This window comes from Rhinolophus sinicus, linkage group LG01, assembly GCF_036562045.2.
Source record: "Rhinolophus sinicus isolate RSC01 linkage group LG01, ASM3656204v1, whole genome shotgun sequence".
In the NCBI taxonomy this organism is placed as follows: Eukaryota; Metazoa; Chordata; class Mammalia; order Chiroptera; family Rhinolophidae; genus Rhinolophus; species Rhinolophus sinicus.
In genome coordinates this window covers 193,197,298-193,323,795 of record NC_133751.1, presented here as the reverse complement: position 1 = coordinate 193,323,795, position 126,498 = coordinate 193,197,298, and the positions used below count along the sequence as shown (strand labels likewise).

The 126,498-nt window shown below is 50.2% G+C and overlaps 5 protein-coding genes and 1 long non-coding RNA gene across 11 annotated transcripts in view; 3 read left to right on the top strand and 3 right to left on the bottom strand.

Annotated features, from left to right (window-relative positions):
* Positions 1 to 7,116: 7,116 nt before the first annotated feature.
* On the top strand, positions 7,117 to 40,782 carry CFAP65 (cilia and flagella associated protein 65). Of its 2 annotated transcripts, none has more exons than XM_074313489.1 (34): positions 7,117 to 7,223; positions 9,072 to 9,122; positions 9,467 to 9,637; positions 11,522 to 11,706; positions 14,931 to 15,033; positions 15,548 to 15,714; positions 15,903 to 16,102; positions 16,392 to 16,537; positions 17,022 to 17,244; positions 17,621 to 17,886; positions 18,332 to 18,532; positions 18,752 to 19,111; positions 20,377 to 20,514; positions 21,851 to 22,096; positions 22,673 to 22,897; positions 24,090 to 24,248; positions 24,481 to 24,631; positions 25,082 to 25,210; positions 26,752 to 26,965; positions 27,274 to 27,402; positions 30,837 to 31,013; positions 31,298 to 31,364; positions 31,511 to 31,621; positions 33,952 to 34,143; positions 34,244 to 34,399; positions 35,562 to 35,705; positions 35,973 to 36,086; positions 36,285 to 36,392; positions 37,660 to 37,704; positions 37,953 to 38,155; positions 38,554 to 38,682; positions 39,203 to 39,673; positions 40,348 to 40,485; positions 40,607 to 40,782. In XM_074313489.1, exons 3-34 carry the CDS (start codon positions 9,566 to 9,568, stop codon positions 40,737 to 40,739), a joined length of 5,502 nt encoding a protein of 1,833 aa, XP_074169590.1. In that variant the 5' UTR covers positions 7,117 to 7,223; positions 9,072 to 9,122; positions 9,467 to 9,565; the 3' UTR covers positions 40,740 to 40,782. The 2 variants fall into 2 exon arrangements, with proteins under 2 accessions (XP_074169590.1, XP_019597442.2); XM_019741883.2 differs by having other exon boundaries at positions 9,409 to 9,637.
* Positions 40,783 to 50,805: 10,023 nt separating this feature from the next.
* CRYBA2 (crystallin beta A2) lies at positions 50,806 to 53,823 on the top strand. The gene is given in 5 exon segments (XM_019741746.2): positions 50,806 to 50,966; positions 51,799 to 51,906; positions 51,908 to 51,932; positions 53,077 to 53,219; positions 53,676 to 53,823. Coding segments are annotated over 5 exon segments (585 nt in total).
* A 4,481-nt stretch (positions 53,824 to 58,304) lies between these two features.
* FEV (FEV transcription factor, ETS family member) lies at positions 58,305 to 62,425 on the top strand. The gene is made up of 3 exons (XM_019741745.2): positions 58,305 to 58,483; positions 59,198 to 59,272; positions 61,254 to 62,425. The coding sequence occupies exons 1-3, from the start codon at positions 58,432 to 58,434 to the stop codon at positions 61,835 to 61,837; spliced, it is 711 nt and encodes a 236-aa protein (XP_019597304.2). The 5' UTR covers positions 58,305 to 58,431; the 3' UTR covers positions 61,838 to 62,425.
* Positions 62,426 to 81,732: 19,307 nt separating this feature from the next.
* Positions 81,733 to 84,196, bottom strand: CDK5R2 (cyclin dependent kinase 5 regulatory subunit 2). The gene has a single exon (XM_019741744.2). The coding sequence runs from the start codon at positions 83,993 to 83,995 to the stop codon at positions 82,886 to 82,888; it is 1,110 nt and encodes a 369-aa protein (XP_019597303.2). The 5' UTR covers positions 83,996 to 84,196; the 3' UTR covers positions 81,733 to 82,885.
* An 8,683-nt stretch (positions 84,197 to 92,879) lies between these two features.
* LOC109452643 (uncharacterized) lies at positions 92,880 to 106,028 on the bottom strand. 4 transcript variants are annotated; one of them, XR_012489775.1, is made up of 5 exons: positions 105,905 to 106,028; positions 104,277 to 104,352; positions 100,569 to 100,847; positions 93,567 to 93,618; positions 92,880 to 93,257 (listed from the first exon to the last, which is right to left on the bottom strand). It is a non-coding gene; the product is annotated as an uncharacterized LOC109452643 (long non-coding RNA). The 4 variants fall into 4 exon arrangements; XR_012489774.1 differs by lacking the exon at positions 93,567 to 93,618 and having other exon boundaries at positions 100,525 to 100,847; XR_012489773.1 differs by lacking the exon at positions 93,567 to 93,618.
* Positions 106,029 to 118,062: 12,034 nt separating this feature from the next.
* The window catches only part of WNT10A (Wnt family member 10A), a 12,763-nt gene continuing 4,327 nt past the window's right edge, over positions 118,063 to 126,498 (bottom strand). For both annotated transcript variants that reach the window (XM_019741750.2, XM_074313463.1), the window contains exons 3-4: positions 121,435 to 121,814; positions 118,063 to 119,185 (exon numbers count right to left, since the gene is read on the bottom strand). In XM_019741750.2, coding sequence (XP_019597309.1) covers positions 118,688 to 119,185; positions 121,435 to 121,814 — 878 coding nt within the window. In that variant the 3' untranslated portion in view covers positions 118,063 to 118,687. The remainder of the gene's footprint in view (positions 119,186 to 121,434; positions 121,815 to 126,498) is intronic.

The following is a 126,498-nucleotide window of genomic DNA, read 5'->3' as shown; positions in this document are numbered from 1 at the left end:
GGAGAGCTGGAGAGAGGGAGAACTGGAGTGTAAGGGTACAGGAGACAAAGTGGGGGAACCTCCTGGCTGTGAGGCCTTTGGAGCTGCCTGGACACACTGCCCTCCATATCGAGGCCACTGGACTCTGGCTCCCTGACTTGTCTGTGCTGAGGCCTCTCTTCGGGTACCCATCCCCAAGTTTCCTTGCAGCCTTCTCTCTCTTGTTTGGAAAGATCCAATCTCCTCTAACATGGCCCTTCCAAAGCCAGGTGGGCCTGCACTCAACCCTCTCCCCCCACAGCCTGAAGGTGCTGCCTGCTGGTGGGGTGGCTTCTGACAGTGACTGATGCTGTTTTGGGAAGGGCTGGGCCTAATGCAACAATCATTTAGGCAACCAGGCCTGTAGCTAGCACCTGCACCCCAGTGGTAACTGGAAATAGGCACCCCTCCACTAAAAATATCTTAGCAAATGTCCCCTCAGGAGATCCAACTAGAAAAGGCAAGTCTTCTGGCCTGGCTCCAGAAAGCCTGTTTAGGAGAGACCCTCGTGCAGGGGTCACGCTGGGGTATGTATGCAGCATATCTGGGTTCCCCCAGGGCTTGGTGGTGGTAGCTGCCCCCACTCTATGTCCTCTGCACCCTGGGTGGAACACGCCTCCTGGGGCTTGGCTCCATATCCCACACTCCAGCTTGGCTCTCAAAGCCTCTTTGTTCTACTGGGCCAAGCTGTGGCCAGCCTGGACCTGATAAGGCTGGGTCAGGCAGATAGCAGCCCCACCTTGCGCACCCCAAACCACACCCAGGCTGCCACGCACGCACTTTGAATCCCCCCTCAGATGGGCATAGAAACAGAGGGCTTCCTGCTCAGGTTGGGGGTCAGGAAGCCTTAACCTCTGGCGGGTCCTCCCTCTGTCCATTTAAGACCTCTTCTCATCTGCATGGGGAAACGGGATAAGGGAATTATTCCCACTTCAGAGGTAAACAAACCAAGTCTCCAAGAGGGACAATGACTTGCCCATAGTTATTTCTTCCATAATCATGAGCACCAATCGTGCTAGGTCTGCTGTTTACAGCACATTTTTAAATCCTAACAGCTTGTGAAGTGAGGTTGTTCCTAACTCTTACTTTGCAGAGAGGTGAAGTCACTTTCCCAACGCCATACAGTAGCAGAGTCCAGACCAGACTCCAAATCCCCTGCAGTAGCAACTGAGGGAGGTGGGAAGTGATGAGTCACCATCCCGGAAGAATGGGAGGAAGTCACACCCAGCATCAGCCTAAAAGCTCTGATGGGGCTGGGGGTGGCCAAGAACCTGTGGGAAATCGGTCTCAGAGGAATAATGCCCTAGATGCTATGAAAGAATCCCATTTTGGTGGGAGTGGCAATGGTTAAAATATGCCCACGATTATTTGACTCTCTTCTTCCCTTGAATCTGGCCTGAGCCTAGAAAGGCCGTGTAGTTTCTGCTTGGGTCTACTCTGAGGTTGCCAAGCTGGAGCTGCGGTAGAAATGTGTTTGCCTCCATAGCTTAGCCAGTGACCAGCTGACAGCCAGTACCAACTGTCAGCTGTGTGTGGGCGCCGTCTTGGATGTCTAATCTCATGGAGCCTTCAGACGGCTACAGCCCGGACCAACATCTGAACACAATTGCATGAGAGACCCCAAGAGAGGACTGCTGGCCAAGCCCTTCCTGAATTCCTGACCTACAAATTCATAAGCAAAATAAAATGATTGTTTGGAGTAATTTCTTACACAGCAGGAGTAATCAGGAAAAAAAAGGGCAAAGAGGGAAGGGGAACTGATGAGGGCATCTTCTGAGGCTTTCCGGGGGCTTTCATACACTTTTACACAAAAGCTTTTAAAAATGGCACCTTGCATGAGGTTAGAGGAGGTGTGATGTCTCTTCATCTTCTAAAGGGGCAACATGAAAAGACACACTGGCTTGGAATAATAGACTCAGGACAGAGAGAGATGGAGACAAAGAGGAGGGTTGGATAACCACATCTCTCCACACTCAACGGGTTGAAAAAATATTATGTACCTATTCTAGTGGCGGGATCTCTGATGATAGCAAACTCTTGGAGGAGTGAAGAGCCTTCTGGAAGGAAGGAAGCTCATGCATCTGGGCTGATGGATAGCAAGCAGTTATACATGGTTAAGTGGAAGGAAACACCACTAGAGAGTTTTAAAAACCAAATGTTCGATGTTGAAAAAAAGTGCTCCAAGATCAGGGCCAGACCTGGGAAAGGGCTGGACATGCCTGGGAACAGTTTCTGGCCACATTTTCCCAGAGTGCCCCTGCAAGCAGAAACGTATAGGGCCTCGACAAGAAAAGGAACTAGAAGTACCTTGTTGTCCTAATAAACTCCAGATGGGTCTGCATCTGGCTTCTGCACACACATCCAAATGCCCAACTTAAGAAAACTCAGAGGAAAGTGAACAGGCAGATAATAGGGAATGGGTGTGGCTCTGGGGAGTGGTTGCAAGTGTAGGAATGGAATAGTTATCCTGAGGACAGGTATCTTGGTTTTGAACACATAATCCTAGAGAAGCAGAAATGGGTAAGATCAAACTCTAATAGAGAGGGGGGAAATAGCAAGTTTATAGTGAATAGTCCTGGGAATAATAAAAATTAGTATCAGCAATAAAACACACCGACACCATATGTGCTCTGATATGACGTGCTGAGAAGGGCATGTCACCCCGGTGCTGTGCTTCCCAATAATGCACACCTTACTCTAACACAAGAAATAAACCCGGATTGAGGAACGTTCTATAAAATAATTGACAGTACTCTTCTAAAGAGTCAAGGGCATGAAAGACAAGGAAAAACTCAGGAAATGCCCCATGTGGGATCCTCAATTGGATACTGAAAGAGGAAAAGGGCATTAGCAGACAAATGTTGAAATCTAAATAAATTCTGTACTTTCATTCATGGTATTTGTTGTACCAAGTTTAGTTTCTTAGTTTCGATAAATGACCTATGGTCATGTAAGATGGTGTCTGAGAGAAACTGGGTGAAGCGTTTATGAGAATACCCTGTACTATTTTTGTGACTCTTCTGTGGTACCTAAAATTAACTCACAACTTCAAAAATGAAAAAAAATCTAAAAGATAGAATCTCGGGGACCAGTCAAACGTGGGCTCCCTTACCATACATGAAGTCCAAGCCAACTTCCACACAGAGGAAGCCAGCTTCGCTGAGCCAGCAGCCATGTCATGACATCTTTACTTGAGAGAAGGCCCTGGTCAGAAAAGGGTTGGAGGAATTTGATAGAATGGAAAAGTCACAGAATAATGGTGTTCTTCATTTGTTCAGAATATATAATGAATATTAAATCTTTTATCCCACTTAATCCTCCCCACCTGTGAGCTGATCAAGTTTTCCTTGTTTACAGATGAGGAGACTGGGTCTTACAGGAGTGAAGGAACAAGCTAAAAGCTGGTGCGGTTGGGATTCAAATCAAGTCTGCTTTACTCCACAGCTTGCTCTTAACCCCTTCACCTGTACCATCTTCTCAGTGATGTCCCTCATTCAGTTCATACTTCAGGGTTTCTGTGCTGGGGTGGGTGGGGGGAAAGGGACTAGAAGGCTGGAGGAAGTGGATGGCCTAGGATGGGCTGGTCAGCTGGAGCTGTCCATGGTACTGGCCAGAGACGCTTGGAGCTAGAGGGCCCCAAGAGATACAGTGTAGGGAAGACAGCTGGGAGAGATACACAGAGAAGGAACACTGCTCAGAGAAGAAGTAAAGAGCCGTTAGATGTGGTGACAGATCTTCCACCAATGAGAAGGAGTTAGATGGGAGAGACTTCAAGTTTGGGCTTGAAATAAATAACCGAGTTGATAGTAGCAGGCGAGGTAGGATTTGTCTTCAGGTCTGACTTGCAACTAACACTACTCGGCATAGCTATACTGACTATTGAAATCTGGAAATATTGTGGTACTAGCTGGTAAATAGTCACTGACTGAGTCCCCTATCACTGTGGCTACTCTCCCAGTCTCCTCCCTGCTCCCCCAGGCTTCCCTGTGACCCAACAACTAAAGGGTTAAGGCCTGGCACAGGGTGAGCTCCTAGGACCCTGCTCGGGCTCTAAGACCAGCTAATGCTCATTCTCATAGGTCAATGCCCGTATTTTACTAAGTGTTAAGTATTTTGAATGTTACCTGTTTGTCCCCATTTTACAGATGAGGAACATTTCACAGATGTTTAACAATTTGCTTAAAATTGCTCAGCTATTCAATGTTACAATCAAGACCTGAATTCAAGTCTTCTGGGATCAAACCTCATGTCCTTTTCCCTCCATCTCCCTACTGTGGGCCTCCGTGTCCATCTACCCTTTGGTGGGGATGATGAATAGAGGGAGAAAGTTATCTGGGGAGAGGGGATTGGCACGAGAGAGTCAGAAAACTTATGGGAGTCCCAGGCAGAACGAAACACTTTTCTTTGAATTCTCTTGCCGTATGGCAGTCTCCCCCCAAATGCCTGACAGTGTTGTGCCAGGGTAGCTGTTTCAGGCTGGAGGAACCATCAGTCTCTTAACTCCCTCCAGCTGCCACAGGGGAACAAGGCATTCCAATGTACAGCATACTCCATGCCTGCTCCTTGATCCAGCCCTGAACCACCCAGTGGCCCTCTTGGCTGCAGCCTTCTCTCATTCTTCACTCCTCAGACTGGGCTAGAGGACTTGCTCCACTAATTTCAGGTCAGGAGCTTCTGTGAAAGGATGCCTTTCCTCCTCTCCTTCCTGTAAATTAAATAAGCCTTGGAAACAGACCTGATTTCAGAATCAACAGTCTAAATTGAGTCAGAGTTGCAGGGTAAGGAAGGTGGGAGAGGGCTTTGCAAGTGCTGGAGCTAGGTTAACTTGCTATCTATGAGATCACCCTGGCATCTCCATTTGTCTTTCTCCATCCTGGAGCTTCAAGGCAGCCTCTTTCCTAGAGAAATAAGAGGAGAATGTAGAGAGAAGAGAAACTTCTTGCCTCTCCAGTGTGCAGCAGAGGCTGGGAGGTGATAGGAGAGGAAGGTGCACAGGCTGAGTAGTTTATTTATAGGGGCCTCCCATTTAGAGAGTGACCTTTGTGTGTGTGTCTAACTTTGTTGACTGTCTTCCATGTGTCAAGTACTTTACACATGCCTGATTACTCAGTACTTACACCAGCCTTTTGATAATTATCCCCAGGTAGCAGATAAGGAAACCGAGACTCAGAGAGGTCATGTGATTTGCCCTGTCACACAGCCAGTAAGTGGCAGAGTCAGGATTAATCTCAGATCTGCCTGATTTCCCAACCTACAGTCTTCTTTATTCCATGGTGGGGGGTAGGGGGTAGGGAATGGTGGGTGGCATGGGAATGTGGGGAAAAAGCTTAGAAAATATTTTTTGTGTGTGCTGAAGCCCAGATCACTGAGTGTGCTTTATTTTGATTACACCCATCACCAGCCTCAAACCAGGAGTGGAGGCTATCTCTTACCCATCCTCCTTCCTCCTTCTCTCCTAGGTCCTGGTCCTCCGCAATTTCCTGAATCATCACTCACCCTTGTTCATAGCCTTGAACCAAACAGTACCCATCTCCATTGTCTTTCTTGAATCTATGGAGGATATGACCACCAGGACCCCGCATCCATTATCTCCCATGGATTCTGGGCTCCTAAAAAGGGAGACTTCTGAGGCAAACCTGGTTTCCTCTCCCCTCCTCAGGCTCAACCCCTTGTCACGCCTCTTTCCATGCTGTTCACCTCCTGGGGCAAAGTCTAGCTAGCACTGGCCTCTCCCTGGGAGTACATCACACCAGTTAAAGTCAGGAGGTGGGCAGAACCTCACAGAAGTGGGGACCATAGGGGCCCTACTAAGAATATCCTTTCAATGTTCCAATTCCAGAATCCACCGAGGTTTGGGCTGGCCAGATCTCTGGAGGGACACCTTCCCAGTGAAAAGGCACAAAGAAGTGTGGCTCTTAGCCCGAGCATTTCCTCCTCCATGGGGTTTTGTCTCTGGGATTACTGAGACCACCACCAAGCCTTGCCCCCAGAGGAACTGCCTCCTAATTCTTTTTGACCTAAGAATGGACAAACAGGTCTCGTAGGTCCAGCTGAGTCAGGCTGACCATTTGAAAAAAGCTTCAGGGAAAACAAGAAGGGAATGACAGAAATTACAAACAGCATAAAAATTGTCATGTCCAAAGTACAAGTCTCAGATTCTGAGAATAACATTAAAACCAGTGAAAAACTCACTGAGTTCCACATTCCTTGATCCCAAGAAAACGCCAAATCTAATCGTGGTGGCATAACTTAACAGGCCCCCAAGCCTGTCCCCTCCCTCCAGTCTAGCCAGCCTCTGGCCATGTGATGTCCCAGGCCAACTCAGGCCACTTTGTCATTAAAGACCATCTTTTACCTTTCACAAGTAAACCTCAACTTTCCCAAAAGGAGAGTTTGTTTTCTGGTTTACCCCTAAACTCACAGGTTTCTCCGCTTAACACCTTCCCCCATCACTGTCCTGGGTAGTGAAACGTCTTTAATCGCCCATGACCCATGAATGAACTTTGAGATTCTCAGTTTTACTCACCTAAGGAGTCTTCACCTAACGAGACCCGCCCCCACCACACACATACAGATTAATGAACGAATGGGCTTCCAAAAAATCCATAGGATGTATAACAATGCCTTGTTCCCACATTCACCTTCAGATCCCTTCAAGAGTTAGCTTTGTGCTGGCCAGGAGATAAGGACACGTTCTCTCCCACCAGCAAAAGGAATCCATTTGCAAAGCAATATGCAAATAAGAAATGGTACGGGCTGCTTTTAAGTTAGCGAAATTGCAAGCACAGAATGAAGTTCCGCTTGAAATTCTGACCCAATGTTACCAACCTGTGTCGGGGAAGAACCGGAACGACACCCACTTGGGTCCATGGAATAGCCTCCTATGAATTTGGTCGTCAACTAAAGTCACGATTGCGGGGACGTCACAACTAAGGGACTATACGTACCATGTTGCTACTGGTAGAAGCCCAATTACTGTTAGCAGGGAAAGTCAGAAAATCAAAAATGAAAGTAGGGATTAAAGTTGGGCGGCGCTTTCGCCTTCTCTGAGCCATGACTCATTCGGGCTGCCGTCGTTGCCCTGGGATACCAGGAGACGCTGCGTCCTGTGCGTCCTGTATCTATGGAGACGACAACATGGCGGTGGTGTGAGTTTTGAACGTTGATCCCAGGGACCCAGGGAGCGGCGCGAGTGGCCAAGAAAGGTATCTGCCCCGAGAGGCCGTCTCCTCCGGGAAGTGGCCAGGGGTCCCTTTCATGTCCTTCAGAGAGTCCCGTGGGACTGAGACTTGGGTGAGATCAATCAGACTGGGGATCCCGAAGAGAAAGGAGGAACAGCTCTAAGTAAATGATGTCCTTTTTTTTTTTTTTTTACCTTTTTCTTCCTCCCTCAACTCTACATGAAGACCTGCCACATTTTCCACTGATCATTTTGGGAATTTTTAAGTTGGAAGTTAGTAAAATAAAGGAAGCTGATAATATATATTTTTAAGTCCTCAAGATTAGAAAATTGGATTAAAAAACACCGCGTCCTTGCCCAGTGTGTTCCCAATGATTGCAAATGTGTGAGCCTTTTGGAAGAGTAGTGCAGGCTAGTGTGGAAGTTATGGTTGTTAATTATAGTAATGTAGGTTTATCTGGGGCTTTTTCAAATACTCTATTTCATTTGAGCTTCACATCAACTTTGTGAGATAGTCAGCATAACCCTCGTTATACAGGCCAGGAGTCTGAGGCTCCGGGATTTGGAGAAACTTGCCCATCTCAAATGAACCTAAGCAGATGCTGGAATCCAGCTTTCCTTGCTCCAGGACCAGTGTTTGCTCCACTAAACCCTAAGATGGCCCAGACCAGCTTTCTACCCCATCCTCTCTCATCTCTTCTACGCACTTGTTGCAATATTTCATGTGTTGACTGGAGACTTCTCCAGAGCCCTGAGGCAGGAGCTGTCTGTAGAATCCCCGGAAGTGACAGGCATTAATGAGTCAGCGCAGGACTACACAGTCATCCAGTAGCAGAAAAACAACAGGACCCTCTGCTCTGTCTCTCCATCTTGCATTTATTTGATTCTATTTAAGCGTACACTTCACAATTAAAGTAGGGTCCTTGTCTGTCTTGTCTGATGCCTAACAGGTCCTCAGTAAATGCTTTGTGAGTGAATGAATGAATGAACGAATGAATTAATTTAAGACAGTCCCTTTCATAGGTTTCGAAGATGTTACTGATTAGAAAAAACTGAATCAACAGAATCTTTTGCTCTGGATAGGTGGTGGGGTGGGGGTGGGAGAGTGTCTGAACGGAAGTTTGTAAATTTCTAAATGATAACCATAAAATGGTTTACTAAAGCATAGTATGTTTTAATAAGGAGCCAATCCCCAAACCTGAAAAGAGATTATTTTAGGCCAAATAAAAGACAATTCACATCTAATTATAAACTGTTGTAAGAATTAAAATACATATGAAGGCTTTACAACACTGCCTGGCACATGGTAAGTTCTCAGTAAATGTCAGTAGAAGTTGTTATTAATTTTGAGATTGTTATTGGAAGAGGTGGGAAAGTATATTGAGTAGTCTTCAAAATGTACATATGTTCCATAAAGGTATTAGATTGATACTGTCCAATATGGCAGCCACACCTGGGGGGCGGGTGCTGAAGGAAGTCTGCTAAAGGAAGAGGGAATTTGAGGAGATGGAGTCAGAGCCAGGTGGGACACTTGTATGTCCCCTAGTGCAGGGCTAAGCACTCTTCTGAGCATTTGGTGAAAGCTGTGGACTCTGTCCCTGGAAAAGAGCACATGTCCATACACATGACATTTTGCATATAATTTTCCTATAACATTTGCATACATATTTGCATATACTTTCCAGCTGTAGTCCATCCATGGATCCTTTTGCTATAGAGGTTGATTCATTTAACTTTGAATTGAGTCATTATTTCAATGAATGCTTACTTTAAACCTGGACTACAGGTCATGTACTGATAGAGGAAACTCAGAAGACCAAGAACGCGTCAGTGTCATTTGCTTCTTCTTTGCCCCTTATTTCTCTTTTCACAGGAGGCAAGATACATTCAGAGGAAACAAACAGACAGTAAAAGTCAGATAAAGGTAATGCATATACTTCAGTAACTCTCACTGGGAGCTTGCTGAGAAATGCCAAGTGTGGCCATGGAGGGCAGGGTCCCTCTTCCAAGTGCCTTTCCTGAATGATGAGTCTCTAGGCTCCAAGAAAAGCCCTGGATCTTGTATTCAGCATTGTTCCTCATGGTGCCACCTCATATGTGTTGCCAGAGCGGGGAAGCAGGCCTGCCACTGTGACAATGATGGCTATGGCCAGTCTACTTCATCGGCCTCTCGTTCATCACCTTCCCGTCTCTCCTCTGGCCTCTTCCAGGCTCCAAACTGGCAGGAACTCCAACTTAGCCAGTATTCCCCTGGGACTTGTGTTCCAGGCACCTGATGCTCATCCAGGCAGCTCCAAGCCCCACCACGAGGACGAGGGAGAGCAGGGAATATCCCCGTGGCCTCCCGATCAAGCCTCTGCCTGCACAATGGCCGTTCCCACCATCACTGGCAGCAGTGCGGTCATGAGTGTCTGCAGCAGCAGCAGTGCCAGTGCTCCTGTGAGGACACATCCAGGGCTGGGGGCAGGGCGCGGGCAGGGTGTCGCAGGGCCAGGGCCCAGGGGAAGGGTAGCAGGATAGGGGGTAGGTCTGAAAGGACCTGACTCTTCTGTCTAAACCCCAGCTCTAGAGCCTGCCTTGACTGAGGACCAAGCTGACTGAGGGGTGGGACCAGTGAGAGTGATCGTGGGGGAGGGTGGAGGGAGAACTCTAGGGAGACGCGAGTTGGAGGCTGATAAAGCGCCAGGAGCGTTCTTTTCCCTCAGAAAGCTCTTCTTGTCATGTCCCCCTAGGACTGTGTGTGACCAATATATTTATGTTGCTTGCTCTTGGCAGTTCTCGGGATTGTCTCTCTGTAACAGCATAGGGGCAGGGGAGGGGGAAGGGCGGCTGTCTGGGGATGTGGCTGTGGGGTATGGCTTTGTGTTGGGTGCAGTGTGTGTCTGTGTTTGTGGATTCTCATGTCTCATTAGATGTGATGGTGGTTGCACTTGCCTCCCTGTGGACTGGGGGTCATCTCACTCTTCCCTCTGTGCCATCCTGGGCCTGTTTGCCCTCAGCGTCACTCATTGCCCTTCCCTGCTCTGCTCTGAGCTGGCAGGAGATTGGAAGGTGGCAGGAGGGGAGAAGCCAGGACATTTCTTTTCCACCCTCCCTGCTTTTGACAGTGTCTCCATCAGCAGTTGCATCTCCCTGTGATTCCAAGCCCACCCCCCAGACTGGCCTCTGGGCTCTACGAACCCGCCCACCTCCCCTAACCTAGGTGTAGTAGCAGCGTCTTAATGTTCCTCACTTAGGGGTTACTTCACTATCCCCTGTTTGTGCATTAAATTCCTTGTTTTAAAAAACCAGAGTGGCTTCTGTTTTCCTGGTTGGATCTGACTGATGTATCAGCTGATACTCACCCATGCCACCTTTCCTCCATGGGCAAATTGGGAAAGAAAATACTACATCGGCTTTCCGACACTCTCTGTAAATATTGAAACTGAGAGTGTAAGCGCCAAGAGAGGAGGGATTTGTCATTCTTGTTCACTATTGTAGCGCTTGGCTCAGTGTCCGGCTCATAATAGAGAGTCAATAAATATTTGTTGAGCAGATGAATATACCCTTACATTATGTAACCATATGAAAGCAGTACATGGTCAAAGATAAAATAAAATGGCACTGAATTGAGCCTTCATAGCAATGGCTATGGTAGAAAGAGGCACCCCGTTTGTCCTCCCTTCAACTTGCACCCTAGGAGTTTCTCCATTCCCCTCTCTGCTCAAATAGATAGGGATTAGGGATAAGTCCATGAAAGGGTTTTCCATTATAGATGAGAATTGTTGGCACATGTCACCTAGCATCATCAGAAGCAGTGCTTGGAGTGACCCTAGAGTCAGGGCATGGGGTGGAGGTTGGTCGCGGGCAAATAGGCTCCTTCCTCTGTTCCACCAATTGAGGGGTGGGCGAGGGAGTGTCCCCGTGGTGTAGAAAAGCGCCTGGGCTAGACCACTCTGACTAGGAGAGGCTTCTGGAGTGAAGGGGTAGGATGGGGAGGAGGGGAGAAGGAAGCAGCATCTGGGGGTGCACTGAGGCACAGAACAGGCCAGCCAAGACTGCTCAGTGTGCCAGATGTAATGGCCAGATGGGGTGGCCCAGGGAAGGCTTCGGGGGCAGGGTTGCAGGGGATCTAGTTGGAAAACCATTCCAGCGAGCTTGGAAGAGGTAAGATCTGGCTCCAGGGCCTGCCTCCCCCTCACCTTCTCTCTTCAGGCCATCTTCCAGGGGTGAGGGGTGGTATGATTCATTACTTTCTGGAAGTGGGGAGATGTTTGCCCATTCTCTGGGTCTTCGAATCCTACCCCAATAATGCATCCTTCCTTCTCGCTGCCAACTGAACAGCCAACCCGCTCCATAGACACTCGGATGTGCTTCCCAAAGAAGCAAGGAAAAGTGAAGAAGAGGGTCGTCTGGGGCATTGAGGTGGCTGAGGAGCTGCAATGGAAAGGCTGGCAGCTAGGGCAGGAGATCACCAAAAACCTGGTTCTGAAAAATCTATCCTTCAAAATCCAGAAGATGAAATACAGGTACAAGTATGAGGGGTCAGAGACCCAGTCCCTAAGCCCTGAAGCACGCACTCTTAAAAAAAAAACAAAAAAAAAAAAACCCTTTAAAATGTCATAAAATCAGAAGAGTATATAAAACATGTGCAGTTTGAAGAATTATTGAAAGTGAAACCCACGTAAACAGATTAAATAATGGAATAATGACAGTGTCCAAAGCTCACTTTCTCCCATTCTGTGTCCCTCCCTGTTGGAACACCTTCCCTACCCATAAAGGTAACCACTATCGTAACTTTCATGCTAATGATTTCCTTGCTTTTCTCAAATGGATTTACTACCTATGTTTGCATCCCTAAATGATATAGTTTAATTTTACCTTTTTATAAGTTTTATGTAGATGGAATAACATGATATGCATTTTAACTCTTTTGTTTTGCTCTATTGTGTTTGTAAGGCTCATCCATGTGCAGCTATAGTTTAGCCTTTTTCGTTGCAATATAATATTCCAGTGTATGCTTATATGGTATTACAATGTATTTACCTATTCCTCATTTGTGTTGTTTGTAGTTTGGGACTGTTATCAACATTCATGTATACATCTCTGGTTGCACAAGTACAAGAGTTTCTCTAGGGTAGACACATAGGAATAGAATTGCTGTGCCTTAGAACATGTATATGTTTGTTTTTTGTAGGTAAAGCCAAAAGATAATCTTTTGATTGGGATTTGATTTTCCAAAGTACTTGGATCATTTATATTTCCACCAGCCACATATGAGAGTTCCCATTCCTCCACATCTTTACCAACAATTGCTATTGTCAAGATTAACCGTTCTTTTTTTTTGCCAGTAATGGTAATTCGTTGTGGTTTTAATTAGCATTTTCCTGATTACTAATACAATTGAGTGTCTTTTCATATATTATTGACCATTTCATTTATGAAATCCCTGTTTAAGTCTGTGCCCATTTTTCTATTAGATTATCTTCTTTTTTTAAATAGATGTTTTTAAATCATGGATACTAATATTTTGTCAGTTATGTGTTGTGAATATCTCTCCCACCTTGTGCCTTGTGACTTGTCTTTTCCTCTCTTTATCATGTCTTTTGAAAAATAAAAGTTCTTAATTTCAAAGGAATCAAATGGTTGATGCTTTTGATGCGTTTTTGTATCTTGCTTAAGAAATCCTGCTTTACCCCACCTAGGTCATGAAGATATTCTCCTACAGTTATCTTCTAAAAGACTTTATAGTTTTGTCTTTCATCTATATGCAGTTGGTTTTCATGAATGGTTTGAAGTCAGGATCCAATGACATTTTTTTCCTCAACCAAACGTCCAGTCGTCTCAACACCATGTATTGAAAAGTTCATACATTCTCTGGTGATCTTCCCCACCACTGTTGTATGTCAAGTGTCCGCAGATGATGGATCCAGGCGGAACTCTCTGTTTCGTTCCCTTGATCTACTTGTCTCTCCCTGGGCCAATATCATTCTGAGCTTACAGTAAATCTTGATATCTGGTAGTGTAAGTCCTCCGACTTCGTTCTTATTCAAGGTTGTCTTGGCTATTCTTGGCCTTTTGAACTTTTCCTATAAACCTTCAAATCAGATGATCACACATACACATAAAAACTTTTTGAGATTTTGATTGGTATTTCATTGAACCTATAGATCAATTTGGGGAGAATTGACATCATTACAAATTGAGTCTTCCATGAACACAGTATGTCTTTATTGAGGTCTTCTTTCATGTCTCTCAATAAAGTGTAAAATTTTCTCCATAGATGTCTTACTCATCTTTAGTTAGCTTTATTCCTAAGTATTTTATATTTTATATTTTTGATGGTGTTGTATATGTTATCTTTTAAAGTTGTTTCATTTTCTGCTTGTTCCTAGTTTTTTTAAAAGTCGTTTTCTATATGGATGTTTTGTGCGTAACCTTTTTGTGTCCAGAAACCGTGGTGAATCCTCTTATTAAGTCTAATAATTTAATCATTAATTATTTTTTTCCTATGTACACATATTTTATATGGAAATCACACTTTTCTTTCTTTGTCCTTCCTGATTGCACTGTTAAATTGGAAAGTGTTGAACAGGAGTGGTTATAGAAAGTATCCTTGTTCATAATCTCAAAGTGAAAGAGTCCATTGTTTCACCATTAATTTGAATGTTTCCTGCAGTTTTTTTTCCCTCAGACTTTATCAGGGTAAGGAAGTTTTCCCTTCTAGTCCTAGGTTGCTGAGAGTTTTTCTCATAAGCATATGTTGAAGTTTATTTCATATTTTTAAAATTTAGATGCTCATCTGATTCCTTTTTCTTGTAATTTGTTAATATGGTGAATTCATTGATTTTCTATGTTAAACCAACCATATGTACATCTAGAATAGGTCCAACTTGGTCATAATTGAGTATTCTTTCTATACATTGCTAAATTCTTTTGGCTGACATTTTGTTTATAGGTGATAATGGCCTGTAATTTTTCGTTCTTCTGCCTTGGTCAAGTTTTGGTAACAACATTGTGATGGATTCATAGAATATGTTGGGAGTATTTTCTTGTTTTATATTATTGGGAAGATAAGGCTGGAATTATTTTTTCCAATGCTCGGTAGGACTTTCTGCGAAGCCATTTGGCTGAGCATTTTCTTTATGAGAAGATTTTTGAATACTTAATTCAATTTCTTTGATGATTTTCGGTAGGATGGCCATAAAATTTATTGTGTAATCTTGAGTCAGTTTTGGTAAGTTATGCTTTCCTAGGGATATGTTTGTTCATCTAAACTTTCACATTTATTGGTGTAGAGTTTTTGGTAACATCGTCATCTTATTAAAATTCCTAAAGGCTACAGTATCTGCAATTTTGACCCACCCTAGAACTCTGTACCTCTTCCGAGGTCTCTGATTTGAAAAGCGTCCCTGGCACCTCTGTTCCCTCCTTGGTTTCCCCCAGCTAAGCACTCAAGGATTTGGTTAAATCAGGGCAGCCTCCCCATCCCTGTCCCCATAATCACCATGGGCATCAGGTGCTGCTCCCTTGCCCCTATATCTCTTTGGTTGGTGCCCTGACATCCTGGAGTGAAGATCTGCTAGAAGAGTTGGAAGACGAGGGAGACAGGGCCTCCTGTGACAGAGCCCCTGTCTTTGCCCCTCCATGGTCCCAAGGACTGAGCTTTCCAGGGTCTTCCTTGATCTGTCTACCCCTTCTCGTTTTCTGAGCCCTAACCCTGAAGTGCTTGTCTCCTGGCTTTCTGTTGCAGGCCCCCCAAGACTAAGTTCTTCTTCACAGTCGTCCCTCAGCCCATCCTCCTGAGCCCGGGCATAACCCTCACTCTCCCCATCATCTTCCGGCCTCTGGAGGAGGTAAGGTCCACCATGGCAAGCAGAGGGCAGTGGGGGACACAGGCGAGTGACCTCGGAACTGGCAGCACAGAAAGGAGCTCTCCCACCACACACACATCCTGCCAACTGTGGCAAAAGCTCTAGCTTGGGAAGCCCTGGAAAAGGTCAGACCCTAAACTCATTAGACAGAGTGGATTTCCAGTTGTACATTATAGGGGCAGAAAGGCTGTGCTACTTACTATATGTGCCATCAGAGAGCCCCAGGTTCCTTGGTCTCCTCCTGCTCTCAAAATTGTCCCCCCAAATACTTTGTTCTCTTCAAAAGAGGCCCCATATCTCTGAGACCCAGACAGGGATGGAACACAGATAACTGATCCTCTCCTCGGAGACTGAGATGGAGGGCCACAGCGTGTTCCACCCCTCAGTGGTTGTGTTGGGGGGATGGCCAAGGTCTGGAGTGGGATGTGTGGCTCCTGAGTACCACCCAGGTACCACTGATGCTGACCTGCCTCTGTCCCCAACCCCTGTGCTGCAGAAGGAGTACAAGGACCAGCTGTGGTTTGAGAAAGAAGAGGGAACGTTCTGTGTGGACCTGAGGGCCACCCTGCCTTGCCATAACCTCATCTGCCCACCGTCCCTGCAGTTGCCCATGTGTGCCCTGGGGGACATGGCCGAGGCCTGGTTCAGCCTGGACAATGTAGGGTGAGGGGAGTGGCTGAGGCTCACAGGTGCAGAGAGTGAGAGCTGGGAGCAGGAGAGACAGCCATGTCCGGTGGGGGAAAGCAGTGGGGGGGGGGGTGAGTAAAGAGGGCTGCACGGCGTGTCTGCCCTCTAAAGCAGGGACAGGGATCAGAATGAGCTCAGTGGCTCTGACCTGCCCCACCCTCCAGGGACCTGCCCACCTTCTTCACCTGGGAGTTCTCCGGCCCATTCCAGATGCTGCCCGCCACAGGACTCCTGGAGCCAGGCCAGACATGCCAGATCAAAGTGACCTTTCAGCCTCTTATGGCTGTCATCTACGAAGTTCAGGCCACGTGCTGGTATGGGGAGAACAGCAAGCAGAAGAGTAGCATCCAGCTGCAGGCTACGGGTGAGGCCCGACCTCTCACCTGGCCACAGAACCCACCTGCTGCACCTCCCTGGGTCTCAAAGCCTCAGCGTGCCCCGCTACCCCACTTTCCTCCCTGGCCTGGCCCCCACAGTACCTCCAGCTTCTTTCCCTCCCCCCAGCCCTGCAGGTTTTGCCTTTTCCTTACCCTCCTTGGTGTCACAGATGAGTGTGTCCCTGGGGACACATACCTTCTTTGAGGGGCTGTTCAGCGTGGGGCCACAGAGGCCCTGGTGGGTTTCTCCCCAATACGCCCCTATCTCTGCCCCAGCCAAATGTGCCCAGCTGCTGGTGAGCATAAAGCAGAAGCGACCAGAGGACCAGGATGTTGAGGGCTTCCAGAAAGTGCTACACTTTGGCTCCGTGGCTGTGGGCTGCACTGCCAAGAGGCAGATCAGGCTGTATAACCCATTGATGGTATGTGTCCTGTGCGTGTGGGGGGAGTGAAAGAAGGACTCGGGACCACAGAGCTGAGTATTCCTGAAATCCGCTCCCTGTACAGAACGCCCCCGCTTCCCATATCTTTGGCTCCAAGCCTCACATAACCTATGTCTGTTGATACACACATGCATCAACAGGTATCTCCCTCTCTTCCCAGCTAGAGCTGAGCTGGAGTATTCCCTGACCCCCAAGAGCAGCCCTAAGACTGTATTGACCCCAGGACCACAGCCTTTATGGTACCTTTGGGGGGGAAAGTGCCCTTCTGGTCGGTCCCCATGCAAAGCACACTGCTTGGCTCCTTCCTTCCTCCTGGTGGAGGCAGCATTGTTCACACTGAAAGCTGACAAGTGGGGCACAAGTTGGATGCTAGCTGCCCTGCCCCCCTGGGCTGGGCACTTCAGTAATAGCAGACTTCCCCACCCTGTGATCTGACCCCTGCTGTCTTCTGCTGGCCCCACAGGTGAGTGCCCCCTTCAAGATTGAAGTGGCCCCAGACATGCTGACTAAAGACCAGGCCTTCTCGTGCCCCACAACCTCTGGCATCGTGCCCCCAGGAGAGAAGAAATATGTGTCGGTGTTTTTCCACCCTGACACCTTGGATGTCAGAACCATGGACTACTTGTCCATTATACCCTCTGGCTGTGCCGCCCAAACCCTGCTCAAAGTCGTTGGTTTCTGTAGAGGTACTGGCAACCCCAGGACGCTGCACTCCCTGGGGACAGGAGCAGCCCATGCTTGAGAGTGGGAAAGGCTGCTGGCCTGCTCCTAAGAGCGGTGCCTCCTTGCCCTTCAGCCTGGGTGTCTGCTGCCCCCTGGTGGGCTCAGTGAGGAATCCTGTGTGGACACGGGGAGATCATGTTCCCACCCTCACCCCTGGTGACCTGGAGGTCTGCTCAGGCTGCTGGGTCTTCCGTCTCCTTTCCAGCCTGGCCTTCTGTCTCCAGGCAGCACCACCTCCCATCGGTGGGACCCTTTCTGAGATACCCTTGGGGAGGCTGATACTCCAGCCCCACCAAGGTGGCAGCGCCCACTCACGGGGACCCCATCTCCTACGCCCAGGTCCTGCTGTATCTCTGCAGCACTACTGCATCGATTTCAACTGGGTTAACCTTGGAGAGCGGTCAGAACAGCCCCTGTGGATTGAGAATAAATCGGACTGCACAGCCCACTTCCAGTTTGCCATTGACTGCCAGGAGAGTGTCTTTAGCATCAGCCCTACCTTCGGGACCCTGGTGGGCAAGGCCCGCGTGACCCTGCACTGTGCCTTCCAGCCCACTCACCCCATCATCTACTTTCGGCGGGTGGCCTGTCTTATCCACCACCAAGTGAGTGGTGGGGGCGGGGCAAGGAGGGGCTCCCCTGGGAACTAGAGGGGCCAATCTGAGGCCCACTGATGAAGACAAATGCTTGGTGCTCACCCCCACATTCTGGAACTTCTGGGGATGTCTGCCTGGATCATCTCCTCCAGGGCCCCAGCCTGGCTTTGGAGCCAAAGCACGGCCAGAGGTACGTGAGGTTCACGCTGAGCCAGGTGGGTGTGCCAGTCTGGCCCCGGCTGCTCCAGGCTGGGGCCTCTTCTGCTGCTGTTGCTGGGGGGAGTGGGCGATGGACCTCACCCCCCACAGCACGTGCAGGGCCAAGAGCCTTGAAGTGAGTACCTCAGTCCAGGCCCCCGGGCAAGGTCATACAAACTGTGCCCTGACCAGGTGGTGCCTGGCCACGGTGGCAAGTGGGGCCTGAAATGTAGCCTCACATGAACAAATGTCACAGGACCCACTGTTCCTGGACCTGATCGGGACCTGCCACTCGGACAGCACAAAGCCAGCCATCCTGAGGCCTCAGCACCTGTCTTGGTACCGCACACACCTGGCGCGGGGCCTGACGCTCTATCCCCCGGACATCCTGGGCCTCATGCTGAGCGAGAAGAAGCTGGTGCAGGATGAGAATGGGGCCCTCATGATTCCCATGGAGGTTCGGTGGATTCCACGGGGCCCCCAGGGCAGGCTACCCCGCCCCAGATTCATCGCCCTTCTCTAGCAAGTCTTGGGCAGCCCTGTTCCCCCAGAGCCTTGTGGGGGTGACCTGTATGGAGCTCTTGTATGTAGCCTTTCCCAGAAAGGAGCATGCAGATGAGGGGCGTGTAGGAGGAATGGCAGTGGGACCCCCACCCACCTGTCTCCCCCCACGCAGGACCTGGAAGACATGCCAGCCCTACAGTATCCCCCCATCCCCCCCATGACTGAGTACTTCTTGGACGGCACCAGCGACTTGGCCATCTTCCCCCCGCCCGTCAGCATAGAGCCTGTTGAGGTGGATTTTGGTGCCTGCCCTGGGCCCGAGGACCCCAACCCTGTCCCCGTGTGCCTGATGAACCACACCAAGGGCAAGGTCACCGTGGTCTGGACACGCAGGTCTAACTGCCCCTTCTGGGTGACCCCAGAAACCTGTGACGTGCCCCCGCTCAAGTCCATGGCCATGCGCCTGCACTTCCAGCCGCCTCACCCTAACTGCCTCTACATTGTGGAGCTCGAAGCCTTTGCTGTTTATAAGGTGTGTGCAGCCAGAAGGGACGGGGAGGCTGGTTCTCTGCCGCAGAGCCTGAATGCAGGGTGGGGGCAGAGGGGTGACAGAGGGGTGCTGCAGGATCAATCCTCTCCCTCCAACGGGGAGAACTCAGCTGGGGTCAGCCCTTGGGGGAAGTTTGGTGCACAGGGGCTCCTGGATTCTCTTTCAGTCCTTGAAGTAGGATAGAGCCGCGGGCAGGGACCAGGCGCAGTCAGAGGCACCGGGTAATTATGTGTATGGGGTGAGGGGCTTCTAGCACAGCTTCCCTTGTCCAGGACACTTGGAGCACAGGCTGTCCCTAGCTCAGCCTCAGTCCCAGAAGCCCGTCACTCCTCCTCTCCAGGTGGTCCTGCCCTTTCCCTCCCTTCTCAGCTATGCCCACCCTGCCGTTCTTGTCTCGTGGCCTGGGTGCTGGGGCCGAGAGAAGAGTAGAGCGGTGCAGTCAAGATCAGAGACGCTTACCAGCCATGTGACCTTGGACAAGTCCCTTAATGTCTCTGAGCCTGGGTCTTTTCACCTATAAACTTGGCGTCATATCTGAACTTTTGAGAAGGCTTTCCAAAGCCAAGTCTTTAATCGCCTTCGTTCTAATATCTTGGCAGTGGAGGGATGTGGAAGTTTGTAGGAATGAGACCTGCCTTGGCTGTCAGATTTTTAGGCTACATGCTCTAGCCCTGTGCTGTTCATTATGACAGCCACTGGCCACATGTGACCACTGAGCACTTAAAAATGTGGCCGGTCCAAACTGAGACATGCTGTAAGGGTAAGAGACTCTGGATTTCGAAGACTTAGCACGAAAAGAATGTAAAATATCTCACGAATCCCTTATATATCGATTATATGTTAGAATAAGATTTTAGATCTATTGGGTTACATAAAACATATTATTGAAATTTATTTCATGTGGTTCACTTCGTTAATGTGGCTACCAGAAACTTTAAAATTATGTTTGCAACTCGTATTTGTGGCTTGCATTATATTTCTATTGGCCAGTGCCTCTCTAAGCACGTTCCTACAGCACGTCCTAGGGCTGGCGTGAGGAGTAAAGGGCGTGTTTGCTGAGTGCTCCGTGCTGGGCCTGGCGCACAGCCAGAGAGGCTGTTATGACTTGTTCTCTACCCTGTCTTCCCAGGGAGTCCCTCCTTTCTGTGCCTGATGTAGGACGCCTGCAGTGCAGGGAGCAAGCTGGGGCGCCCCTCAGGGTCCGACACAGGGCCCTGAGCTTCTCCCTGGGCCCGCCCCCCCTCCAGGTCCTGCAGAGCTTCAGTAACATCGAGGTCGACTGCACCGTGTGCCCGTCCTGGAACCTGACACTCCGGGCGCGAGGCCACAGCTATGCTTCTGGGTTGGAGCACCACGTCCCCCAGTACTCCCTGGACGTCCCCAAGGTGAGAGTGGCCCCGGCGGCCGTGGGAGTGGGACTGGGGAGCATGGCTTCTGCTGCGGCTTGCAGGTCCCTCTTCCCTCTCTGATGGCCTCAGAAACACATCCTGGCACCCTCCCTGGCCATCCCGACTTCCTCACCACCAGCTCCTGGGGCTCTGGGCCAGCTGAGGACGCTCTCCTGGGCTGCGGCACTGGGACTGGGGGAGTCTCGGACTCAGACCGCTGGCTCCTGCCTGCTCCATCGGAACATTCTCTGGTCCTCTCAGGTTTAACGCTCCAGTTAAACCTGCTACAGATAGCTCACCACACCATGAGTCCCTGCCCTTGGGGATCACCCAGGCCTCGGGTAGGGTCGCAGAGCCGATCCCTTGGAGTCACCCCTTCTTCCCGGGCCCCTCCTCTCTGAGCAGCAGGATGCTAGAGAGCATGAAGGCGTAGGCCCTGGGCTAGGTGGCCAAGTGCCAATTCTGGTTTCTCCTTTGGTGATGTCATCAGTCCTTTCACCCGTCTTCGCTACCCTCATGCCTCATATTGCTGGAAAGGCACCACTTTTGGAGAATATACTTGGGGCGATCCTACTCCCCCTACCAGATACACTTCTGCTCAAGCGCGCCCCTTCCTGAAGTCCCCCCTGACTGCTCCGGGTTCTCCTCAGTGACCCCCTGTCCCTTTCCCTTGGCCAGTTCCTCCCAGCGGTTTGTGACCTTTACCGCCATCCAGCACATTCTGGGCCCGAGTTGCTCCCTAATGCCTCGTGCAGTGCACTTGTTGTCCAGCTGGATGGGGCACCCTGGTCAGCAACTTCAGGCCTTGTGTTCTATAGCCTGCTCAGCTTTTCGCCTGGTGCTGACCACAGCCTAGATGCGTAAGGAGTGTTTGGAAGCTGGGATTGCGGGGGCTTTCCCTTCGTCAAAGTAGGGTTCTCCCAGCCACCTGCAGGAGAATCACCTAGAAGAGGCTACTTGCCTCAGACACTCCTGGACCAGGATCTCTGAAAGTGGGTTCTCCAGAAGATGGTTTGAGGACACCCTGAAATGAAAGAACTCTTACTTAACCTTGAGGAGGAGTTTTGGAGGCCCCTCGGAGGATCCTAGGGCCAGTTCCCGTGGCCACTCCATCTCCCTGTGTGGAGGTCTCCGGAAGACAGAAGCATTTTGGGGGGTCTGGCTGTGGCCTCCCCCATTCTCTGCTCCAGGGCGCTGACTGGGATGCATGGAGGCATCTTGGATCTCCTTAGAGACGGCGCCACCCAAGCCCACATGGACTTCCCTGAATGTATTTGTTGAGGTGGGTGGGGATGTGGGTCTGAGCATGGGTCCCTTTTCTCTTGTACCCCAGCTGTTTCCTGCAGTGTCTCCCAGTGAACCCTCCTACCGCAGCCTGCTCCTGACCAACAGAGGCTCCATGCTGCTGACCTTCAACCTGGCCCCCAAAAGCAGCTCGGACATCTCCCTGAGGCCCACCTCAGGCCTTGTGGCCCCTGGAGCCCACCAGATTTTTCTCGTCTCTACCTACCCCAAGGGCAACTCCTGGAAGCAGCACATTTTCTACTTGCAGTTCAATTTTTCTCCCCAGTATCTCAAGGTGGGAGGCATGGGTCAGGGGCTGGGTCCTGGGGCGTGGGCCACAGTCTGGGGCTTCCCTTTTCAAAGCCACATTCTGGGGTTGGCCTCTGAAGCTCACTTAAAGTAGACAAGGGGCTAGTCCTTCTCCCAGACGTGACATGGCAGGGAGAGGACCTCTCACCACATCTGTGAACAGCTCTCCCAACACTTAGGGTCCTGCCTGTCCACCTCATGGGATTCGGGATGAGAAAAAGGGTGCAGATTCCCACAGGAAAGAGCAGGGGCCACGCAAGACTTATCTGCAGGTGGTGGAGGCGTGTTTGGGCCAGGTCAGGGAAAGGGTCCAGGGTATGGACCCATGTCTGGCTCATGAAATGGTCTGTACATCTTTTCTTAGTCCCTGAGTTCTTTTCTAGAACCATCTCCTGGGTCAGTCCCGAGACACCCTGCCTTTGATAGAAGCTGCCCATGCCCAGGCTGGCATAGGGCTGCTTTCTCCAAGAGGGAAATCTGCCCACCCATGACTTCCTGAACATTTGGGGAGCCAGGACTGCAGGGTGAGGTCCAGGCACTGTCCTCCCTCTTTTGGCCCCAGGAGGTGAGCATGCAGAGCCGGGAAGAGCCACTGCAGCTGAAGCTGGACACCCACAAAACCGTCTTCTTCAAGCCCACCCAGGTGGGCTGCTGCTCCGCTAGCCTCTTCACCTTCCGCAACCCCTCGCGTCTGCCACTGGAATTTGAGTGGAGAGTCTCCCAGCAGCACCGAAAGATACTGGCTGTCCAGCCTGCCAGGGGGCTCATCCAGCCCAGTGAGAACCTCGTGAGTGCCATGTCCCACTGCCAAGGGTTGGAGGGAGGGGTACCCGCTGCCCTCACCCCCACTATCATCTCTTACTCATGTCTGTTGAGCCAGGCTTACTATGGTCACCTCCCTTTCAATCCATGGTCACCTCCCATTCAATCCATGGTCACCTCCCATTCCATCCATGGTCACCTCCCATTCCATCCATGGTCACCTCCCATTCCATCCATGGTCACCTCCCATTCAATCCATGGTCACCTCCCATTCCATCCATGGTCACCTCCCATTCCATCCATGGTCACCTCCCATTCCATCCATGGTCACCTCCCATTCCATCCATGGTCACCTCCCATTCAATCCATGGTCACCTCCCATTCAATCCATGGTCACCTCCCATTCAATCCATGGTCACCTCCCAGCCTTATAAGTAGGTGTGATTACCAGTATCAGCACCTGCCATTTTACAAGACAGACCTGAGACTTAGAGAAGAAAAGTCTATTTACTAAGATTATAAATTAGGAGGAGGTGCAGAGCTAGGACTTAAACCAGGGTTTCTGATGCCACTGCCCAGGGGCAAGTCCACTCTCCATCTATGGTCCCCAAAACCGTGAGCTCACTGGGAGGTGGTTTGGAGCAGCTAGATTTGAGGCTAAATGGGTGGCTATCATTAAGGGGTGAGGAAAGGGACTCCTAGAGGTGCCATTGGCCATGTGGAGGGGGGCACAGGCTGGGACACACACTAGCAGACCCCATCCTTGCCTAGGGTTTATAGACTAGTTGGGAGGCCAAACTTGGGCCACAAACCACCAACACAGGGTTTCTGCAAGAAGCCAGGGGTAGTAATCAATGAGGTGAAGCAAGAGCCAGCCTTGAAGGCCTGGAGTCAGCCTTGAAGGTCCACACCCAGCTCCCACCAAGTGCCCTCACCAGCTGTCTGAACTTAGGCAAGTTACCCCAGTTCTCTGAGTTTCTGGTTTCTCATTAGAAAACGAGGCACTAAAAGAATACCACTTACCTGGTAGAGATAAAGGGTTGAGAGGCTTAGGGTGATAATATAATACACGATGTGTGTAAAGTGCCTGGTACAAGGTAAAACACTCAGAAAGGGTTACCACAGCTTGATGTCCTGCAGTGGGACCTCAGACAGCCAGGACTCCGGGTGGGGGTTTCCCGGAGACCCCCATACAGGGATAATCTCTGTGACCACAGACGCTGACGTGGACCTTCAGCCCCCTGGAGGAGACCAAGTACTTGTTTCGAGTGGGGGTGTGGGTCTGGGAAGCAGGCCTGCCCCCAGACACCAAGCCCCCCACCACCACCCACTACATGATCCGGCTGGTGGGCATGGGCATCAGCAGCAGCCTGTCTGTGAGTGGGAGAACCCTGGCTTCCAGGTTGGGGTGGGGCGCTGGGGGCCAGGGCACAGGCCTGGGCACCCAGGGCTCTCAACTCTAAGAGGGCAGGGGTGGTAGCTTTCTGGCCCCTGGTCCGCACCCCTGGACCTGCCCTTCTTCAGGGATTCTCTAAGGCCAGGGGTGGGAAAGCCAGAGCCGTGGGCCTGGGGGAGCCCCCACCCCGGCTGGCTGACTCTGGCCCTCAGGTAAAGGAGAAGGAGCTGGACTTTGGGAATGTGATGGTGAACAGCCAACAGTCCAGGTTGCTGGTTCTCCTGAATGAAGGCAACTGTACCCTCCATTATCACCTGTTCCTGGAACAATGCAGTCCTGAGGGCATCAGCAATGACCCCCTTGGTACTGGGCCTGGGCTGGGACTGGGGTCAGGGCGATGGGCAGTGAGGGGCACTGAGTAAGATGGTTCATCAGACCATGGTTTGGGAGGAGGCAGAGCAGGACTTAAACCTAGGTGCTTCAACTTTCTAGATGGATGGCATTGGGCTGGCCCTCTCTGAGCCTCAGCTTCCTCATCTGTAAAATGGGGCTACTGGTGGCACCTACCTCACAGGCTGCTAGGTGGAGCAAAGTGTTTAGCAAGTGCCGATGGCACAAAGACAGGTCCCCTCCATCTTGGTCTGGGAGGAAGGATTCTGCTCCCCGTTTTCTGGCTCAGAGCCTGTTTGGTAGCCAGTGCTTTGCTGGCCTTGCAGAGGGTGTCTGGGAAGGGTCAGGAGGAGAGGCCGAGCCTCTCTGGACTGCACTCAAACCCTCTATGCCCTTGACCCCACCTGGCTCATCCCTGAGCAGCTCTTCAGCTGGACCGCACAGAGGGGAAAATGCCACCCCGATCCCAGGACACCATCTGCCTGACTGCCTGTCCCAAGCACCGGTTCCAGTACTCCTGGACCATCAGCTACTCTCTCCTCTCCCACAGAGGTACCTGGGTCAGCTGGCATGGAGAGTCAGTCCCTGGAGGAAAGAGGCAGGGTTGTGTGAGCAGGACGTGGGTGGGGAGATTTGGATGGTCCAGATAGAACTAGCAGAGTGAGTGTGAGCATGCAAGGGTGCACCTTTGGGTGTCTGGTGTGTGTGCCTCATACCAGCCACCTCTGTCTGGGTGGGTGTCCCTGTATGGGGTGCCTGAGCTGTGGAGGACTCAACGCAAAAAGTGTGGAGCTGTGCTAATTTACTGTAAGAGCTTAGACAAACCCTCAGCCGCCCTGGGCCCCAGCCTCCTCCTCTGTAGAATGGAGTTATTCCCAGCCTGCCCTGGGGCCGCTAGGAGTTATCCAAGGCAGCACAGAAGGGTGGCTCAGAATGTAGACTTGAGCCAGACTGCCTGGGACTGGGTCCTGGCCCCAGTGCTTATTAGCCATGTAATCTTAGCAAACTGTTTAACGCCCTTGTGCCTCAGTTTCCACATCTGTAAAATGGGGATAATAGTGATGCACAGGCAAGAAAAAGGAAAGAAGTAATGATACAGGTTTCCACATGGATGAACCTTGAAAACATTATGCAAGTGAAAGAATTCAGTCACAAAAAGCCACAGATTCCATTTATGTGAACCATCTAGAATGGGCAAATCTCTAGAGACAGAAATTAGATTTACCAGGGGTCGGGGGAGGGGAGAGTGGGGAGTGACAGCTACTTGGTACCAGGCTACTTTTCGTGGTGATGAAAATGTTCTAAAATTCGATAGCGGTGATGGTTGCACAACTCTGTGAATATACAAAAGCACTGAAGTGTATGCTTTAAAAGGGTCAATTTTATGGTATATAAATTATGTTTCAATAAAGCTGTTAGTAAGCATTAGTTTGCACACAAATAACAGTGCACATGAGGGTTTCCAGGCGGGAATTCCCACCCGTTCTCAGGAATTTTTTTCGCTTTCCCATTCCCGAATCCCGAGAAAAGTTGGTCAGGAAATTGGGAAAATCGGCTCCTTGAACCAGTGATACCCACAATGGGAAATAAACATACTACTCACAATGTATCTCTTAGACATTTTCCCTGTTTATCGCTAGGTTTTCTGGGTGGGAACTCCCGCCCGTTCTCAGGAAATTTTTTTGCTTTCCTGTTCCCGAATCTCGAGAAAAGTTGGTCAGGAAATCGGGAAAATCGGCTCCTTGAACCCAAGTGGTTGGTAGTATCGGCTGTTACTTTGTGGAAAATTTCATTGTGGAGAACAGAAAACAGGTTATATCTCAGGATTCGGGAATGGGAAAGTGAAAAAAGTTCCTGAGAACAGGCGGGAATTCCTGCCTGGAAATCCTGGTGCACATTAAATACAATGGTGTGTGTGAAGCACTTAGGACCCTGCCTGGTGTGTGAAAGTATCAGACAAAGGTTGTCTGTTGTTGGAAATGTCCCCACCCTGGGAGATTGCTGCCCCTGGCAAAGGTCCAGGGGTCCTGCGCATCCTGCCAGGGGAGCCAGCAGGTAAGCCCACTCCTCTCTTCTGCATCCCTGTCCCCCAGATAATACGGTTGGGGAGAAACAGGAGCTGTGTCGAGTCTTCCTGACCGCCGTGTACCCCTTACTCTCCATCCTGGATGCCTGCTCCATGGGCAGCGCCCAGGGCATCACCCGGAAGCATCTGTGGCACCTCTTCTCCCTGGATACGTTCAACAGTTACTTGGCACGTGACCCCACCCCCTGGGAGCTAACCTACAAGGTGCCCACGCGGCACAGGTGAGCTGGGCCTGGGGGAGGGGCCGAGCGTATCTGAGGATATTCTTGGAGCTCTCTGCCCACATTCCCAGCACCAGGCCCAGTCCAAGAAATGGCTCTCTATCTCCCTGCCAATTCTTGCCCATCCCTGGAGGGGCCTGGAGAAGGCAGGAATTGGCTTGAGACCGGAAGTGCTAGCCCACCCTGCCCCTGAGTCCCAGAGTCTCTAATTCCCACCTGTGGGGAGATGCGCGCCAAGCCAGCCACCCAGGGAGGGCCCCACCCTGTCCGCATGCCCATCTCTGAGCCCGTTTCTCTGCCCCACCCAGCACGAACCAGATCCCCCCTGTCTTCACCCCACTGAAGCTGGACTTCAATTTTGGAGCAGCGCCCATAGAAGCCCCACCCTCTGTGGTGCTCCTGGCCCTGAAGAACAGCGGAGGGGTGCCCCTGCACTGGTATGGCTGGCTTGGAAGGGGGTGCCTGGGGGGCCCGGGAGGCAGATGCTGGAGGTTTTCTCTTGCTGGGGGCAGACCTGGCTGCCTGGTGTCTGCAAAGAGCGGGTCCCCCATTGATGGGGTGTGGAGGCCAGGGTGGAATTGGGGTCCAGCAGGATGACACATGTCAATAGGCTGAGAAGTGGTGGAACCACCGTGCTGGAGACTGGCATGGGCATCTCAATATCTAGTGAATGAGAAGTGCCCACTGGGTGTCTGCTACATGCCAGGCACTGTGCTTTCCAAGCTTTTTCTCCTCTAAGCCTCGCCCCGACCCTGTGAGAAAATCCTCATCTGCGGACTCATTCACAGATGGGAGGCTAAGGACTCAGCCAAGAGCACTCAGCTGTCAGCAGGCAGAGCCAGGTTCAAACCCAGATTTGTCCAGCTCCAAAGTCCCCGCCTACACCAGTTAGTCAGTAAGGCTTTGACCTGCTCTTGTGTACTAGCCACTGAGCTGGACCCTGGGGCAGCCCTGAGCGAGCCCCAATCCCATGGGGGCCAGGCCTGCATGGGGCCGAGTGGAGGGTCTCGGCAGGGATGGATGGAGATCCGCTGCCACAGAGCAGTGTCAGGGAGGCTGGTGTGACTCAGTGAAGCCACGGGCCAGCTGTACTTCTCCAGTCACATGGGGCTCAGGCCCAGAGCCCTCAGCCGGCCACTCTTGGCCCTTCCTGTGCTTGGCTTTCCTCCCACGGGGCTCGGAACTTGTGCCCAGTAAACATCCCGTTTCCATGCCAGGGCTTTTTCTTATTCTTCCTCTCTGCCTCTGCCACGCGCCTCGATTTCCTAGTAAACTTCCTCTTGATGACTTCCAACTTCGCCTGGCTAAACAGAGGTGAGAGAGAAGTGTCCCCATCAGGGTCAAGCTTGGGAGTGAGAGCCAGGAGTCCAGCCTGGGTATGGCTGTGGGTGGATGAGCGTGGAAATATGCAGACGGGCATCTGAGATCTCAGGAATCTTCCTGCCTGAGAAGAGACTCTCGGGGGTGGAGGCTGCATCTGCAAGGGTGCAATGGCCGCCCCTTACTCTCTGGATTGTCCCACCCCTCCCTGTGGTGGAGGGAGTTGGGGAAGTTGGCTCATTAAATGGCTCCTCTCTGAGAAGGGCTGGACTATGCATAACGGGCCCCTGGCCCTGAATGACTGAGGAAGCTTGGCAGGCCGGGCTTCTGGCCTGATGGGGAAGGCCTGGGCCTGCTTTGAGCTCTCGATCCGCCATTCACTGGGCTCTTTGAGTGGCTAGGAGCCAGCTCCCATGGGGCTCGGGGGTGGGGACGGGAAAAGCAGCGTTGGCCTGTGTCCTGGCGTGGAGCAGGGTATTTGGGTGAATTGTGTGTGCGTGTGTGTTTGTGTAGAAGCAAGCCAGCTCACACTCTCCATGGAGAGGGTCCAGGTCGCTGGAAACCGAGGCAGGAGGAAACCCAGGCAGAGCGCCCGCCAAGCGGGGCCCATCCATCAGGAGATCATTTGAGGTTCAGGAAGGCAGTCTGTGCTTCTTCCAGGACTCCAAGCACAGGAAACCTTCCTTGGACGGCTTGACTCTCCTAGGCTTTTTGTGTTGTGTTTCCTTTCCATTCCTTAGAAGGCTATTTTTGAAAATTCTAGTCAGTCTCTGCCGAGCTTATAAAGAACAGACTGAAGGTTTTATTCCTGCCAAGACCAGCAAGAAACGGGGAATGTGGACTTGGTCTGGAGGTGGCAGCAGGCAGGACAGATGGAGTGAGAATTCCAAGGATGAGGAGAGCCTGGGGAAACAGGGAGCCACACTGCTGCCCACTCACTCCAAGCCTCTTGCTCTGATGTCTCTGCCCTTGCTCCAGTGAGATGTGGGCCCTTGCATTCAAGGGGAGATTCCTTACAGAGGCTGTTTAACACCATTTATTCCCTCATGCACTCATTAAGCCACTGGCTAAACCTTTACTGGGGCTTCCTAGCTGCAGGCTCCAGGCTGGCCCTCAGAATAGAAATGCAGATGAGCCCAGGTCTTGCCCTCCAGGTGTGACAGGGCTGGGAAGACCAACCTTTCTGTGGAGCGTGATGTGTTCTACGAAAGAGGTGTGTGCAGCATTGGGGCCACTTCACTCCATTTTGGAAGTGTGTGTGTGGGGGTACGCATCAGAAAGGCTTCCTGGAGAAAGCGACAACCAAGCTAGACTTGCAGCCTCGGGAGAAGAGGCAGGCAGGCTGCAAAGAGCCTTCCACCAGAGCGCCTGGCATGTACACGAGTAAGAGAAAAGGGCACAAAGTGACAAGAGCATTGTTGGGACGGGAGGGACGGGCCCCGGATGCAGCTGGAGAGGCTGGCCAGGGCCAAGGTCTACGCCTTGGAATCCTTCTCCTCGTGAGTTTGGACTTCTTCCTGAGAGCATCGAAGGGATGTAAGCTGGGATGGCGGAGCAAAGACGTGATCTACTTTCAAGACGAATCACTCTGGTCTGGGATGTGGGGAGAGAAACGTATTCGCAGCCTGAGGCAGGAGGACAGGCGGGGAGGCTCCAGCAGTGCCCAGATGGGTGGCCACACAAGAGGAATGGCGGGGAAAGGAGCTCGAGATTATTTAGAGGGAGACTGGGTGAAGGAGGTGAGGGAAACGGAGGCGTTGAAACTATCCAGACGACCCCAAAATAGCAAGACCCCCAGTTTGGCTACTGGTCAGTATCCCTCAGATAAAACAACGAAAGCGGTTTATTCACCTGTAAAAAGTCAGACAATATAAGGGTGATAGAAAAAAAAATAAGACATTCCTCAGCTCCCTCTCCAAATCCACCTCTTTCCCTCTGAATGAAGGGTTCCTGCTTTTCAGAGTGTGGTCTTGGGACCCCTTTGTCACTTGTTTTGTCAGCTACTTAGAGTGCAATGTCTACTTGACTCCATTGCGAGGTATTTCAGGCGTTAATCTACACTCAGCTTCGCTTCAGATTCCAGAGCACCAGCCCTGCTGAGGCACCTGTTCCCGGCCCTGTGCCCAAATTGGCCTGGACACCCTCCCTCTTGGGGGGTCCTGGTCAGTGTTGCTGGCATCCCTAGGTGCCTCAAATGTTTTTTCACAGAAACCCCTGCCAGGGTTAATGGCCAGCGCCAAGTGACACTCATATACAAGCAACCCCCTCGACGCCTAGCACCCACGATGGGGAGCCCCAGTCTTCGCTTTCTGTTTCGTCACCACAGCCCTGGTCCTGGTCCTGGGATTGGGGACCACTATGAAATGAGACTCCACAACAACCATGTTTGCTCGTCCATGCATGGGACAGCTTGCCAAATGGGGGGTGGGGAGGATGAAATGGAGAGGCGTGGAGGGGCCTCCGTCTGTCCCGCCCACCCGGGGCTCAGAGATCCCACGTGTCTGTTCTGACTGAGGGGCTTCACTCCGCTTCCTTTGTACTCCTCTCCCAGGGCCTTCCTCTTTCCAAGTGACCAGCAGATTGACCTGGAGCTGTGGGCAGAGCGAGCAGAGTTTGACTACGCTGAGCTGCACCAAATGCGCGTGCAGGACAATGGCATATTCTCCATCAGCCCCAAGGCTGGGAGCCTGAATCCCGGGCAGGAGCAGGTGGTGGAGCTCAAATACAGGTGCTCCCATCTCCGCCCGGTCCTGGAGACCCCCTTTCCCCTGGCTCCTGGAGGAGCCTGGCCTTGCACTGGGACTCCAGGGTACCCTAAGTGGCCACCACCCTGGGAGGACCCCGCTTTCCCACCTGCAAGGGAGGTTTAATTCTCTTGCTCTGTCCAACTCAGGGGCTTCCACATACTCCCAGGGGATAGCTGGCTCAAAGCCACAGGCAGCCATGACCATTTGTTCTCCCACGTGTGCCCGGGCTCCGTAACTCATCCCAGACTTGTCTCCTCCATTTCAGCCACCTGTTCATCGGCACCGATCGCCTCCCGGTGCTCTTCAAGGTGTCCCACGGCCGGGAGATCCTGGTGAGGCCCCAGCCCTGGGCCTGTCCTGGACAACTAAGAGAGGAGCAGGGAACTGTGCCCCCCAGGGAGCGGGGGGGCCCATCTCTCCACTGGGTGCTTCACTTCCTCTCGGGGAAGCGTGTTACTCATGAGCTCTCTATTTCCAGCTAAATTTCATAGGCGTCACAGTGAAGCAGGAGCAGAAGTATGTGTACTTCACCTCCACTAGCCACCAATTCATCCCTGTCCCCATTGGTGACACACTGCCCCCACGGCAGGTGAGTGGTCTACATCACTCTGCTCACCAAGAGGCCTTCCTGTTGACCTTTGTGTGTCTATCTGCATCAGCCCTTGACAGGGTGACAAAGACCCTGCCCCCTAGAAGCCCTCACTCTAAGAGGTGGGGCTGCAGGTTGAACCTCGAGATGGAGGAACTGGGAGAGACCCCAGGCGAGAGGCTTCAGCTTCCTGGTGCCTCGTGTTCACCCCTCTGCCAGATCTCATTCCCATGCAGAACAAGGGTTTTTCCCCCCTCTAGCACAGGGTTCTTCAAACTTCTTTGACCATAAACAACACTAATATATTTTGGATGATAACCCAGTACATACTACACACGCAACTGAAACAAAAGTACCCTGTTTCCCCGAAAATAAGACCTAGCCGACAATCAGCTGTAATGTGCCTTTTGGAGCAAAAATTAATATAAGACCTGGTATTATATTATATTATATTATATTATATTATATTATATTATATTATATTATATTATATTATATTATATTATAGACCTGGTCTTATATTATAGTAGAATAAGACCGGGTCTTATATTAATTTTTGCTCCAAAAGACGCATTATTGCTGATTGTCTGGCTTGGTCTTATTTTCGGGGACACACGGGATCACAAATCAGTACATACACTACTACATGAGACATACTTTGTTTTTGTTTTTATTGTATTCTGTTCCGTTGTTTTTATGCTGGATACACCCCCACTATATTGGTTTCATGACCTGCTCACTAATAGGTCTCAGCCAGTTTGAAAATCACTGCTCCAAGGAGATTTTTTTTTGAATGTGAAAAACTGGAATGTGAATTCGCACGAAGCTATAGAATTTTTTTATTAGTTAAAGGGAATCAGGTTCCTTTGTTCTAAAAAAATATATTGGAAATTTCCAAAAAACAAACAGATTTTCTCAAACATTTCACAGCTCTGAAATTTCAAATCGTGTAGAAGCCCTCGTGTTTCCGGGCAGGGGCCTCCAGCCACTCAGCCTAGAGGCAGGAAAGGGGCTTAACTGGACTGAGAGAGGGTCCCTTATCCCCGAGATCTGTTCACTTCCCTACACCACCCTCCACCTCACTGGCTTCCCAGCAGCCCACCCAGAGCTGGGTGTGTCCAAGCTTGCAGAAGCCCAGAGACTCAAAAAGGAAGGCGAAGACTCATGTGCCCCCAGGAGAGCTTTCCAGAGAGACCAGACCACTCCCCTGTGGCCCTGAACACAGACATTGGAAAACGCCCCCAGATCTGGAGCCAGGAGACCCAGTTGTGCCTCCAGTCAAACTGTACAACTGTGGCCACGCTTCCTCCTTTATTCATGAGATGATGACAGATGGTAGCCTGGACCTGCAACAGGGCAATAGAAATAGAGAGAAGTGAACAGATTCAATTTACATTTTGGAGGCAGAATCATTGGGACTTGCTGGGGATTGGATCCAGGAGGTAAGCAAAAGGGAGGGATTGAGGATACATTGGATTCTTAGTTTGAGCTACTGGGAATATGTCGTGCTATTTGCTGAAGGGAGCTACAGGGCGTGGGGGGGAGGGGGCAGGAAACAGGTATTTAAGAGTGAAGAGTTTGCTTTTGGCAAAATTTGAGATGCCTATGAGACAACCAAGAGAGGTTGTCAAGTAGAAGTTGGTACCAGGTCTGGGGTTCAGAGGGTGGTCCAGGCTAGAGAATAAAAGTCAGCATTTTCAGGATTGGGTCTGAGAAAGATGAGGGGGCCGGGCCTCAATCCAGATGAACTCTATATTTTCTCTGTGTCCCGTCTTCTTGTCTCTAAAATGAAGGATTGCACCAGAAGAGCTCTGGTTTTCTTCTAAGATGTTTGGTGATTCCCAAACTTTGCAGTTAGTCTTGGGGTACCTCATACCATCCCTCCGCTCCCTTATCTGCGTTATAAAGCTCCCTTATAAAGCAGGACTGCCTCTAATGGCAGACGTGGAAAGCGACAGCCTCACAGGTGATTAGAACCAGAGCCTAGAAAATGATGAAGGGTCTGGATGATGCGTGCATGGACATTTCCCTAAATTCTGACACTGGGGACATGAGCATTAGCGTCCCCTTATACCTCGACAACGGTAAATTGAGAGCAAATCAAATAAGGATTACAGATTACCGTAAAATGTCATAGGCTGAAAACACAGTTATATACTTCTTGGGTGATGAAGCCATAAGGGAAATAGGAGGTATTTAGGGGAGCTCTGGGACTGTACGTGTAACATTGTGGAGATCCACCTGGCTTCCCGCGATGGACACAGAATCGCAGGCTGTCTGCATTGGAGCCCTGAGCTAGTTTGGAGGTCTCCCTCTTCTCACCCCTGCAGATTTATGAGCTGTATAACAGTGGCTCGGTGCCTGTGACATATGAGATCCAGACCGACGTCCTGTCGCAGGTTCAGGAAAAAAATTTCAATCACCCCATCTTCTGCTGCCTCAACCCCCAAGGGGAGATCCAGCCAGGCACAACTGCTCAGGTCTTGTGGATCTTCTCACCTCTCGAGGCCAAGACCTACACGGTGAACAGCAGCCTGGGCTGACGTGGGGTGGAGGTGGAGTTGGCCTCCTCAGCAGGCCATGCTCTGACCAGTCCCTTCCTCCATCCTCCGAACTCCCCAGGCAGACGTGCCCATACATATCCTGGGATGGGACTCAGCCACCATCTGCTTTCAGGGAGTGGGCTATGACCCCCATGTCATGGGAGACACAGCCCCTTTCCACAACATCTCAGGGGACAACAGCTCCATACACTCAAAGCTGATGGTTCCTGGACAGGTAAGGGGAAGGGAGCTGGGAAGGCCTGAGGGCCCAGGGTGGCCAGTGCAGAGGGATGGAGAGGCTGGAAAGGAAAAGAGATGATGTTGAGAAGAGGCATACCGAGGTGAAGCCTGGAACCAGCCCTCCTCCACATTTAGGAGGCAGCACTAGCTCCAGCAGAGGCTTACCCTGCCACCTAGTGCCCACAGGTGTTCCTGCTCAAGCCAGTCCACTGGCTGTAGGGCCCTCCATGCTGCTCTCTCCTCTGGGCATTGGGATGGGGTTATTCGAAGGGGTGGAAAGAAGCTCTCCCACTCTAGGGCTCTAAGGTATTACCTTCAAACAGAACGGTCCCTCCCCTAGACCTAGATGGATTTTGCTGAAAGATATCTGGGGTCGATAACTGCCTTTAGTTCACACACTCCTCACTGTTGAGAGGTCTGACCCATTCATCCATCCACTTACCCATCTCCCCATTGACCCACATGCCCGTTTACTCATCCATGTATCTATCTATCCATCCACCCAATTCTCCATCCATCCTTCCATGCATCCATCCAGGTGCTATCCACTCATGTGTTTGCCTGTCCCCACTTCTGCTCCTACCCTTTTTGGACACTTACTGCAGGACCAACACTGTGGAGGCCCTGGGGACACACAGAAGAGTCAGACAAAGTCCCAGTCCTGGAGGTACTCAGTCTGGACAGAGAAAAAGTGTCCCTTTCATGTGGCCTCAGTCTTTCCAGACACCCCTGCAACACAGCTCCTCTTCTGTGCCCAGTGACAATACCAACAGCTGACCACCCATGAATTTACAACCATCCTTTAGAGACTCAAATGATGTGGTCTGTGTTCTCTATGCAAATTCTGATTTCTCAGCCCTTCCAAACCCATGTTAGTGGTCAAAATCATAGGCTTTACAGTGAGACTGGGTTTATCCCAGCTGTACCAGTGAGAGACCTTTGGAGAAAATATTTATGCTCTCTGAAGCTTGGCAGCATATCTTTAAAATGGGGACAAAAGTAGTGCCTATATCAGATGGCTATTGGGAGGATCAAAGGCATGTAAATTGCCTACTGTGGTACCTGGCCTGTTGAAAGCACTCAGTAACTGGCAGTGGTTGCTATGGTTATTATTTCTTCACCTCCCAAACTTGCTGTTGTGTTTTCTCCACCAACAGAATGTCTTCCTGTCCCAGTCTCACATCTCCCTGGGAAACATTCCTGTGCAGAGCAAGTGCAGGCGCCTGCTATTCCTCAACAACCTCTCCAAGAATGAGACAATTGTCTTTGTCTGGCAACTGAAGTCCCTAGATTTCGGGAAGGTAAGAGTCTCCTGCGTCCATGGAGTCAGAACCTCCAGCAGGGCTCCAGACCTACCCCATCCCACCCATCTTGTTCTGTCTCACCCATTCCTTCCCCCCCCATCCCACCCCACCCTATTACATCCCATTCCACCCCATCCCACTTCATCCCATCCCACCTTGTTCTGTCTCATCCCATCCCTTCCCATCCTACCCCATCCCACTCCATCTGATCTTGTCCCATCCCATCCCTGTGACGCTCCAGAGACTCCTTCCCCAAATCAACAGGTGTCCGTGAGTCCCATGAAAGGGAAGGTGGCTCCTGAAGAGATGATCCCATTCGTGGTGACTCTGGAGGCCTCAGTGCATGCCAGTTTCTATAGCATTGACCTGGTATGCAAGGTAGGACCAGCCCTAGAGAGAAGCTGGGTTGGAGCACAGCTCCCAGTCCTGGTAGGTGGGGTGGGCTATGAGATCCCCAGCTCCCCAGAGAGAGCCAGCCCCTGGTAGAGTGGGGTGCCCCACAGCACAGGCCCAGAACGAGGCCTGGCTACAGGCCCCCCAGACCTTCATCTTCTCTCTCCTTGTCCTGGGCCACAGGTCTACCAGCAGGCCCTCCTAGAGCAGTACCGTAAGGATCTACAGGAGTGGGAGGACGAGAGTGTGCGGCAGGAAGCAGAGTTCACCATCACAGACAGGACAGTGAAGGTGCGGAGGGCACAGTGGGCCTTGAACACCACACATCTTTCTGATTGGCCTTACTAGAGGGGACAGAGGTGGTGATCCATGCAAAACTGGCCAGCATGCCCTAAGAGATGTGATTTCTTTCATTAAACTAAGCATAGCATCTCCCCAAGAGACTCTCTGGATACAGAAGGCTGGCTGCCCTTTCCTTACTTCGATATTTAACAAGTGCCTTCTAAGTGTGGGGTCCTGGGGACCTGGGGGAAACAAGATAGAGGTCACCTTCTGGTGGAGGACAGTGCGTCATGGTGGTTTGGGGTGCAGGCTCTGGGAACTAGTTGCCCCGTTGTGATTCCTGACTTGGATGATTTCTAGCTCGGTGATCTTGGTCAAGGTATTTAACCTCTCAGGTACATCAGCTGTAAAGTGGGGATAATATGACGTCTGGGACTGGCTTCAAGATAATCCAGAGGGGAGGTGTAGGTGAGAAAAGACTGGCCATGAGTTGCTAATTGTAGAAGCTGGGTAGTAGGCAATGGAGGTTTCTTTGTAGCATTCTCGCCACTTTTATGTATGTTTGAAATATCCCAAGGTTAAAAATAAAAGTTTAAAAAATATTTTTAAATGCAAGTAAAATATTATCTGCTCCGGAGCGCTGTTGGGAAGATTAAATGAGTTAATACATGTAAAGTGCCTACAACAGTGCCTGGCCCCCAGTAAGCATTCACTAAACATGGGCTATTAGCTTTTGTGGGGGGGGGGAGACCAATAATAAATGGGAGACAAAACGTCTGTCTTGGTTCCTCCCCCTGATCTCATAGCTCCCCCACACTGGTATTGTACCTTGATCACCTCTGTTTCCATCACACTGAACCCCCAAAGAGGAACTGCCTCCCTCTGAAGCTCTGGCCCAACTGTGAATGCAAATCATGTCCTAAGGGCACGGAAGAAGGGATTTCTCAATTAAGTCTTAATAAGGGAAGCTGCTTCCTTATCATATGAAACCACAAAGCTCCAGGGCACAGGATAAGCTCCCTTGGGGCATCCTGCACATGTTTGGTGGCATGTCTTCTTTCCTTGAATTGGATAATCATATTTTCCTTGACTGCAGGATGCACTTCACTAGGGAAGGTTCTGGAAGAGGGTATGGGTAGGAGTTGTGCAGGACCAAGAGGGTAGCCTTGTCCTGCCATTGGTTTCAGGCCTTTGGTGGGTCAGCAGGAAGGGTAGGAAGACGGGGATTCCCTCTAGGCCTCTTGTACCCTAAACAGGGGTCTCTTTGCTTCCTCAGAGAAGGGCATATTGTACAGCCTGTGAACCTGTGAGGAGGTATAAGGTAAGGCCATAAGCCCCAGGCCCATCTCCTTGGGATAACTTGAGAGGGTCCTTGCTTGCTCTCAGAGATGCCTCCCACCGTTGGTCCAGCCTCTTAGAAGGGAGGGATGAAAGTGCCAATGGGTAGAGTCAAACCCCTGCGTGGACCAAAAGGTGTGGTTGGGGGGTTAGGGACCCATCAGTGACAAGAGTGTAGTCCCCAAACCCCTGCCTCTCCTCTCCCAAATCCATGCCTCTCCCTTCCCAAAGACACTGCCCCCCATCAAGAAACAGCAGACTCTCAACCGGCCCGCCAGCTGGAATCTTAAGATCCCAAAGGAGGAGACATCCTGGCCATGCCCCCAGCCACCCTCGCCAGGCACGCTCTGCTTGGGCCTCACAGCCCGAGCCCACGCCACCGACTACTTCCTGGCCAACTTCTTCTCCGACTTTCACCGATACTTCTTGCACCGGTGAACTGTCAGGGAGGGAGGGGTGTCCTTCCTCTGCTTTCTGTCCCCTCTCTCACTTCAGACCCAACCCTTGCTGAGGGCTGGGTGGGCCCAGGATGCCCCCATTATTGCTTAGGCCCTTATGAGGAGAGGGGAAAAGAGCCAGCGTCCCCTGGGAAGCCCCTTTAGGCCTCCCCATCCCCCATTCCTTCCTTTCCAACTTTGGCCTCTCCAGTTCCTGCATGGATTCTGAGAGTCAGGCTTAGTTCCCCACATGCAGTAGCACCATGTTTGGGTTAAGACTGGGACCTCCCCAGACTCATCTATGTCCTCATAACTGTGAGGCCACCACCCCGCTCATGCCCCCAACCCCAGCATGGTGGCTTGCCGAGGCCACTCAGCGTCCTGGCCTGCCCCAGGGAGCTGCCAAAGAGGAAGTGCGCCAGGGAGGAGTTGGAGGCTTCTGAGAAAGAATCCCCTGACACGTGGGTGCCTGTCTCCAAGCGGGGGAAGCAGCTTCTGGTTGACTGTCTTACCTCCATCATCAGGTGACCTGCCCACCCCCTGGACCCTCACCTCCCCATCTTTCCAGTTCATTCAGTCAACTCTGGGTCCACCCATAGCCCCTGAAGTCCCAGCCCTTCCTCTCCTGAAAAGTAGGACTTCCTCGCAAAATCCCAAGGCTCTCCAGGACAGTGCAACTCTAATAGAGTTGGCTCAAGGGATCCTCAAGGCGGGGTCCTGAGTGCTGCCTTGTCCATGGCTAGTAGATGGGTTCTGGAGCCACTTCACATTCTCCCCAGGATTGCCGTCCCTCATCTGTGTAGCTCTGACATCCTGTCTCTGCCTCCGCCACATAATGTTCTCCTCTAAGACTCCATGGGTCCCAGAGATACCTTCCTGTAAAGAAGAATGGGAGGGGCAGTGGACCAAGCACCTCCCCCACCCAGCACCTGTTTGTGGATGTAGTAGGCAATAACCACCCCTTGGGTGACCCCTGAAACCAGAGCTCCACAGGGGCCTGCAAGGCCTCTCCGCAAGGATCTTCTCTTCCTCCCTGACACCCAGGGGTCTGCTGGAAGACAAGACGTTCCATGAGGCCGTGGACCAGAGCCTGGTAGAGCAGATGCCTTACTTTTGCCAGTTCTGGAATGAGCAGTCGGCCAGGTTCATGGCCCAGAGCAGCAGCCTGCACATAGTGCCAGGCCTGTCTCCGTCCTCCAGCAGCTGGGAAGACAGGGAAGGCAAGGAGCAGGAGGAGGACAAATGGACGCTGGGGGAGAAGGAAGGCGGGGACGAGGAGAAGAAGGGCAAAGAAGAAGAGGAGCTGGAGGGGGAAGAGGAAGAGATGAAAGAGGAGGAGGAGATGGGAAAGGAGAAGCTGGAGGCGGAGGCGGTGACAGAGGAGCAGGAAGAGAAGTTGACCTGGGCAGGGACTGAGCCTGGGTCCCAGGAGTCCCTGAAATGGCAGTGGCAGCAGCAGTTGAAGGTCATGGTGAAGGAGGAGCAAGAGCAGGACCAGAAGGAGGCCATCAGCCGGTGAGCAGCCAGACCCAGGTGAGGGTCTGGAAGGGGGCTGTGTGCAGACGGATCCTAGGAGGCCATGGTATACTGGGACGGCCTCTGCTGTGTGCGTCCCTGCCCAACTCCGTGTTACTGACATTACTTTGGTAGCACAAGGCCTGGGTGGGAGTGTTTACAGAAAGGCTATCCGAGCTTTAATTTTTTTTCTCCAAGACCCAGCTATTAACATTCACCATCACACCACTTTGAGGAGGGTAGTTATAGTCTTTAAGTTCTCTTAAATGTGTTTCTAGAACCAGGAGAGACGTACCACCTCTTTTTGCACCACCTTCCATTGGGACTGCTCTGTGGCGCTCTCTGTCTAGGTTGGGATTCCCTAGGCCCCACCCAGTCCCTTGTCCGCCATCTCATCGCTGGATGCCTTTCCCCAAACCTGGCTGTGATGGGGACTACGATGGCCTGAGTTCAAATCCCATCACTTGCATGACGTTTGGCAACTTGGGCTCTTTAAACCATAGTTTGAGTGTCTGTAAAATTGCACCAAGGATGCCTCGTAGTGTTGGGAAGGTGGGGAGTTAAATGAGAATCCACACAGAGCACGAGGCACAAGGTACAGTACAGAGGAGGCCAGCGGAGAACGCCGAGCCTGGCGGTGGTGGCGCTGACACCCGCGCCTGCGTTCCCCGCAGGCTCCCGGCTTTCGCCAACCTGCAGGAGGCGCTGCTGGAGAATATGATCCAGAACATCCTGGTGGAGGCGAGCCGCGGGGAGGTGGTGCTCACCTCGCGGCCGCGCGTCATCACCCTGCCTCCACTCAGCTTCCCCAGGTGGGAGCGCTCCGGCCTGCCGCCGCGCGGATAGCGCCGCAAGGGCGCGGCGGGCGGCAGGGGTGGGCTGACTTGGCCCGAAGCTTCGCCCTCACCTTTACCCGGGATTTGTATCTTCCAGGATTGTCGCTCCGGACTTGCTGCCGACGGCGTCCTTAGGTCCACAGCAAACCGAGACGTCCCGGCTGGTGGCGCCGCCCCCTACCGACTCTTCGCGGACGCCAGCGCCCAGCCGCTACGACTTCCTTCCCTAGGTTCTGCCGGGCCCCCTCTCCACCGCCCTACCAGTAAAGCATCTAGACGTTTTTTCTATATCTGCCTTGACTTTATTTCCCCGACGCGGGAACAATTCGCGCGCGCTGAGGGGGACAGATGGTGGGAGCGGCCAAGATGGACCGATGGGCAGCGATTCATTGGAGACTTAGGGGGCTGGGAGGTTGCGCCTCTCCACCGCACACCTCAGCTAAGCGAGAGGTGTCGCCGCTCGCTGCCGGGCGCTGGACCTGGTCTGGCCAGTGGAGGGCGCTTCCGGCGGGGCTGGCTGGCCTTAGCGCCAGGCCTGGTCAATGCAGCAGGTGGCCGCGGGGCGAGTGGACCACCCCTCCTGTTTCTCCGCCACGCCTGCTCCAAGGCTCAGTTGCCCCGCCGCCCTGCCGCCCCGCCGTCCCGCCACCAGCCTTTTTTTTAGCAGCTGCCGGGCACCTGGGACTCTGCTAAGCGGTTGGGAAGGAAGGGAAGCCGAGACACGTCGCGGAGGGCCAAAAACTAGACTCTGGGACGCGGGTAGAGGTCACCGGTAAACAGCGGGCCACAGACCCTACAAGCGACTCCCTCTGTGAATCTGAATCCTCAGATCAAGGGATGTCCCGCCTTCCCTAGGATACCCACCTCCTACTCCCCCCAACCTCTGCCAGACAGCCTCTGTCCTCGGCTCCTCGGCTCCTCCCACCTTCACCCTCCCCCGCCAGGAGCAGGTGGGTGGAAAAGTGACATCTGGTGTTGTTCCAGAGGCGCCCAGGTCCCGACAACCCCCCCCCCCCAACACATACCCGCCACACACTGCCTCGGAGGAGCTCCGGCCCCAGATCTCCGGGGGGGGGGGGAGCGCTCCACCTCCTTTGAGTCAATATTTGCCCCGAACAAACGGGCGCCCGGACAGGTGTGAGTGTGCGTGTGTGTATGTGTGTCTAGGGGCGGGGATTTAACAGGCCGTATAAGAGCGCGCTGAGCTGGGGCTTCCGCACAAGCTCCGGGGCGTACACTGGGGACCAAGCCAAGCAGGGCCCGGTCGGGTGGAGGGTGGCCAGAAAGGGAGGGGTGGGCCAGGTGCACACCTGTGGTGGCCGCCCCGGCCGCCGACGTGTCAGCCGCAGATGCGCGCAGGTGAGGGCGGCGGCTGGCGGAGCGCTGTTGGACACTGCGCTCGCGGAAGACCAGGACTAGAAGATCACCGAGGGCCACCGCCAGGCCCCGGGCCCTCTGCTCCCGCCCCGCGACGAGCCCCTCGCACAAACCGGACCTGAGCGTTTTGTTCGTTCGGCTCGCGTGAGGCAGGGGTGGCCTCTCAGCACCCGCCCGGGGGCCCAGCCGAATCGCCACGCAGGCACCTGCCGCCGCCGCCGCCGCCGCCGCCGCCATACGAGTCCGGAGAGGCTGTGCGCCACTCCCAGGGGAGATCCGGCTCTCATCCGGCCCCGCTGGTCTTGCCTTGAACTGCCCTGGCCCGCAACTCCGGGGCTGCCCAGCTCCATTCCGGTTAACGCGGGCCTTCGAGTAGGTTCCACCGGGTGGCATAGGGGAGCTTTGGCACGGAATAGGCGCCCTTCCGGAGGTGGAAACCTGGCTTCTGATCTCGCTCTGTCTCAGCGACCTCTGTGGCCTTGGGCAAGTCATTTCTCACTTCTCTTCAGGTTTTCTCATTTGCACATTGAGAAGCTTGGTCTGGCCTCCAGCGGAGTGCCTTGCCAATCCCCAAATACTGGTTTCTGGGCTTCTAGCAGTATTTCTGAGCCCCCTGACCGGGGAAGTTGGAGGCCGCGGAAGGGTTGGAGCAACAGCGGTGAGGTGTGGAAAATCTGGATAGATCAAGTCCCTCCTTATCTCTTTGGTGCTGTCGCCCTGAGGGTTCACTCCCTGCCATCTTCCTGGCCCCTCTTCCTATATTTGAGACAGACTGACTGATTGGAAAGGACAAACACAGGGCCCGTAGCCCTTGCCTGATGGGGTCCCCAGGCACAGCAGCTCACCACCTCTCCCAAACTTCTTAATCCCAAGGCCTCTTATTTCAGTCAGCAGGAGGTGGAGTGTGTCTAAGTGACCCTCCGCTTAGGTGGGAGTCCATGGGTCATTAGCTACAATCCAAACCTACGACAGACCAACCGCCTTTTCAGGGACTCAAAGTGCTAAGTTCTGGCAGGGAGGAGGGGGACAGAGATTGTCCCAGACCCCTGACGTCCTGCTAGGACAGCCTAGAACGGACGGCTGCATACGAGGCCTGGGGTCAGTCTGAGTCCCTAGCTCAGTATCCATCCTGTGACTCCAGGGGTCCTCCATACCCTCTCCCAAAATTGGTGGAGATGCTGAACCAAACCCAGAGGGAGGGGCCAGTTGTAGGTAGAGGCTGGAAGGAAGGCTCCTTAGACAGCAATAAGGAGCCCTCATTTCCCCCATGGGGTGAGGAAGTTTCATTGGCTATACCCCAACACACCCAGGGAGAGGCAGCCCTCAGGCAGATGGGAACGAGGGTCAGGAGTCGCTGGTCCCTTCTAGCTCCAACGTGGACGTTGCTAAAGGTGCTGCCTTGTCTCCTCCACCCCTGCCTCACTCCACTGCCATCCCTCACCCAACTACCCTCAGGCCCCATGGGATCTGCTGAGTCCTTGGAGCAGAGAAAGGAAGGGGGTGGGGATGAGACGGCTCTGACAGATCCCAGGCAAATATGGGGGGAGGGGCTGCAGGTGGGATCTTCAGGCAGCAGCGCCAGGAAGGTGGGGAGATGCGTGGGTCCCAGGCTGGCGTGTGTGCAGCCCCTATCCTGGCCTCCCCGATCCGGCTTCTGTCCTGGGCCCAGCCATCCGCCTTTTGCCTGGCACTGAATAATGTGCCTGTCAAGGGCCTGGACGGGCACCTTCCACAGGCAGGTCCTCCCTGTGTCTCTGAGGGCTTCCTCTCCACTCCCCCAATCACAGAAGGGGGCTAGAGCTCCCTGCTCTGGGATTCCAGATCCTGGGGCTGTGCAACTCCCCATGGAATGACCCCCAAGACACACACATACATACACATAGCAGTCCTGGGGGCGGGGTGGTGAGGAGATGAGGCCACCAGTGGGCTGAGGTCTGCCCTGGTGACAGAGAGCCACTGCCTTCCCCCACCACCCCAGAGTCTAATTTCCCTGGACTTCCACCCCCCATCCCCAAGACCCGCATTTCCTGGCTCTTGTCAGTGATGGGCCTCTCATCCAGGTCCCGCCTCCCCTGCCTGGCCGGGGGCGGAGTCTCCAGGCACCAGGCAGGCCTGCAGGTGCTGGGCTGGGTGAGGGGGTGCGCTCAGCAGCTGGCGTTCGAAGCGGCCCCCTCCCCCCACCCCTGCCCAGCTCTCAGCTAGAGCCTGCTTCCTGTCATCGCTGTCAGCACCCCGGGCAGAGGAGGGAGCAGGGAGTGGAGAAAGCGGAAAAGGGGCCTGAGCTCGGAGTGCGGGCAGTGCTGGGACTGGAAAACAGCTGATTAGACATGGAAGCAGGGAGAAGGATGAGAGGACTGCTGAGAACACAAGCGGAAGGACAGTGGACAGTCAGACGGTGCAACCCAGAGGGGTGTGAGAACCACAGGAGAACTTTCAGAGAGGCTGCTGACACCCTGCCCGCCCCGCCACACACACACACACACACACACACACACACACACACACACACACACACACAGTAAAAGCAAGAGCTATAGAGAAAGAGAAGCAGAGACAACCCAAGAGAAAGGAGAGGAGAGGGACAGAGACAATGTGAGATAATCAGAAATGTACACTTCAGAGAGATGGAGGGATTCAAAGATGGAGGATCAGAGATTGGAGTAGCAAGAGTTGGAACGCACAGTCACCTGGAGGAAGAGGCAGGGTATGTGGAAACAGCCCCTACCCCACCCTACATTGGTAAAGGGAAATTACCCCCAAAAGAAAATAGAGGTAGCTTCTATGTGGGCTGCAAATGGGACTTCCAGGGCTGAAGGTCGGGGTGACACCCCTATCTTTTTCGGAGACTCTTCTCTACCCATTGAAGGGCAGAAGGTGAAGAGGAGCAAGGCTCAGGCCAGGCCACTGGGGCTGATCTGACTCCATCTCTCCTTTCTCTTTTGACCACGGCTAGACAGACAGCTGAGGCAGCTGTCCTGCCCTCACTACCGACCTGTTGATTCTGGCGGAGCCTTGGAACTTCTGGGTGTGGAGGCTGCCCAAGGTCTATGTGAGAGTGGGGGGCCTTGGGTGTGGAGGCAAGGAGGGGGGGCCCCATACCCAGGTGCTAATCCCCATCCGGCCAAGGCAGAACCAGAGGCTCACTGACCTTCTTGGAGATTAGTTCCCATGGCAACAGCAGGGCAACTCGCCCCCTCACTCGGGCTAGGCCTGGGGGTGGGCGGGACATAGTCTGGGTGGAGAGGGGAGGGAACCTTCCTGAGGCATCACACAAAGTCAGGGCTGGGGGGCCCCTCTAGGATCAGCATTTAGCTTAGTTTACAGATACAAAAGTGAAGAGGGAGAGTGACCTGCCCAAAACCATCTATGGAGCCAGGAAAAGCACCGGGACCAGAAGTCAGGTCTTCAGTTCCACTCCCAAGTGTTCTTTCCAGGAGAGCAGAGGCCTGAACAAGAGCAAAGGATATTGAGATAGTCTCCTTTGACCTTCCAACCCTCCTAAACTGAGATCAGGAGCAGAGTGGGTGGCTGGAATGGGGTGAGGCAGGAAGGCTGCCCATCCTGAGTACTAGGCTGGCTCCCACAAACAAGTTTGGGAAGGGGGATGCAGGTCCCAGAGCTATGTTTGCTGCCCTGACTCCTCCCCTGACCCCAGCCCAGCCAGCCCCAGGGGGTGGGCAGAACCAAGCAGCAAAGCCAGTTAGAACTACAACCACACAACGGTAACAGCTAACATTTATTGGGTGTGTACACCAAACAAGTTCTGTGTTTTACAAGCATTTAAATCTTCACAACAGTTTTAAAGACTATTATTCCCATTTTACAGAGGGGAAAACTGAGTAGAGTGTAAGTTTAACCAACTTATAAGTAGTGGAGCTTGGACTTGAACCTGGATAGAAGTGTGACTCCAGAACCCACACTCTTCAGTGTCTGTATGATCCTGTATGATTCTGAGACCATCTTCTCTAGGTGATCGTGGAGTGAAGTGTGTGCATGTGAAAGCACGTACTTATGTATGACTCCAATCCTCAGCACAGTGCCAGGCATATAGTACTTCTTATTAAATATTTGAGAAATAAGTGAGTGAACAAATGTCTGCCCGTCGATGAGTGTGACTTTGCAGTGTCCACTGAATCCTAGGAAACTGTTCACATGTGATGCATGTACGACCCAGCCAGGTGCCTATGCTGTGTGAACGTGTGTGTATGCCTATGCCCTCTCCCTGCTGCCCTGTTTGAGCCTTGTGGCTTTGTGTCTGGGTGGTGGTGAAAACTGCGTCCCATCTCCCTGGATGGTGGCCAGTTCTCCATCCCCACAGAGGGGCAGAGAAGAAAGGCTGTTTATAGCGAATAGGACAATGGGTCTGTGCCAGTGGGGCTCCTGCCCACTCAGAACCTACCTCTTTGGGGCCCAGCAGTCCCACCCTGCCTGAGCTGAGCTGGCATCTATCTCACCTTCCTTATCTCTGTCTCCCAGGAGACCAGACCTCACAGCCCCAGGGAAAGTGCTCATCTGCCTGTTGCTGGCTCCAGACCTGGGGTGGGGGTGGGGAGTGGAGGAACAAGGCTGCAAAGGAGGGGCTAGTAATGGCACAGCGGTGTGAGAGGGCATCATTCACAGAATTTGCATCTTCAGTCACCAAACCCCTGGCTGATTTCCCAGTGAAATGAGGGGTAAGGGGTGGGAGCAGAACGACTTGAGGAGAGGGGGCCACCAGGCACTTCTCAGCTGCCTAGCAGTACTGAGAAGTCGGGCCTTTTACGGGATGAGGTTCTATATGAGGGAGATGTCACTCCTCTGGGGATAGTCAGGGCCATTACCTGGGATGGGGATTTGGGCCAGAGCCCAGGATTGAGTTTGAGGGTTCTTTGTTGGCTCTACGTGTCCCTGTATGGGATGGAGGTCTGGGTGGGATCTATGGGAAACAGGACTGGGTCTGAGGGTTTCTCTGTAGGATCTTAGGGTGCCTTATGGGATGGGTGTTTTGGTAGAATCATGAAAGGGGGAGTAGTCCTGAGGATTTCTCTGTGGAACCAAAGGTCCCTGTAATGAGATGGAGGACTGGCTAGGGTGGGGATGGGGTTTTCTGAGGGTGATGAGATCCCTATGAGATCTTAAGATCTTTTGGAATAGATCTGGGAACAGTTTTTTGTTTGTTTGTTTGTCTACCTAACCCCTGCCCCATGCCCAGAGGCTAAGGCTGTGGGTGTGGAGGAGGTAGGGGTGAGGGTGCTGAGCTGGCAAACAAAGCCACCTGTGCATCCATCCTTCAGGAAGCTCTGAGCGCAACTGATCTGGGAAAACAAATAGGACCAGCTGCTGGGGGGTGGGAGGGGGCTAGGAGGAGGTTGCTGGGGGGAGTCTGGGGGGCTGGAGCTAGAACCACTTCCCCCAAGCCTTTGGAAAAAAACAGCTTGGTACAGAAAGGAAGCTGGGAGGGGGTCCATAGTACAGGAAAGGGACAGGAGCCCAGAGTCCCATTCTGGCACACCAGACAGCCCCCACCCCCGCCTCTTCATCGTCCCTTCCCCTCAGTGGCTAATTCTTCCCTTTTTTGGTGACTTTGAGGCTCAGAGCCAGGAAGGAATTTGAGGGGATGGAGAGAACCTGAGAGAAGTCTGAAGATCTTCTGGGCAACTGGCTATTGGTGGTGTTGGTGGGTGTGCCCATTTCTGAGAGAGCTGGTGCGGACAGCTGGAACTAAAAGCCATGGACTGTAGGGTGGTGGCAGTGGGACCTACACACCATTTTCCTGATGGGGAAACTGAGGTACAGGGGAGGAGAGAGGCTGGCTAGTGCCACACAGTTACGTAGTGCAAAGCCATGATCAGAATTTAGGACCAGAAGCAGAGCAGTGGCCCTTCTCTCACACAGGGTCTCCACCCCAAATCCCAGCCTGACTCGTAATTTTAATTTGGATCTCAGCTGTACTACTTTCCAGCACTTCCCCCAAGCCTTTGAAAACACACACACACATACACCCCTCCTGCGCAATACAATCTTCTGACCAACACCTGGACTGGAAACAGCCCTCCCAAGAGGAGCCCCAACCTCCAGCGCATGCCCCGACTGCCGCAAACACAGCGTCCAGCCTCTTGACAGACTCCCCCAGCCTCGGAACTAACGCCCGCGTCACGGACCATCGCAAACGCACAGCCTGACGCACTCGCCAGAGACGCCCGCCTCCCCTCTCGGCCTCAGCCTCCCACCAACTCTTCCACCCGCTTCACGGCGCCAACTTTCTATCCAGCGCGGTCCACCCGCGCCCCCTAGTGGCTGAATTCAGAATTGCTCGATAGAGATAGGAGAAGAAAAGAGCAGGTAAGGAGAGATTGGGTTCCTCATCTCGGACCGCTGCCATAGTCTGGACTTGCGAAACCAAGTAAGACACAAAGACACAAAGAGCCCAGGACTGGCTGTTGCCTCCCTCGATAGTTCGTGTTTCCCCCTTATGCTTTTGGGGAAATTATAGCCTCTTTGTGTATCTCCAAACCTCCCCTAAGGTAGGGAGTTCAGGGGACTGGGCATGGTTCCCAGTAATCCGCAGTCAAACCTGGCTGTGGTTGTCCCTGCTCTGACTCAAATCCTCCTAACTTGGGCTTTACTCCCTGTGTTCTAGGGCCCTGTACTCTTAACATTCACTTTCATACACATTGTGAATCTCAAGAGCAGTTCTTCACCGGAGAAAAGAGAGACCAAAGGGAGACTCTGGCTGCTCCCAGCACCTGTTCTCGGCATCCCAGAACTTTAGGGGTGGGGAGGTTGGTAAGATGGGCAAACCATTACCCCTGCACTTTCACTGTAGAATCTCCCCATGGACATTGGACTCAACTTGACCACCTTGTTCACTCACTCATTCGAGTTTTTTGAACACCTACTATGTGTCCAGCCCTGTGCTAGGTTTGAAGGTAACAAGACTGACACAGCCCCGCCCCTTAAATGGAGCTTACAGCTAGTATAAAAAGAGGCACTCAGCACATAAATAAAAGATGAGAAAGTCAACTTTACAGTGATAAACATTATAAAGAAAACAGCGTGACTTGATGGACAGTAAAGGCAGGACCAGTAACAAAGGAGCCAGCCATGCCAAAATCTTGTTAACTAAGACACTCCAGGTAATGAGAACAGCAAGTGCAAAGGCTGAGAGGTGGGAATGAACTTGGCAGTGGGAGAAAGGATTGAAGGCCAGCGAGGCTAGACTTTCAGGAGTGGGGATGCCTGCATCTGGCCTGTGAGCTTTTTTAGTCTCAGGACGTTGGGTGGCAAGAGCACTGGCTTTGGAATTCTAATCTTGCTCTGACACTGACTAGCCATGTGAATTTGGACAAGACCCTGAACCTCCTCAAGCCTCAGTTTCCGTATCTATATACCCAAACCTACCTCATTGGACTGTTGTTGAGCCTATGAGGAAAGCACTTGGCTCATGGGAACAACAAATATTTGTTCCCTTCTCACTCACCCCTCCACTTCTGCTGGAATATCGCTTCCATTAAAGAAAACTCACAATTTTGCCAGAAGCCTTTGTATCTCACTGACAGCTGTGTGGTTAGGAAATTCTGCTGCAACTTGTGAGGAATTATCCTGCCTGGAACCTCCGTTGGGGCCCCAAACCTCTCCCCTCCTCTTTCCCTCCCCCTGTCCTCATCCTTCCCGGACCACGGGGCACTGGGATTGGGGGCAAGAGCCTAGAACCTACAGTTAAAATAGAAGCCCAGGTTCACAACTCAGCTGGGCCACCTCCTCGACAAGATTCCGGAACCGTCTGGGCCGCAGCTTCTTCTGAGAAATTGAGGGCAATAGCCGCCTACCTCACTGGGTCGGTGCGAGAATTAGCTGAGATCACGCGTGTAAAAGCTGCGAGCAGAGCGCCTGGTCTGAACTAGGCGCTCAGTAATCGGTTGCTAGCTCTCAAGTAGACGTCGGGACCGGAGCCCCCAGACCCTGGAGCTCTGTCTGACAGATGGCAGCGTGGCGGTTCCGGCCGCGCTAAGGTTGAAACGTTCTTCTTACCTACCCTAGCGAGCCACTCCTTTAGTTACTATTTATTCCTAGGCGCTTGGTAAATCCGCGCGCTCGCTCAGGCAGTTCACGTTTCCCCGCGCTCGGCGCCTCCTTGCGGCGAGTCCTGGTCATCGCCCCTTCTCCGCCCCTCGATACAAGAAAACTAGGGGAACGTGGTGCCGGGTCTGGGAACTCGAGTTTGGGAGGAAGGGGACTGCAGTGGAACATTTAGGGGAAAGAGGACTGTGAGCGGTGTAAGAAAAGTCGCTTGCGGGGAGCCCCTAGCGTGGCCCAAAAGAGAGGCCTCAACCTAGGGCTGAAGAAAAGGTGGAGTTTAGATGTTGGGAAGAACTTCCGCGCCCCGAGTTCGGAATGCACAGTTTTACCTTTATCCCCGAGGGTCTGGGCCAGGGAGGGCGCGTTCTGCTCCGAGGTCGGGTGCGCCTTGCCTGGCTCAGGCCCCCCCCAAAAAAAGAAAGAGCGGAGTCAGCCTCGGCTGTAGCGGGCGCGGGACTTGTGCCTCAGCACGGTTTATTGTAATCCCCGGGGCTGGGGCCAGATCGGCGGCTTCGGGGAAAGCCTCGGCTCCCCAGGAGACATCAGACTGCAGACTGCCCGCCGACTCAGCTCTCCCCTCCCAGCGAGGGAGGGGGCGAGGCCAAGTATAAAGCCCTGCATGCTCCAGTCGCGCGCAGCCTTTCCAATTTCCGTCAGTATTTCTGTCAGTACGGCGCTCATCTACCGGGTGAATGCTGGGTGCTCGGGCTGGGTCTTTTCCGGGCGGGGGAGAGCGAGATGAGGGAGAACCAGCCCAGGTCCAGCTCCCGGGTCCTTCACCCTAATCCGGTTGATCGGGTCTGGGGGGAGAGTGCTCGCGAGACGCTGAGCACTTTGTCCCATCCTTCTTGCTGCAGCGGCATGAGCAGCGCCCCCGCGCAGGGCCTGGCGCCGGCCTGTCTCACGCTCCGGGACGAGGAGGACCTCCAGGGCCGTCGCTGCCGGCTGCTGAGTGACTGCGCGAACATCTGTGAGCGCGGAGGCCTGCGCAGGGTGCGCTCTTCCAAGGTGGAAAACGGCTCGTGAGTGATCGACCCGGCGCTGATGGGCTGGTTTGGGGGCTTGGGGCTCCCCTGGCTCAAGCTCCGAGCATGGGAACTCAGCTTTCAGCAGTCCTCCGTTCCCCAGACGGTAAGCCCTGCCTGAGAGAGACCCGCCAAATGCGAAACCCCTTGTCCTCCTGAAAATGCCCCACCCGCCGCAAGATAAATCATAAGAGTGTATGTATCCTTACGTGAGCCGGAGATGAAGGCGAGAAGCGACTCTTTGCGGGGGGTGGAGGGGTGGGGCTGTGGGGCCAGCTTGAACCCAGAAGTGGTTCCCAGTGTGGTTCTGTCTTCTCCAAAGTTTTGCTCAGTACAAAGTTAAAAGGCTCTGCGCTACGTTTAACAAAAGAAGCCAAATCTCGTCCGCTAGCCCCACCCTAGTCTCCTAGAGCCTGGGGCTCTCAGGGAAAGCTGAGGCGCGGAGCTATAGCAGGTTCTTGCTATCACAGATTGCTACCACAGATGTGGGGCGGGGCTTTCTACACCTACTTTTGTAGGTATCTAAATCCTTGTTGTAGAAGCGCTTGGTCTGGTAATCTTCACAAGCTGGAAAATTCCATTCAACCTAGGGGCACTGAGCTGGAAGCCTGGACTCCTCAAACCCCTGGTAGCAGCCTCTTTAGGGTCTTTAGCCTCTAGAGGGGCTGGATTGATTGTTATGCGATGGGTATGTCAGGGAAAGGGTCTGGGGTTAGAGAAAAAGATCGGTTTCTCAGTCTTTTCAATCACAGGATGCCAAGAGTTGGGGGGCGGGGAGAAGGAATATAGCTGGGGTAGAGGCCTCCCAGCTTCCCTTATCTTTCTCCAGTTGGGTGGTGTATGAATACCCCGACTTCCAGGGACAGCAATTCATTTTGGAGAAGGGTGACTCTCCTCGCTGGAGTGCCTGGAGCGGCAGTGGCGGCCACCACAGTGACCTCTTTCCGGCCAGTGCGCTGTGTGGTGAGCACAGCCTTCCCCCTCCTCCTTTGCCTCCTAGCTCTTAGCTCCAGGCCCTTGTCACACCATGGAGCCTCAGAAAAGTCGTCCACTCACTGTGTGAGAGTGTATAAACACAACTCCTAGATGGGTGGTACCAGAGGGATCTCCTTAAATCTAGAATATGGGCCTAAACCAGGCGCTAGGTATCAGCACCACGGACAGCGCTGAGACCATGCCAGACTTGAGCACGCATGGAATTCCTCACGTCCAGTTGTTGGCAAGTGTGAGCAAGTTCCTCTGTCATCACACAGCCTTGTGGGGTCTGGGTAGCTGCTGTTAGCTTCATACACTGGTGTGGAAATCTGGCTCAGAGGGGCAAAAAGACTTGCCCCAGGTCACAAGGGTTAACATGAAGATGCAACTAGAACTCAATCCAGGGATCAAGGCTGAGAAGGGGTCTCTCTCTCTCTCCTTTCTGTTAGGGGAAAGGTTATTAATAAATCAAATACACTGAAGGGGAGGATTTCACTTACCATTTGTGCTGACTTAGGTGCTATACTGGTTAGATTTTGTGCTGGGGCTGGAGGGCAGAGAGCAGGTGCTGACTCAATCCAGTTTCTCCATTCCAGGAGGCCAAGGAGCCCTGAATGGGGAAGGACCTGGGACTACGGAAACCCAGACCCAACCAACACTGAGGCCCTGACCTGTCTAGTCTGACTCTACCGTCCAACACCCCTTAGTGGGGCCCTCCCCTGTGAGAAGCTGCCCAGGGTGCTGGGCAGATTGTGTAGTCAGCGAAGACCTTAGTGAAACTCTCTTGGTTAATGAATCAGATTTCTCTCAAGACCTCGGATTTTCCTCCTGAAAAATAGGTCAGTGTCACAAGATGCTTTCTAGCCCTGACCTGGGGGTGTCGCTGGGACAACCTCCCCACCCCAGTCTTACCACCTTAACCCAAAGCCATAGAATGAACCAGGCTTGGGAATCTCTGAGCATCCCAGCGTCCTGGACTGCTAGGGAGCTAATGGAATAAACTCTGAGAGTGTTTGTGGAGCAAAAGTGTTTGCACAACTTGTGTTGGGCAGCAGAGTTGGGGGAGTGGGGCTGAGAATGTATCCATTAATACCTTTTTGGAGGGCCTGACCCCTACCTTCCTGTGTCGCAGAACCACAGTGACAGCCGTGTGACATTGTTTGAGGGAGACAACTTCCAGGGCTGCAAGTTTGAACTCAGTGATGACTACCCACCCCTGCCCTCTGTGGGTTGGGCCCACGAGGATGTGGGTTCTCTCAGAGTCAGCTCTGGAGCGTGAGTCTTAGGACTGGAATAGGGGAGATGAGAACAGGCTGGCAATGGGACCAGGCAGGAGGGTGAGGAAAGGTGATGGGCATTCTAAGAGGCATGGTAAAGAGATCTGGTAGGGACTGGAAGACAGAGGGAAGTGAGGTGATGGGAGACTTGGAGGCAAGGGAATGTACAATGGCAGAGACAGACTTGGAGGGAAGGGCAGGTCCTAGGAGCATAAGAGTTAGAGGAACAATATGGGGGTAAAAGAAGGCATTGAAAAACGGATGAGGGGGCCATGGGGGATGGGAATAAGACACAAGGTGAGGAAGGTGATAGGAAGACATGGAGTAGTGTGTAGGGCAGGGAGAGAAACTTAAGCAACGGTTTTGGAGCTGGGACAGGAGGACTACTGATGGAGGACACCCATGAGGGTGGGGGCAGAGCCTACTTACCGCCCCTGTGCCCTCACTCGTCTAGGTGGATGGCCTACCAGTATCCAGGCTACTGGGGCTACCAGTACCTATTGGAGCAGAACTGGCATGGTGGGGACCTCCGTACCTACAGCAAATTCGGCCCCCAGGCCCCCAGCGGGCAGCTGCAGTCCATTCGGAGAGTCCAGCAATAAGCCCCATGGCCCCAGCACCTCTCCTGAGGACCCTCAATAAAAGCTCCTGAACCTGCCTGCCTTTCTTGCCTCTTTCTTATCTTGTTTTGTGATATCCATCCTCATCCTTCTGAGGGTCCTTCTCTGCCCACCTGACCCTCCTCTTGGGTTCCAGGACTCTTGTTTATGGAGCATAAACTGGCTTAGGATGTGTGTGGCTACACTCTGATGAGGCTGAGAGGAAAGGGCTGGTAAGAACCCCGGACATCCTGTTAACTACAATCAGCCCCACGGTTCTCCTTGTTAAAGGTGTATCAGCTCAGGCCAGGGGTACTGCTGGCCCAGATGGCACCTTTGCCATCCTCTGGTTGGGGTGCACACAGTGACACAGCAAGGCTCAAAGCTGAATTTCAACCCCCCCACATACCCTGGGCCAGGCACCCTCATTCAGGACAGGACCTCCTTAACTCTATGCAGGGGCTCTGTTGGGTTCCTCTTTAACCCATAGGGCATTTTCAACCTTTATTGTAACCCTGGCTCCCTCTCTGGCCTAGGGAAGCCTGTACCCCTCTCCCAGCCTTTATACAATTTCTACCTTATAGAAGAGCAAGGGGGTGAGAGGAAGAATTAGTGGGAGGTTCCACTGTCTCCCAGGTCCTTCTAAGGAGGAGACTGCCTCTCTGAGCAGAGCCTCCAGAGCCTTTTTCTGGATAATCACAATCCCTCACATGGTTTGAGCTCCCACATTTACAAGCTTTGCATACCCCTCCTTTCAGCTGTCCCAAACAACCTCCTCTTCATTCTTCCTTCTCTTTCCTCACTCTTCAGACAACGGGTGAGCTGGAGAAGCCACCCCTTAAGCACTGATCGAAGTGAGCCTGGGTTCCAGGCAGGAGGCAGAAGCCCACAAACATAGTGGGGTGAGTGTGGCAGCAGCCAGCAGAGTCCCTATCACTAATGTAGTGTCTTCCCAGGTCCCTCTTTTGCCCAATTAGCGATACCCTCAGTCCCACGTAGGCAGAGTCTCCATGTGCCTCAGGGATGCTGGTGTTTTCAAGTCCCTAGTGGACCTGTCAACGGGAAGAGGTGGTCCAGATTGTCGCCCTTGCCCAGGGGAGGCCGGGCGATGTTGGAGAACAGTGAGATTTGGATCTGGGAGTCCCCAGGGGCCCAGTTGTGCAGGTATCTGTTCCCTTGGGAAGAGCCTTGGATCAGAGTCAGAACACCTGGGACTCAATCATATAGCACCCTTGAGCCTCAATTCCCTCTCCTATGAACTGGGGCTACTGATCTCTGCCTTGTCTGTCACAGGGATGTTGTGAGGATTCAATGAAAAACCCCTCAAAATGCTTGTGGTGCTATGGAAAAGCACTGGGGCAGCCAACTAGGACCCTCCTTCCCCTGCCTCCCCACCATGGATCCCAGGATTCGGTCAGGAAGCTAAGGGACAGATCTCTAGGTGGGGCATGAGTTCCTCTTTCTGCTTTACACCTTGGGGAGGTCTAGGGTCCATGGCCCCTGTTGCAGTTGATCCTCCTAACACATATGCTTCATTCACTTCACCAGTGAAGAAACGAGCTCCTCTGAGAGGGAGAAGCCTCTCCTCTGACAGAGAGGTCACCTATTTAATTGGTGACGAAGCCAGGAGTTGAACACAGGGCTCCTGACTCCAAATCCAGGCTGTTAAGTGGAGGCTGACCTGAGCTGTGGCTTAAAGCCTCGTGCCTCAGCAGAGCCCCAAACCTTTGTGGGCCCCAGAGGAGCCTGGTCACAGATTCTTAATTGACTCTTTCTGGGATACTAATAATAGCAATAGCTAAATGTTTGAGCAGTCAGCATAATTCTGTATGGTAGGTCCTATAATTCCCATTTTACAGATGAAGAGACTAAGGTACAGAGGTTACTTAACTTCCCCAGAAATCACACAGTTAGAAAATGGGGGACCCAGAGTTGAATTCAGACAAACTGGCCTCAGAGTCCAGCAGCCCATCTCCCCACTCCTTACTTTTGGGGCAGGCAATGGGCGAAGGGATATCTGGTCTCCACCATCAGCTGAGCTGCCCTCCTTCTAGGAGGGTTTGTGGCTGCCAGAAAGCCAGCAAGATGGCTGCAGGAACTGGCAGTGTGACCCTGAACAGGGCACTCCCTGTCTGTCTCCAGGTATCAGTGACCCCACCTGTACAACCAGGGAGTTGGGGGAGCTAATGCTTGTAGCTGCCTTTGCAAGCACAGACCTTGTAGGTTTTCTGGGACCCAGGGGTCTAACTCTGCTCCCCACACTGGCAATTAAGTATGGGTGGGGGGTGCAGAGGCCAGGCTGGGCCTGAGTGTTTTCACCTTTTCCCTCCCATTCCAGGCAGGCTGATGGTCTGCAAAACCCTGTGGGACCTGTGCCCTGCCTGGGACAAAGGCCAAAGGGCATGGAGGAGGGCAATTCTTGTCTGGTGCAGCCAAGACCCAGGTAGTGTCGGGACAACTCTCACCACCTCCCCCCACACACAAACTCTTCCTGGAGCCGGCCTACCCTGTTAGCACCTGCGTCTTCATTGAGGCAGGGGCTCAGGGCCTGAGGTGTTGATCCTTCACCAGTTCAAAGCTGGGATGTCTGGATAGAACCTCACTCTGAGAGCCTCTCCCTTCTGCCTCAGTCTTCCGCTGAGAGCATTAAGTGGGTGAACCTTGCTGCTTCCCCACTCTCCCAGCTCTGACCTCCTTCTCCTTGTTTTCTATCTGGGGAAGCAATAAGAAGGCAAGCCCACTCTCAAAGCCCTTGCCTCCTGTGAAGCCCCGAGTGTGGTTTCCAAGGAGCATTACAACCTCTCATCTTTGCTCTCACTGGATTCCACATCCACATCCTGAAGCCCCCATCCCTGTCCCATGAGGGTCCTCTGGAGCCCTGGGATCCCTCATTTGCCCCTCGGCTCTGCCTCTCACACTCCTCCACGGCTCCTTTGCACCCTGTACCAGTAAAGACAGATGCTCCAGCAGTGACAGCAAGTGAGCAGGGATCCTGCAGGACCCACGGAGTTAGACGTTCCAGCCATCCTCAGTCAGGTACCCCAGACCAGGCATCCTGCAGGAAACCTGCCCACTCTAATCCACGTGCCCTGGAGTCCCAGGCCTACTCTCCTCCTGGGCTGAAGCAGTGGGAGAGAAAAGATGACCAATTCTGAGAGTAACTTCCAGGTACTGCATGGCTGCAGGTGGGCTCCTGGCCCAGAGCCTCGTCCTTCTTCAGCTCGTGTTCCTCCTCAGCGGCCTCTCTAGAGTCAGGAAGGCCCCCAGGTACTCGGAGATTCCAGGCCACCTGGGAACTACGTCAGCTTTGCGAATACACAACCAGTGTCTTTGCCCTTTTTTTCAGGGCGGATTTCAGCCTCCACTCCATCCCCCACTCCACCCCACCCCACGCCCACTGGGGCCTCGACCAGCACACAACCCTGTTTTAGTCCCTCCACTCCTGTTAGCACAAGGTGCCAACTGCAGTTTGGTTCAGGGGTAACCAGGATGGGAGTGGCGGTGAGGGTGAATGGTAGGTCGCCTGGGATGACAGAGGGCGGGAAGGATGGGAGCGCAATAGTTGTGGCAGAAGGGGAAGGGGGGTCATGAGCTGACTGTATGCCACAGATCAGTGGGGAACAAATGAATGAGAAAAGGAGGATTAGGACGGAGAGGAAGAGAGGAGGAGGGGGAGATGGGAGTGGGAGAGACTAGATGGAAGAGAGACCTAGAAAGCGGAAGGAGGGCAACCCGCTGGAACTTGTGGGGGACATGCCCCAGCGCTGGCCCAGAGGCCTGGGAGCCCTGGAAAGGCTGGAATCGGGCGAAAGCAAGAGGCAGACAGGGAAGGAGATCATGTCTCTAGGGAAGAGCAGAGAGTGGGAGAGGAGGAGGGGGTAGAAGGCTGGGAGGGGGGCTGAGATAAAGGGAGCAACGGCTGCCCGGCCCGGGAGCGCAGCGACAGGCGAGAGGGAGGGAAGCGGAAATTTAAAAGTGAAGATGCAGATAACGCAGCCTGGAGACGGCAACCCGGGTGGGGATGGGAGGAGGAAGGGGGAGGAGAGTGGAGCGGTGCGGGGAGCGAGCATCGACGGGAAGAAGGGGCTGTGGCCCGGAGTGTCCGAGGTGGGGCCGGGTACTCCGCCCCATCGATGTTTGCTGAGAGTCAGGGAGGCGGAAAAGAAACACGCTCCTGACCCCCATCAAAGCGCAAAGCCCATCCCCCGCGCGTCTCCGGGCTGCCGGGGCGCGGGGGGCTGCCGGGTGCGCTTGGCTGCCGCGCGGCACGACGGAGACTTTATTGCGATGGGAAGATAAGAGGGGCGGGGGCGGGGTCCGGGGGGCCGAGGCGGCAGCGCTTTAATTAAAACGGAAATTGCGGCCCCTGCCCGCGCGGGGGGCCGGAGGGTTCCAAGCAGCGTGGTGGCTGGGAGCGTAGCTCCAGGACCCCCTCCGTCCCCCGCCACACCCGGGCAGTCCCCTCCCGCCAGGCCCAGCTGGACCTGGCGCGGTCTCCATCTCCCTGTCACCCGCGGTCGCCTAGGGCGGGGATCGGTGCCCCGGAGCGCAAAGCCTGACGCGTCCCCCCTTTCTCATTCCCCCCTCCCACCGCCCAGCCTCTTGGCTGCGATGAGACAGAGCGGCGCCTCCCAGCCCCTGCTGATCAACATGTACCTGCCAGGTACCAGGGACCAGCCGGGGGCTGGAGGCACCAGGGCGGGAAGTCTGGGCTGAGCCATGGGAGAGGGATGCTGGGGTCCAAGGGAAGGGGCGCGGCCCAGAGACTTGGCGTGCTGGAAGGACTAAGCAATCTAGGGCATTGAAGGATGTTAAAGGCAGATGTAGAGCTTTGGGGCTTTACATGTGAGGTCCAGAGGACTCGAAGTGAGCAGATCGGGACCTTGGGGGACCAAGGGCTCCAGCTCAGGGGCTGAAAGAGCCTGGAGCCGGAGCAGGGATCTTTGGTGTGGCGCGGGCAGTGTGGGGAGGTCGTGGTCCGCGGGGCGTCGCCCCTGCGCCCTCGTGGCTTCTCACCTCCGTGCTCCGAGCGTTCCCACCAGCCTAGCCTTCCAGGCGCCCTCCTTTCCTCTCCGATGGGCTCCGTGCGCTCCCGCTCGGCTGTCGCAAACACCGCTCGGCTTTATAAGGCTCCCGCCGGCCCGTTCGGAAAGCGGATTTCCTTTTTCCTGGACGCGTTTCCTGACTTGGGCATTATGGAGGGGCTCCGCGCGGCGCGCGCCTGGGCCAAGCTCCGGGAGGAGGAGCCCGGCAGCTCCGGCCCCCAGCCTCGGGCCGGGAACCTAAGCACCGCTTCTCAAGACTTGGCCGGGGCCCTTTGGGTCAAGCCCACAACCTCCGCCTGGGTCCGCCTGACTATATTCTTCTTCTGCCACAGATCCCGTCGGAGACGGTCTGTTCAAGGAAGGGAAGAGCCCTGGTTGGGGGCCGCTGAGCCCTGCGGTACAAAAAGGTGAGCTGGCTGGCAGACTGGGTGAACAGAGCAGGGATGAGGACAGTGGTGAGAGCCAGGGCACCCATTCGAGAAGGATGGGGGCCACCGCTACCAGAACAGAGGAGGAAAGCGATGTGCAGTGCTGGGCTCTAGGAAACGGAGGACCCGGACATGGTTGTAGAAAGATTGGGGGTGGGAAGGAGGCATTCACTTGGCCTTGGGTTCCTGCATCTTCCGAGTCCCAGCGCTGGGCTTGCAGGCCAGGGCAGGGCGAGAGGATCCTGGCCCCCACTCACTCTTTCCCCTGCTGTGGGGACAGGGCTGAGGCGCTTGGCGTCCTTTCCCTGCTGAGAGCAGGAGAGAAAGGCCTCAGCACTGCTGGGCAAGGGGACCTGCAGATTTACTCCCTGGCCACTGCAGGCCACATCACCACTAGCCCGGGCCTGCACCTATCTGCCTCACTGACCCGCACCAGACAGGTTTTGCAAGCCACGAAGGCTGGGTCATTACAGTTGATTTCTAGGTTCATAATCAGCTCTCTGCGGGTGGCTAGATTACCCTTGGCTTTGGCTTGTTGGTGGCAGAGCCTGGCTGGCCTTCCAGGCAAAGCTTCCTCACAGCCCCTCACCCAATTAGTACCCTAGATCTCACCAAGTTACAGTAAAAACAAGGTTGGCAACTTCTTTATCCCAAAGGGAACGTGACCCAACAGGAATGGGTTTCCAGGCCTCTGTTGCTCCACATCAGTGCCAGCCGCACATTTTTACTCAAATCTTCCCTTGCTTCTGATCCTAAACTCACTGCTCCCTAGCTGGAACCAGGCAGCTCCTCGCTGGGCTCATTGGAGGGACTGGGGTTGAAACTGTGGAGGTCAGCATCTGGGCTCTGAGCGAGTCATTGAAAAAGGAAGACAGGTTCGCCAGGTTCCATTTGAAGCAATAATCAGACAACTTCGTGGAAAATCCATTTTATTCTAAAAGAGGGGGTGTAATTGAGTCAATATTTTTCTCTGCTTGTCTGACTGAGGCTCCAAGACTGGGGAGCCAGAGTTCTGGGGTGTCCTGCTCCCATCATGCGCATATCCGGGAAAAACCTCCTTGCCGCTCCCAGTCCCAGAATCTGGAGAGGGCAGAAAAGCCTGGAGGTGGATCAAAGATGGGAGAAGGCAGGGAGCCAAGCACAGCGGCTTCCGAGTCTCAGCTCCTTTCCTCAGAGCTTTGCATCTCCCCCAGGAAAGAATGACATCTTTGCAGGCTGGGAATCCCGCCTGTTTCGAAAAAGAGGCCCAACATTTTTAGCGCCAGCGCAGCGCTCAGCGCACCAGACCGTGCTGGAGGGGGGGAACCTTCAGAGGCTGCCCCTCCTCTCACGCATAGAGGACCACTGTCCTCATTCCTGTATGACGTGGTACCACAAGGAAGCCAGCTACCACCTCTTCCCCATCTCAGGCCGCCGTCCAACTGTATGTCTTTGGGGGCTGGGCCTTGTCGGGGACCAGGGTGGTCCTGCTGCACGCCTGCCTCTTCTCTCTGGATCTCCGGATGTGGTCCCGCTGGAATGTGGCCGCCTAATCTTACCTGGGCAGGCTACCCCGCGAGGTTGTGCAGGCTGTGTCCTGAATTGGGACTCCCTGCCAAGGCTGCAGTAGGGGCTGATATCCAGTTCTTGCTTACTTCCGAGAGAGCCGGTGTGTCTCACTGCGCTGCTGGCTCCTTGCAGAGGAGCTGATGTTTTGCCCTCTGCCCCCACAAAGCCACGCATCTGGGGGGCTGAGTCCTCCTAAGTGGAAGCCGTGTTTCCATTGTGGAAAATCTCGGTAATGGCTAGGACAGCCTTGCTGATCAACCCCTCCCTGGCCAGCCGCTCCCGCTGCCCCCAGCTACGCAGCTGGATTGAGCCTTTCCCTCCCGGACACCGGGTGCCCCAGGCTTGGTCAGTTTCCCACCTTATCTCCAGCCTCCCCCATTCCGCCTGTGGCTGACTGCCCTCCTCCCCGCAGGCAGCGGGCAGATCCAGCTGTGGCAGTTTCTGCTGGAGCTGCTGGCGGACCGTGCCAACGTCGGCTGCATCGCGTGGGAGGGCGGCCACGGCGAGTTCAAGCTCACGGACCCAGACGAGGTGGCACGGCGCTGGGGCGAGCGCAAGAGCAAACCCAATATGAACTACGACAAGCTGAGCCGCGCACTACGCTACTACTACGACAAGAACATCATGAGCAAGGTGCACGGCAAGCGCTACGCCTACCGCTTCGACTTCCAGGGCTTGGCGCAGGCCTGCCAGCCGCCACCCGCGCACGCCCACGCCGCCGCCGCGGCCGCCGCCGCCGCCGCAGCCCAGGACGGCGCGCTCTACAAGCTGCCGGCCGGCCTCGCCCCGCTGCCCTTCCCCGGCCTCTCCAAACTCAACCTCATGGCCGCCTCCGCCGGCGTCGCGCCGGCCGGCTTCTCCTACTGGCCCGGCCCGGGCCCAGCCGCCACCGCCGCGGCCACTGCCGCGCTCTACCCCAGCCCGGGCTTGCAGCCTCCGCCGGGGCCCTTTGGCGCCGTTGCCGCCGCCTCGCACTTGGGAGGCCATTACCACTAGACGGGGCGGCCGGGTGCTGCGCGGTCTCTCCCAGACGCCCAGAGCCTCGCTCAGTCCCATCCACGTCCTGGGGAGGGGGCCCGATGCCTCGCCACCGTTCCTTTGACCTCAGATTTGACTCCACCCGCTGCACCTAGCCCCGGGGGAAGGGACCTGAAACCTTCTCAGTCTTCCTTTAACAGTGAATTTGCCTCCGCCTCACCTCCCAAACCCCAGGGAAAGGTGGCTGTGTCCCCCGCTCCAACCAATTCCTCTAACCTCCATCTTCTTCTAGACTCCAGAACCCTAAAGGGGGTTCCCGGGCTTCCCGTGTTTTTCTCCCCTCCGCCTGCACTTCTGCCTCGCTACTGGAAGCTGCCTCCATCATGACCCCTCTCTTTCGAATTCCAAGTCTTTTCTCATGTTTTCTCTTCCCAACGGAGCTGCCCGGATCCCAGGATATTGGAGGCCCCGCCCAGTCCACTTTCTCCTCCTGGGCACCTCAGCGGGCTTGGTAAGGGCCACTGCCCCCCATGACTCACCTAGGTAGCCCGTCCCTCTTCCTCCCTACCCTACCCTCTCGCAGGACAATGACTCAGTGTATTTCTATTCCCTTCCAGGCCCATTAAAGTCCCCAATTCCCCCCTGCCTCCTCTCTCAGTTCTTTGTTGCACCAGAACCTTTTTTCATTGGGGGGGGGGGAGAGGTGAGATACCCAGCTCGGGCCTGCGCAGAAAGGCCTGCCGAGGAAGAGCTGGAGAAGATGAGGGCAAGAGGCTGGGGTGCTACCGGAGGCAAGCGACGAGTCCCTGGTGGGTGGGCTCCTAAGAGAGACACGCCCTGCTGTAGTCGCCCCCCCACACACACACTAACCCGGCAGTGAACCCCAGCCTGGCTCACCCTCCTTGCCTTGCACCCACCCCCTCACTCCACTCCATCCTAACTTCGTCCCAACGCAGACCAGCACCCACCTTCCCCCACGTCACCCATCCTTCCACCTGGCCTTCACCTCATCCCAAACTCCATCCCACCTTGTTTCGTCTTCACACCATCTCAACCTTTCCTCAGTCACTCCCATTTCATCCCCTTCCCCACCTCCACTGCCCTCCTCATCTTACCCTCACTCACAAACCGCCCCCCAGCCCGGGATCTCGCTATCTTTTCTCTGGATCTGCCTCCTCATTTTCAGGAGGGAACCACCACCCTTCCACACCTGCCGCTCCCAGCCGGGGCTTGCTGTGGCACCTGCTTTCTCGCGGGTGGCGCGCACCCTCTGCTGGTGGGAGGAGGATAAAGCCCAGGCAGGTTTGGAAGCTAAGCCTGGGAAGGCTTGCACGCGGCGCGGTGGAACCTCAGGCGTCTCCCCGACAGAAGACCGAGGACCCCGACGCTTCCAGGCTACCTATGGCCTTCAGACAGGAGGGCGAAAGGAGGGAGTCCTAGCCCTGCATCCCAGGTCCGGGCTGGGGAAGTCCAGGTAGTGGGTCATTCTTCTGGCCGGGCCTTTTTCCTTACCTGAAGTGAAAGAGTGGACTTAGAGCTGCACAACTAGGCAAGCCCCTTGCTCCCCCTTCCCCATGGTCCTGGTGTTTCTTTCCCAGGGGAACGTATCTTCCTGGACCAAAGGTTCCTCTCTGGTTGGTGGGAGAATGCCTGGGCTCCCACAAGGTAATTGAGATTTCCTGTGCCCTGTGGGCAGGAGGGGAAATGCGGATAGAAGGCAAGACAATTAAGTGCAGCCAGAGCCTGAATGCCCCTTCCTAAAGAGTGCTGATGAGACCATCCCGGTCCACATAAGGAAAAAGTCTTGAATTCTTTACCTTTATCTTGTGTGGGTTTTTTTTAAAGATTTTATTGGGGGGGGGGGCGGCCCGGTGGCTCAGGCAGTTAGAGCTCCATGCTCCTAACTCCAAAGGCTGACGGTTCGATTCCCACATGGGCCAGTGGGCTCTCAACCACAAGGTTGCCAGTTCAATTCCTCGAGTCCCGCAAGGGATGGTGGGCTCTGCCCCCTGCAACTAAAATTGAACATGGCACCTTGAGCTGAGCTGCCTCCCCGATGGCTCAGTTGGCTGGAGCACGTCCTCTCAACCACAAGGTTGCTGGTTCAACTCCCACAAGGGATGGTGGGCTGCGCCCCCTGCAACTAGCAACCGGCAACTGGACCTGGAGCTGAGCTGCGCCCTCCACAACTAAGACTGAAAGGACAACAACTTGAAGCTGAACGGCACTTTCCACAACTAGGACTGAAAGGACAACAACTTCACTTGGAAAAAAGTCCTGGAAGTACACACTGTTCCCCAATAAAGTCCTGTACCCCTTCCCCAATTAAAAAAAAAGATTTTATTGGGGAAGGGGAACAAGACTTTTTTGGGGAACAGTGTGTACTTTCAGGACTTTTCCAAGTCAAGTTGTTGCCCTTTCAATCTTAGTTGTGGAGGGTGCAGCTCAGCTCCAGTTCCTGTTGTCAGTTGCAGGGGGCACAGCCCACCATCCCTTGTGGGAGTTGAGGAGTGGAGGAGTTGAACTGGCAACCTCGTGGTTGAGAGCCTGCGTTTCAACCAACTGAGCCATCTGGCACTGGCCCATTTGGGAATCGAACCCGCAGCCTTCGGGCGTTAGGAGCACGGAGCTCCAACCACCTGAGCCACTTGGCCAGCCCCGAATCTTAATTTCTTTTCATTTTATTTTAACTTTGTTTTTTCTTGTTTTCCAAATAACACATACACGACAGACACAGTTTGGAAAATCCACATTTAAGGCTTCCATTAAATATTAGTTGGATGAAGAGTGTAATGAAACATGTGAAAAAGTCACCACAGTCCTATTACACAGAGGCTACTAGTCATAACTCTTTGTTACAGTCTCCTTCCTTTCCTCTGTGCCTTTTAGAATTTAATGGTCTCCTGCTCTAGTTGCCTAACATTCTGGCTTCAGTGTGTTCCACGTCATTATGCCTTATTGATCTCATGGGGTGGGAGGGGAGACTCACCATTCCAAGGAGCAGATGAGTCAAGGGAGGAGTCCTCATTGACTTGGAGAGAGAAAGAGGAAAGGGCCTCTTTGCAGGGGGCAGGAAGCTGGGAGGGAGAAAGAATGCACTGGGGAGACAGAACTAGGTTCCAGAAAGATCTGGGCTGCTAAGAATTATGGTTTGAATGTAACAAGGTGACATTTCCTGGCAAAGAGTGTAAGGCCCTGCCCTTAGATCTTTAAAATAAATGATAGGAGGCCAGAGTGTGAGGCATGGCAAGGGCAGGATTCAGTAGAGCATGTGTGTAAATTTGTGGTATCTTAGTCAACACAATATTAAATGGGAGCCTGCAGGGTGAATGCAGAAAAATAATTGTGATCTGAGGATGTACTGATGGAGCTACGGCACCTAAGATGAAGGAAATGATCCCCTTGCTCTAATAATTGTGCGCCTGGCATATTGTACATGATGTTAGATAACACTTTCAGGAAAGACCAAATGGAGAACATACAGAGCAGAGGATCCAGGAAGTGGAGAAGAAGAACACTGGAGAACCAACAATGGAAGATGTGGTCTGGAAAATCAAAGTGGGGAAAAGGGCACAGAGCTGTCCTCAATTACTCAAAGAGCTCTCCTGTGGCAGAGGAGCAAGATGAGTACGAGCGGGGCAGTGTCACTGCTACACATAGTAGGAAGCCACAGTAAGACAGGTGTGTCAACTTGATTTAATGAAGAACCTTCTGCCATGGAGCTAGTCGGATGAGGAGTGTTCTGCTCCCGAAGTGTTCAGACCCTTCCTTGGAAGATTGCGTGGGGAGGTGGAATGGGTGACTTCTCCAACCTTCAGACTCTAGAAGTCCTGCGAGTGAGTCAGTAAAGGAGGGATTTCAGGCATCGTCGGGCAGCTGGCAGAGGTGTTATTAGATTGGGGGTCTTTTTACCTATGAAATCACATCCTCAAAGCTCACTCTGCCCCTCTGTTCTTTCCTACGCACAGAGCCAGTATGGGAAGAAAAGATATAGGCCTGGGAACTGGAAAACTTGAGTCTTGGTCCCAGCTTGGCCACTAACTTGCTATGTGACCCTCAGAGAATCACATCTCTTCTCTGGGATTCCATTTACTGTGGTTTTGGGATGACTACTCCACCCAAGCCCTGAAGAAGCCAGTCTTAACATACTCAGTTTCCTGACCATCCAGGCCAGTCCTCATTGAGCTTTCACTCCTTGATCCTTGGCCCTCAAAGGCATTTGATTCCATCATTGCTTCCTGCTCCCAATCCAGGGTCTAGTCCCTCTTTGATTCCCTGAAGATTTGAGACTTTTCTCTATCTCCTCATTCACGTCCCTGGTGGAAATATGGCTCACTCCCCTGCTCCCCTGTCATATGCTTACATTACAGAGTTTACAAAACACTTTCACATCCATTGTTTTATTTATCCCCTCCAAGGTTAGGGAAGAAGACAGGGCAGGGATGGCTTTTCCATTTGGAAGATAAGTAAACCAACACCCAAGATGTTCAGAGACTTAACCAAAGTCCCAGGAGTTGTTCTAGGACTTGTGTCTTCTGGTTCCTCTCCCAGGCCTTTTCCCAGTGCTCTGCGTGGTTTCTCCATGGTCCCGAGTGGCCTTTGGTCACCTTGTTTATAGGATCACCCCCAGATTACACACACCAATGTCTCCTCCAGTAATGCACGCTCTGTATGACCAGGCTCCACTTGCCTTCCCCTGCAGATGAAATCAAAAGCTCAACTAGCAGCTAGTGCGTGGAGCTGCACAGTCACAGAGCAGTGATGCCACCCAGGGCACTGAGGCTTCCAGAGCCCTTTCTCATATGTTGGCTCATGTGATCACAGACAGACATCAAACCAGGCTGCTGTGGGGTACTTTCCTCAGGGCCTTCTGCTTCTCGGGCCTTCATCTCTCTTTTAACATGTCTCTAAAACATGCTTAACTTCAGCTTTTTCCCCAACCTGTTTATAATTCCCATCAAGTAGACCTGCTGATTATAAAATTGGGCCCTACCATTCATTCAACCTGACTCTGTGTCAGGCTCTGCCTATGCTAATGCTTTCCATGTGGCATCTCCTTTATCTGGCCACAATCTCACCAGGTGAGGATGGTTCCCTCCATTTTCAGATGAGGAAACAGGCTTGGAGATGTTAAATGACTGGCACATCCTGTCACCCCAGAGCTGAAGTCGTCACCATCACACCACATCCCCTCTTGCTGGGTCTTCTTGGAGAGCTTCTTTCTCACGTAAAAGTGACCTGCTGCTTGCCCATCGAAGGTGGACTTTGTCTAATTGTCTAATTGAAGAAGCAGATGATTGATTATAATGGACAAAGTGATGGCTTGTCTTACGAGTGTCCTTAGTTAGGGCCCCCACCTGAAAAAGAACAAAGCAGACACTGTTAAGTTGCCTCCTTGCCTTTGGCAAGCCTTCACTTTCCTAACTGTGTTCCTACAAACTTGGAATAGATCATTGTACTCTGGGGTGGGGCTGGGGGTCTGAATGCTCCTTGATTTTGGTGGCAATTCCTACCCAGTTGGGTCAGTGGGATTTCTCCCTGACTCTCCTCTGTCCTGGGATGGTGGGTCTCGTGTCTAGAGGGAAGTGGCCCAATGTCTCACTGACTGTGACTTTTTCTGAAAATTCTCTTCCACCAGACTTGTTTGCTATTTCCTTCTTTTCTTTCTTTGTAAACAAAAGGCAACACAGCATGATGGTCAAGAGCAAGGGCTCTGAGGCTAGACTTTCTGGGTTCTGGTGCTGGCTGTCACTGACCAGCTCAAGTTAATTCTTTCTGTTTCATCACCCCATCTGTAAATGAATATAATACCTCATGGGGTTGAAAGATTAAATGATTATATAACTGCCTTGGTATATATGCGATATCAATTTTCTATTATTAGACAACAAACAAACCCAAACAAGAGCAAACACCTGCCTCTTCCCCTGTCATCCCAATCAGATGCCCACCATGTCCAGGCCAATCCAGGCCTTGTCCTAGACCCATCTGCAGTGCTTTGTCAAGAACCAGCCTCTTTACTGCTTATGAGGCCACAAGCCAGCCTCCTATACTCAGGGCGTCTTCCATTTCTTTATGGGGTAACAAGAAAATATACTGAACTTAGATTTATAAGATTTCAGCTAGTTCACAGCTGTGTGACTTTGGGAATATTTCCACATCGTTCAGGGACTTAGTTTTCTCCTACAAAAAGTGGATAATAGTAATGCTTACATCCCATAGTTATTGTGTGGATTAAATAAAAATAACGTTAACAATAACACTTACCATACTTCTCACACTTAATGATACCCAAATAATATCCTAATATTATTTCTCTCAGTGTGGCGGACACAGCTAGCTCTCCCCTGAGTTGCATGCTTCTCATTTCATACAGTTGACTTGCCCATGGGAAGAGGTTATTAAGACAGGGTCTAATATTCCAGTCGTCCTTAATTTTGCTATTGGAATATGAATGGAAATGATAATATGTGTCGTTCCCAGGCCAAAGCATTTAGAAGTGGATGTGCCTTCTACATATTTCTTTCTGCCCCCTGGATTCAGAGGACAAGTTCCTAAGAGATGACAGAGATACAATATGGAAGGATCCTGGTCCCTAGAACGTCATATGGAGAGAAGTCATCCATCAACATGAACTGGACAACGACATGAAATTTCGAGGTTTTCTTGTTACAGCAGTTAACATTACCATAACTAACCCCCAAATTGCATTTAATCTGTACAACAATCCTCTGAAGTAGATACTATGATGTTCCCCATTTTATACACGAGAAAACTGAGGCATGGAGGGCTTAAGTCTAAAGTCACACAATAAGAAAGCGCAGGCTCAGGAAGCCACAGGACTCTATGGCCAAATCCCAGCCCAACCCAGGACAGGTTCCCAGTTCCAGCACTCACCATGGGTTCCAGACAAATAACAGGGCAAGAAATACATTTTAGAAGGTCTTGTGGTCGACTGTGACCATTGTATTTATCTCACGTGGCATGATGGAGTAGAAGGAGCCCACTCCCTGTGGAACTGAGGCTACTTCCTCTTTCGGAGCCTCCTCTGTAAAATGAAGACACTGATTATACCCACCTCATTCGGTTTGGTTTGCAGCAAGGGCAGAGCATGTGCCTCAAGAAATCAGCATGGCGGGCCGCTCCATAACTGTCATTCCTCCAGCATTGACCAGCCCAAAACAGAGACCAGCCCTACAAGCTCAAACCATCTTCCATCAGTCTAATCTCCTAGTGTGCCCCACAGTTCTCCTTCCATGAGTCAGTTTCTGTGAGGTTGGGGGAGGAGGAAGTAGCTAAAGGAGGTTAGAAGGCCAGACCCTGAACATCAGGTTTCTTTTTCCGGAAGAGGAGGCCAAGTTGCTTAGCAACACAGCAGGAAGCTGTCAGGCTCAAGGTGGTGCTTTCCTTTTTTCATCCTGCAACATGGAGAGATCTGGGAAGACACTAGATGAGGAGATGGAAGGGTCCCAGGCTCTGATGGTGACTTCTGGGCCTCATCCTCCTTTCCTGTGACAAACTTCCCAACCCCTCAACTCTTTCCCCCTGGTTTTCTACCCTTGACACAAAAGGCAGAAACAACTTCCTGGGTCCATCTTGCATACACACCTGTGCAATAGTCATACTGTGACCTAAGGGCCAGACTCAGGACCACCTCATATGTGTAAAAATTTCACCTGATACTTACAACAGCCTCTTCAATTCCTATATGACAGATGAGGGAAAATTTTCTCAAGGTTCCACAGTGAGGAAAATGCAGGGCCCAGATTTGCTGCAAATCTCAGCATATTTCCAGCACATGTTGTAGCATGGATCTTAGTTCAAGCGTTGACATACACATGTGTGCCTGCTATTCCACGTGCTCTCAGTTTGAATTTTCTTCATGCCTAGTGTCCCAAGATGCCCCAAGATTCACCTTCCACCCCCACCCCCCAGTCACAAAGCAGGTGAATTGTGGAGGCAGAGTTTAGCTGTTCTTTGCTGCTGGCTCCAACCAGCCTGGGGCAGGGGGATTCCTGGAGTGGGGAGTCCCAAGAGGGGTCTGGGATACTGGCCCAGAGGCCTAGACTCAAAAATGCTGGTGTGCTAGGCTAGGCTGGCACAAGTATCTACACACCAGCAGCTGAAGCAAATCTCCTGGCTAGCATTCCAAAGAGAGGCACGTGGGTCCCCCTGGGGCCAAGTCCTGACAGCAAGGAGTAAACATATGTCACCCAGGTCACAGATAGCTCAGGGGAGTCTCAGGCCTCCACATTGCTTTAGGGACCAGGAAAGCTGGTCAGAGAAGCCCCAGGCCCCATTCTGGACTCTGCCATGGTCCCTTAATTCCTTTGTCAATATTTATTAATATGCTGATTACCACAGCAATGGTTGTTACCCCAGTAATATTGTCACTCCTACCATAGCAATTTGATAGATACAACAAATCTGAGATCCTTGTTTCTATCTGATAGATAAGAAAATGAAATTCAGAAAGATTGAATAATTAGATCAATACGTAGTAAATGATAGAGTAGGGACTCAAAGCTCTGACTCCTAGTCTTTTGTTCTGTATATCACATCACACTGCCTTCCAATGTCAAGGGGAAGAAAGGAGACCCAGGGGGACATTCAGCCACCCCATCCTCTATCCCCAAATTGTACATATACAGGACTGTGTAGGCCAACATGGCTCAGGTGGTGTTGCACACAGAATGCAATTTGAATAATTATCTTGATCAGAATTTCATCGGCTTCCAAAAAATGGTTTGAGATGACTTACTATATAGCAATATAAACAAAACAGAATACTCAATTTTAAAAGACAAATAAAAAAGCAATTGGTGAAATGAGAAGCATTGCCGTAAGTCAGGCACAAGGGAAGGATGTCTTTGTTATCTCTTCAAACCTGACATCATTTGTACCACTTATCATTCTACTGGAGGTCCTAGTCAATGTAAAAAGATAAGAAAAAATATAGGCTACGTGTACATATTGGAAAGGAAGATATTAAAATCCCTTTTTTTGCAGACAACATGATTGCCTACCTAGAAAATCCAAGAGATTCAACTGGAAAACAATTAAGAACTAATGAAATTAGCATAAGATTAACATACAAAAGCTTCAGGTTCTCCTATAACACTGTAAAAATAAGGAAGAGAATTGTGAATAACAGATTTACAGCAACAATAAAAAATATGCTCCCAGATAAATCCAATGAAAAACACGGGAAACACCTAAATGAACAAAGCTATAAATTTTCACTAAGGAATGTAAAAGAAGACCTAAATAAATGGAACACTTAGAGTGTTCCTGGGTGGAATGACTCAATATTGCTAAATGTCCGATCTGTCCAAATTGATCTATAATAGTGGTATGGTCCCAATCTGAGTCCCAAAGGAATTTCACGGAAACTGACAAGCTTGGTTCTAAAGTTCTTCTGGACTGTGTTTAAGAATAGCTAAGACAATTTTAGCAAAAGAACATTGAGCAGACTGCAAAGCTACAGTTATTAAAGGTATGGTTTGGCGCAGCAATAGTCAAGTAGACCAACGGAGCCAGTAGCGCCTTCAAACAGACCCACGTATTTGTAGGATTTTCATAAACGACAAAGAGGGCATTCACCGTAGGAAAAGGAAGACTGTTCAAAGTCTGGCACAACTTGCTATTCATTGGGAGACAAAAGTTATCTCTCTACTTCTTGTCACATACAAAAATAAATTCCAGAATAGATTAAAGAATGAAATAAAGACACTATAAAAGTACCAGAGCAAAATTCAAAAGCAAAGCAAAACCTAACGTCTAAACCCAGAAAAAAAAAAAAACATTCGGAAAGAGAAGTGCCAAACATCTAGGAGGAGTTACCATAGTTGTATGCTAAAGCTATGTATTTAGTTGTATCCCTATTGGCAATTAAAAACAAACATGGAAACGATCAATATTTTAGTTCATTTATCCATTTCACATTTACTAAGACCCTACTACATTGCCAGGCACTGTGCTAGTTCTCTTTGTTTAAAGAAAGGCCATGAATAAATTAATGTGAAGAGAAAAATGTCCCCTAATTTTATTCTTTGATTAAAGGACAATGGGTCTTCTATGGCAGTTTGAAAATACTTAGAGGTATTCTTTAAATGGTCTTGGATGGATCCTTGTAAGGGTGTGTACATGTGTGTCCATGTATGCACCATAGCCGTGCTGTGTGTGTACACACACAAGCTTGCTGGGCTAGATAGGTGTCTAATTTCCTTTGTCCAGCAATGGACATTCTAAAACCTGAGGGATTTGAAAACAGATTGAGGAAAGGGAAGGCAGTAAAGAGACTTTGGAGATGTGTGAGAGAAGAGTGGGGCAGGGCTGTAGATGTGTGTTTCTCCTTTTCCAGACACTGCCCAGCCTCACTTTTTTCTCCTGCCTTTCCTTCCCACTTTTTTCCTTCCTTTTTTCTTTCCTTCTTTCCTTCGTTCCTTATTTCCTTTCTGTTTTTCCTTCTTTGTGATTTTTCTTCTTTTTTAGGCAAACATCATCATCATCGTCATTATCATCATCACCAACAACAATTAGAAAAAGTACTAAGAAAAAGTGCTAAATTCAGAAAAAGTACTAAGAGAGTAAAACTGATCATTTAAAATCCTAACAGTTAGAGGGATCCAAGATGGCGGAGTAGATAAACATTGTGCCTGCTTCCTTCCATGAACAGATTAAAATTACAACTAAATTATAGAACAATCAACCTGGAGAACCCTCTGAAGTCTGGCCAAACAGAAGTTTTATAACTAAGGATATAAATAAGAAGCCACATCGAGACTGGTAGGAGGGGTGTAGACATGAACCAGGCTAGTCTCAAACCTCTGTGTGGTGGTTGAAAATATGGAGGGATACCTCAGCTACAGAGGTTTTTCCCCAGAGAGGTGAAGGACCCCAGCCCCATTCTAAGCTCCCCAGCCTGGAGTACTGGTGGCAGGAAGAGGAGCCCCCACAACATCTGGTTATGAAAAACAGTGGGGATTCCAGCTATTCAGGTCAGATGGAAGGCTGTGGGAAACCCAAACATCCTCTTAAATGGTCCACTCACAGACTCACTAGCTTGCAGGCACTCACCTTGGACTCCAGCAGAGGGACAGTGACTCGGGGGGCATCAGAGGCATACAAAGAACAGACTGAGGTGTGTAGCTTCAAGTCCAGAGCTGTAGGACAGTCGCCACTTTCCCTGTGTTGGGGTCCTCTTCCTGTGCAGCTGGGCAGGTAGCCGCCCCCTATGCTTATGGCCAAATCTGAATCTGATTGGTCTGGTGAGCTCCAGGGCTCCATCCTGCTGACCAACTGGGACCCATCCCACCCAACTCCCCCAACACAGGAAGCACTTTTCAGGGAGCAGCCAGCCCAGCCCACATTACACTTTTTCTTGGAAAATTATCAGAGTCCACAGGCCCCAGGCAGTCAATGACTGGCCTCGGTGTGCTCTGAGACTTTTCCTGAGTAGCTCCAAGCTCAGCACTGGCATCAAACCAGAATCTACATTAACCTGGTGAATACAGCTCTTTCCACTCTAGTGACTGCCTGTCTCACTCAACTCGTATACTGCATGAGGCTTCATTAGTGGCTGAAATTTAAGGGAGCTGGCAGGTGGCAGCAGGCCTCAGGGTGCCCTGGCTTTTTGTGGAGCTACCACAGGCCTGATACTGGTGGCAGCCATCCTCTGTTTGCAGCATGGCTTCTCCCACGTGCCTCCAGGTTTAGCACAGGCAGCAAGAAACTGTGGATCACTTTATGGCTCCTATCAAGTAGTCCCTGGCTGGTCACAGGCAGTGGGTGACCTAGGTCTGCACGGGAGCCCCTTCCAAGGTGTCCCAGAACCAACATACCTGGAGGCTGGCTTCAGAGCACTGCCCAATTAGCCCCACAAGTGGCATATACAAAGGCCAGTCTCAACAGACACCAGAGCCTACTGGGGTGAACCTCACTCACTGGGGTAAGCCCCCTGCACAGCAGCCCATAAGCTGTGGACATGACTAAACTCCACAGCCAATCAGCCTGAGGGTCAGTCCCATCCACTAATGTGCCAATAGCAATTAAGGCTCAACTATAACAGGAAGGCACACACAACCCACACAAGGGACATTCCTGGAGCACCCAGAGCAGGTGACCAGAGACACTGTGCCAGGGCCCCACAAGGTATTACATAAGGCCACTGAGTCAAGACTGGGAGACATAGCAGATCTACCTAATACATAGACACAAACACAGAGAGGCAGCCAAAATGAGGAAACAAAGAAATACATCTCAAATGAAAGAACAGGAGAAAACTCCTGAAAAAGAACTAAACAAAATAGAGGCAAGCAACTTACCAGATACAGAGTTCAAAACAATGGTTATAAGGATGCTCAAAGAACTTAGTGAGAACTTCAATAAAGAGATAGCCAAGCATTAAAAAGGACATAAAAACCGTAAAAAAAAGACCAGTCAGAAGTGGAGAATATAATACATGAAATGAAGAATGCACTAGAAGGAATCACCAGAAGACTAGATGAAGCAGAGAATCAAATCAGTGATTTAAAAGACAAGGTAGCATAAAACACCCAATTAGAACAGAAAAAAAAACCCAAAAAGAATCCAAAAAAATGAGGATAGTTTAAAAGACCTCTGGGACAACATCAAGAGTAACAACATTCGCCTCATAGGGGAGGAGAGAGAGCAAGGGATTGAGAACATTTTGAAGAAATAATGACAGAAAACTTTCCTACATTGGCAAAGGAAATAGCCATACAAGCCCAGGAAGTGAAGAATTTCAAACAAGAGGAAAACAAACATGCCCACACCAAGACACATTATACTTAAAATGGCAAAGGTTAAAGACAAAGAGAGAACGCTAAAAGCAGCAAGAGAAAGGCAGCTAGTAACTTATAAGGAGCCCTCATAAGATTGTCAGCTAATTTCTGAACAGAAATTTTGAAGGCCAGAAGGAATTGACACAAAATATTCAAAGTGACAAAAAGCAAGGATCTACAACCAAGACTACTCTATACAGCAAGGTTATTGTTTAAAATTGAAGGACAGGGGTGACCAGTTAGCTCAGTTGGTTAGAGCATGGTGCTGATAACACCAAGGTTGCCAGTTTGACCCCCACATGGGCCACTGTGAGCTGTGCCCTCCTTAAAAAATAAAAAATAATAATAAATAAATAAAAATTGAAGACCAGATAAAGAGCTTCCCAGATGAGAAAAAGCTAAAGGAGTTCATCACCACCAAACCAGTATTACAAAGAATGTTTGAGGGACTTCTTTAAGAAGGGAGTGGGGGGTGGGTGGGGTGGGGTGGGATGGGATCAAAATTATGAATAATAAAATAGCACTAGCTACATATCTGTCAACAATTACTTTCAATGTAAATGGATTAAATGTTCCAATCAAAAGACATAGGAGGGCTGAATGGATAAAAAAATAAAACCCTTACATATGCTGCCTACAAGAGAATCACTTCAGATTAAAATACACACACATAGATGGAAAATAAAGAGATGGAAAAAGATATTTCATGAAAATAGAAACAAACAAAAAAACTGGAGTAGTCATACTTATACCAGACAAAATAGACTTTAAAACAAAGACTACAGCAAGAGAAAATGAAGGACCCAGTAATCCCACTTCTGGGTATTTATCTGAAGAAACCCAAAATGTTACTTCGAGGGGACGTGTGCATCCATATGTTCATTGCAGCATTGTTTACAAGGGCCAAGATGTGGAGGCAGCCTGGATGTCTGTCGATGAAAGAATGAATAAAGAGGAGGTGGTACATGTATACATTGGAATATTGCTTAGCCATGGAAGGGAATGGGTTCTCGCCATCTGCGGATCCACAGGTGGACCTGGAGGGTATTGTGCTGAGTGGAGTATGTCAGACAGAAAAACAGATGCAATGTGATTTCACTTATATGTGGAATCTAAAGAACAAAATAAATAAACAAATCAGAAACAAATTAATAGATACAGAGAAAATTTTGATGGTTGCCAGATGGGAGGGGGTTGGGGGCATGGTTGGAAAAAGGGGGAGGGATTAAGAAATACAAATTGGTTGTTACAATGTAGTTATGGGGATGTAGGGTATAGGATAAGGAATACAGTCAATAATATTGTTACAACTATGTATGGCGTCAGATGGTGCTAGATTTGTTGGGGTGATAGTTGGGATGGGGATGGGTGGGAAGGTGAAAAGGTGAAGGGATTAAGAAGTACAAATTGGTAGTTACAAAAATTACAGCATAGAGAATATAGTCAATAATATGGGAATAGCTAAGTATAGTACCAGGTAGGTACTAGACTAGTCAGGGGGATCACGTCTTAAATTATATAAATGTTTAACCATTATGCCATACACATGAAATTAATATAAAATAATATTGAATGTCAACTGTAATTGAAAAATTTTAAAGGGGGGAAGGTGAAGGGCAATAAATAGTCCAAACTTCCAGGTATAAAATAAATAAATCAGGGATGTAACATATGAGGCCACCATGGGGAATATAGTCAATAATATAGTGATAGCATAGTATGGTGTCAGATGTTGCTGGACTTATCATGGTGATCACTCTTTAGGTATATAAATGTTGAACAACTACAGTGTACCCCCTGAAACTCACATAATTTTGTATGTTAGCTGTATTTTTAATAAAAATTTAAAAAATAAAATAAAATCCCACCACTTAGAAAGAGCAACCATTAACATTTTAGTAAACATCCTAAAAGTTTCCACTGTTGCACGTGCGCGTGTGCGTGCACACACACACACTCGGGACCATATTATACTGTTTTTAACCTGCTGTTTTCACTTTGTCATGGTCATTTTTCATGTCAATAAGTATATATTGATGCATAATTTTTAATGGTCCACAATATCCCAAAGAATATTGATTTATCACAATTTACTTAATCTCCTACTGATGTATCCTTTTTTTAATTACATAAACAATGTTATGATAGTATCCTTGTGTCAGGTCTTTTCCCACTTATCTTCTTAGGGCTAATATCTGAAAATATGGTAGTTGGGTCAAAGAGCATACTGCATTTCACATTTTGATCTGTACCCAATTGCTCTCCAAAAAGGCTGAACTAACACATATGTCTAGAGTGTGAGAAAGTGCACATTTTCTCATGTTTTTATTGTGGTTGGAATTTTCCATTTTTATAATCTTTGTCAGTATAAGAGATGCAATAACCGAACACTGTTTTGACTTGAATTTCTTTGGTCAATAATGAAGTTAAATATCTTTTTATGTGTTTGTTGATTATTTACATTTTTATATTACCTCTTTAGAGTTTTAATTATCTATTCAAAATATATTGTGTTGTAAATATATTCTCTCAGCTTGTCACTGTCTTTCAATGTTGTTTGTGGTTGTTCTTTTTCTCTATTTCTCTAACATTCAAAAGCTTAAGTGGAGTTAGATGAATCAATCTTTTCTTTAGGGTCTCACTATCTCTAAAAAGATGTTCTCCATCCAATTCAAGATGCAATAATAACAATAATAATTAAATAACCCATATTTTATCCAAGTATTTTTATTTAATATTTGAGTACTGTCATGTATTAATTACTATTTTCTAATTATGCAAATAATATCCTAATACATTTTCATGTAAAAAATTAAACTCCACAGATAAGGTGAAAGTCCCCTAGACATTAATCTCAGTTCCTTCCCAGAAGTCACTTATTAAGAGTACTGTGTATCTTTCTCAAGTATCTATTATCCATACACACACAGAGATAAAATTATAACAGATTTCATTTGATCTGTTTTGCTTTTGCATAAATGATATTGTACTGTATGTATTGTTATATAACTATTAATGATACATGTTTTGACGACCTTTCACATCATAACATATAGTCCTTTCCAGTGTTTTTAACTGGATGCCGTCTGTAGTATTCAGTAACTTGGATGTATCAAAGTTTATTTAACCCTTAACCTACTGGTGGATATTTCGGTTGATTCCAATTTATCTCTCTCCAAACAATAATACAATTAAAAAAGTCTTTGTCCTGTATCCTTGTGTACATGTTCAAGTATTTCTCTATTTGATCAATACTAGAAATTGGAATTCTTGAGTAGAAAGGTATGTGCATTTAAATTAATAGGTAGTTTGGAATTGTATTGTTCCCTCTTCTAAGGCTTTTAAAATTTAACTTATAGCTTTTTAATTTAATTTTTAAAATTAATTTGGAATTTGTTTTGGGATACAGGATGAGGAAGGATTGACTTTTTTCTTCAAATAAATGACTATCCTGTTATGCCAAAACCATTTACTAACTAATCCATCTTTTCCCAATGGATTTGAAATGGTACCTTTATCATATATTAAATTCCCATGTATGCCTGAGTTGAGCTTTCGATGATCTATTCTGTTCTATATATATGTCTATTCCTGTATCTGTGCCATATATTTTAGTTACTTAACTCTATAATACTTTTTAATATCTGGTAGGGCAAGCTCTCCATCATTATACTTTCTTCTTAGGCTTTTCTTGATATTCTGTGTTTTTCTGGGATAACATATAAATGATATTTTTTAAAGGAGCAAAATGTTGTAAAGAAAGGTTGTAAAGAAATATCTCTTTTCCTACTTATACTGTTTATCTTCATCCCTCCTTCCTTTTAGGTTTTCACATATAAAAATGCACACACAGAGACTACTTTTATGATATATGGGCATAGGAGACGATGACCAAGGGGTGTAAAGAAATCGGTGGGGTGGGGGCGGGCAATTCTTAAAAGAAGGAAGTAACTACTGTGGGCAATATCTCCAAGTAGGAAGAGACCTTGGGAGCAGCTAATTGTTGAAGATATAGAGGGAAGAATCCAAGGGGAAAAAAACAAAAAACCTGAATGCCCAAACTAGTCTGGGGTCATTTTAGGCCAGAAACTAAGAGGTTAGACCTGAATACTGAGAAAAGGGTGGGTGGAGCACGTGGAATGTAAAGTAAGCCAGCTAGTTTGCAAGTGCAACAGAGAAACTGCCTCTGAAAAAACCCATCAATGTATTAAAATAAGTTCAAAGGAACTTGAATTCTGAGACTGTGCCCTGTGGTTTTTTTTGTCTTGTACCCAGTCTTTCATCACACTGATCTAAAACAAGTTTTCTACCCTCATTTACATATCTAGACTGTGTAGGTATAGAAGACCTTCCTGTAGGGTGTCTGGCAAAGTGCTGAGAAGGAAGGTAATGGTCTTAGTAAAGGTCTTTAAAGTGTCAACCCCTGCTGTCTTGAGGCCATTTTCAGTAAATGTTTATGATGTACTAAAGGATCAGGAGTACCGCTTAAAGCGGTGCACATGAAGAAGGTCAGCCCCCAGACCTGGCTGCCAGTTGTCCCTGGTCTTGGTGGTGTGGTTGGAGGGGCTGCTTTGGCAGTCTCTGTTGTAGAAATCTTCCAGAGGTGCCCATTTGAGCACCTGTCCCAGTGGGTAGGAGGACACAGGATATCCCTTTGGATACTGCCAGATGCTCTGGTTGCTGGGCATCCTGCCTGGCAAGCAAAAGTTTCCATGACAACCACCTCCACCCACATCTGCAATTTTTTGCATTTCTCTTTTCCCATTAAGTACCAAGGTATTTCAGGGACAGGCAAGCATAGCTCTCAGCACAGAATGTCCTCTGCTCCAGGAAGAGGGGCAGGGAATGGGGAGAGTGGAGATGTGTATATGTTATAATTGAGCCAATCTTCATCAGTATAAATGTATATGTAGCTGCTTCTGGATTAAAATGTGTGTCTTTGGTTGTACATCAATGCATATATTGGCATTATCATGCAAATGGTTTGATCACTGTTTATCTGGCCCATTTGCTTTCCTGCTCCCCTCCCCTCTCTGCTGCCCCTGTGCTGGGCATGCTGAGTCATGGTTCCAGCTGGGTTTCCGTCTCCTGTTCTCCATCTTCTTTCTTTCCTCAGTTCACTCCTCACCCCTGCTGGGTTTTCTTTAGAGCTCTGGGCCCTATTCATCACCTCTCTCCTGAGCCTGGACTCACTTTTCCTAGGTTCACTTTTGGGCTGTAAAGAGGAGACACACTCTGTTTTTAAGCTTACTTGCGTCTCACGTTGCCTTCTCAGAAGACAGTTTCGAGCTGTTCTCCTTACAACCGCCTGTTCTGCCAGAAAAATGTGTCTAACCAAGTTTTACCCACAAGGCTAATTATTCCATGTATTCATGCTGACCCTCCTCCAGTCCCTCACCCCTGATCGGACTATGGCAGTGTCTCATACCTTAGGGCACACCAAGGAAGGTGAGATTTAATTTGACGCCACACACACTGAGGCTTTTTTCTCATTCCAGGCCTCCAAGTGCTAGACTACAAGTTCCTGGAGGAATGCGTGCGTATGTCAGTGGGTGTAGTACAGGGAGGGTACTGTGTCTATGTGTTCAGGGGCAGTATCTACAGCCTCCCTCCGCCCCCCAAAGAGCAGGATGTTTGAGGGTCTCTGTAGGCTCTCTGGTCTCTTTTCCATCCCCTTTAGGCTCTTCTAACGTAGAAACTCCAATCAAGTAGTCTCGCAAACTAGTTCCAAATAAGGACCAAGATTGTTTCCCCGCTGGAGGTGGGAGAGTGGAGAGTTGGCCCCGCCCGCCAGCTCTGTCTGGTTACTATGGCGACAGCCGCGGGGTGACCCAAGTGCTCCTCCTCCCTCCCTCCAAACCAAGAAAGATGACGGCACCGCGCTGACTGCGCCAAATTCCAGCCAATGGGTAGCTGCTCCCGCCTTCCCTTCCGCCAGTTCTCTCTCCCTCCCCCCGGGAACTCGATTCACAAATCTGGACAGGGGATTTCCGGCTCCAGGCCGGGTGCTAGGGCGCCTGGCCCAGGCCAGGGCAGAGTCGAAGTCTATCCTCCTAGGAGGGCAAGTGGAAGCCGGCATTCCTGGGTTCTCGGGCCGGACTCCTGCAACTCGCCACCAGAATAGATCACACCCCACTCCCAAATTATCCGGAAGACTTGTTGAGACCGAGTCCGCACTCGTCTTGCCCCTTCAAGCCCCCACCCTGCCCGAGAGCTCCGGTCAGCACCACGGACAGCGAACCCGGGCTTTGTCTTTGCCTGCCTTGCCAGGTTGTATCAGGATGCTCGTTTTCTCCGCGGAGACCAGGGTCGGAGACGTCAGCGCTCTACTGTAGCCAGGCCTCCTTATGCCAATGAAACGGAACGGAGCGCTTAGCCATGTGTCTCTGAAGGCAAGGGGGACCAAACAGAGATCTCTGGCTAAGTAGCTCATTTCTCTTCTTTCAACCCCAAAGACTAGCTCCTGTCTCCCAGGATGCCTGTGTCCTAGCCTCCCTGGGTATAAAAGGCCAGATCTGAATCTCAATAGGGATGAGCATCCTCCCAAGGACGCTCAGGATGGGCGTGTGACCGAAGTAGTCTTGAAGTAGCCCAGTGAATGGAAACAGCTTGTGGGGCTGAGTGTGGCAATCAGGCCCCACCTGGGAGTGGTGAACACAGACTTAGGTCTGATTAGACTCTTGACTGGATATATGGCGGGGAGAGATGAGGACGAAAAGAAAAGCAGCAAAAATAACTAGCTATTTCTGCCTCAACGGACCACTCTATAAAACAGGGACAGCTGCCGTCCTCACCATTTAATCCAGAAATGAACTGGGCTTTAATGAGGAGCTAAGTTAGACAAGATGGAGGCAGAGGTGGGATGGGGGTTGAATTTGTATTATCGGCAGGCCTCAACCTTTGACTACATCACTTTACTCTCTGTAAAATGGAAGCCAGTGTGTGTGTGTGTGTGTATGGGGGGGTTAACAAGACTGAAAGAGTAGCAGTTCTCAGGGACTCAACATTCCCCACCACGCCACTGGGGGCCCTGCTGCCCTGCCTGTGACAGTTCCACTCCCGCTCCCTCCCTCCTGGGGCCCAAAGAAAGGCCGGCTCAAAACCATCTGCAGGCGCTTCCAGCGCTTTATAGTTCTCTCCCGGACAGACCGACAGACAGCAAGTGCGGCCCGCGCCGTCGGCCCGCATCATTGGCACCTTGGACACGGCACCAGGCCCAACCCAGTCCCTGGTCCCCTCCCGGGAGCGTTCGGTCCGGCCTCAGATCAGCACCTCAGACAGCTCCCGGCCCAACCTCCCCCCTCCCCCCTCCAGAAACAACCAATAAATTAAAAGGGGAGAAAACAAAAACACCTAAGGATAAGGAAGAGGGTGCCCCTCTCCTTGAGTATGAAGAGTTTTCTGTCTCTTCCTGTCCTTCCGCTGAGGCGCCGCTGTTGCCGGGGTGGCCTCCTAGGTTGAGTATGCTCCCAAACCTCAGCCTCCTGAAGCCGGCATCCCCCTCCCCCAACTCCCGGCATGCAACACGTTGGAAAGGTAGGGAGAGGTGGTGGGGGTGGGGCGAAGGACCATCCTGATAGTTGTCTGAGCTCCTGGGGCTGCAGTTTCTCGCCGCACCTCAGTCAATCCAAATTAAGAACTAATGTTCCTTTTGGTCTGGGGAGGGGAGTATGGGGCTCAGTCGGGGGAAGAAATGCAAGCTGACATAGCGGAGTGGAAGGGGAAGGAGGTAGACAGGAGTGAAGGTGGTGTCACGTGCCAGGAGCGAGGAAAAAGAGAACAAGAAGGGAAGATGGGGACACAGAAAAAGAAACGGGCAAAGAGAGATAGGTGGGGGGTAAGATGGAGACGGAAATACACACCCAAGGAACGAAAACTGAAAGGCAGACAGGATGGAAGATGAAGATACAGGAAGAAAGTGAGGAAATGGACAAAACCAAGGGAGATGGACTTACAGACACACCCAGAAGGGTAGGGAGAGACCTGGTCAGAATTAGAGAGATGGGGGGCAGACAGACAGTAAATGTGAGGTAGGGGCTCCCCCTCCCGCGTTCATCCCCCACCCTCACCCTACACCCAGCAAATTCAGACGTCGTGGCCCCTGGCTTTCTGGCCTCCACTTGCCCCTGCGGGGTAGGGGCCCTTCCTCCTCCGGCCGGGCACCGAGCGGCGGTAACAGCGGCGGCAGCTTAATGGTCCCATGGGCTCCGAGTATGTGTCCGAGGCTGGGGCGGGGGGCAGGCGCGGCCCTCGGGGATCCCTAGCGGTCCAGATTCATAGTCCAGTGCTTGGCTCCGGTCGCGCAGCTGTCCCTTGCGGCCGAGGAGGAGGCGGGGGCCGCCGGCGCACTCCCGCTGGGTGGACCCCCGGCGCCGGTGGCGGCCTCGCCCTCATTCTTGAGGTCTTGAAAAACCTGCGTGAAGAAGTGGGGGTCGGCGTTGAGCCGCAGCATCTGCGGGCTGAGCCGCTGTATGAGGCGCAGGCAGCGTTGCCAGAAGCGCTCCTTGTCGGGCTCCACGAGGAAGGGCTTGAGTGGGTAGGAGATCTCATTGCCCATGTAGGAGTAGGCGAGGTAGAGGCAGGTGAGGAAGGCGGCCTGCAGCTCCGCGGCGGACGCCAGCTCATCCCCGCGCAGCGACTCGCGGCACAGCAGGTACACGAACACCAGGTTGGCGGGAGTAATGAAGGCCTGGTCTTGCCAGCCCTGCAGCAGCAACGAGCGGTCCACTCCGCGGAACCAGCCCACCAGCTCGCCCGGGCTCAGCTCCTTGAGGCGGTAGCAGCGTCGGCACACGAAGTCGCCCAGGCAGCGCAGGAGCTCGCCGGTGGACGCCTGCACGATGACCCGCCGCGGCGAGCCGCCAGGCACCGGCGGCGCCGCCTGCGGGGCTGGGGGTGGCGGCGGCGGCTTTCCCCCTCCCGAGCCTGGCGGCAGAGCAGCCGCGCTGCCCCCCGACGACGGCTCGCAGGTGGCGGCGGTCGCGGGCACGGTGGGCACGGGCACGGCCAGCGGCTTGGTGGCACCGCCGCCGTCGGGGGGATCCCGGCCCTTGCGGAGAAGGTTCTCGCGGTTGCGTTGTTGGACCAGGGGGTCGGGGCCGGTGGACGCCGGCTTGGGCGTCACCTTCTTGCTGCCTTTCTTCTTCTTGGCAGAAGCGGCCACCAGGCGCTTCCAGGTGAGCGCCGAGATGAGTACTGATGGCCTTTTGAGCCGGCTCTCGCCTTTGCCTCCCTTGCCTCCTGGCGGTACCCCGTAGCCCCCCAGCGCCTCGTCCCCCACGGGCGGCGCCTTCTTCTTCTCCTCCGGCAGCCCGCCGGGCCTCCGGCCTTTGGCCGAGGAGGCGGGGGAAAGAGACAGCACCGTGCCCATCCTGCAGAGCGGGGCCGGCGCCCGGGCCCCGGCGGGAACCGCGGGCGGCGCCGCTGCCGCCGCCGCCGCTGCTGCAGCCCCCGGGGACCCGGCGGTGGGGGCCTAGCCCCGGCCCGGGCGCGGAACGGTGGGGGGGGTAGCTGGCTGCTCCGCTGCTCCGCGGCGGCTGCTGGGTGTCTGAGCTGCGCCAGCTGCAGCGTCAGCCCCACCCCTTGGGCCCCTTCTTTCGCCGCGCCGCGCCGCGCCCCGCCTCACGCAGCCAATCCGCGCCCTAGCTGCCTGACTAACCGGCAGCTCCTCTGACCAATAGAATCTCGCATGCCATTCCAAAGTCCCACCCATCCCCCTACCTTCTGTCTCCAGAGGTGGCGGTCGTTCGAAGGTTCCCCTAGGGTCAGAGCTGGGGATGGGGGTGGCTGCTCCCACCTCCCCATGCAGGTCCTAGGGCCCTGGGCCACCTTGTTTTGATGCACTAGATCGCGGTAGCAGAGAAGCCATGGAAACAGCCTCTCCCCCTTTTTGATTATGTGTTGGGGGTCTGTGTGGGCAGTGAGAGCCCTCATCAGGGCGCTTTTGCCCCAGCTGGGTCACACTACCCTGGCGTCTCCAATGTGGCCTTCTGATCTATTCTCTCTTAGCTCGCCTCCCCTCCTAACCTCCCCACGAGGCCACCACAGAGGGTCGCAGCAGGCATAGTTTTGCTCTCCCAGAGGCAGGGTCCTGGCCTTCCTGCAGCTCACAATCTGCTTCCTTGGGGGCCCTTGCTCCGGGGATGGCAAGACCCTCGAGGTACGGCGGCCTGATTCTCTGCATTTCAGTAGGTGTGGAGAAGGTCTTGGCTTCTAGTTGCTGGGCCGTCCCTCTTTTGCTCTTCATCCTTATCAACACACTCTGATCCCACATTTGAATGGCTGATGGATGGTTGGTCCCTGTGGAAATGCTGAAAATTGTACCGGTTGGTCTTCTCAGGCTCAGGCAGGAGACAGGGCCTCCTGTGTGGAGGGAGGCCCAAGAGAGTTGGCACAACTTCCAGGCCAGCCCCTGGGTCCAGGTTGAGGTGGGTTTTCATCATTAAATGCTTTCTGCCATTCAGGTCACAGCTGTCTCCATTTCCAGCTGCAAGCTGTTAGGATGGCTCCTGCATATTTCTGTTTGGGTCTGTCCTCTCAGTGCCCACAAAACCTTTGTCCTGTACTTGAGACTCTCTGGGCCTGACCCCTCTGGTCCTGAGCCCAGCTGGCTCTGGGCAGTTCTATTTGCCACCTTTCTCCAGGCCTGCTCTCTGGCTCCTCAGCACAGGAATCTTCAGCTTCTTACGTGGGCCGTGGAAGTGGGTATGATCGTAAGAAAAGCCCCTGCCTAGGGATTCAGCAAAATCCTCAGAACTGTCCCTGGAGTCACTTCCATGCTCCTCACAGACCACCAACAGGGCTCCCAGGATCCACTGCTGTCAGGGTTGGAGTGTATGCACACGTGTGTGTGGTTCACTCCAGATAGGCTGTTCCTGAACCCCCTTGGGCTGCAGCTCCTGCCATCAGAGACACCAGTTTTTCTCAGCTGTCCCACAGCCCCTGCTTACTCATACCCCCCTGGAGACCTGTGGTCTGACTGTCTTGATTCCCTATCTCTTTTCCACTGTACACACGCAGACTTGTACCCCTCCCTGACTCAGAACCCATGTGTATTGTCTCAGCAGGGTCTCTCCTGCTCCCTTAGGTCTGATCTTTTTCTCACAGCCAAAGCTGAACAGCTCAACCACCCCATTCTCCCTTTTTTCAGCTCCTGTAAATGGTCCCACTTCTTCCTACAAGGCCTTTCTGAGTCAGCCTTTTTCTGACACCCAAGGAACAGTTGGTTCACCGGTAGTTAAGGACGGGCTCCAGAGAAACTGAGCGGCACTGGCAGAAACACTGAGCACGTGGATCTGAATGGCACGTGGGTCCTCCCAGATCCACTCCCGGGAGTCCCTCACTGACGTAAGTCCTATTGCTGGTGTCATTTAGGACAAGATCTTCTATGCAGAACCCACAGATGTCACCAACATGGTACCCGAACTCTAGGCCCAGCTGTGACCTCCTGTTGTCCTTTGGGTCAGAATCAAGAATTTCCTACTCTGCTTCAGCGTCCTTTAAAAGGTCTCATATCCCCTTTTAAATCTCCACCTTGCCCTGCCTCAGACCCCCTCTCTGGCTCACCCACTCTCTACCCTCTTAGTGTGGTTATCCCTAGTGAATCTCTGAGCTCCTCCTATCACTGGTCAGACCCCCACCCCCCCACTCAAACCACTATCTTGCCTTCTTCTGTCAAGCTCTTGAAATTCCACTTCTTCTGTCAAGCTCTTGAAATTCTTGAAATTAGGAAGGGACCTAATGCTCTTTATGACATCAGTCTTTCTAACCTCTTTCCCGCAGTAGCAGCTGCTACATAACAACTTGGTTTAGGGCTGTGCTCTGAGTCCTTGGTCCAAAATGTGCAAGATGGATATGGATGGAATTTTAAAGGACAACGAAATCAAAACAAATCCATAAAGAGTGACAGCATTTTTGTTTTTAAAAAGCTGGAGGCATTAAGGGAAGAGAGAGGGAGGTTGTATCTCTATAGTGTAGAGGCCAAAGGGGATAAGTGTAGGGAAATCAGAAAGACTTGATGAGAAGGTGGGCTTTATGGAAGGACAGCTATGTCCCTACCACATCTGCAAGTGTACTTTTCTGGTTGGGTTATGTGTAAGGTCTACATTTGTGATTGATTCATTTATCTGTATTAGTATCTGTATGTCGCTTCTCGTCTGTCCATTCCCCATAGATGTACATGTTCCTCTGTATTAGAAACCTTTAGATGAGAACCCCCTCGAGGCCAGGCTCCTTGTCTGTCTCCATCACTCTGGGGTTACCTAGAACAGTGCCCTGTCCAGATACATGGCTATTCCTGAAGGCTCGTTAAGGCCAGAGCTACAGGCCTAGACGAAGAACTAGAAGGCTTAGATCAAGGTTTCTGCCTGTGCTTATTAATGGGGATCACAGTGTCAGCTTAGAGATGAGCCCTTCACTGACCCCCTGGGAAGATGAGCCCCACCTTTAAGGGAACATCTCCAGGCTGTGCTGCTCAGACTCTTCTGTCCTTTGGTTTTTTCATCTTCCTCTTTGAGAGGCCATAGTGTAGGTGGCAGGAGGCAGGAGTAAGAGTCCACAGCTTATAAACTGTATGACTTGGGAAAGTCATTCAGCTCTCCGGAATTCCCTTTCTTCATATTAAAATGCAGGAATTCTATATACTTTTATTATCAGATAAAAAATGAATACTAAAGGAATAAGATGACATCTTGGGGATTGAACTTAAAAATGATTCCTAAAGCCTCTTCCAGTTCTATAATTCTGATTCTAAATAAAATCTGTCCTGTGAATCTGTTTCACTCTCTAGCTCCAGCCCTATCTGGTTCTGCTGGATGGGCTCAGGCTGTGTGTGCATAGCATCCGTGTGAGGCCTGTACTTCTGCAGGTCAGCCCAGGAGCCGAAGGGGAGGGGTGCCCAGCTCTCAGCTATGTAAACCTCCCTAGGTCCCTCCCAGCTTTAGAGGGGCACCCCAAAAGGTGGTGAGACAAATGACAGGGTGCCAAGATGGCCAAGGTCCATGGTCTACCCATTAAACATCAAGGCCAGAGGTCCCAGAACCCAAGGCCATTGCACCCCCATATCTCCAAAGGGCCCCTACAAAGAGGCTGACCATGCAGGTTCTGAAAACAGCCAGGGTGGTGACTCAGCCCGGGCATCTGAATGACTGCGTTCTGCTGCCCAGCCCTGCTGCTCCAGTGTCCCCATCCCAGGGTCTCAGCTCCTGAGGTGTGCAAAGGGAGAGCACACTCACCAGCCCAGCCCTCCCTCCTTCCCCTGAGGACCCTGGGGTGGGGAGGAATAAGGCCCGGGGAAGGCAATGGAGGGAGCAGAACCCTTTCCCAGGCAACAGTGGGGAGTGGGGGAAGGGGGTGAGCAGAGGGAAGAGATGAACCTGACCAAGGAGCTGCTACTAGCTGCCAGGAGGGAGTGTCTGCACTCTCAATGGTTTCCCATCCAGCAGGCCCCTTGCTTAAAGGAATTAATTGAGGAGACCAAATATAGGATTTTTGTAACAGACAATATTGTTGATAAGCACAGTGAGGAAGTGGTGCCCTGGGGCAGGGAGAGAATGGACCGATGCTGAGAAACTGGAGGACCCAGGATTAAGGGTCAGGGGAGGACACAGCTGAGCTGGGGGCTCCTTTTTCTTGCTCCTAATAAAGCCTTCGTCTCCTAGGTCACCGATGCCAGCCCTCCTTCATCCTCCCCCCTGGATCTTCTCTCCCCAAACCCCTGGCTTCTGACTTCACTTCCCTCTGTTGCCCCCTGAGAACAGTTCTCCCTGCCTAAAACACTCTCCAGCAGCTTTATTTCTCAGCTCACCTTCTCTTGCTTCCACCAAGCCCCTCCTTTTCCTCCCCTCACCCTAATCAAGCATCACCCCACCACTAGCAGCACTCTGGTCTCTTCCCTGCCCCTGCTGGCGCCCAGCACAGCACTCCAGGTGTAGGAACAGATCAAGAAGGGCGGGGGTGGTGGCTGTTGCTTTTCTGGGATATTCTTAGCCTGTCTGGGGGCTGGAGCTGGAATCAGCGTTTCCATCTCAACCAGGCAGGTGGCTGCAGGAAAGCTGCTGCTGTGACTGGGTCTTCATCTAGTTCCCTGTCCCCGTCCTCCTCTGTCTCAATTCCACTCTGGGAACATAGACCCTCCATCAGTCCTGCCTTCCCATCCCTACCAGGCATAGTGGGTACTCTCGGCTCTGGCCTAGCCCCAGTCAGGTATGAAAACCCTGCTCTTGGACTCTTGGGGAAAGAAGGACCTTTGAGAACTCTAGCTCAGATAGTCCCTGGATCTACACACAGCCTTTGCTTCTGTGCCTCAAGGCTCACTTTAATCTGGCCCCAAACAACCCCTGCATGGTACCTGGTCCCTAGACTGTCATGACAACCTTTCTTATTTTGACTTACAGGAATCACTCAGGGCCCCTGGAGTTGCAGGAGCTGCCTCCTGTGAGAGGCTGAGCCCTGGGGTTCAGTCTTCCTTGAACAAGGGAGATTGAACAAAAAATGCACTGGCCCAGATTCCTTGTTGACAGAGGGAGGGGCCAGAAAGAGATCTGACTCATTCACAAACAGCACAGAAAATGTTTGTCTCCTTAAAAGAGACAGATAGTGTGGAGGTTCCTATGTGGGTTCTGGAGTCATGCAGGTCTGGGTTCAAATCCAGCCCCTCCATTTATGAGCTGGGAGACTTGAGGCAAGTTTCTTAATTCTTCTGCGGTCTATAAAAGTGGACCATCATAGGGTTGCTGTAAGATTTTATTTAACCTCACAAGGCTCCACAAGGCTTGTATATTACATGTGCACGGTGCTTGGTGTTCAAAAAAATGTGTTATTACAAATTATATTGTCATCGCTTTTATAGAGCAGAAAACATTTGCTTGACCTGTACCCTGAGCATGTTTTGTTTTGTTTTCTTATTAGAACATTCATTAATGGGCCAGGGTAGTATTATCATTTCTTTTTGTTTGGTTTTTGAGACTCGAATTTATAGCTGTCCTTTCTTCTTGGCTATTGTGCGGGAAGCTATTGCTATTGATGATGCTCCTGAAGTCACAAAGACCTGACAGCACGTCAGGCACTGGTCTCCATCTCCGGCTCACAGCGGGCCTCATTAACTTTGTGAACCCCTGTGTACCTGATATGTGCCGGGCACCATGCTGGCCCCGCACTGTGACTGCTTCTCAGGGGGCGTGCTCTCCCACACTGCTCTCTCTCCACCGCTCCATAGCGTCCATTGAGGGTTAGTTCTGCTTTTCAAGGGCTTTGAGAAAAAGTTCTGCAAAAATTTTAAATCCATTTTAGCAAATACTATTCAAGAAACTGTAGCCTACAAGGTACTGAGCTAGATGCTGGGAACACGAAAAGGTGTGAGGTAGGGCTCCAGCCTTCAATGAATGTACAACAGAGAAGACAGATACGAAAAATAGTAATAGTAGAAGATTGATCAGTGACCTGTGATCAGTTACAGAGCAGGGGATCGGACCCCTTGGCTAATCCTGTCCACCCCCCTCCACCTCTCATGGTTGCAGCTAAACCCTCTCCAGCTGGTCTTGAGTTCTCACGGGTAAGCAACCACTGTCAGGGAGTTCAAACCAATTTTTTACTGGGGTCCAGTTCCTCCGCCTGGTATTGTATCCTCTCCAGTCCATGGCCTTCCCTATCTGACTCCAAGCTGTGATGACAATAAGCACCTTTCCTAAGGCAGAGCCAGGCCTCTGCAGCTCCCTGCTCACAGTGACAGACTCCTGTCCCCCTGAACATGAGGGTTAATGAGTCACTGCTTGTGTGAAGCGTCATAGTGGGCCCGCTTACTGGCCCAACATCTTTGTTGGATAGGAGCCACTTCTGTTTCTCTGCTCTTTGTACAGGTTTAGGGGCAGGTCGGGGGTGGGCTTTGAAACAGGTTCATTAATTTACACTTGCCTTACTCTGATCTCAAAATATAAAGACAATCCTTTATTTTGACTTTCTTTGAGTAGAAAGCAACTCTAATTTTATAGCTTAGAGCCCATACACTCCCTTTTGGTGTGAGTAGGGAGCAGAGAAGAATAAGGTTATCCACTACATTAACTAGCAGCTCCTACACTACTCTGCCCAGCAGAACCACCTCGAGTAACTTCGTAAAAACACCACCTCCGAGCTCTGTCTCAGACCTATGGAATCCTAATTTCTTCAGGTGGGCTCAAGGGGCATCCCCATCAGAAAACACTGAGAGGGAGAAGAAAACTGGGAGCTGGCGGGATCGCACCTGTTCTCTCTGTTGAGCACCGCTGTTGTTGCTGCCAGTCATGCATCCAGCCTGCCTGTGGTAAGAACACCCTAATTTCCTTTGGAAAACCACTTCTCCCATGTTCCAAATCCATGTGGTCTACATGGGATTAACCCTTCTCTAGACCCCAAGATAGATTTAAGACACGGACCTGACCACTTACCGTCCTGGTTACAACAGATCAGGGGTGGGCTGGTGACCCAAACCAGTCCAAGGAGACTCGATGCTTGGAGTTTTACTAGAACGACTGGACAGAGATGCTTTTCTTTCTCAGAGGTTGCTAAGCTGGTAGGATGAAAGCCTGGAGATGCTGGTGACTCTCTTGCCCCCGCCCCGTGGTCAAAGGTCATTGGAACCAGTACACAGGAAAACAGTTAACAGATGGGAGGAGAAATTCCTGATGTAATTTTAGCTCCTGGATCCAGCTGGGCCTGATGCAGGTCCGTGAGCCAATAAATACCCCTCCATCCCCTTTTTTTCTAACCTTAAGGTAATTTGAGTTGCAAAGCTAATATTTGCAAGCAAAAAAAAAAAAAGAAAAAAAAATCTGACTAACAGAATTTCCTGCCTGGAAATTATCCTTCTGGGAATTTGTTGGTAACTTTAGAGAAGTACACGTTTGGTCTAAGTGACTGAGGACGGTGGTCTCACACCAGGTTGTTAGTTGAAGGACTGATTCTGGAAGAGACACTATTGACCACAACCTGGGTTCTGCCCCAAGGCCTATTTCCTGTTGAATTCCTCAAACCTCCCTGTCCAGACCATAGCTGGTGATTGGAGCTCTTTATCAGGTCCCAGTGACCCTTCCTCAAAGTAAAAGCCTTGGGATAGGAAAGCCATTTCCCTATAGCCTGCACAATTGCCTAATGTTCTTTCTGGGCTGCTGCTGGGTTGCATTCCTTAGGTATCAGCTTCCTGCTCAAATAAGAAATTTGATGCTTCACCCTCCATTATGCTTCTGAATCAAGTTTGCCCCCAACCAATGTAAGAGGCAGCTGTGGTCACACAGAACCAATTGTTATCATCAGAGACATTAGCACAATGTCTCTGGGGGGCAAGGGTGGAGGTGGGTTTGAGCTTTAAACTGCCCCAGGGTTCTTGTCCAGAACTCCTTGTCTGGCCTGCGTTTGGGGAGCTCTCTGAGTTGTGGCTGAGGCTCCAATCAAAACAAAATTTTCACATCTGTCTTCAAAAAAAAAAAAAGAACATGGTTCACATCTGTCTTCCAAAAACAAAAAAGAAACAAACAAACAAAAAACAACTCCAAGACTGTTTATTTTCAAATAGCTTGTGGATTATTCTGCAATGGAACAATATTTTCCTATCCCACTCTGTTGCCCAAATACACAATCTTGATGGTGATTCTATGGGTACTCGGGCATCCATTCATAATTCATCTTTCCATTCATTCGTTCCCTTATGCACTCCACAAATTTGAGTGTACAAAAAATTTTCTTTTCTTTCTTTTTTCCTTCCTTCCTCCCTCCCTCCCTCCCAACCTTCCTGTTGGTTTTTTTTTGGTTGTTGTTAAATTAAATCTGACTTCTAGCCCAATCCTATTGGGGTAGAAGGAAATTAAATCTTAGTTTTTATGGGGACTCGATTCTCCTTCCAAGTTTTATGGGGACTGCATCCTCTATATTTCCAGGAAAAAGGTCTCTAGCACAGTCATTTGGGGGAAATCACTGTCCAAGCCCAAAAGGCCCCTGAAAATTGGCATCTCTACTGTTTCTAAGCTGTGACTGGGGGTTACGAATCTTTAAAATTGTTATACAACACGTGAAACATACAAAAAGGTATAAAAAAATAAAACAACATATTCACCACCTAGTTTAAATAACAAAATATTGCCTTACACATTTTAATTCTCTTATCTTCTCCTCCCCAATAGTCTCCTCTTCCAATCACCACACCCCCAACAGAATAACTAATATTCTAAATTTGGTATTTATCCTTTCCATATATTTCTTTATTCTCTTACTACACATGTAGATCTTGATTAAGCAAATATGTGTGTTTTATTGCTACATAACAACTATCACAAACTTACACATTTAGAGGCTTAAACAACATCCATTTTTTAGCTTGCTTCTGGTAGGTCAGAAGTCCAGGGAAGCTTGGCTTGGTTCTCTGCTTAGAATTTCACCAGGCCAAAATTAAGGACAGGGGTCTTATCTGGAGGCTCTGGGTAAGAGTCTGCATCCAGGTTCATTTAGGTTGTCAGGAATTCCTTGCGGTTGTAGGACTGAGGTTCTCCTTTCCTGGAAGACTGTCAGCTGGGGGTTGCTCTCAGCTTCGCAAGGCCACAAGTCAGTAATTGTGCATGGAATCCTTCTCACACTAGGAACATCTGTGACCAGCAGGAGAAAACTTCCTGCTTTTAAAGGATTCATATGATTAGGTTAGTTAGGCTCACCCAGATAATCTCCCTATTTAAAGTCAACTGATTAGCAACTTCAATTACATCTGCAGTAATCCCCTTTGTCGCATAATATAACATAATCATGGGAGTAACATGGGGAGGCGGGACCAAGGAGGCCATCTTAGAATCCTTTCTTCCTCCCTCTTTCCCCTCTTCCCTCCCTCCCTTCCTTTCTTTCCATGTGTCTATCCATCTACTGAGAGACAGTTGTTAACATTTTAACTTTATGTAAGTAAAACTATCCTATAATAATCTGAAACTTACTTTTCTTTTTTCGCTTTACATTACATTTGTAAGATCCATCCTCCCTGATGTTCTGGGGCAAGGCCAGAAATATTAAAAAAAAAAAATCAAGCAATCAAAAAAGATAGACAACTCAATTTTTAAAATAGGTAAAAGACTTGAGCAAGTGTTTTGTAAATGGAAATGTCTAAATGGACATCAAGCTTTTGAAAAGGCGCTAAACTTCATTAGGCATCACAAAAAAATATATATTAAAACTACAGTGAGATTCCACTACAAACCATCAAAATAGCTAAAATGAAAAAGAGAAATATCAAGCGTTAGTAGGACTATAAGTAACGAACTCTTATACACTGCTGGTGACAGTGTAAATTGATCCAAGCACCGTGGAAAACACTTTTGCAGTATCTACTGAAGCTGAATATATGTGTATCCTGTGACCCAGCTTTTTCACTTGTCGGTTTATACCCAACAAAAATGAACATATATTCACCATAAAATATGTTAGGATGTACTGAGCAGGGATATTTGAAATAGCCCCATACTGGAAGCTACCCTAAAGCCCATTATATTAGCTACCTATTGCTGCATAAAAAATTACTCTAAAACTTAGTGACTTAAAATGATAAACATTATCTCACAGCCTCTGAGATCGGAAAATTGGAAGTAGCTTGGCGGGATGGTTTTGGTTCAGGGTCTCTCATGAAGTTACAATGAAGGTTACAAAGAGATGACTGCAGTCATTTGGAGATGTGACTGTGGCTGGAGACCTGCACCCACGCTCACTCATGTGGGTGTTGGCAGCAGACCTCAGTTCCTCACTGTACGGGCCGCCCCACCGTGTTCATTTTGTTCCCTTGCCATGATTTTTTTCCTCAGAGATTTCTGTTTACTGTGTTGAGTCTTACTTGCCTATGTTTTTAAAAATTTTATTGGGGAGTATTGGGGAACAGTGTTTCTCCAGGGCCCATCTGCTCCAAGTCATTGTCCTTCAATCTAGTTGTGGAGGGCACAGCTCAGCTACAAGTCCAGTCGCCGTTTTCAATCTTTAGTTGCAGGGGTCGCAACCCACCATCCCATGTGGGAATTGAACCGGCAACCTTTGTGCTTGAACCAACTGTGCCATCTGGCTGCCCCTTACTTGCCTATTTTTAATACAATTAAGGAATGATAATTAAGTTCATGAACTTTTGCAACAATTTTTTGCTAACTTTTTTGATATCAGAGGGATTATTCATGATGAATTTGTACCAGCTGGACAAACAGTTAACCAAGTTTACTATTTGGAAGTGCTGAAAAGGCTGTGTGAAAACAATTCGTGGCTCTGGCATCATCACGACAATGTACCAGCTCACATAGCACTGTCTGTGAGGAAGTTTCTAGCCAGTAAACAAATAACTGTATTGGAGCAACCTCCCTACTCACCTGATCTGACCCCCAATGACTTCTTTCTTTACCTGAAGGTAAAGGAAATATTGAAAGGAAGACATTTTGATGACATTCAAGACATTGAGGGTAATACAAAGACAGCTCTGATGGCCATTCCAGAAAAAGAGTTCCAAAACTGCTTTGAAGGGTGGATGAGGCACTGGCATAGGTGCATAGCTTCCCAAGGGGAGTACTTCCGAGGTGGCCATAGTGATATTCAGCAATGAGGTATGTAGCACTTTTTCTAGGATGAGGTCACGAACTTAAATTGTCAGACCTCGTATGTATAATTTTCTCTTTGAATCCTTTCCCTTCTTTTCAAATTTTAACTTTTAATGTATTTTTCCTTTTCACCTTCTAATTGTCTTAAGGCATTATCTACTGTATTAATTCACTGTAGTGTTTTTCCAATTTGGCCTTCCCTTCTGAAATTACTTTTTCTTTCATTTCTAATTCTTTTTTGAGTTCTGTCACCCCATTTCAGAGTTTCTCTAACTTTGATTTATGTTGTTCTTTTATGTCTTGTGTTATTTTTAACACCTTTTATCTTCTTTCTAAATAGTTAAGGTTACGGTTTTTATCTGCTTTGTGGGCATGTCTTTCTGACATGCTTTCTTTGCCTGCAGGTATTATTGTGGTTCTGCTTCTTATTTTCTTATAACTCTGTAATTGATTTGGCCTCAATACTTTTCTTTTGCTTATATATACATGAAATTAATTTGCTTGAACTTTTAGAGGGAATTGCGGGTCAGGGTAACTCTTCTAACTTCACAGAGTTCTCTTTTCTGTTATTTTCATGTCATAATAAAAAAGATGGCAGCGTGCTTTATAAGATTTCTTGGCTCTGCTCACCTTCCCATTTTAATTTGGGCCTTCTCTTGTCTCTATCTTTGTTGTTCCTGTCCTGCTCAATTTTGCTTCTCTTAGCAGTTTCTCTTCCATGTGGGATCCTGTCCCAGCAGGGAGCCCTGATGGTCAGTCCTGAGAGTTCTCAAGGGCTAAAGCACTCCATTTATTTCAGACCTTGCCACAGGCTGCTTGCACTCACTCACTACTGAACTAGGCAAAACCCATTCCAATTTCTGCTTTCTTAAATTGACCTATGAACACCTACTGGTTAGTATGGTGTCCTCCTGTTCTCAGTTCCATCAGAAGCCCACTACTTACCTCTGCTTTCTTCTGCACAGATGCCAGTTCCATGCAGGTAGTGCTGCCTTGTTCTTGCCCATTTGTATTTTGCGGTTCATGGAAATACCTTGTCACCTAATTTTGCTGTACATGTCATCCATGGGTTTTTAGCTACTTTTTAAATTGAAGAATAATTAACTAATATAACTAATATTATATTAGTTTCTGGTATACAACATAATGACTTGATTTTTGTATACATTGAAAAATGATCACAATAGGTCTAGTTACCATCTGTCATCATATATATTTACAAAAAAGTGTTTTTTTCCTTGTGATGAGGACTTTTAAGATTTACTCTCTTAGCAACTTTCAAATATACAATGCAGTATTAACTACTATAGTTATTTAACTACTATAGTTACTATGCTGTACATTACATCCCCATGACGTATTTTATAACTGCAAGTTTGTGCCTTTTAACCCCTTCACCCATTTCACCCTCATCCCCCTCCCCTCTGGTGACCACCAATCTTTCCTCTATAGCTATTGAGATTGGTTTTCTGTTTTGGTTTGTTTCTTTCTTTCTTTTTTGTTGTTATTATTTTAGATTCTACGTATGGCATTTGTCTTTCTCTGACTTATTTCAGTAAGCATAATGTTCTCAAGGTTAATCCATGTCATCACAAATGGCAAGTTTTCATTTTTTATGGCTGAATAGTCTTTTCACAGAATTCCAGCTATTTTCACAGAATTCCAGTATTCTACGTCTTCTTGTGGATGGTGGCTGAGCATGTTCACTTTGTACAAATTCATTGAGCCATGCCCTTCATATTTGTGCACTTTGCTGTATGCATATTATAAATCAATGGAAAGTTTACCCTTGTATTAGTCAGGGTTCTCCAGAGAAACAAAACCAATAGGATGTATGTGTGTATATATAAATAATACACATATTATATTGCAGTTCAAGTCTGAAGGCCATCTTAAAATTTGCCATACCCTCCTAAAAAGAACTTTAATTTGAATAAATAGATGAGAATCAGAGATGCTAAGTAACTTGCCCAAGGTCACAGCTACAGAGTAGAGCATCCTGGAGTAAACTAAGCTCTTCTTAATGCCAGAGTCCATGCTCTTTCCACTACACCAGGCAAAAGGAGTTCTAATGGGGTCTGGCCCCATCTTCATAGCTACTTTGCAGGTCCAAAACACCATCTTCCTCAACAGGGGGTGTAATGACTTCTGACTGTTCTCACTACTTTTACCTTCCACACACAGCAGCCATAGTAATCGTTTCAAGATGGAAATTTGATTCCATCACCTAGAACACTTCAGTGGTGTGTCACTGTCTCAGTTTGTACAACCTACTATAACAAAAATACCACAGATTGGCAGCTTAAACAACAAACATTTATCTCACAGTTATGGAGGGTGGGAAGTCCAAGATCAAGGTGCTGGCAGAGTCGGCATCTGGTGAGAGCCCGCTTATAGAAGACTTTCTTATAGAAGACCATCTTCTCACCATGTCCTCACATGGTAGAGGGGTAAGAGAGTTCTCTGGAGTCTCTTTTATAAGGACATTAATCCCACTCATGAGGGTTCCACCCTCACGCTGCAATCAATTCCCAAAGACCCTACTTCCTAATACTACTGGGGTTAGGATTTCAACATATGAATTTTAGGGTGATAGAAACATTCAGTCCATAGTAGTCATTAAGAATATAGGTGTAACTTCTATGGTAAAGACAAAAAACAGTAGTTTAAACAAGTAAGAAGTTTATCAGTCTGTCTCATATAATCTAACTGGTCAGGTCTGCTATGACTGCCCCATTGTGATGGGGTTCCAGTCTCCCCGTCTTGCTGCTTTGACATCCTTAACATACGGCTTCCATCTCATGGTCGGGCATGGCTCCCCCAGCCCCACTATCATGTCTGCATTCTAGCCGGTAAGGAGAAAATAGAAAATGGAAGCCTGCCCTTCTGCTCACAACCCACTGCTCAGAACTTGGGCACATCTATATGCAAAGGAGTCTGGGAAACGGGTAGCAATGTGCTGAGCCAAAACTCTGTGGTTTGAATACTAAGGAACAGAGGGGAAATGGATATTGGGGGACAATTAACACTTTGTGCCACAAGTGATTTCTGTTGCTCTTACAAAAATACTTTTCATGTCTCTTGGCTTTGCCTTGCCAGGCTCCAGCCTCACCTCTCAGCCCAATCCCCTCACTGTCTGCCCTCCAATGACATTCCCCTTCTTTCAGTTCCTTCCGTGGTCCATGCTCCCCCCGACCCCCACCCCAGGGCCTTTGCAGGAACTGTTCCTTTTGCCTGGAATGCTCTTCTCCCACAATCATCTAGTTAACTCCCACTCATTCTTCAGATGTCAGCTCAAATGTCATTTCCTCAGGCAGACCTTCTTGATTCCATTCTAAAATAGATATTTTTCTTAACCACTCTTTCCCACCATAAACCCTTCCTCTATAATACTTAACTCAGTTATAATTGTATACTTATTTGATAATTATTCTACTAATTGTCATCTCCTCCTCTAGACTAAGTCAGTAAAGGCAAGGCCATTTCCGTTCGACTCACTGTTGTATTCCCAGCACCTCACCGAGTGCAGGGGACAAATATTTGTTTTTCTTTAATGAATGGACAAGTGAGTCATGTAAGTCCTTAAAATTGCCTGGATGATACTGCCAGGACAATTTTAGCTGTGAGGACAAGTTCTCAGACCACATGGCTTGATCTAGAGTTCTCAGCTTTGCAGTCACTGTAGCAAGTCTGGATGATCTGGGTCTTCCTGAGCAGAGAGGGGGTTGTTTGAATTCCACATTATAACGCTTTATTCTAGCATCCAGTGCATTCCCCTCTTGCCCCCTGACTGCAAATAGATCCTGCCAGTCTTTCAGCATTTTGCGTTGATGAGATTGTATTAAAAAAGAAGTCAGGCAGGTTGGATCCTGCCAGGTTGCATCTCTGCACAGAAATTCCCAGAGCGGCATCATGTGAATAGCTGGCTGCTCTCAGGTCCAGAGCCCAGAATATCCAGAAAGGGGAAGCACTTCGGAGTGCCCAGGAGAGTTAAAATGAGGTGAACTGAGACTTTCTGCAAGTCAAAGAGTTAACTCCCCCTTCTGCATATTCCAGGTTCAAACACAAAGACCTCTGCACACTTCAGAGTTATGTACAATGTTTCCCTGAAAATAAGACCTAGCCGGACAATCAGCTCTAATGCATCTCTTGGAGCAAAAATTAATATAAGGCCCGGTCTTACATTATATTAATTTTATTAATTTATATTAATAGTTTATATTAATTTTTACTCATATTAATTTTTGCTCCAAAAGATGCATTAGAGCTGATTGTCCGGCTAGGTCTTATTTTCAGGGAAACACGGTATCTGGATCCTTTTGGCTACTAGTCACAACAGACTAATTCTCAGCTAGCCTAAACAATAAGGAGTTTCTTGTCACACATTACAAGGAGTCTGGAGGCAGGACAGCCAAGGATTCTTTAAAATTCAGCCATTGGAACACTCTGCAGAGGATCTGAATTCTTTCCATCTCCATTTTTATATGAATGGTTCTGCTCCTTGCTTTTTTCATTTGACAATATATCATATCATTTCAAACAGGACATAAAGAGCTACCTTATTCTGTTTCCTTTTTAGACTGAACAGTGTCCCATTTTAAAGAGATATCATAATTTATTTAACCAATCCTCTCTTGATGAACATTTAATTTGTTTCTTTTGCTATTACAAACAATGATGTGATGGATACTTGTGCCTACGTTATTTCACATGTGAGTGCATCTGAGGATAAATTACTAGACGTGAAATTGCTGGGTCACAAGCTATATGCAGTGTTTATAATTTTGATAGGTGTTGCCAATCTGCCTTCCTTACAGGTTATCAATTTACACCCCCCCTCCCCAAATAGTACAGCAGTACTTTAAATCATTTTGACACCTTAACTTAAAAATTGAGTGGAAAAACTATGGTGGATGTCTGAATGGTTCCTGCATAGAGAAACAGTAAGGGGTTGCACAGCAACTCAGTCATTTTAACTGGTAGCAATTCAAGCCTCAACCCTCCTTTTCTATAAATCATTAATCCCTATGGGCCGCCCCCCCCCCCCATTGTCTGAGGGTGCCAGGCTACCATGAGCAGTCCACATTTTAGAACTAGACAGTATCTGTAACTCAGTCATTCTATCCACAAACAACTAGATGTCTTTTCTCCCCCTCTCCACCTAGCCATCTCCTAGTCCTCCCTCAGGCTCACTTGAAATGTCCCCTCCTCCACCAAACATTATCTGACACCACTCCCAGGCAGAATTAGTCACTCTTCTCTGCTCTATAGACTTTTGTGCACACCTCTGTCACAGCATGGATCATCTATAATATAATTATCCACTTACCTATCTGTCTCCCACACTGCATTCCCCAAGGATGGAAAACTCACCTTCTTCGTCTTTAAACCAGTACCTCTCTGTGTGGTGCCTGGCACATAAACGGTTTACAGTAAAGGCTTGCGGAAATAAAATTAGGCAAGGGCACAGTTTCATAGTGCCCGGTGGCAAATGTAACAGTACTTCTCTTTTTCCTTTTCTGTTGATGTTGATCAGAGGGTCAAAACTACAGACGCTTCTGAATATTTATTTCGTTTTTATGTTTCTGGACTTTCTCCTTCTCCTGGAATCTGTTCTGTTCTCTGCTATGTCCTCAGTGCCTAGAACAGTGCCTGGGAGACAACAGACATTTCATAAATAAATTTTGAATGAATGGGTATCTCTGATCAGAAGGAACATCTATAGTGCTGCTGAGATTTTTTTTGCCTATTTGATGTGAAGATAAGTAACATTATTAACCAACTTGACCTAATTGACATTTATAGAACACTCCTCTCAACAATAGCAACATACATGTTCTTTTTGGTCAGATATGCAGGACTACAGCTTGGGAGAGGCATCTATGTAGTAAACAGACTCTGAGCACCTTCTACATAGCAGGCACTATGCAGGGGGTTGGGGACACAATGGAAACAGAAAAAGCAGACTTGGACCCTATTCTCCTGGAGTTTACAGTCTAGAGGGAAAGACAATCAAATAAATCTCACCAATAAATTTGTAATTACAAAGACAGTTTTGTGAGAGCATATATCAAGGAATGCTGTCTTCCCTGAGGACGTGACATTTGAGCTAGATCAAATGTCACTAGATAAAACACCAAAAGCACAAGCAACCAAAGGAAAAAAAACAGATAAGTTGGACTTCATCAAACTTAAAAACTTCCATGCTTCAAAGGACACCATCAAGAAAATGAAAAAGACAACCTAAGCACAAAAGAAAATATTTGCAAAACGTGTATCTGATTAGGGACTTCTATCTAGAATATATTAAGAACTCTTAAAACTCAATAATAAAAAGACAAATAACCCAATTAAAAATGAAGAGGATTTGAATAGACACTTATCCAAAGAAGATATACAAATAGCTAATAAGCATGTGAAAGTATGCTCAAAATCATTTCCATTAAGGAAATGCAAGTCAAAACCATAATAAGGTACCACTTCACACCCCAATGGATGGTTATTATAATACTTTTTAAAATGAACAATAACAAGTGTTTGTGAGTGTATTAGTTGGCTAAAGTTGCCATAACAAAGTATCATAAACCAAGTGGCTTAATCAACAGAAACTTATTGTCTGTAAATTTATTTAGAGTTTTGGAGGTGTTAAAAGACAAACTGAGGCACATTAAAAATTTTAAGAGTTTATTTGAGTAAACATTGATTCAAATTGGGCAGTATCTAACCTAGCAGATAAAGAGGCGCTCCAAGGAGCTGTACAAAATGAAACACCTTTATAGGCAAAAGGGAGCAGGCGTAAGGACGTTATACTATATAGGCAAAAAAAGGTTGGTTATTGCCAGGTTGCTTTCCTTTTGGGGATGACAGGGGTCTGTCAGGCAGATTATCTCACTAGCTGATCAAGTGATTCCTGATTGACTGGTTTAAGATTCCATTCCTGGGAGAGCCGAAACTGTAATTAAGTGTCAGTTTGGTGATGTGGGGCTTAATATAAGTGACTCCATTTTGGGCCTGTTGTCATGTTTTTAACATAGGCTAGAAGTCTGAGATCAAAGTCTCATGCTTACTCCAAAGGTGCTGAGGAAGAATCTGTTCCAGGCCTCTCTCCCAGCTTCTGGGAGTTCCTTGGCTTGTGGCAGCATAATTCCAGTCTTCACATGGTGTTCTCCCTGTGTGTGAGTCTCTGTGTCTAGATTTCCCCTTTTTATAAAGGACACCACTCATATTGGATTTAGGGCCCAACCTACTCCAATATGACCTCATCTTAACTCATTACGTCTACAATGGCCTTACTTCCAAAGAAGTTCACATTATGCGGCAGGTGGCGTAAGGACTTGAACATGAATTTTGGAGGGACACAATTCAACCATAACAGAAAGGATGTGCAGAAATTGGAACCTTCACACAGTGCTGGTGGAAATGAAACATGGTGCAGCCACTCTGAAAACCAGTCTGGCAGTTTCTCAAAATGTTAAACATTGAGTTACTATATGATCTAGCAATTCCACTCCTACAGGTAAGAACATGAAACTATATGTTCATACAAAAAATTATACACAAATATTCACAGCAACATCATTCATAATAGTCAAAAGGTGGAAACAACCCAAATGTTATTCAATTGATGAATGCTGAACAAAAAGTGGTATATCATACCCTGGAATTTTATTATTACTTGGCAATAAAAAGAAATGAAGTACTTAAATTTACACAGTGTTATATGTCAATTATACCTCAATAAAAAAAATAAAAAAAATATTGATACACGCCTCAGTGTGGCAGCATGGATGAACTTAGAAAACAGTATGCTAAGTGAAAGAAGCCAATCACAAAAGATCACATAATATATGATTCCATTTATAAGAAGTGTGCAGAATTCGCAAATTTATAGAGACAGAAAGTGAATTGGTTGCCTAGGGCTGGGGAGATTTGCAGGGAGAAGGAGGAGTGACTACTAATGAGTGCAGGGTTTTTTCTGGGGTGAATATTAGAACATTTCTAATACTGATTGTGGTGATAGTTGTACCATTCTGAATATACTAAATTGAATTGTACACTTTAAATGGGTAAATTTTATGGTATGTGAATTATATTTCAATAAAACTGTTATTTTTTTTAATATTATTATTATATTATTATATTATATTATATTATAATATTCCTATTATAAATAGGAATAAATAAACTCCTTACCATGAAAAAAAAAAAAAAAAAAGAAAAGAGGGAAGGGCAAAAATATTCCAGCAAAAAACAATCACCAGGTAAGCTCCAGAATGGCAACAATTTTTGCCTGCTTTGTTTGCTGTTGTATCTCCAGCACAAAAACAATTTCTGGAAAACCGTAGGTATAAATAAAATACTGTTTTATGTATGTATAAATAAAATTACATATATATACACATATATATATACACACACACACATACTGGTGTCAATATAAATATACACAGATATATATATATATATAAACATATATATGTTAGTATAAATAAAATTGTATATGTATATAAATAAAATAGCACAGATATATACAGTATTTCGTATATATTTATATGAATGGGTGCAGGACCATGTGCAAAAGCTTTGTAATCAGGAAAGGACCGTGGCTCATTGGAGAAATGAAAGATCAATGTGTGTGACTGGCATGGCCTGGAGAGGAGTGGGTCTGACCATGCAAGTCAGATTTGGATCTTAGTCCTAAAAGCAATGGGCAGCTACTGAAGGATTTTAAGTGGAGGTGGATCAGGTTTACATTTAAAAAGAATACTGGTAGCAGGGGAGAGTCAATGAAGATAAGGACTGAGAAGTTGGATTTAGCAACAAATAAGTTAGTGACCTTGGACAAAATCAGTTCAAGTAGAGAGATAGGGTGATTAATTTTGAGAATTGGGCAGGAAGCGGAGCTGGCAAAAGTATATATTACACTTGGTAAGGCTTCTCCATATTCTCAAGTCTCCAGGGAAACCGACCAAAAATATACTTGGCTTGAGAAATAACAAAAGACGTGTTCACATGCATATTCACACACAGCCGGTTGGTTCACCAGTTGCTTCTGTTTCTATTCAAGGGTTCCACACTTACCCTGACACAGGAGGAGGACCCAAGGCTGAAGTTTTTCCGCTGTTCTCTCCCATCAGATGCTGGCCTTCTTTCATCGCTGGGAGGACAGAGAGAAGGCTGCCACGATCTGAGATTTGGGGGCACTTCAGACACACAACTTGTTCTCTTTTAGCTTTACCAGGCCTCTCATCTGGACTATTTACAGCTCAGAACCCAAAGGCAGACCAAATAGACACATTCAAGCCCTACTCACTGAAGACTGAAGGTGAAAGGTTTAAAATAGGGCACTCCTCCCTGGTGTGACCAGATATGTGAGAACCAAAAGAGCTGGCTTCTAGTTCTAGTTCTAATTCTGCCAGTCACAACAGCAAAGCTTTGGGCAAGTAACTCCACCCCTCTGGGCTTTCATCTCATCTTAAAAATTAAGAGAATAGACACATGCCCTGCCCCGATTAGAGTGGTAAGGAGGAGACAACCACCGTGTAAGGGCAGATCTAGAGTTTGTGAGGCCTGAAGTTTATATCATTTCATGAGACCTCCTTAAGAAAAATATAAAATTGCAAATACAAAATTAGGTACAAATCTGAATATATACTTATGAGAAATTACATTAAACTCAAAATTTTTAAATTAGTACATACCAAATCACAATTTTTAACATAAAATATTTGTTAAATAATATTTTGTTACATAATTTTCTCTAAGGAGAGAAAATAATAAGTTTCTTTCTATGGAGAGAACAGGAAGATAATTCAGTCTTTCCTCTCTCGGTTGATAAAAATTTTTTCTTTATTATTGCTAGTTTAGAAAAGATTCTTACAGCCTCCCAATTCATTTTTTAAAGATGGTTGTCAAATTTGGGGAAATCTCTATCAAGCTTCTTTTCTTTATGAGCTATAAGATTTCAAGGAATTTCACATTCTCTTGTGCAGTGATTAATCTTTTACAGCGCCTCATTCTTCTGGTGCTGGATACCCTAGGACTCAAGGACCTCTGGCACTGTTAGGTCACCATGTTTGTCATTTAGCAAAGTGGGGTGTAGGGTATTCCTAGAGGCTGGCAATAACAAGCACCTACATGAAACACACACACGCCACTTAACTCAAATTAAGAGTATTCCCTATTCCAAAATGCCTAAAACTGCCCACAGCCACTTCAATGTCCCCAGATAGGAAAGACAGTGGTCTTAACAGATTTAGGTTAAAATATCTTAATTTGACTACTTTTATAAAACGTGATCGTAGGATCTCTTCCACGGCCATAGATGGAGGCCTGGGAAAGTGAGGGGCCAGAGGTGAAGTTTCATTAGCGTCAGGGCAAATCACCTCCGCGGCCACAAGGACTCATTAAAAGGCTGAGCCCAAGTAGGGAATGTGACTCGTGTTTGGAGGAAGGTACAACAGCCCTGGCTGAACTCTGTGGGGGCAAAGGGGACCTCGCCAATTTGGCTCACAGCGCGTGAACCGCCCATGGTAGCTGTCCAGTGAACTAAGTTGTGGCAGCTGCCAATTAAACCTCACGCAGAGGTCCCTCCCGGCTAAGCCCACGGCCGACCTCTCCCTCCTGCGCAGCTCCTCCCCCCGCACCCCCCTCCTGGCCTCCCCCCGCGCCCGCTCCATTCCCAGATGGGACGGAGACTTCCAACCCACCTTTCTTGTCAGCAGGGCTGAGTCTCCGGTTTCAAAAGGGGCGCGCTCCCTCGGGTTCGCCCCTCGCTTCCGGCCCGTAAACCCGCTGGTCCCGCCAGGTCTCGCGATAGCACTTCTTCTCGCCTGCGGGAGCTGGCCTGGGATAGCCGCACCCGCGGGTCTGCTGGTGCCGATTGTTCTGGGTGGTGATGGAGACTGGGGCTCTTCGCTCAGCCTGGACAGGGCTGTTAAGGCTCACTCGCTCATTTAAGTCCACCGGGCCCTGATGGCTCAGATCAGAAGCCGAAGGGCAGGGAACCACCTTCAAGCTGGTGTTCACGCCGGACCAAGGCCCTAGTGGAGTTCTGCCTTGTGTGGGTGATAAGGACTCAGATGTTAATGACTGCCTGTTCTAGGGGCTGAAAGGGTGCGGGACACCGGGGTCTACACACGTTGTCGCCTTTAATCCCCCCAATAACCCAGAGAAAGGCCTGGTTTTTATTCACATTATACAGATGGGGAAACTGAGGCTCAAAAGTGAAGGAACCTGCCGAGGGCCACAGAAAGGATGTGACCAAAGACTCGAACCCAGACAGTCTCACTCCAGCTCTAAGGTCTCATTGCTGTGGTAGAGCAATTTGTCAACAAATCCTACCAACCTCTAGAATCCTAGAGGAGTGTAGCTCGGTGAAAAGTGTCCTGGCTGTGGGTTCACGCAGACTCAGGTTCGTATGAAAATCCAGACACTTTTTATGTTGTGTGACTTTGAGCAACTTCCTTAACCTTTCTGAGACTTCAGCTGATTATACTGTGCGGATACTACTACTTTGTGGGATCATTGCGAGCATTGGATGTGTGTTCAGTGCCTACTCCAAAATCAGCTCCCAATAAATGGAAGCTACTGCTAATTTTTTTATCCCCTTACACGTTGTACAGTGTTCAATGTGTAGGAGGTGCTATTATAAACCATAAGTGAATGAATGGAAGGAGAAGTGAATAAGTCTGGCCAGACACTAAGTGGCCCTTGCCTCCAGCCCTCTAATCTCTTACCTGATGTGGTGACACCACAGAGGGCTTGCAGTGGGAAATGATTGTTCATCCTCTATTTCCCAAACAGGTGTGTGTGTGTGAACTTGTTATTGAAGTAATGTACAGAAAAGTGCACAAATCTTAAGTGCACTTACGTTTTCATAAAATGAACACACTGGGATAACTAGTCCCCTGATGAAGTAAAACATTGCCAGCCCCCAGAATCCCCTTCATGTTTCCGTCTAGTCACTACTTCCTCTGTAGGAGTAATCACTATACTGCCTTCTAACAGCATAAATTACTTTTGCTTGGTTTTGCAAAGGACACAACTGGAATCATCCAGTAACTTCCCAGATCTCCATGTCTCCTAAAATTTCAGTGGGAATTCAAGAAGAAGCCCAATGGGATTGCCTCCCACGTGGTTAGGGCTGTCTAATGCCACTCATCTCCCAATCACAGCTGGCCTCTCTGTCAGTCTACTAGCACATGGAGTCCTGTGTCCACTGGCCCCTGGCATGCCTCTCTGAGGTAGGGAAGCATCTCCCGCTTCTTTTTCTCAGTTCTTTCATAAAGGTTACCGTGGTAGAGATAATGTGTGCCCCTGGGGACCCCTGTCCTTGCCAGTATACCCCAGACCTTTCCTCCTTCACCAGGAAGTCCCTGGGAGAGTGGGGGATGGGGATGCTTTGAGCCATAAGATGGTCATGCCCAGCCTCACACCATTCCAGATAACACTCTTCCCTCTGCTCTGTTCTGTGTGCCCCTGCCCCTTCCATCGAAAACTCTCACTTGGGGTAATGAGCTCTCAGAGCCTCTGCTGTTCCTCTCTGCGTTTTGGCTTCTGCCACAGTCCCCTGGCCCACTAGACATGTCTGTTGGGCATGTCTGTTCATGCCCAAATCCCAATTGTGGGCATGATTTTCATCCTCTTCCAAAGGATTCCTGATGCCATGCAGATTGAAGGGTTCTGGGCATTCTGCCTCGAGGGGGCAGTGTTGCCTAACACCATGAGATAGCCCAGTCAAGAAGCCCCCATTACACAGATATTATCATCAAATCCATGTTACATATGAGGAAGGTAAGACTCAGAAGTTTAAGGGCTTTGTTCAAAACCATATAGTTCATAAGTGATGAGAATTAGCCTTGGGAGTGCCATTTGATGCAGGTCTAAAAGGATGGGTATCTCCTAAAGGCCACCATTCAATGAGACTAAAATGGACTAGATGCATAGATATTTTACATATTTTATATCTACTCCTCAAAACAACTCCACGAGATAGGTGTTTTATTTACATATGGCATATGCAGAAACTGAGGTCCAGAGAAATTATGTTGCCCAAGGTCAGAGGGACAGTGAAACAGGGATTCAACTCAGCCTGACCCCAAAGCCTGCCTCTTTCTTCTATCCTGTGCCACACTAAGTGGAGGGATTTTGACAAGTGCAGATATAAGTGGGTATGTGGGTAGGCTGGGGGTGGAGTCATCTGAAGGCCAGGTGGGCTTGATATTCAAGATGGCTTTTTAAAATCACATGTCTGGCAACTCATCTGAATTGGCTGGAACAGATGGGGACTGGCCAGGCATTTCTCTCTCTACACAATCTTTCTATGTGACTTATCGTGTTTCCCCGAAAATAAGACCGGGTCTTATATTAATTTTTGCTCCAAAAGAGGCATTAGGGCTTATGTTCAGGGGATGTCCTCCTGAAGAATCATACTAGGGCTTATTTTCCAGTTAGGTCTTATTTTTGGGGAAACATGGTACTTAGGTTTGCTCATAGCATGGTGGTCTCAGGGTAGACAGACCTAGTATATGTGGCTGACTTCTCCCGGGGTGAACATTCCAAGAGGCTGAGGCAGGAGCTACAAGACTGCTTATGACCTCTCTCTGGAAGTCATGCAGTGTCACTTCCACAGTATGCTATGAGTGAAAATGAACCACAGGGCTAGCCCAGATTCAAGGGGAGGGGACAATACATAGGCATGAATGTCAGGAAGCGTGGTTCAGTGGGAACCATCTTTGGAGATCAGCTGCTCTAAGGGACTGGGGCAGGAAGGATCCGCTCTGGGAACCGCACGTAGTCCTATTTCAGCAGGACATGGTGTGCAAGGGAAACATTTGGAAATGATCATTTGTGGCAGGGGGTGAAGGGCTTCAATGACATGCTCAGGAACCTGTATGTTGGTATATACTGGGATCATCAACTGCCCAACACCTGAGTCTCCTTCCTGTGTTGGAGGACCCTCCTTATTGGAAGTCTTAGTGGGAGAAAGGTCACAGAACTGTGACCTCAAAAGTATGTCTAATCAATGATCCTACTCAGGGCTATGAATCTGCAGTAAGTGACCCAGGAAGCAGAGGACGGTTTATAATTCAATCTAGAGGGAGCAACAGCCAGATCTCACGGTGGCTGTGCAAGAGATGGCCCCACCGCGAGCCCAGGGGCAGTAACCCCCTAGTCAGGCTGCTCCTGGGGTAAGGCCCAGCTGAGGTTCTGGCTATCTGCCTTCTCTTGGTTCCTGCCTGTTTCCCAAGCCTGATTATTTAGGCTTCCTGTCAATTCTGTGACTGTCTGATTTCATTCCAGTAAATTCCTCTTCTACTTAAGTGAACCAGAGTCCATTTCTGCTTGCAATTAAGAGCCCTAATTGATACAAAGACCCATTGAAAGCTTCAGCCAGAGGAAACAACATGATGAGAGCACTTTACGGGAGAGAAAAATAGAAAAAAGTCTGATAGAGATGGACTGAAGAGAGAGAAATAGGAATGAGAGAGGCCAGTTGGGACACTGTTGTGACATTTAAGGTGTGTGATGAACTACAATATGAACAGTGCCATTGAAGTAGGTGAATGGTCAGGTTTTGGCCACTGATTGAATATGGAAAAGAGAAAAGAGGGGAAATTCCAAGCTGTCAGGAGTTTTAAGCCTTAGTAACTAGGAAAATGATGATGTTACAAAGAGAAACAAGCAAGTCAGGGAGAACTGGTTAGGAAGGGGAAATCATTCATTTAAATATTCAACAAATACTAAAATTCTGCTCTATGCCAGTCACTGTACTAAGCATTGAGAAGAGAACAGTGAACAAAATAAAGTGTCAGTCCTTAAATTAACAAGTACATACATAACATAATTAAACTGCCTTAATAAAGCTTTACTTTGTGGTGCCACAGACACCCAGCAAAGCAGGTCTAGCGGGCAGCCAGAACTTCAAGAAAGATCCTAATAAGGGAGGCTAGGCCTAAAGACGGTTTAGTAGTCATTCCCAAAGACATTCATTCATTCATTCATTCATTCATTCATTCATTCATATTTATTGAGTATCTATTATGTACTCAGTACATTTCTTGCCATAGAAATTCAGCAAAAAAAAACAAAAGAGAGATTCAGCTCTCATGGAGTTTGTTATAGAGTACCGAGGCAGACAGTACACAAATACACAAATATGTCAAACATGTGATGTATACTATGAAGAAAAATAAAGCAAGGTAAAAGTAAGAGCTGGTCTGCTATTTTAGACAAGATGTTGTGTGAAGCCCCCTCTTGCAAGAAGATATTTGAGTGAAGTCTTGTATGAAGAGAGGCAACATCCATGCGGTTATCTGGGAGAAATCTATTGCAGGCAGAGAGAATAACGAATGCAAAGGCCCTGAGGCAGGACAATTTGGTTTGTTCAAAGAACTGCCAGGAGGTGGTGAAGCAAAATGGATGACGGGGAGAGAAGGAGGAGATGAGATGAAGGTGATAGTGGGAGCCAGATTTTGTAGGGCCTTGTAAATTGTTCTAAGTACTTTTGTTCTTGTTCTGAATAAGATAGGAAGACTTTGGAGAGTTTTGAGCAGAAAGGGAACACTAACTGACTAACTTTAAAAGGATCACTCTGGCTGCTCCAAATAGAATAGACTGGGGGTATGTGAGGGCAGAAGCAGAGACCAACTTGGAGACAACTGCAGTCATTCAAGCAAGAGACCGTGGAGGCGTGGGCCAGGGTGGTAATAACGGAGGAAGTGACATGTGACCAGACTCTAGATATAAACCGAAGGAGAACCAACAGGATCTGCTGATGGATTAGACGTGAGGTACCAGAAACATAGAGTCCAATGACTCCAGAGTTTTGAACCAGAATACCTGGAAGAGCAGTTGCCATTTATCGAATAGAGAGGATTGAGAATTATATTTAAAACTTCAAGAAAGTAAAATTGTTCTCAGCCTTTCTGCCTGCCTGACTTTCTGAATGATTTAGCTCAAAAGCCATGCTGTGGGGCCAAGCAAAGTGAAGTATCATGTGGGGGCAGATAGTTACATTAGGTTGGCATAGGTTATCATGGCCAAGATGGAGGAAGACAGTCTCTGCGAGGGGAGTGAAGTGGGCAGCGGCAGTGGCGGGGAATAGGTTACTTACAAAAGGATTAATCCAACAAGAAGGGAGAAGGAAGTTACACAAACAGAAAGGGATAAGATTAGAATAAATCCTGTGGTGTTGGATTAGAATTGAAGGCACTGTGTAAACTCATGATTTTCTACATAAGGAGATTGATAGATCTCGGAAGTACTCAAAGAAGTATGGTGACAGAAGCCAGCTTGGCAACTGGCCAAATCTGGGAAATTTTGATCATCAAAATAAATAATGAGATGGGGGTAGCCGGTTAGCTCAGTTGGTTAGAGCATGGTGCTAATAACACCAAGGTTACCAGTTTGATGCCCACATGGGCCACTGTGAGCTGCACCCTCCACAACTCGATTGAAACAAGAACTTGACTTGAAGCTGATGGGTCCTGGAAAAACACACTTAAAATAAATAAAAGTTCGAAAAATATAACGAGGCAATGAGTAAAACACTAGCTTCTGTAATATTGCTGCCAACGATGCATAACCTGAATCGAACCATGAGGAAATAACAGATAAACCCAAATTGAGGGATATTCTACAATATAATAGTTCTGTAGTCTTCTAAACTGTCCTGGTCATAAAAGTAAAGGAAGCCTTAGGAACTATATCAGACTGAAGGAAACTAGAAAGACATGCTAGCTACATGCAATGAGTAATTCTGGAATGGATCTTTTCATAATTAGGCCAGTTGATGAAAAGTCCAATAGGTCAGGTCTGGAAGTCAGATAATAGTAATGTATCAATGCTATCTTCCTGACTGTGAGTATTGTATTAGGTTATGTAGGAGAATGTCCTTATTTATAAGGAATATACACTCCAGTATTAGGGATGATAGGGCATCATGTAGGCAACTTACTATCAAGTGGTTCCTGGCAGGGGAAAATTCTTTTTACTATTGTAACTTTTCTGTTACAACAAAAGAAAAAGAAAAAAAGACAAAGAAAGAGTGAATGATATCCCTGAGAATGAGAGGAGGGCCACATAGTGCAATATCAAACATGTGCACCAAAGGATTAAATATGTTTAAGGGGAGGACAGTTGATGATGTGTAGTGTTGCAAAGACATCGAAGAGGATCAAGACTGAGAAAAAGGTATTAAGAGTAAATTTTTCTATATTGATAATTATGGCAGCAGCTTTATACATATGCAGTACAATGGAAAATAAATCAGCTATTCCATTCACAGCAATACTGGATGTATATATGGATTTGAGGACCTAACAGCTTTGCAGGTTCCCTGGGCCATGAGATTCAGAGGTTGGAAACCTGCTTTCACTACAAATCATTATGATTTTAAGAAGAAAATCCCAATGACATAATCATATTAGCTCTTGTCAGAAGGCTAGGTCTCCCTAATTCCTAGTTTTAAAAGGGTTCTTTCTTAAATTTATGATATATAAATTTATGATATAATTCAATGATTAATTAATTCATTGAAAATTAATGATATAATTCAATGATCACATTTTGAACACAAATATTCTGGATGTGGAATTATTATTGTGCCCAAGTAATACATGTTCATTATAGGCAAATGAAAAACGTAGATAAAAAGAAACAAATTTTACACCACCTATAATCCTATCATCCAAAAATAACGTTAGCATTTTGCTGCCTATTTTTGATTTTTTAAATGCAAATCACATAATTTTTGTTGCAATAAAGGAGGGATCTTGCCTTGTGTTATTTTATATCTTGCATCCCTTCTCCCCCACCGCCATATAGAGCAGACACTGTCTCAGTCACTAAATATACTTCAACTACTTCATTTTTAAGAACACTGCGAGGAATTCCACTGAGCAGATGGGCGGTGATTTATGTTATCATGTTCCTATTTGCGGACTTTTATGTTGGGCGCCAAGAGACCGCGCCGCAGCCCTTGCGGTCGAAGCAGGGAAGACTAGAGAAGATGGGAGGTTGGAGAGTGGTTAGTTAAGTCGTCGAACAAGGTTTTAGGCGCGCAGGGACCGAGGAGAGTCAGCAAGGCCGCGGCCGGCGGAAAGCAAAGGGCCTAGAGGAGTCAGATTTGGTAGCGACATAAGGTTGTATCCAAGGACAAGGGGAGCCGAATGGTGAAACCAAAACCCACCAAAATAGAGCGAGACCCCAGGACACCAGCGGCGGCGGCGGCGGAGGGCAGTCCAGGCGCAAAAGCTGGTGCGCCGCTGCTGGGCACCAACAGAGGGCGCTGGGTCCGCAGCAGTTCGCAGTGGGCGGGTCCCAGCTGCAAGCCAGATGTGGGCAGCTGGACCGCGGGAGACGCGAGCTATACCCCAGCCTCTGCAGACCCGTAGGCGGGGGGAGAGCGAAGAAGGGGTAGCAGGGGGCAAGGGTAGTGGCAGAATGCCCCCCCGTCGCTGCACTGCAGGCTCCCGATTGCCTCCCCTCGTGGGGCACAAGTGGGGAGTCTCCCGCCCAGAGGAGGCGACGTTTTCTGCGTGGCACAAAAGAGGTATGGGCTGGCAGTGGCCCTGGGGCTAGCAAGACAGAGCCGAGTCCACGGGGTGGGGCTCGGGCCAGGAGAGACCCACGCGACGGTATGAGGCGGGAAAGAGAGCGGGCCTTGAGGGCTTTGAGCTTCTTGAGTACCCAGCCCTCGACTTCAGACGCTCCAACACACACACACACACACACACACACACACACACACACACAGTGTTCTTTCTGCCCTGGGTGCGGTGTGCATTCCAGGAGAGAGAAACTGAGGCACAGCAGGACAGAACACTTAGTAGAGTTATTCTCCTATTGTCTGGATCGGAGAAGTTCCGCTAGAGGATTTCAGCCTGAAGCTTCAATTAAGGACCCCTAGCCAAGGACAACCCCAGCGACCCCGCCCCCTTGACCTGCCTGCTGTTTCCACACCCCCCACACCCCACCCCCGGCCTCTTCCCGGACTCCGGGGTAATCAGCTGCTGCGCGCTGCTGTAATTGGCGGTGTAGGCCCTGCCTGGCAGAAAGGACCGGCGGGCAGCGCAGGGGCAGCCAAGGGGCTTAATTGCAGGGCTTCGGGGCGCAGTCTGGGCTGCAGCTCCGCTCGGGGGAAGGGGACGAACACTTAGCTCGGAGATCCTGACCTCGGAGGAAACCAAAAGACCTTCGGGTCGGTAATCGGGAATCCCTTCCCCGGAAACTGGGGGTTGGGGGGCTTGAACCCCAGCAAGAGTGCGAGAGGAGGAGCGGAACGTCCCTGGAGAGCTAGGCGGGGGAGGGGAGCAGATTCCAAACTCCCAACCCCAGAAGCGCTGGTTAGTCTTGTCCGAGTCTCCTCCCTCGTCCTGACCCCCACCCTCCTCTTTCTGCCGCCCCCGTCACCCCCCTTCTCGTATCCCTAGGGCGCTCCCACCCTGGGGAAGAATGTGCCCTACTAGCGCACCCTTGCCATGGTAACGGCACACCCCCACCCCCGCGTACCGCAGCGGCGGGGCCTGGCCACGAGGGCGGCTAGAAAAGGGGGTGTGGGCGCCTCCCAGCCCCGCGGACACACCTCGACTGCCCTGGTTGCCACAGGAACCGGGGGCGTTTCGAAGTGCGCAGCCGCGAAGTGTGGAGGGCTCTCCAGATCTCTCACCCCTCTAATCCACCAGCAGAGGACCCTGGCTTCTGGGAGGGACAGTCCCCTACCAATTTCAAGGACCAAGTCCAGAAAGGGCTCATGGGGCATTTGCAGCTTCCACGCACTGCAAGCCTAGGGAGCAAAGGCAGACGGGGGTCCCAGGGAGCCTGGAACCTGAAAAGGGCTCACCACTGTTCGCTAGCCCTACCTCCTCCCCCAGCAGAGCCCGAGAGGGGCGCTGGCTGCAGGAAGCCCGGGAAGGGCCCGGAGGCGCGCAGGCCCCACAGCGGAGCGGTGATTACAGGGACCTGTCCCCTCCCGCCCCCGGCTCCCACTCTCATTAAGTCATTTTTTCCCCTGTTGGAAAGTCCCCGTGCCTTGAGCGCAGGGGTTGGGGCGACCGCAGGCAGCTGCCGGCAACCACATAAGAAGTGGGGGTGGGAGGGGAGGAGGGGGATTGGGACTACGGCCTGGCCAAACTCCAACGTGGAAGGCCCCCTGCCGGGGGCTAGCTGGAGGCGCCTTAATTTGGGGAAGAAGGGGAGGGCCCGGATGCCCTGGACCTTACTTCTAACCCACTGGGGCCCTCCTACAGCTCCCGAGGCCTCTACCTTTGCCTCTCTGCTCTTTTTTTCTGACCCTGGGACCTTGGGCGACTGAAAAGCAGGATGCTTGGGTTTTGATCCCCACCCTAGTCTGGCTGCTTCTCCCTGACCCTTAACTCCACCACTGCTTGCTGATCTGTCCACCACCCTCATACTCTGTTAGTTCCTTCCCTTCCTCCCTTTGGGACCATCCAGGCTCCATTAGACCATATTGTTTATTCCTCCTGCCAGGAAAGGAACAATTCAGTGTCCATCAAGGTGAAAGGTGTTGGCGGGTACAGATGGTCCTCTTCCCCTCTGAATGATCTTTGGTCCACCTCCTGTTCTCATTTCCAAATCTCAACTCTGGTCTCCAAGTTTTGGGCAAGTTCTTCCATTTACCTCCACTGTCACACTGTATGTCAGCCCTTTCCCTCTATTTGCCATCAGCCTGTTAATTCCTGCCTGGACCTTCAGCCAGTATGCATAAGCCCAGTGCCTCTTGGGCCCCATTTTCCTGTCCTTCATCACCTCCGCATCTCCCTTCAGGGCCCTTACCAAGTCTCCCTTCAGGGCCCTTACCCCCCTGCCTGTTCAATTATGGGGTCCAGCTTTGGTCCCAGGACTCTAGTCAGCTTCTGGCCTGAGAGAGGGTGAAGGTGGGCAACACCCTATTTCTTCCTTCCCCAACTTTCCCTCTCTTCCTTTACAGATCAGACTAACATATGTCAGATCACCATGACTTAACTGGACTGGTGTCCAGCCCCCCTGCCCCACCCCACTGCTTGCCCCTCCCTCTAGAAGCAGCATGCTCTGCAGTATTACAATTCCTATCTCATTCTCCCAACCCTGACCCTATAGCCCACACCTTCAGTGTCTCCTCCCCTAGCTCTGTCCTCTTAAGCCTGGAAGGCAGAGGAGGGTGAGGCCACAGGTAATACTGTAGTGGACACTGCTGGGGGTGGAAGTGCCCCCCCCCAGGCCACCATTCCCCTCTTCTCTCCTCCTCCCTGGGATGGAAGGGAGGAAGGGGGCAGGGAACCCAGCCCCCACAGCTCTCTCCTAGGTGAACAAGAGGAAAGGAATGAGGCAGGTGTGTCTGGCTGTTCCTGCCTACCCCTCCTCCCCAGGGACTCTCACCCTCTCACCCGCCTGCATGCCTGTGGGGCTGTCTTTTGGGGGGATGGGAGAGAAACCCTGTATTCCACAGAGTCAATAGAGCTGAACATATGGAAGGAAGGCCATGTTTCTTTAGGCGTGTCTGGGAGCTGCTGGGATGAAGGCATTGGAGGGGAGGGAGCTGAGGACAAATTAGTGGGTCAAATCTTCCAGCTGGTGCACCTCAGGGGTGCATCCTTCCTTCTCACCCTTCCCCAAGGGTAGGGATACATGGGACAGAGCTAGGGAAATATGGGGGATTTGCAGGCTGGCCATTGGGGAGGAGAATGACTTCATCCCTGTCTGGTTCATCAAGTGTGCCATTCTGGGGTGAACTGAGGCAAACAGCAGGATCCCGAGCGGCGAGCAGCAGAAAGCCTGGACCAAGTCGGTGAAGTGTTCTTTCCCGAGATCCTGATCCCACCTTCCTCTCCACCACCCTTCTCCTTGAGGGCCTTTTCCAGAAAAACATCAAATCTGCGAGCTGAGGAGAGTGCAACACTGGACCAGCTCAGCAGTGTTCTCATGGTGGTATGGAGGGGGGCGCTTGCTGACCTGTCAAGGGCAAACTGAGTTGGGGATCTGGGGGTACAAGAGGCCCAGGAAAAAAGCCCCCCACCCCCAGCCTTATAATACTCCACCTCCCCTGCCTGGACTCAGAGAGACCAGAATCCAGACAGTGAGTCTCCTCGCCCTCCCCCGCCACCCTCCTCCCTGCCGCACCTCCTAGCCCCACCTGCTCCCCGGGGCGCTGGGCTGGGTTGAGCTGGGTCTTGCCCAGGATTACTCCTCTCCGAGTGCCTCCTGTCTCGGCGGACGGGTGCTGCTGGGCACCGCCACTCGTCCTGGCTTGTGGCAGAGGGTGCAGGCACGAGGTGGACTGCTAGAGCTCTGGCATGGAGGGTTCCTGATCCACTCCTTGTCAACATCTCCTGCCTCCATCCAGTCCTGGCCTCATTTCTTGTTTGGAAGATGCCTGTAGTCTCCTAACCAGCCCCCCTACTGTCAACCTGTCCCCCTTCAGCCAGTTCCTCACACAGCAATCCATGTGGGAATCGGACGATGACACTCACTGCTTGAGACCCTCTGAAGTTTTCCATTCCTCTTAAATAAAATCCCAACTCCTTACCTTGGCCTGAAAGGACATGTGATGTGACCCTTCACCACCACCACCCCACCAGCTCCTCTCCTGCTAATCTGTCCCTTCATTTCTTCACTCCAATCACACGGTCCTCTTTGCTGTTCCTCCTCAGAGCTTTTGCATTCATGTGGCCTCTGCCTGGAAAGCCCTTACCCTAAATCTGTGCATGGCTTTCCTCACCATATGGGTCTCAGCACCCGTATCACAACGCCAAGAGGCCTTCTTGGACCAATGGTTTTATCTAAAGGAGCCCAGTGGGGCCCCCTAAATCACTCTACATCCAGTACCCTGCATTATTTTATTCATCACACATAGCATTGTCTGAAATGACCTTGTTTGTGTATTGACTTTATTGTCCATCTCCCCCAGCCAGAACGTAAACTCCAAGAAGACAGATGCTGTGTCTCTCATTCATATCTGTATCCCCAGCACCCCTCACCCCCTGCAGAATGCCAGGCCACAAAGAGTGCAAAATAAATTATTTGTTAATTGAAAGATGAGGGGCAGAGACCTGTGGGGGAGGATGTCTGGGGCCTCTCTAGAATCACCGCAGCTCAATTATGTCCATTTCTTCTTTTAAGTCCTCCTGCCCATCAGCTTCCATTCATTCCTTCCCACTTCAGAGAAATTGGTGAAGCGATGAAAGGAGAACAGGCCTGGGGCTGCCAGGCTGACACTTGCCCTAGGGTGTGTGGGGCAATCCCCAGCCCAACTGAGCAATTTGAGCTTGGGACAGGGTATAGGGAGGCAGGGCAGTCCTGGAGCCCACAGAAGTAAGTGGTGGGGTCCAGGCAGGCCTGGACTGTCCCTTAATTGCAAACTTGACGACCCTCAGAACTGGGAAGTTCCTATAAGATCATGTGGTCCAATGTCCTTTCTTGGAAGCCAAGGCGACACTGTCAGGCCAAGATCACAAGTGGCAGAGGGCCAGTCTCAGGGAAGAGAGACGTGCTCACTTGCAGACGCTGACCCACTCGGTGATGCGGCACTCCTCGCAGACCACGAAACAGCACCAGTGGAAGCGGCAGTGGCAGCGCTCGCTGCGCGTCTGGCGCAGGATGTTGTGGCCCCGGCCGCAGCACATGCTACCGCAGCCGTCGGGGCCTGCACTACTCTTGTTGCACAGGCGGCCCACGGTGCCCGCCGAGTCCAGGCGCGGCTCGCGCTCGCAGAAGTCGGGTGACTTCTCAAAGTAGACCAAGTCGGCAGGGCTGGCCCGGCGGCGTGGCCCAGAAACGCCCGGAGCAGGAGAGGGTGCCCCCGCGGGACCGGGCTCCAGCTGGCCACCGTTGCGGTTGTGTGGCCGGATGAGCGTGGCGCGGTGGAAGCGGCTGCGCAGCAGCGCCCCCACTGCACGGAACTCCGGAGTCACCTGCCAGCACGTCTTGAGTTGGCAGCTGCCTGAAGTGCCATGGCACTTGCACTTCCGCCGCATGTTCTCCATCACCGCCTGCAGAGGGAGGCACCGTGAGGAGTGACGCCCATGCCCAGGCCCACTGCCCTTCTTCCAACACAAGACACTGGCCCGCGAGAATACGAGGCTTTTGAAACCAACTTTCATTGAACAGAGGCAAAAGCTGAGTCCCTAAGAGGGGTTGGGAGGCAGGGGTGGCACAGCTTCTGAGCCAGGCAGTTAGGAGAACTCTGCCTGCTCTTCTGCTGCTCTCATCTGCCTCCCACCAGGCCATGCCTGGGGGAATTCCCTCCTTCCTGCTCCCCTCCTCTCCTGCCCACTTTCCCCAGCACCTGCAGGGGGCCCTTGGGGCTGGAGGCTCTTGCTTCCTGAGGGGGGATCCCAGATCTTCAGGGAAATTCCCTCTCCTTCCATCCCTCAGGAGCAGGGGCTGCTGGCCCCACTACACCCAGCCCCAAAGCCTCTGGCCTTGCTCCAGGCTATGAGTGGGGGCTGCAGGGAGTTTGAGAAAGCCCCTTTCCTCCTCCAGGCCCTGCAACCCTTCTGGAGAGACACCCCTTCCCCCCATTATACTGGTGGGGCTTACTCTGCCCAATGCTGAGTGCCACAGTTTCTCCTAGGAAACGGTGAACACCAAAAGGGCCCAAAGGCTCTACCTGAATGCAGAATGGGAACAGAACCCAGAGAGCCAGACCCCCAACCCAACGAAAGTGGAGAGAGATGCCCAGACCTAAAAGAGGTAGGTACTGGAACACAACCTACGCGTGCCCTGCCCGGCTCTCAACCTGCTCTCGAGTCTCCTCCCAAAGAAGCTCTTCACATCAGCCTCACCACAGGCCCTCCCTCGAGGAAGTTGACCACATCGTCCTCTCCCCCACTCCACTCCAAAACCACACCCTCAAACAGGGAGAGCAGTGATCTGGGGCTCTCCAACCTGGGCAGTAGGTCCATAAGAGAGGGACCCTGCCCCTCCACGTTTTAAAGGGCTCTGCAGCTTGTTTGCACAGTCTGCAGTGTCAGCACCACGTGGGAACCAGCCCAATGCCTCCCCTGGCCAAAGCTCCAGAACATCTGCTTCCCACAGGCAGCAGCCATTAATTAACCAGTTTAATGAGGAGGAGGAAGCACTGCTGGAATGGGCTGGGATAGTCCCGAAGCTTGGGAAAAGAGCTGCATGGACAGGGCAGGGCTGGGTGGGAGCTGGACATGACCTGAGGGTCGATATGCCTCAGTTTACCTCACTTCTAAGTCAGGATGGGAAGAGCTGATTCAGCTTGGAGTCTTTGTGGAAGGAGAAGGTGAACCAGCCTGGGCTCAGAGGCCAGGAATGAAACAGAGAAAGTGCCAGCCAGAGTGAGGGCAAGGCCTGAGCAGGCTGAGAGAAGGGTGTGGGAGCTGAATAACCAGGAAAGGAGGGTGCTGAGCTCCATGAGGGCTAAGGAGGCATCGTGATGTCTGTGTGCACATGATGTAGACGACCCGTAAGCAAAGGAGCACGGCCTCAGCGCTCAACTGCCTCTCCCACTTTCTCACTAGTTACGTCACCTCGGGTAAGTTTAGTCTCTCTGTGCCTCAGCTTCCATATCTTAACCTGAGGTTCATAATAGTGCCCTCATAGGTAGTTGGACGGATTAAATAGGCTAATATGTAATAAAGTATTCCTAACACGTAGTAAACAATAAATGCAAGTTATTATTACTTTCCTGCCTCCCCTCCCCCCCCCCAATTTTTCCTTTCAAATGAATGACCTTCGAGGTAGTTGAACACTTGAAGGTAGGGGAGAAAGGAGGCAGGTGACTGGAACGGTTCCACAGTGGCCCCTGGGAACTTCTCTTTGAGGAATTCCCTATTCTGCCCAGAAGGTTGTGAGAGGAGGAGGATGGCAGCAGAGGATATCACAGAATCATGGAACATGAGAGCTGATTGGGCCAAACTTCCCACTTTATAGAGGAGGAGACAGCATAGCAGAGCCAGACCCCAGAGGTCTGACTGTAATCCAGTCTCTCTCCACGGCTCCCATAGGAAATGGGTGGAGCAGGATGCTAAACAGAGGGTGAGCTAAGGAGGGCAGGGGGTGTTTCTGCCTTCCATCTCCAGGCCTAGTCCATGCCAGTCACACAGTGGGTATTCAGGTATGTTTGTTGACTGAATTAGGAGGGGGCAATGAGAAAGTTGCTGAGTTAGGGGGAGTGGTGTGGTCCCCAGAGGAGAGAGGGCTGTGGTAGGGGAGAGGCCCTATGCAGAGGGATTTGGAGCAGGGGAAGGGGTGGGGGAGTGGCTCTCACCTGCCTCCCTACTCGGTTGTTGTGGAGCCTCATGCGCGCGTGGATGTCTCTGTGAGGCTCCCGGGAGTCCAGAAAATCCTTAGAGAAGCGCTCCCCGAAACCCACGTCGGGGCTGCAGCCGCCCCACTCCCAGGAGTCCTGCAGGCCAGGGCTGGCAGGGGGCAGGGCTGGGTGCTCAGGAACCCCGTGGCTCAGGCCCTTACCGCGCTGCAGCGCGTCCAGCTGCAGGCGGTTCAGCTTCCGACGGAAGGCCTCCTCGTCGCCGCGCCGGGATGCATCGCAGCCGCACGCCCTCAGTTTGCCCAGGGCGCAAGCGTTGGATACCGCGTGCACTACTCCGGCTGCAGCGATGGCATAGGCAAAGGCACTCTCTCGGAAACCTGCAGGTGAGATCCAGGAAACAGCTCTCAGCGGCCCTGATGTCCCATCCCTCTGTCTTCCCTGCCCAACCTTCTCGCCATACAGAGGGGAAACTGAGGCCCAGTGTTTGGGGAAGATCTGGAACAGGGTAGAGTCAAAGGGGCCCAGAAGTCACACCAGAAGTTCTGCACAGAGGATGGAGTGGTGGAGGTCTCCCCCATAACCTTCCTTTTTGCACTCCCTTCCCTGTTTCATTAACATCACCCTTAGGAAGCTCAGAATTTGTGTCTACGTCCCTACTGTTGGACGGAAAGCATCTGGTAAACACGCTTTTTAAGATCAGGGACTTAATCTATTATCTCTCATGTGATACTGCATTTTTAAAATAAGCCTGCAGAAAGAAGGCAAAATGTAATCTAAAGAATAAATCAGCAGTGATGGAATTGCAGGCCCCAGGAAACATTAATGGGCAGAAGGGTAAGTCGGGGGAGCTGGGGTCCTCCGAACGCTCCAGGCCCCAAGATTGCCTGCCTGGTGCCTCCCGGCTCAGGTCTACTATAGAACATTCTCTGAGGGCCATATTTGAGAGGCGGACAAATGAACCAGAATTTCCCCTTTCCCTGCAAGGGGCACTGCCCAGCCACCTGTGGTCAGTCTAGGTCAGCTGAAGTTTGTTTAAGATGGCGGAGGTGAGCTGCTGCCCTGCACGGGGTCACACACATAGCAGTGAGAACATTGAGAGGGAAGGGCAGCTAAGACAGATACTTTTTCTGCGATGCTCAAAGGGCACAAAGACTCCCTGATGTGCCACTCTCCAGGGCCACTGACTTATCTGCACTGCTTTCCTCCTTGGTGTTCCCAGCCTTAGCTCTCCTCTGGGAAGGCCCGGGTAGGTCTTGCCTGCGGCAGGGGGAAGCCTACCTGTGGAGAAGTGTCTGGTTCCTGGACCCACAAGCTGTTTCTTGCTTATTCTGTGTCTAAGAAAGGACTAGCTAGGAGCAGATTCTGCTACAAGTCTCTGACCGGCCTCTGAACCTGAGAGTGTGGCCAATGAGAGAAGCCACGAGCAACAATAGCCCCCCATGAGGAGGAGAATCCACCTGGGCCATGGGCCTCTGTTGGGGAACTTGTCCAGAGGCTGATGACCTTGGGAGAGGCCAGAGAGTCAGAGGAAATGCTCTGGCTCCTCCCATCCTAGCATCAAAGACTGGGAGGCCATGCTTTTGGAGGCCTCACAGACCCCAGAGAGCCAGCCAGGATTGGACAGAGACCCAGCCCAATCCTACTCCTAATGCTCACTGTCTGAATCACAGGGCCCTGTCCTCCTTTCCATGGCCCGCCAAAAACAAAGCAAAACATAACCCAAGATGTGTAGTAGTAGTTAAGAATATGAACCCTAAAGCCAGATTGCCTGGGTTGAAATCTTGGCTCTTCCACTTACTAGATGTTACTATAATAGCTATATGACCTTGGCCAAGTGACTTGAATTCTCTGTGCCTCAGTTTTCTCATCTGTAAAACAGGATTATTATTATCGGCCTCATTGTTGTTCCAAGAATTAAATGAGTTAGTAAATTTCAAGTGCTTAGAATAACAGCTTACTTATAGTAAGTATTCTGTTCGTGCAAAAGTAATTGCAGTTTAAAAGGTTAAAAATAATTGCAAAAACCTCAATTACTTTTGCACCAACCTAATACTACATAAACATTAGCTATTATTGCGAAGTTCTTCCTGCAGTCTTACCTCACTCACTACTGCTGCAGTTTCGGCCATTGTTTTTTGTTTCCCCAATCAGGGATAGAGTCCAGCAACTCACGACCCACTCTAGGATAAATCACCCGGCCTGGCAGAAGCCCCTAAAGTAGGCACGAAGTGTCCATCTCATGGCATCTTGGGACCTTTCTAGAAGAAGCCCAGCTATGAGCAAACAGTAAAGGATGGGGATTGGGCTGGAGCCTTCAAAGGGGCTCCTCAGAATTGGTGGGAACTGCAGGAGAGTAGACACCGCTCTGGAAGGGAAAGGAGGGCAGACCCAAAATGGGGAGCACACCCTGTGTTTATCCACTGCCTTTTATCTGTAGAACTCTGAGCACTTCTCTTATTGCTGAGGGAGTCATCGGCTTGCTCCTATGGCAAATGGCAATACTCAGACCTTCAGAGGCAGCCTAAGCCTCAGAAATCCCCCTGCCCCACACGCACACACACTGCAAAAGGAGGGTGCCCAGGGTCACAGCGGTTATGGAGCTGGACCCAGCCCCAGCTCTCCCAGCTCTCCAGCCTGACAACTTTCTGCTGATGGACATTTGACTCTAGGGAAGAGTGGCTGCTGAGTAAGAAACCCAGGTAGCTCAGTTCCCTATTACTATGGCCCTGTCTATGCATTGCCCCAGGAGAGAGCAAGAGGCTGGTCCAGGGGAATGTTCTAGGCCAACCATTATCTTCCGGGCTCTGTTACATTCAAGTGCAGGCCTTGAGGAATATGGAGAAATGTAGCCCACAGCTCGTAGAGAACACCCCTACCTACCCCAGGCAGTTAAAGATACCATCCCCTGGCTTCTGGCAGCTGTCACTGCCTCAGGTAGGTGTGACCCGGCAGGGTTTGCATGGCCACCCTCTGTTCCAAATATCCAGGTCTCAGAGAAGTCCAATCCACTGGATCTGCCCCCAGCTCCCATTCAGGGCCCCAGTTTCGGTCCTGGCCCCAACTGTCTGGGGCAGACGCAGGCACTGTGCCATCTGGCCAGCTGGAGGGGGATAGGGGTGGGGCCCTGGCCAGCTGGGCTGCCCGGAGCATTGAGGGGGGGACTCGTTAAGACGCACAATTAGCCGCCCTGCCTTTGATCTGGGACAGGGACTGCCAGCATCTAAGTGGAGTCAGCTGCTGCTACAGGCCGCAGCCAACAGCCAGGAAGGGGCTGGGGGAGGAGGTTTGGAGGGCAGGGGAGTGTGGAGGAGAGAAGATTCAGGAGCCAGTGGGAACCAGGAGGGGTTAGAAAAGCTTGAGGCCCGCCCATTGGAATCAAAGAGGGAGGAAAGAGGAAAGGTCTGGTCTTCATTCCCTCTGTGCAAACAATCTGTGTGTGCTCCTGTGCATGGGCTGAGAGAGAGGGAGTTGTGTGCATGTGGGAACTCTTAAGGATGACACTGAATGTGGCTACGCCACAAACATGGGTAGGTGTTTGTATGTGCATCCATGTCAGTTTCATTTCTTGGACTACCCTTTCATTGGATCAGCTCACCTCTGGGCAAGACCATGATGGCCTTGTAGCTTGGGAGGCAGTATGTACGACAGGGGGTTGAGTGCAATCTCTAAAGTCAGCTGGCCTGCATTTGAGTCCTGGTGATACAGCTTACTTACAAGCTGTGCGACTAATGGCAAGTTACCCAACCTCTCTTAGCTTAATTTGTAAAATGAAGATAATAATAGGACCTACCTCATGGGGATTCTTTGAGGACCCTAATGTACAAATGAAGTGCTTTAGAACAGTGCTCAACACACAGCAAGTACTTCATATGTGTTGGCTGATTCACTGGGTGCCATTAGAATAATGGGACCTTAGGTGGTCCTGGGATATGATTGCCTCTGCCTCTGTGTCCCCATCTGAAATGCCACCACATACCCCCATCCTAGAGACCTAGGCATTAAACCAGACTCCTTGAGTCTTGGGGAGGTGGGAGAAGAAAGAGCCAGGGCCTTGGAGAGCAGAGGCTAGACTCTCAAATTGCTGGCTTCTCCTGGGCTTGGAGCTTGGCTTGCCCCTTGCCTCATGCCCCCTTTTTCCATTCATTCTGAATGGGACTGGGCCTTAGGGAGGGCAGTACCTAACTGTGGGAGCTTCAGGACCTGCTGTGTGAATCTATTATACTACACTCCCCTCCATCAAGCCTTTCCCTGTCCTCTAATCACCTTTCATTCCAGGGCCCATTTCAGGAAGCCTGAAGCAGCCCCTTCCTCAAATCTCCCTCAGGTCCCTGCATCCTGAGTGGGAGATAGATAGTTTCTCTAGTCCTCACATTGAAGAGCTCTCCTCTAGCAGATGTTCTGCCAGCATCCCACCTGCCCAGGTACCAGCAGTCTGGGTCCTAACAGACTGGGTCCTAACAAAAAGCTGGGGATACCAGTGCCCTCAGCACTTAGGTCACAGCTGCCCTTGGGCTGGGCAAAGCAGCTGGTCTGGATTGGGCAATACTTACAGCTTTTTTCTGACTCTTTCTAGCCCCCTAGAGGCCTCTCTCCCTGCCCCTCACCTCCACCCCCACCCTCACCCTGGCTCCAGCACCCCCATACCCTCTTCCTAGCTAGGTAAAGCCCTATTGTATGCTCTGCCTTCCTAAGTACCCACTCTAAGTATTCAATCTCCCTTTCCTCTCTCTCTTGTTAGGAATCCCATCCCTTTAGCCCAACCCATCTCAGGGACCATGTCAGGACAATTAGATAACAGCATTAAGATGGAAGGTTCAAGGGGCCACCTCCTCTCAGCAGCCTCTGAATTTTAAACATAGCAGAATGCACATTTAAGAAACTCCACTGGCAATCAGAAGAGGGCTCAGCACACTCATCTTCCCCTGAGGGGAAACTGAAGTCACCTGCCGTCACAATGGAGAAGCCATAGTTTAAAAAGAAGGGAGACTACAGGTTGGGCCCAGACCAGGGGCTGGCTGCCACCAAGAGTGGTCCTATGGATTTAAATTTAGCTAGTCCTTG

Excerpts from the sequence above, each read along its gene's own strand:
- FEV (XM_019741745.2), top strand. The coding sequence starts at position 58,432 with ATGAGACAGAGCGGCGCCTCCCAGCCCCTGCTGATCAACATGTACCTG. Across the intron at positions 58,484-59,197 it reads GATCAACATGTACCTGCCAG|ATCCCGTCGGAGACGGTCTG; the intron begins GTACCAGGGACC and ends CTTCTGCCACAG. Across the intron at positions 59,273-61,253 it reads GAGCCCTGCGGTACAAAAAG|GCAGCGGGCAGATCCAGCTG; the intron begins GTGAGCTGGCTG and ends TCCTCCCCGCAG.
- CFAP65 (XM_074313489.1), top strand. The coding sequence starts at position 9,566 with ATGGCCGTTCCCACCATCACTGGCAGCAGTGCGGTCATGAGTGTCTGC. Across the intron at positions 27,403-30,836 it reads GGAGGGGTGCCCCTGCACTG|GGCCTTCCTCTTTCCAAGTG; the intron begins GTATGGCTGGCT and ends CTCCTCTCCCAG. Across the intron at positions 31,622-33,951 it reads ACACACTGCCCCCACGGCAG|ATTTATGAGCTGTATAACAG; the intron begins GTGAGTGGTCTA and ends TCACCCCTGCAG.
- CDK5R2 (XM_019741744.2), bottom strand. The coding sequence starts at position 83,995 with ATGGGCACGGTGCTGTCTCTTTCCCCCGCCTCCTCGGCCAAAGGCCGG.